General features: G+C 37.8%; 3 protein-coding genes and 2 long non-coding RNA genes across 11 annotated transcripts; 3 read left to right on the forward strand and 2 right to left on the reverse strand.

The window, feature by feature from the left end:
* Positions 1-4,502: 4,502 nt before the first annotated feature.
* On the reverse strand, positions 4,503-49,298 carry LOC102698307 (sterile alpha motif domain-containing protein 10). Of its 3 annotated transcripts, XM_015364942.2 has the most exons (6): positions 48,864-49,298; positions 29,880-30,061; positions 19,078-19,246; positions 14,300-14,440; positions 9,178-9,227; positions 4,503-6,471 (listed from the first exon to the last, which is right to left on the reverse strand). In XM_015364942.2, exons 1-6 carry the CDS (start codon positions 48,874-48,876, stop codon positions 6,226-6,228), a joined length of 801 nt encoding a protein of 266 aa, XP_015220428.1. In that variant the 5' UTR covers positions 48,877-49,298; the 3' UTR covers positions 4,503-6,225. The 3 variants fall into 3 exon arrangements, with proteins under 3 accessions (XP_015220428.1, XP_015220429.1, XP_015220431.1); XM_015364943.2 differs by lacking the exon at positions 9,178-9,227 and having other exon boundaries at positions 14,328-14,440; positions 48,864-49,295; XM_015364945.2 differs by lacking the exon at positions 9,178-9,227 and having other exon boundaries at positions 6,349-6,471; positions 48,864-49,288.
* LOC107079583 (uncharacterized) lies at positions 24,037-27,676 on the reverse strand. Its single transcript, XR_001480526.2, has 2 exons — positions 27,045-27,676; positions 24,037-24,509 (listed from the first exon to the last, which is right to left on the reverse strand). It is a non-coding gene; the product is annotated as an uncharacterized lncRNA (long non-coding RNA).
* A 9,410-nt stretch (positions 49,299-58,708) lies between the features above and the next one.
* On the forward strand, positions 58,709-82,077 carry prpf6 (PRP6 pre-mRNA processing factor 6 homolog (S. cerevisiae)). Its single transcript, XM_006639588.3, has 21 exons — positions 58,709-58,972; positions 59,481-59,646; positions 59,800-59,918; positions 60,030-60,108; positions 60,509-60,685; positions 61,319-61,474; positions 61,896-61,990; positions 62,480-62,636; positions 63,619-63,781; positions 66,991-67,109; positions 67,968-68,186; positions 70,734-70,856; positions 71,112-71,233; positions 71,843-71,981; positions 72,893-73,012; positions 74,605-74,781; positions 75,451-75,584; positions 76,066-76,157; positions 79,728-79,842; positions 80,244-80,370; positions 81,126-82,077. Exons 1-21 carry the CDS (start codon positions 58,743-58,745, stop codon positions 81,276-81,278), a joined length of 2,982 nt encoding a protein of 993 aa, XP_006639651.3. The 5' UTR covers positions 58,709-58,742; the 3' UTR covers positions 81,279-82,077.
* Positions 82,078-83,295: 1,218 nt separating this feature from the next.
* On the forward strand, positions 83,296-88,518 carry LOC138223301 (uncharacterized). Its single transcript, XR_011181724.1, has 5 exons — positions 83,296-83,842; positions 84,317-84,454; positions 84,896-84,964; positions 86,528-86,668; positions 87,140-88,518. It is a non-coding gene; the product is annotated as an uncharacterized lncRNA (long non-coding RNA).
* Positions 88,519-89,263: 745 nt separating this feature from the next.
* On the forward strand, positions 89,264-93,055 carry aar2 (AAR2 splicing factor). Of its 5 annotated transcripts, XR_001480509.1 has the most exons (5): positions 89,264-89,355; positions 89,947-90,711; positions 91,000-91,229; positions 91,751-91,974; positions 92,145-93,055. XR_001480509.1 is itself a non-coding variant. In XM_069179567.1 (4 exons), exons 2-4 carry the CDS (start codon positions 89,949-89,951, stop codon positions 91,916-91,918), a joined length of 1,161 nt encoding a protein of 386 aa, XP_069035668.1. In that variant the 5' UTR covers positions 89,264-89,355; positions 89,947-89,948; the 3' UTR covers positions 91,919-93,055. The 5 variants fall into 5 exon arrangements, 4 of the variants coding, with proteins under 4 accessions (XP_069035668.1, XP_015220217.1, XP_015220219.1 ...); XM_069179567.1 differs by having other exon boundaries at positions 91,751-93,055; XM_015364731.2 differs by having other exon boundaries at positions 89,270-89,355; positions 89,944-90,711; positions 91,751-93,055.
* The last annotated feature ends 50,097 nt before the right edge of the window (positions 93,056-143,152 follow it).

Genomic DNA, 143,152 nt, shown 5'->3' on the forward strand with positions numbered 1-143,152 from the left:
AGGGGTCTTATGCGCAAACATGAAGCGGTGAGCTCACAGTATGTTTGTGTTTCCGGCCAGTCCTCGGTGTAGAATACAGCGTGAGGACACACCTGCCCTCTGAAGACACAGGTGTGGGTGCCTGTGTTAGATCCTCAGGTGAAGTCGAGTCTTCTGCAGTCTGCAATGTAATGACCCAGACATGTTTGCTTGTCCTGCTCCATGAAGTTGCCCACCCGCCCGTCTCGGTACTGATTGTGATTAAAACAATGGGGACAATTTGTTTTCCGAGTCTGTGTGGTCGATGTTTCAATATATTTCAATATAGCGCCTTCTTTTCCTGGCTGTGACGTCACTCTGTGACGTTCAAAACAGCACATTCACGACCACCAGATCTTTCAGTTGTGATCTTTTGATCAGACTTTGCAGCCTTTATACGAATAAACAGTCTTATATTTAGGGAGGAGTTACTATGTTAGTTAATTGGGTTAGGTGTTTTCTTTTAATTTTTAACCATGTTCTCGAAAATGTATTGCTTGTGTACTCCTTTCATTGGTGAAGAGACACCGGTTTCCAAATTACCGCAGGTACAACACGATAGCTTATATTCACATTTTTAGGCATTAGTTTCAAGATCGATATAATTTAACAATAAAAAATAAAATTGAAAGCACGAGCACGATAATGTAATGATCATAGACTTTTTATTTCTATTCATTTTTGAAGTACAAAGCAGAAGGTGATTCCCCTACCTTAAATATACGATTAAAATGGTTAAAATACCATGTATTCATTACAGAAAGCAGCGGAGACAGTTAAATTGCAAATACAAAAATAATTTATTTCGAAGAGTACGGGACATTCTGAATCAATAAAGGCGTTAAAAAGATAAGCCGATGTAGTTATTTTACAAAGAAGTAAAGCACTTTAAAAATAGATTCTCACTGACACTAAACAAACCGATCCAGCAGGCGCTGCTAGCTCGAACAGCTCTCAGCCCCGTGATTGGCTAAACCCCCGAACAATCCGAGCCGCGATTGGGTGAAGAGTGAGAATCGACACTCTGATTGGGTAAAGCGCCACAGCGGAAGTTCTGTGTGTACCGTGTGTGCTGTATGAGCACGCTGGATATACAGTAACACATCCATTGGTTTCCAATTACTGATCAATCTAAGAGAGTCTCACTGAGGTCAAAACTGAAAACACAGCGCGTTCACGACTTCGATAGCATGTCATGATAGACGTGCGCGCATCACGATCACATCGCGATACCCATTGCGACTGGGGCATCACTGTCATGGCGCCACTGCCGCGACATTGAGTCCATATATAACGATATGACATGCCCACCCCCCATGTCCTGACATGGAGTCCATATATCGCGATATGCCAAAAACTGTCACGCCCATGTCGCGACATGAAGCCCGTATATCGCGATATGACATACCCCGGCAAAAATGCCCAGCCCCCATGTCGCGACATGAAGCCCGCATATCGCGATATGACAAAAATTGTCACGCTCATGTCGCGACATGAAGCCCGTATATCGCGATATGACATACCCCGGCAAAAATGCCCCGCCCCCATGTCGCGACATGAAGCCCGCATATCGCGATATGACAAAAATTGTCTCGCCCATGTCGCGACATGAAGCCCTTATATCGCGATATGACATACCCGGGCAAAAATGCCCCACCCCCATGTCGCGACATGAAGCCCGCATATCGTGATATGACATACCCTGACAGGAAATGCGGACCTCATGTCGCAATACAAAGTCCATATATCGTGACACGTCCTATCTGGGTATATCATGTCCTGATATAAGATTTTTGTTGCGACAGCAGTGCCAGGGTGGCATGGAAGCAAGTCGCCAGTCGTGATATACACTGCCGCGATATACATGCGATATTCATGGGGTCCTTATCATAACATGCTGCAGAGGTCTTGTCGCGATGGCATCCCACAGTTAAGCGTTTGGCAACGGCGTGTCACGGTAAGGAAAGAAAAGGAAAACGTGCCTTCGAAAATAAAAACCACAGATAATACAATCACGGTGATTTTACATACATTACAACCACAGGTTTATGTCATAGATGGTTAACTTGTTGGCATGCGTCATGTCTTAGTATTATTCCGTGCATGGTCTCGTGATCACCGGAAAAACAAAGCGCTATATCTCGGGAATGAAAGCAACACAAACGCTACTTTCAACGGCTCAAACCGGCACAAACGTAGCACTAACAAATGATGTGGGTTTCATCGTTTGTGCTGTCTGTAATGGGGCCAACATGACGGAGCTTTTACCCTGCCTTTAAATATTCAGCAGATTTGAGCATAACATACCAGAAGAACGTGCACGCACGTATGGGTTTCAGAGGTTGGAGTAAATGCATCGCCCCAAGGGTAATATCGAGTGAGGCGCCATGAGAATAAAAACTGCGAAGGTATTCAAATATTAAGTTCTGAAGATCATTTTTGATCTTTCATGATGCTTTTAAACTAGTATGAAACCCACGAAAATAGTACTCTGTTTTCGATGCCAAAAGAAACCTAATTTGGAAATTCGTGACTACCCACAAGACTTAACACTGAATTGTTATAATCGCGTTACAGTGCTATTATTAAACCAATTCATCGTGCCTTTAATTGCAAGAATGGTCTGCTAATAAAAGCGTCAAATGCATACTTTGGATGCATTTTAGCGCTGTTAAACGTCGTTCACTTAAAAATATTGCAGGGCATTTACAAGTGATCTAAAAAGCTATCTGTAAAATGCACACTCGCATCTATCCGTCAATATTATCTTAATGTTATTCATGCATTCCAAAACTTGTAATTTGTTTACAGGAGTAATTTTAGAACCTCTTCGTGCTTAACTACTACAGGTCGAGCATGTATCGAGCTGCTACTAGCAAACGCATGTGCACTGCCGCTACTTACAAGTCTAGAAACACTTGTATTCGGGAAGCCAGGCTGTACTCCTTATAACCCAAGATGCCTGTAGCATCTCATGTGTCTTATTTATTTCGGGACTAGTCTGGTCATCTACATGCGGCTTTTTGAAAAACGTACTGTAGATATACAGTATGCATTTGTTTTTCCGTGTTGGCTAATTAACCAAAAGCCTAACGCTAGATATCTCTAAGAGTGTCTGAAGACAACGATAACCAATTAGGCTATCACACACGTAATATTAAAAATAAAATCATTTAACGCAAACAAGGGGGAAAAATCTTAAATTACTTTGGACTGATTGAGTAGACCTAGGATCAATCAGGGTGGTCTACGCCCCTGCCACAAACCACAATATAAATATACAAAAGACTAAAGCTTATTAAATTGTTACTCTTTGAAAAGACACACATTGTACATAACACAAAAACTAGAAAAATACTTGAACAATCAACTATTGTTGTGTATATACTGTATAGTATTGATAAAAAGACATTGATAATTTTATTTCCACTTTTCCTATATGTATAATACTAAATAGAGCCACTTTTCCTATATGTATAATACTAAATCCTAATGAGGTAATTCAAAGAGTGTATTCAATCCCTGGGTAGTGACTGCTTAAGGCATTAAACTTTGCATTCATAATTAAAAGTCTGCAGGTTTGCTGTGACAGTGCAGACTTCCTGAGCATATGTTGCAGCTCAGTGGGGGAGTGCTGGAGCAGGGGATCCTGGCTAGATGCTGTCCTTAGGGTCTCTGCCACTCTCCTGGGGTCCTCACTCTCCTTGTGTGATGTCTTGTTTAGTGGGTGCAGACTGAGCACCTCATGTGGAGAATGAATATGCTGTCAGCTAGCGCATCTGACAGCATATTCATATGAACAAATGCTGTTGAAATACTCGTTTGGCTGAACTCTACAGCCTTCAGGCATTAGGAGAATTATTTCTCCTGGTACTAATACTAAAACAAAGTTATAAATCTTTGCAGAGGATCTGCTGATTTTCTAGAGCTTTGAATTATTGTTATTGCTGCTTACATATAATGTAATAAAGAACTATTCCACCTATCAGGGCCATACTGTATGTCTGGATTCATGTAGACTGTAACCTGTCACACCTGTTGAGACTGGCTGGATGAACTAACTTGACACTGATAAACAGGACTGAAAGACCGAAAGCCTCAGGAAAGCTAGGTGGTCCTTAAAATACCCTAGCTTCGCGATTGCATTTGTTAATTCTCCCTTGTGTTGTCCTCTAATGGTATACACTTGTTGGTAGTAGTGATCACATGCTGCTGGTTTGGAGAGGTAGCAGGGATTTGGATTCCAGGCAGCAGTCTTCTTTCATCAACAGAATGATAAGCCGGTTCTCTGCACCTCTCTTCACCATACTGGGTGTGGTTGATGAGTGAAAGGCCTTGCTGTATGCATGTGTTTCTGTACACAATGCAGTATTGGTTTCATAACTTAAGCATGATTTAAAAAAACGTTCCAACATTCAGTGTAGGAACACCCACCAAATCTTTTTTTTTTTAATTCAAGCAACCATGAAACAGGAAACAATGGAGAAGCTTCTACAGATTTTATTTTAAAAAAGACACATTTTTCCTCTACAGATTATATTAACTTAAGTACAGCTGGTAATTGTAATACATTTTAAGTCCCCTTTGCATAACATTTTAAAACTATGGAGCACACTGATGCAACTACAAAGAAGGTGTTTTAACAGTCTTGACCTCCAAATGAATTGTGTCTACTGAACGGTGTAGCTCACAATTCCACACAAATGTTGAGGAGTAAGAAAGCTGCTGTGAAAGTATAAAAAGAGCTAGTCAGTAGAAGAAGAAGTCAAAGGAAGTACTAAATAATTAACAATAAAGTTCTTCTCTTATACGGAATGTCTTATTTGAGAGATACTTGCTCATATTTCTGAACAGAACTCATATGAACAATGGCTGACATGTTTTTGCATGCTGTTAAAGCAAAAACGTTAGTCTGAAAAAAACCCAATGATTTTTAAAGTACTTTATGGTGAATATGCAAGTATAGGATGTAAGCCTCTATTTAGAATATGCACTGAAGCATAAACACGAGGCTTATCCTTCACAGATATGTTCCATTGTATTTTTAAGGTCTCATTAACTACTAATACCACAGAATGCATTATTGAATACATTTGAATACACTTATATTATACAAGGTCGTTTGCATCCAATGTCATATTAGAACAGGCAAATGACTCCACAGTAAACACAGAAGGTTCCACATTGCATTCTGTCTCCTGAGTGTTATCTGTCTTGTTGAAAAACTGAAATACTTTAAGGTCTACAACCGAAGACTGCAGCTGTAGTAATCTAATGGAAGACAAGTGACATATCTGATTTGTAAAGACAGCGCATTAAATGCTTTGGAGTTCAGGACGTGCTTTCACTTTGAAATTTGCTGTTCAAAACATACACACACTCATGACAATTAAGATTTCTGGAATTATACTTACTAAGACTTGTTTATTTGTCAGATACTGGAAACTGCTGTTTTGCTACAATATTTTTTTCTGGAAGCAATGCTATACCTTAGAAAGCTATTGGACATGACATTCTATTATGGTTTTTCAAGAAGAATTAATGCTTACATAGTTATTGCTTTCCCAAGCATGGCAAATGTCAGCATGCCTCTGATCTTAGAAGGACGCTGATACTTGAATTCTAGTTATTCATGTTTTTGTTAATAGATTAGATTAGAAAGGCCAGCTTTGTGGATTTATAATATCATTTTTTCTAAATAAGTTATTTAGTGATGTGATAATTTGTACAAACACATGAGTAGACTACACCTTTATCTTTAGAAGTATGAACAGGTGTTATCCTGAAAATTAAAACAACTGTCGGTGCTCTGTGTATGGCAAGCTCTGTTGTTATACATACTGTTAGCTGCTTCAAGAAGAAATGTCAATATGACAAGTTTTTAATGTCCTGAGATGAAAAACATTTATACATGGTATGGTACTGTATATGTATGGCAACCACATTCAGTATAATTAGCAGCAAAACAGCTGGTTCCTCTTAGGCTTTAGAGACACATCTATTCCAAAAGAAAGACTCGTCCCTACAGCAGATGGTAAACAAAAGCACAAATACTCTGTGCACGTTAAAGTGCATCAGGAGTGTAACATAACACGGTATGTTTCTTGTAGTCGAACGTCTGCCTTGCAGAGACGCTTGTTAGTTTCACCTAAAAAACGAGTTCAGTTGGTGTTTACTAACAATGTCAAATAAGATCACAGGCTGCATTTACTGTAGGAATCCTTTTTGTTTAAATACAAGGCCCATCCGCTGTGTGGAACATGTGTATCTTGAGCTGAGCAAATTGCTGTTTGAGATGCTTCCTCGCTGGCTGAAGCTTTCTTTCCAATTCAAAGCATGATTTTGTGTCCTCATATCTGGAGTCTGCAGTTCCTCCCAGAGGTACCAGGATCCATTGTGTTGGAGCACGCTGCCAACACGGACAGATGAATTAAGGAAGATTTCCAAAGGAAGCTGGAAAGAGAGGAGACAGGGAATAAATAATGCAGGTAAACAGAGATAGGATAAGCATCTCTTGGTATCTTATCAAGGGTTTAACCACCTTTAAATAATTGTATCTGCACAGACTAAGAAGAATTAAATGTGTTATGTGTTTATGTTTACATTATGTGTTTAGCAGTCTTTCAACACCTAGATTCTAGATTCTAAGAAGGTCACAAGAAAGCCACATGAGATCACAGTATGTTTAAATCAATTTTTACATTTCTGTTTTAACCAAAAGACATTTAACCCAAATACCTAATGAGTCTAAAGATCACTAATATTAAAGGGAAAATCCTACGATATCAAAAGCCAGCATCTTCATTAAAGTTACATTATTTCTGAAACACATACTGTAAGATAGTTGATAATATTTCTCTGAGGGAATTCTCCAACATTCCTTTGACAACTTTTGACATTTCAAGGCAGGCCCCACAATGGACAGAAACTAACTGAAAATGACACAGTTTTATTGATAATCAAATCTATAAATTAAATGTCAGTTTGGATGCTACATGTACATTACAGGGTAAGAAATAAATCCTATTTGATAAATGAAGAAAATAAATAGTTCAATTAAGTAACTGACAGAAAGACCCTTGCTATGCACCAGTCGTTAATGTTGTACAAGACAAAACAATTTAATTAAATAGTTAAATATGAAGCCATTAATATATTACTTTATCAGCCTTTATCAGCATGACTGTCCAAGTCTGGTGTCTAAACTCTTGGGAAAAAGCTGAAAAACATTGATTTCTCATCAAGGAATAATGCCGTTATAGTAAATTTATTACTGTAGTGAATATCTAAAACTTCCAAACAGATTCATCAGAAATGAAGTGCAAATTAGGTGTTGACAATTTAGAAACCACATTTGTTATTAATTATAAAGTGAAGACTCTCACACAGATGCTGCTCAATTAAAGAATGACACCTCTGAAAACCTGTTTGACACAGAGGTGTACAATTCCATAAATAAAAGTCTGGCCTTTAAAAATCAGACTGTTATTCAATAGGGAAATAAAAAGCTTTGTTTTAATTTTAAAGAAGCAACTAATTAGAAAGCCTGTCACTACTGGTAATGGCCTGGAAATGAAAGCAGAAGGAGAATTGTCCATCTCAGAGCGCACACTAACTTGTTCAATAACGTACAAGCGGGCAAAATTTAGAGGAATCCTTTAATCTAACTCTAACCCTAACCCTGATCTCTGGGATTTGGGAGGAAACAGACGTCAAGGTGAGTTTCAGTTGATTATACTGAAATATCACCTGAAATAAACCCCCATAAGTTGAGAAATGAAAAAAAAAGTATATTTTTATATTACTTATATATTTCACATGGATTATAATTAGGGTATCTCAAGATTTCAGGCACTGGCAACCACAAAAATCTACACAAATATGAAAGCTTAAACCCAACCAGAGTGAATTTCTAAATGATAAAACAACAACTGCAGGTGAAAAGGTAATAAAAAAACAGGTGGGAAAATATTTGATTGTGTAAAAATGGACAACGCACACTGTATCATCACATCTTCAGTGGTTGATAAAATATTTTCCCTACTATATGTAAAATGTTATGAGTTCTCTGGGATGAGAAGTGTGGCAGAAATAAGGACTGACCTAAAACATGTGACTAAAATCACGCCTTTATTTTAGTCTGTTCATCTCTGGGGATTTCTGTGAATACAGAAATTGGTTTGGTCCAATTGTTTATTTCTTTAGGTTTGATTACATACAGTAATGATTAGGCACTCTGGCTGTGGGCACCAATAACTGAATAAAACTGGAGATTTTAATCAGGAATCCACAAATTTTCATCTCCATATTTCTCATTACCTAAACACAACTTAAGAAAGTTTACAAATGACAGAAGGCTATTTGTAACCATTCACTTTTACTAGTGACTTAATGTTCAACAAAATCCATCAACCCCATTCTTAGGATCCCATCTGCCTGGCTAAATTCCTACAATCCTCTGCTTCAGGGATGGGGAGGCTCCAGTCCTTGACAGAAGGTATGTACAAGAACTTTTCAATTATAAGCTAAAAAGAGCACATGTTAAAAAACAGATATATGAATTATTTATTAAGTAATGACGATAACAGAGGGAATGAAAGCATGAGGATCCCACAACAATCAAGGAAAAAAGACGCTAAAAATTGTCTTCTGTTTTGTGTTATGAGTGCTCCTAAAACGATTCAGAATAATAAAATGCCAGATAAAATTAACCATGCAGTGTCACAGTATTTGTATAGAGTATTATATAGTGTATATAGTGTTTGTGGAGCCTTATGTCTGGGTTTCTCAGTCCTGGTCTTTTCACACCAGTGTCTGTTCCAGATTTTGCTGCCACCTGAGCTCTTAATTACTGTGGCTAATCACGTTATGACCAATTTCAACTCTTCCAAATGTAATTCGTGGCTGCAAACCAGATTGTACTCTACTCCAGCTCCTGGTGTCAGAGCATCTGGAATATATGTAGAGTTAACCAATTAACCAATGACAAGATGTCTGGAAAATTCAGCAGCTGAGAGAATGCAAAGTTAGGAATACTTACTAAAGATACTTTATAAAGACAATATAATTTACAGCATTTTCGCTATATGATTAAAAGGCAGCCTATCAAGAGTTGTTTTAACAGTAGCAGTTCTTTACACAAACTGCAGACAGACTGACCAGGTCTCTGTTGGTTGTCTTGGCAGCAATACAGATAAGGTGGAGATTTTCTGAAACCAAGTAACAAGAAAAAATGGTTCAAGAGAAATCATTTAGAAAACAGTCCAATTGAGAGCTCCATAACGAAGAAGAGTTGAAACAAAAAACAGACATATTAGCAAGAGAGGAATGAAGTTGAGAAGAATGGTCTGAGCTTTTCTTTCTACCCCAATGTGGTCAGGGCACGTAAGCAAAGTTCTTACTTTGTAAGTCATATATTGTAGATTTGATTTTTATTATGTAGGATTTTTTTTTTCTTCAGTATAAAATCCACTCCAGCATACAGTTTTACATAGCCATCTTCCTAATTGTTTGCATAATTGTTAATTAATTCAATTATATAATTAAGAAAGTGGTTAAACCAAATTTTTGCAATGCAAAGAATTGCTGTTATTGAGTATGTGTGTCATTTTGTAATGTTAGAACATTTAGATCCATTCAGTAAATGACAAAGAAGTATTGAAAACATCTGTGGGAACATCTCCCATTTTACCAAATGTTCAATGTTCGACATAATGTCTCAGACCTGTTATATCATACTTTATGGCAAACTAATGACAGGTTTAACAACACTGTTTCCATGACAGTGAGTTTTCCTGTGGAGTACATGGCTTACAGATATATTTTTAATGCTGCTCAGAGATCAAAGGACACTGAGGGTACATGCTACAGCTTTAATTGTGTAAAAAAGCCCTACAAGCTATTTGTTATAAAATCAGTTAGAATTAAGTGAAAGCAGTGTTCATTCTATAACAACCAGATTGATTTCCTAATTAAATTAAATTGGCAGAGTACTATATATAGACATAGAACTCAGTTTCAGCACAGGAAAGATTCATTTATACTCATTTATATTATATATGTGCTGAGCATCAAAAGAAGTGTAGAACTGTGGTTGTTTTGTGACAAAATAATGTTGTAAAAAGGAAATATACTGCAGATGAAGTAACAAAACTGATGAAGAGTAAGAACATAGGATCACATGAAAAAATTAAAGCAATATTTCATGCCAAGCTGTTTCAACTAGTCTTGGCTAAAAGGACCCATACCTCTACATCTGTGAACATCTGTGAACTAGTGTAATGTGAAGCACTGCAGCTGGAGTCACCACTGGAGTTGAGCCAAATTGAAATGAACAGAGCAGGAAACAGAGACATTCCTTCAGAAAAGAGAGCTACCAATTTCATGTCTCTAGTCTTTTTCTGGTTCAGGTAAACCCACCTTGATTTCAGCTGTTACCTCAGGAAGTGCATCATGAATACCCACATGGAAAAATGCCTTATATACTAACTTGCAATAGCCAAATCATTATTACTAATTACAAAACTAATTGCTGTGCATGAAAACAGCAGATTGGCTGGTGTAAACGAGGCATAACTAGACCGAAGTGGCACTGAACTGTTGTAACTCACTTTCCTCAAACCGAAATTAAAATATATGAAAGGCAGCATAAAGTTGTTAAATATTTCTAGTTAATGATCCCAATGTTAAAGGCAGTTGTAATTCTTTAAACTCATAATACTTAAATGAGCTCCCTTCAGTGGCACATGTTCCAGTGTGATTAGACAGGTATAAACCAGAGCAAATCATGAAGCTATATATTAGCTGAAATTTCACTGGAACTCTAAAAACCGTTCCTTGTTTTTCCATAATTAAATAATCGCCACAGAGAAGCTAATGTTTTGAGCTTCTGTAGCACAAGCACACCAGCGATAAAACTGTAGCCTGTACAAGATGCTGATTTACCGGCAGTAAGAAGATTTTTTGACTGAGGGGCTATTTTCTGTAAAACCAGACAAAACAGGACAGTTCCCCTGAGGTCACCAGATGTCTAAAATGTCCTGTGGCCATGTCCTGATAGTACAAGGGCTTATGGCAATGCAGCAAGAAAGGGTCTGGATTAAACAATCAAATCCTAGTGAACTATAATCCATTTTCCTGGAGGATTCAAGTACCATGACTGGTAATCTACACACCATGTAAACATAAAAGGTTGTTTAATATTTCACTTGTTACACTGCAACTTTAAAACTTGATTTGTTATTTCAAAGCTAACCATGACAAGAGACAAACACAGTTTAGATTCTAAGAAAGAATATTGCGCCACATTTAAGAAATGAAAGTAAAAAGAATTGTGTTGACTAATTTCAAAATGTTGAAAAAGATGAAGTTACTTAGATTAAATACATTCATAATGCATTCAGAGGAAACACCTGAATGGCCAGAGGAAGCTAAATAAATATGAATGGGAGTGCAGTATGTACCAAATGCAGATGCCTATAATATATTTGACTGCATAAGAAATGTCAAAGGGCCATAGTTATAACTGAATGGATGGAGGAGAGAACAAGCTCCTCAGACGTCCCTGTCTGCCCATTATCTTTCTTTATACAGTATTTGAATGTTAACAAAGTAGTTTTTTTGATTTTCTACAGGGAAAATGTATTGCATTTAATTTGAATAGCAATTGTGGCAGTGGAAATGTCTGCACTGTTCCCGGATAAATTGCTTTGTAGCCCAGGAGCAACTAGAGTGCCCATATACCAGAGGAGATAATGAAGGCCAGCATTGTATTTAAGGAGCAGCAATACTGTCAGCTCAAGAAATAAATTATCCAATCTTGTACGCACCACAGTGTGAACTTCTAAAAACATCCATGTTTTATATTTAAATAAAGTATATATATAAATAAAATAAATATAATCCAATATAACTATTTTAATTAAAAAAAGAGGTTCTGTACATGCTGTTTTTGACCGTGGGGCAAATTTATGAGCCTGCCTTTTCCATGTGAATAAGAGTTGGTGAGGTATATGTTTACAGGCCAGACCCATAATAAATTTCTTCTTCTAGACCTGTAAGTGTCTCCTACCTAACCACATCCTGACAGGGCTCTTTAGGTCTGTTACTCTTGAGGTATCAACCATTCCAAAGATATTTATCACACCCTCTATCCTCCAGCTTTCTCCTGCTTTTAACACTGCAGAGATAAAAGAAAAACAGTGTCTTCCAGCTTCAAAGACAGTGATGGTACACGTTTTGCTGCAACATTTCTCTTAATTGAGGCAGCAAGGAAGCCGAGCTGACAATTCCATATAATTATCTCAATGTCAGTTTATGTAAATATGTGCTAATACATCACATAAAAATCTGTATCTACTTGATTGATGTGTTTGAAGAGAGAAAAAAAATAAAAATAATTTGGTGTTTGACAAGTTTCTTCCCTGAATTGTGGAATATATTGAGGTTAATGGGGGAATTATTATCATCGTCAATAACCCAACAAAATAAATTCAGAGATTTCAGGTAAAGTAATTTCTAATTGAACTTAAATAAAATTTCTGATTTCAGTTCGGTTTCAATGGGAGGTGCTGGCCATTAGCACTACAATCTGAGGATGACTGTAAATATTTCAGTATTTACATTTACAACTGTTTTTAAAATCAAATGATTATACCACAAACCTGGTCTTGCATAGAATTAAATAAGAAAACCAAACAGCCTAAGTCTGACTGCTTCGTCTCTGTAATGAACTGAGTGCAACACTGCGAGAAATGCAAACAGACAGTTGATAGCAACTATCAGAGACATTTTAATCTGTGCCAGCGAAGGTTTAATTCTCTGAACGTCTCAGGTGTTTCACCGCTATGCAATTAGCATTTGTTACCTCAAAGTCATAGCCTGTTGAACTGTTAAATTAAATTTGCCCTGTGCTATTAATAGTATTTTCAGACCATAGCCTATATTCTCTCTGCCATCATAATGCATATACACTAATTCGACACAGACTCGACACATTCTTTCAGTATTGCTAGGTCTGACCTTGCAGCTCTCTCTGCCAAAATCCACATACTATAGCCTCAGGCAGAGCCTCTCTCAGAGCAAACCTGATCTAAAAAAGGAAGTAAAAAGCACAAAAAGCACACTGTCTTAGCTGTTGGCGTGAAACAGCAGCAGGACTTTAATGACTACAGCTCCTTTGACTTTAGATTTCTGCTTATTGAGACAGCAGCAGGGGAAAAAATGAAATTTTCATGATCACATGCTTTTTCTGCAGGAGAATCTGTGGTTTTCTAGATGAAGAATTTGAGTTGACATTTAGATCATACTGGAGTATTGGAACACCTGCTTCATATAGTTTCTCAGACATCTTCATATACTTGGACAAAGTCTAATGGCCCATATATCCTGCATATATAAACTAGCTTGACAGAGGATTGTGAAAATTTTCATAAATATGCGAATGTTTTGTTTTGTCTGGGATTAGTGAACAATCAATTCTTGTGCATTTGCAGGTGGAAAGTTGAGAAATTGTTTCACCAACTGAAGTAATGCAGATCGTCAGGAAGAGAAAGTTGTATAATTTAGCCAGGAAATGCGAATTAACATGCCTAGTCTTTTGAAAAGTGACATACTGCCTTTAATGTCCAAGTAGTGAAGATCTCAGTTTAACATCTTGTATGGTCTAGTAACATTGGTGCCAGCCTTCATGTGGTGAAATGTCCCTCATCAAAAAGGTTGTGCAAAGTTGTTAATGATGAGCTATAAATGGGAAGTAGAATAAGACTGTTGCTTTAATTTTTTATTATTTGAATTATTTTTAATGACACAGTAGTCTTAAGCGTTGAAAGTAAAAGGAACTGCTATACTTTAAATATGCATTGACTCTAAAGGAAGAAGCAAAGGTTTATTCCATGCTGAAAAGAGAAAAGAAACACCACGTTTCGGCTGTGGAACCTCCTTCTTCTTCTTCTACACCTGAAGGCTCCACAGCCAAAACGCTGTTTCTTTTCTTCTCTTCACGGCACGGAATCAACCTTTCCTCTTCCTATGCAGCCTGCGCATGCTGACGCAGCTACCTACAGTTCTTGAACTTCATTGACTAGAAAGTTCCTGTTGATGTAACACCCGACACAATAAAGCAAAATCATGAATCCAAAGACAAACTGCACCACACTGGCCGCGCGCCCCCAGTTTGTCGACCCGTCTTCCGCTGCTGCCGAAGCTGTTGGAATGGCCTCGCTAGCCCCCAGGCTGAGGGGGGAGCTGGGAGGAGGGTGGGGGTTTGGGTGTCAGCGCCTACCTCGGCTGAGCAGCTGCAGGTTCCGTACCTCCTCTCGCACCTGCAGCTGCAGCACCTGCTGCAGGACCTCCTGTCTCAGCGTCTCCTGCACGATGCCCATGCGCTCCAGCTTCTCGCTGTTCAGCCGCAGCAGAGCTCGCCCTGTTGGGGGAGGGGAAGCAGGCCAGGTGTCACGGATGTCGGAAAGGACGAGCCGTGGAATGACAGGAGAGCGAAAAGACCCTATGCGTGGCGGCGAGATGGGGGTGAGCCCGGGCTCAGCTGTTCAGGGAATGCCGTATAGAAACCAATGCCCTCAGGTAGCGGACGTGGGCGACCTGGTGCTAGGCGGGTCTCAGGACATCCGAACGGCAATGCTGAGCGAAGGCAACCCGGAAATATACAGCCCCAGAGAGAGAGAAACACTGGAAGGACAGCAGAGAACCGGAAATGAGAGACGGGACAGAGAAGGAGCGCCCTCTGGGTGCAGAGGGCGTGACACCAAGCTTGTCAGTGACATCTTCACTACCTCTTCCTACGTCCACTCTCCATGAATGTAACCACTCTTTTCATGAACCAACATCGGCCACAGGAACCAGAACTGTAACATTATATTAGGGGAGCTCTCTTACCAAACAGTTTAATTGGATAAAGACAGGACATCAACTTCATTTCACACCGATGTGCAAAATAATTGCATACAAGTGTATGTATACATGTACATTCATCAAGCATACTGTATGTCCATATATTTCATCACTTACAATGCCCATAGAATGATAGTTATATTAGAGAAATGAAGTACACAGATTTTGCCTTTGGGATAACACCACCTCTTTCATTTCAAACTTTCAAAATGCTGTTCAGTCTTGGAGAGAAATGGTGTTCAAAGGCATCTTTGCAGGCACACTGTCAGAGCTCACATACTGAAAAAGAAATCCCAGAGGCACTGTCACTTGGCAACCTCTTCTAACTCTGGTGCTTATACACTCCTTATAACCTGTACTCCTAATTCTGATAAAATAGGTGATAAGATCTGGGAGCTTGATTTAGATGTTTGTGTACATGTTATTTAGATGCATCTTTGTGTGCCAATAACTCTTCAGTGATGTGAAAAAAATGTTAGTTGTTCTGAAACATTGAACTATTCAGCAGGATACATAAAAGCAAAACCTCCCTTTGAAACCAGATTAAAGATCTAAATAAAATGCAGGGGAAAAAACCTAAGCAAAAAAGTCAATTGAAGCTCACTCTTCAAATTAGGAATCAACTGCAGTCCTTTATTTTAAACAGTTTGAGAAAGCAGAGTGTAAGTCTCAGAAATTTAGCTTTCCATTATCCTCAGAAGAAAAATCACAATTTTATCAAATGAAAAGCCTTTTTCTCCTCATTAAACTGCTCATGTAGACACGTGTCCTTCAAATACAGGGAGAAGGGAAGAATTTATCTTTGTGATGGTTTAGCACTCTGAAGTCTTCATAGTAATTACAGATATAAATCACTCCCCACTCGCGTTGCTTATAACCCCATTTTCAACTGTTTTTTTCACAAAGGCTTCCTCAGACAAGAGGCACATGGGTGAAATAAATAAGAACCAAACAATAATATTTTTTGTGACTGTAAGAGTGCACTGTATTATTATAAAGGCCATGCTAAATTACATAAAAAACATGTCAGTAAAGGTCCATAGATCAGAACTGGAGCATAGCCAGAATTTATCCTATAAAGAGAAGCTACAAGGCTTTCATTCAATTGCTATTCAATACTCCCCACACTAAAATATGAGCCTTGGTTTTCTGAATTTTAGGAAGCTTAATAATACAGTAAATATCTTACTATCCTGAAATCTATCCTGAATCTATCCTGAAATCTACGTGAAAAGCCAGCCCATCATTCATTCCAAAAGGGGAATGCTCAAAGTAAACTTGATCTTCTGGTGACATTGGAAAGGACCAGTAAGATGATGCATGATGAGACAGCTGAAAACAGAGACATAGACAGAAATCACTGTCTGACTCCCTGGGTTCTTTAAGCACATCACTTTCATACAGTAAATCAGGTATTTAAACAAACCATGTTCCCTAACAAAAAAAGTACTTCTCTAAAGCTACTGTACATGACTTACAAAAAGACTTTTGAAATGGACTGCATACATAACGTAGTGAATGAATGAGGAAGGAGAAGAGGGATGTAGCTTAAAGCACTGGGATTCACAGAGCAATCAAGTCTGACCTTCAGCTCATCTGGAGAGTGGAACAGGGATGTCACTAACCTATATTTTGACTGATGAATAAGAGAATTGGCTGTGGGGATGTTATATTTTCCCAGGTCTATTCACTCACAAAATTCAGCATTTCATTATTTTTGCCTGAAGAATGAACAATCACCCATGGATAATCTTGACAGAAGGGACATTTTTCACAAAGTTACTTTTAAAAATATACTTTGTCTACATTTGCCCTTGAACTCCATAAAGATGCAAAGAAGTGCAGTCACCATTTTCTGGTTTCCTTTTCATGGAATGGTTCTTGTCTCACCTGTGAACAGATCGAGAGCAGAGAAGTACCAGATGTCTTTCCTGCACTATGTGTGTAATCTGAACTCACATTGCTAAAAATCTGCTTAAACTGTTCTGATGCTTTTCAACTGATTTCAACCCCTTAAGAAATGAAGAAATCCAACGCTCTTATCTGTCATGATCCCCTGCCTCTCAGGCAAGTCTTGCACAATGGAAACAAGATAATACGACGGAACATACTGGAGGAAAATAAACTTCGGAAAAAGAAAATTTCATGAAAACAATGTTCTTGTATGTGTTGTTCACGTTAATAGCTTTCATATTAAAAGGAAATTATGTCATATATATACTGTAAGTGTTTTGCGGTGACCACAATGTCACTTTTTTCTGCTCTGAACAAAAGAATGATGAAAATCTGCCAAAAATATTTTTCTTGAAAACAACTTAAACCATAACCAACATGGCCCAGATGGATATATATCAGGCTCTCTGCTTGTTTTCTATCTTTCCTAGTATAACTTTTTGTTGTTTTTAACACTCTGGGAGAAAAATGCCTACAGATTCACACAGAGATCAGACCAATGGCAACTTTAATCTTTTCACAACAGAACAAAACCACACAAGGTGATATTACTTTTCATTTGTACTCCACAAGCAGTCTCTTTGCAATATGTTTTCCATTGATTGTGTTCAGAATGAACTCTGTACGCTACACAAGAACTCACTGTTCTTTTATTACACTAACTATTTAGCCTGTAGAAACACTTTGTCCTAGAATGCTGCTGTCCTTGATCCTTTGTGAACAATTAGAGAGAGGAGATGAATAGAGTTCAATTCAATTCCCTTTAGATGGGCTTAATGTGGTTCCTAATAATTGCCTGAAGATAGCATTAGCAGGCCTGTCAACAATACTATTTCGATTGCAGCTGAAATTCTTAAATTCTGAATAGAAACTCCCTAAAAAAGTCCTAGGGTAAAAAACAATGTAGACAGACATTGTCCTTATAACTGGTAAAAAGATTCATAACAAGGAGAATTTCTTTACAACCAGAGCTGAATACCAATATTTCTCATTTTTTTCAGTTTACAGTTGCATAAGTAGATGTCTATATTGGTGTATTTATTGTTTTAACAATAATATGTATAAAGTAAGTGTAAAATACTGTATATATTACTTTATAATACAAAGTCTATTAGTAAGTTGCTGCTAGCAAAGAGTAAAATCAATAATCCAGGATGGTCCATTGTAATGTTGTCTTCAAAAGTAATCTGTTCTCTTTCAGTGCATTTGAAAACTGCCACCCCCCAAAAAAATTAATAAGGGAGCAGAGTTCTGCAGAAGCACTATACGATTATATACCACAAGTTTCCCCTGGATAAAAGTCTTGTGAACACTGGAGAAGAAAGACAAAAATTGAGGCCAGGGCCAGACAATGTGTTTTCACTCACTTATGCTCCAGTGGGCACTGTGCTGTGAATCAGCACTTAGACCGCTGTCAAAATGTGCAGTAGATTTAGACCTACACTGCTCAGCCTGGCACTGGAGGAATCTGTGACAGACAAGAGGCAGCTCTGTATGTATCATCGACCAAATGAGACATTTGTCTACTTAAGTATAAAACTACAGTACGCCTGTTGAACCGATTGTTATTACTTCTCTACCACACCTAATTATTTAAGTCATATGTTCAATGGAAACTGTTACCACTGTTGCTTCTGCCTTACATTAATTTGTATACATCCAATAAATAACTCAGTTGGCAGGATCAGCAATAATATATAATCTATATTATTTCTACACAGCTCAAGAAGGCTATAACCTTCTGTAATAAGTGAAATTTTTACTCATGTGTCTATGGGTAGTATAGTACCATACTGTATATTTTCCAGTTTTGTAGCCATACCACAAAAATGTTTAGCAGTGACATCACATCAGATGTTAGTCATGGCTTTGATTTCAAGTAGGAAATTCAAACAAGCTCATTTTGTTCTTCCTCTCATCTTTTCAGTACGCGGGGGCACTGACCTATTAATTGAACTTGTCTGAGTATGCCAAGCCTCACAGAGAAGGGAACATTATGGGAACTCATTAATCATGAAATTGCGGTTTGAATTTTTCTGGCTGCATTAGCTATGAATGTAGCAAAACAATACGTTTCTAGAAATGTTATGCATAGTATCAATTTAAGATGATAAAGTAATATTTAAGTTATTTAAGGATCATTTGAACGCCCACAATAAGGCCCACTTGTAAAAAAAAAATGATGTTTGACTCCATTACCTGTAATAGCGTGATGTGAGAAGGCTTCTACGTAGGTCAAGTAGTTGTGTGGACAGTGCTTCTTCAGCCATTTGCACACATCCTGCTGTGTCCAGAGTACCACAGGTTTGGAGAGACTGGACAACGTGGGGCTGGTGTGGTACACACTGTACGCCTCCCCTGGTCTGATCTGGAAAAGGAAATAGAAATCAGAAATTGTTTTTGATTGCTGTCTTTCTGAAGTATCTTCCAGTCACAAAGTCACTAGAGCAGAAAATAAGCCCACAATGCCAAAAGGCTAAGAGTATGGCTGCTATTGAGAGTCCTAGAGAGTGATGTCACCATAACAGTTTCATCCTGCACAATGAGACATGTTACCTACTGTCAATAGTTCTAACCCCTGAATTTCCACTGTTATTTGCAGGAGCACCTCTACCTCATCATTACCACCCATCATTTACAAAGGCCAGGGCTGGGCAATTGCTCTATAGTGTAAAGAACAATTCGGAATTGACGATCCAAGAAAAAGCTGGCTGTCAAATCTGTTTTGCAAGCCAGCCTTGTCCCTAAATGAACTACCAACATCCAGTGTGATAGAAGGAAAGGGCTTCCTGTCAGCAATCACGAAATGGACCTAACGGACATGGACCCAATCGTTTCTAACAACTTCAAGTGTACACCCCTTAATGAAGGACAACCAGTCAGTAGAATGTTTGAAAAAAATACAACAACAAAAGCTTCTAATTTAAGAGCTGACTTTCAGTTCTGAGATGAAGGAGAAAAATTGCGCCAACACTCACAGGATTAATCTGGCAAACTGACAGTCTTTTCACATGCTCACTGATGCTTAGCTCAGTCACGCTGACATTGAACAATCGCAGAGGTACTGCACTCATATTGCGCACGCTGCAGGCCCAGATTTATACTGATGGTGTGTGTGGGGGCACCGACTGGATTTACTGTTAATCCTGAAAAACAGTCTAAGCTGAACCAGTGGTGCAGGGTTACAAGAAATCAGTGTGGTGAGATCACTGTCAGTCACACACAGTCTAGTCAACACTGTTTCAACATTGTCTTTTAAGGCAGTAGAGTTCCTCTTGCCTCTTCAAGCTTCAGTTCCTAACTGCTGAAGTGACTATATTGCTTGAGACTGGCAGAACACATTCTAGAAGGACATGCAAGGCCATGTATCTGTTTACAGCATCTGTATCTGTTTATCAAACAGGAGGAGATGTCCCTTATGCATGTTATTTTCTTGTCTCACTTGTTAGGGGTCTTTAAACAAGTATCACCAGTAATGGTTCCAAAGAGAGTACAGGATACAGTTTGTTTAGATTTTTAGTAGACTTTTGATAAGGTTCCCCTTAAAAGATTGATTTCTTTAAAAGCAGGTGGAAGGTTCCCTGCTGTGTTTGATCTGACAACTGGATAATGGGTAGAAAACAGTATAGATAAGGGATGAATGCTCGAATATTGGAGATGTAATTAGAAGAATACTACAGAGATCAGCATTAGGAAGCATATTTCTAATTTATATCAATTTAGATTCTGATATTGTAAGCAAAGACAGTTCAGTGATTGTAGCGAAATAGGAGGGTTATCAAACAGTTTAAAAGTTGCAAAGAAAATAAAGATGACTTAAAATTCAGAAGAAATGATATTAGGATATTATATAATGAAAAACAATATAAATCAAGTAATTCTAGGTATTAATTCTCTAGGAAGACTTTGTTGGGAATATTGTGTACACTTTAGGTCATATTAAAAAAATAAATTACAGTACTTCTCTGGATTGTGTCCAGTGAAAGTGTACAGAGATAACTTCAAGGGTATCTGATTCAAGTATTCAAGATCATCTTGTAAGGGTTTGACAAATCAACCCACCATACTTCTTCAGAATCAAATGTGAAACATTAACATGAGTGGAAAGCTAAGCTAGTGCATATACAGTGTTAAGAATTAAGAATATGTTTTTACACAAAGGGGGTGCTGCTTGTACCCTTTCACATGTTTCTCATGTTTCTTTTGCAGCACAAGACACAGTTGTCAGATTTTTCTAACAATGCTTATTCAGCAAAATTAGGTAAATGTAACACCCATGCGTGCAACACATTTCTTTTCTGCCCCTCTGCCCCAGCTGCTTCATATTCTGAGCACTCTAGTCTAAGGAGATGTGCTCCATCTTCACCCACTCGACATACAATCTATTACTGATCCACCCCTGAGACCTCCACAGACATCTGCCACTAAGCTCATAACCACTGCTCTTAAAACAGAGCAGAGGTACTGAGTTTGCTTCAAGCATTTTAATGCTTAAAGCAGGTTCTTGCAAATTCATTGACAGGGACATACCTTCAAGAAGTCAATGTAAAATTCTGTCATTTTCTGCCTCAGTACTAAATCCTATTAGCAAAAGCAATTTTTAATCTGGCAAATACTTCATTATGCTTGTCTGGTAATACACTTCCTATTCATTTTAAGCATCTATCTAAGTATGAGCAAGGGTAAGGATTCCTCCTCAGTTTTATATGAGAAAATGGGATAAGCTTTGAACCAGAATGCAAAACATCCATGCATTTTCTTGAGAACTATACTTAGCTATGTACTTGTGGTATATTTAAAGCGTCAAATCAATTACTTTTTCAATTGGACCAAACAGTCCAGGAAAATCTATCAAAAAGAATTTAGAATGTTGTGAGTCATGTTTAATTATTCAGAATTTCATACAGTGTCGTTTATAGATTTGATTTTTAAAAACAAGGTAAAACATAGGCAAACAAAGAGAAATAGAGAGAACAAACTTATCTTTAGCAACGATACAGTGGAAAATGTTACCAAAGGAAGCAAACACCAGTATGCATGGGAAATTTACAAACAGACAGCGATAAGCATTGTCAATGACAGCTCAGCACAGAATTCACTGAATCATTTAAAACTCCAACTGTTCTGGACTGCAGTGTGTGAGACCAGCTTGAAAGGTCATGTTTGGAAGGATGCATGTGTGTATTTGATTCCCTCATGGGATTTCTAGATAACTGCATCAACCTGGATTGAATATCAGTGTATTATTCCATTCTTTTCAAAAAAAAGAAAAAATGAGGATTCCGATTTTTTTTTTACAAATGGACATATGCAGTTACAACTGTTATCACCCATTATTTGAAAATAAAACCGCTCTCTAATTAAGTGTAATATGTACAGTTAAGGTGGGTAGCTGCATCAGCATGCGTAGACTGCAAAGGAACTAGTAATAGGTTTATTCCATGCTGAATAAAAAGAGAACACAACGTTTCGGCCGTGGAGCCTTCTTCAGGTGTGCAGGTCTTCTTTTTTCAGCATGGAATAAACCTATTACTTGTTCATACGTACAGTTTGTTGAGTATCATTTGATAGTTTGATAGCTTGTCAGTGATATGGGCTCACATGGGCTGATCTTAATTGTAGACTATTTGTATCATTAATAATTGTAATAAAAATGGTCAATTGTGTTATTTACATTGATTCTCAGAATAAACATAGCTTAGCAGCTTTGCTAAGCGAAGGACTTGGTATTTCAGGTATGTAAAAGCTAACATTATGAAGATTATGTTCTGACATAAAAAATTAACCGGGCTGGCAATGTCTTTATTTCTGCAACTTGGAAAAATGTAAAGATGAGAAGAATCTGTCAGGTCTCACTGATGGAGTGAATCAAACTGACACTTGGAATTTAATTAGAAACTGGGATCTGGAGAACGGAACTGTAGTTAATAGATTTGTGGAAGCTTTTACTATCAGAAGATGGGCTTGTCTGAATCTTAACAGAAATGGAACTTTTAAGCTGTAAAAGGTAGTGGTTTTTCAAACCGAGAGCCTTATCTTGAGGAGTGAAAATAACTATTGAGAAAATTTAAATAAATTTTGCCACTAAGGTGTGATATTGTGTGCAAAAACATGATGTATAGAACATAAAGAGGAATTTTAAAATGTTTATACCCTCTTTAAAAAAATAGTAAAAATTATTATTGAAAATAAAGCACACCTGTGAGAGAATACAAATTTTGTAAGCCTCTTTAAGGAGAAATCCATCAATCAGAGCTGAAAGTTTCCTCTTGTCTTTGCATGAGCTCCTGAGATCAATATGCTTCTATTTAACAATCCATCACAGTAAGCGAAACAGTCCCTTCTTGTTTGTACAGTAACTTTGCTTTTAATTTTATTTGTTTATATGAGACATGGCAATCCTATTCAATGCAGCCAAACAGCACTGTTGAAAGAAAAAAAAAACTTTTCAATATACACTGTATTACATACAAAGCTTTTTTGTTCAGAATAACCCTAGGCTGAATTGTATTAAATGGTCAACAGTAGTACATCCTAGATGAACTCCTCCTGGACAGGACCACTGACAGACCCATGTTCACCACAGAATAGTGCTACTATAAGTTGTTATTGGCTCTCAGGCTTATAAAGAGTTAATAGATAACTATTACAGATGAACAAATATTCAGTTTGGAATGTAGCTGAGACCATTCGTCCTTGTAATTAATAGCTGAAAAAACCTCATCAGCATGCTTCATTGTATGGTGTGTGCTTAATTAGAGACTTCATCTGAGCCAAGATCAGCTAAAATCATTTTAAAAGCTTACATTCAGGAACCTCTTGATCATAATTAAGATTGAGCATTTTGTTTAGTCTTGTTTATATTCCTGAAGTTTTTTGTATCTGTAAAGCCTTGAAGGACTCTGAAATAAAAAGCTCATGGGTAATACTGGCTTGTAGAAAAGACATTCATCTCTCATGCCGTATTAAGAGAGTTAAAATCTCAAGCTCTTCACACATACTTCACTGAACAGGGAGTAGAGAAATTACAAATACAGCTTCTATACCTGGTATTTCCCAGTTTTAATTCCTACTCCAACTTTTAGTTAATTTCACTAAAATACATGTTACCGTATATGTAATTACTGTATATAATATAATTACATAAGAATGCACAAATAACGGAATTATTTAAGAATTTATTAAGAAAACCCATATACACAGAACGGAATATCCATTTATACAGAAACAATATCATGGACTCTCTTTAAACAAAAACAAAATAACCTTCATTTATTATTGTTGTTGTTCTTCTATAGCTTTCCTTTCCATGGATTATTTTAATGAGTAGGGTGTTATCTTTAGATATAGTTTGAGTGTGTAGCTACTATTTGTCAGAGTGTGAGCTTCAAAGGAACAAGCACAGCTTTATTCCACACTGAAAAGTAGAAAGAAAAAAAATACAATATTTCAGCAGTGGACATTTCTTCAGGTGAGAAGAAGAATGAGGAGAGAGAGTAGGAATAGGAGCCAAAGAGATAATGAGGACATAAGAAAAATAAAAAAGAATGTGAGAACAGTTTGGTCAGTAAGAAACTGAAGAGATGGAAATCGAGGAGGAGAATTCAAGGGCAAGCGTGAAAGACTGGAATCTATGGACAAATGAAGATGGAGAAAGAAATTAGTCAATATACCGTAAGGTTGATATATATATAAGATTATTTTCAAGTTACTATACATGACCTATATACGTAGGTTTGTCATGACAAAAGCAACTGCTAAGAAATGTATACATTATCATTTTAAAAGCTAGAAAACAATTATAGAGCTTCTGTATTGTATCAATACATTATTTACTTGTCACAGATATTATGTGCAGATACTTTAATGGAGACTGAATAACACACTGTTAACAGAATTAGAATTAAGAATTATTAGAATTAGCTTGTTACACAAAGTATCCTTAAGAAAGAGCAGAGACATGACAGCTAGCTACACACATTTAAGCATTACACTCTTTTCAATGCAATAGATTTGGTTGTGACATCCTGTGAGAATTGTTGTTCCATTAACAGTGATGTACTGTGCATTATACAGTACTGTATGTGCTATATATTACAAGAGACAGAGAGAAACCCATCTAACTCACATGGAAAAGCAATGTATGGAATCTGTCTGAAACTCATATTCCTGAAGAATAACAGCTTTTATCTTGGGAATAAGACTAGAGGGAAATTAATCAATGAATCCATAAGACATCCAGGCTCTCACCCACTCGGCCTCACAGGTCATCAATCACACCTTATTGCTGCAGAAGAAACATTTCTGTAATCAAAAGATCACCTTTAAACTCAAAAGACTCTCTTGCATCCACCTGGCGATGGGGAGCCATTAATACAATTCCAGGGCTTGACTTGAGATTACGGCTACAGCAATCCTTCACAGGGGCGAGGTCAGTATTTTTCCCGACAGCATTACAATTTCATGTACGTTCAATATGGGAAAAATGTTGAGGCTGGCATGTTTAAATGAAAAGTAAGTTTATTCCACAGTTTTAAATGTAACTAAACGTGGTGTGTAGAGCACACATTTTACTGTGCACACTTTATTTCTCAAAGTAAGAAAATACAATTGAATTTGTTCCAAAATTAGGAATGCAGCAAAGGTGTATTGACTGGCAATATCATTCTTCTTCCATCATTAGCAGTCCTATGCTGACCATCAGTCCCCCAGTTGTCTGAGAGCGGTCTTTTAGTCTAGAGGGCATCATGCTATGCTTGTCAATGTTATTTAACACAGCTATTTAAACAGTCATGCTGGTAAGGTCTTAGCCTTGCTCAGTTTCTGTTTTGTTTTGCTGCTGTGGGACTCGAATGCAAAACAGAGCCACACAGTTTCCTCTAAAGGCATGCTCCCTCTAGGCTCCACAGTGAAACGACCTTGGGAGAAAGTCAATCAGGGTTTGACTTTTCAGCATCTGTACCCAGAGGAGTTGATTTGGGATAAGCTCACCTCTCACCAGTCGAGGGGCTTATTAGAATTCCACCCTGAACCCCCTGAAGATCGTGCCGTAGGTGTATATCAGTCGATTCACACTTGTTTTGGTTTTTTTTTACCCCCAATCAAATATATCCAACCAACTAGCTCCCCAGCATGCAGTAGGTAAATTCAGGCACTTTTCATGCTGGCTAACGACAAGTTTTTATTCAACTGTATCGATCTGTGATAAAGATTTTATTCCCATTCTCAAATCTTTAAGAATCAGAAACTACCGTCTCACTAAATCACCAATGGTAAAATTCATTTTCATTTTTTCTCTTTAACATATTTACTTACAACCATAACGTTAGCATTTTATTTTTAAATGACAGGACTGTAAAACACTTAACAGTTAAAATGCCTTAAAATATAATGCTGGATAACATATGCAAAACTTCAGCAGTTTTATTGGAGTTTTAACTATTGAAAGGAAACTCGCAAGAGTCTAGAAATCCTGTAAATGTGTTACCCAAACAGATTCACCAGTTGGTTAAATGAACTAATTTTGATCTCAATATGTGGTACATAGAAAGTACTGTAACCAAGTAACATTTTTATTATTACAAGCAATGCTGTGGAAAACTCAATGGGTATTAGTTAGAGCATGATTAAAATAAACTGGATGAGGTTTCATACTGTAATATCCCTTCTTGAAGAAATTGTTTTCTTCTGGAAAGGTCAGCAACCCATGGAGGTAATGAGGAAACTAACACAAATCAAAGGCTAATCTTTCTGGGCCAGTGCCTTTGCTATTCAAATCAGAGCTAGCAGTAATGAACAGTGCCTGATGAATGTAAAGCAGGTTGCTGTTTAGTTTTGTTTATAATGTTTGTTCATTTGATTTGGTAGGTTGAGGAAACCAATCATATGGGACTGTTTCACTTCTCCTATCCAGCTCAGCAAGGTCAAATACTGTATGTTTTCCTGAGACAACCCGATCAAAAAACATGTTGCAGAATTTATTTACAGATTTATTTATAACATGTATTTTATGTACCACTAAGTGATCTCTGTTCTGCTGATCAATAAAATATTAATCTAAAAATAATAAAGTATATTTACATTTATTGATAATGCCCACAGATTAAAATAAGTGGTGGTGGTTTTGGACTTACTATATTGAATAACTGAACAAAGAATTTACCAACCAGTATGAAGCCTCCTGCTCTGAAGGCTTCAGATAGTCATCACGTTTTCCACTGTTATTTAAAGGAAAACAAAATCTTTAGGCATAATATTGAAATAAAAAATGCCACTAAACAAACTTGCATATGGTGTTTATTAGAGGCATCTTTACAGCAACTCTGATCTAGTCACTTGAGTGGCACTCTCAGAGCTACATCTATTAATAACTCCTATTAATAAGGGCCTCAACACTTCCTGATGTGTCACGTCAAAACAGGCCCTGACCTTATTCTCCAGGCTCTGCCCTAACTGCCAAGCAGACACAAACACCAACAGAAAATCAAAGCCTTGGTTGCATTAATGCAGTATAATGACATTCTTTCCAGTCAAGCTCCATTTTTGAAAATCAACAAACCAGTTTATTCATCATAACTCAGGGTACAATGCCACATACACCCTACTCAAACAGCACAGGCTATTTACTGCGAGACTTTGTTAACTCCTGTGTTAAAGGGGAGTATCCTGTGTGATGCTACAAAGGACCTGTACAGTACTTGTACCATAAATCTGCTGTGTCACAGGCTGTGCTCTGAGATCAATGAGACACAGTGCTTTTCATCTGCACCTGCAGAACTAAATCAAACATCAATCTGAAGAAAACAAATAGTTTAGGACTAAAGTATATTACACGAGCATAAAGTGTGATACATGAAGCCAGCAACAAAGAAACTCACTATCATTTTCAATTGTGTTTATAGATACTGTTCATTTTTAAAAGACTTCTATTTCTGGAACCAGACGTTCACTGTTGCCGTGCATCATGCATTCAAACACGAGCCAATTTATTTAATTGCACCCCATTACATCTCTGAGTTCACAAATATTTCTTCAGTAAGCCTGACCTGGAGGTACGGCTGTACAGAACGTACAGAATACAGGCATCAGATACCTATAAAAAGCTCAACAATTTATTGCTTAGTGCTGTCCACATCCTCATTTGATGTTTCATCCTTTTGCATCAGGAATTTTTCCACATAACAGGACAATGAACACTTGTTTTACAAATTTCACATGCGTTTGCGTGAGAAATTATAAGTTAAGAAACAGTCTGTTTGTACCATTCCAAAACTGGCTCTTTGAGGTTAGTCAGGAGAACCCATTCAATCAGTTGTCTATTAGACTATGCAATAGTATTGCATTATGGGTATTGGGTCTTAACCTTCAAGCCAGGCTATGTCCTCTATGTAACCTGTTGAAGTATAATGTGCTTGACTGGCAGTAGGCTTTGAGCTGGGTGGGGGGTCTTGTCTGAGTCTGAGTGGTCTTGTGTTGCATGTTGTTTAACCAAGTTCTCCTGGTTTATTTGATTTCCTCATATCAAATTGTTAGTCGTACTGTCAATCTCTAAATTACAGCTTTTAATGAGCTACAGTTCACATTATTTCCCTGCAGGAACAGATGTACCAGAATCAATAACTTTAACGCTGAGAATTACTCTTTAGGAGCTTGGAAAAGGAGGTTATAATGTAAAAGTAAAAATAAACTGGTTTAGATGGGTTAAAATTCATAATGCAAACTATATTTAAGTATATTTAATTACTAAACATCATATTTAAAAATATAAAACGTAATTAAATCTTAATATTCATGGCTTTCAATCATGCAATTACTACGCACAACAGCAATGAAAAAAAATGTTCTAATTAAATCCACTGTATGAATGTACGTAAAAGTCAAGAATATTTTTGGCTACAAGCTTGTTTCTCATTTTCTCAGAACAAAGTACTCATTGAAAACAACTGAGTCTAAACAGGCTTCTTTTATTTTTTTTTAAATATCTTTATAAGAATCCATTTCAAGGGGAAAAACCGATACATCTGTGAGCCTGTTTAATAATTCATAACCAAAGTACAGTACACACTGATGTTGAAGGCAAAGAGATTTAAAAAAAGCTCAGAGTTGTTCATTAAATCCACCCTATGAAACACATGCCTGTTTATGTCTCTCTCACTAAGAGCATCAAACATTTCAATGCAAGTTTCAATAGATGACAGAAGTTTATTGGAATGAAGTTTAGCAACTTGCGAAGGTGAAAATTCCTTGATAAACAATAAAGGTATTCTGCAGACATGCATGTGGTATTTTTTATGGTTTATTAAATTCCATATCTGCATCATTACGGCAATATAAATTCACTTAAGTCTAAAATAATAAGCTTAAAATAATTCATTCCTCTGATTTGCCTCCCTACTATATACTGAATAACCACAATTCCCAACCAAAAAAGAGCTTCTCACTGTGAAGCACAGAGGCAGACTGCCTATTGAGTGTGCAATAAAAACTAAGTGAATAAGTCAGTATTCATATAAATATTTTACATACTGTATGTGTCCACTATGCACACACGTATATAATCATTAATAATGCATTGAATTTATATAGCACTTATATAGTCCCAAAGAATCACAAAATGCTTTACATCCACCTCATCCACAACTAAGCACATCTCCACCAGAGTAATGTGATACAAGCCCAGAGTAGAATTTAGCCAGGGAATCAGGATTAACATCTCTGCTCTTTTAAAAAGTGTCATGGGGTCCACGTACAAAGGACTTCTGCTTAATAACTCATCTATGGGATAGCACCTCCTAATGTAAAGTTCCTCTTTTCACCATACTGGGGCACTGTGATACAGTGGGAAGAGCACCACCTACTGGTCTACCAGCAGCAATCTGGTTTTCTTTGGAGGTCTCCTACCCCAGTGCTAACCAGATCCGACCTTTCTTAGCTTCTGAGAACTGACAACCTCAGGCTACAAGGTGGTGCCATTGCAGCCTGTATACGCATTACGCTCTTACCTGCAGTGCCTCTGTGCCAGGCTGCTGCAGCAGTTTCACAGTCCTCCCGCCTGCTGTCTTCAGCCCTCTGCCATCATGCCAGGTCAAGTTACCTCCTGTCTTCCTGGGCAGCTGGTAGTTGAGGTCCTCCGCTGAGACAGTGTGCTCCAAAATGTTCCGGCAAAAGCTGAAGCTGGCAGCCGCTGCAAAGAGGCGGAGAGACGGCTGTCAGCACACTGATCTCCTGCCAACAGTGGGAACTCTCCGGGAGTGAGAACAGGCCACTCTGAGGGGGGGGTTTTATTATTCCAATCAAAAAAATCCAGGTACATAAGGTCTAAGAACAAGACACAACTTAATTCCAAGATCAGCAAAATGAAAATTGCTTTTAACTGGTGAACTAAATAGATTCCATTCATTTACTCTTTAGACATTCAACCAAGCCTACAGTTCCCATATCACTGTAGAAAGAAGTGGGATATCTTTACTCAACCACTACTCTCTTCAAACTACTGGCAATCGGGCCCCAAAATAGACTTCTACCTCTCAAAATGAATAGCATGGTCAGGTACAGAACAATGTCAATATGTCCTCCTGGTTAGGTCCTCTTGCAACCAATTCTATCCCCTCCTTTAAAGGCAAAATAAGAACATGGGGAACCTTCTGCCACTCCCTAGCCAAAGCAAACCCTCTGTTGAAAACAAGTAAAACCAAAAAGTGGATCTTTCATCCATTGCCCTCATCACAACCTAAAGTGATCACGATCCTCCTAGAAGGATACAATAGGACTGGGCTATTTCAGAACCTAGTGGAAGCATTTCACATGCAGTTCTGTTTTTGATGCTTGCAGAGGCCTGACAATATCTGCTGGGTAGTTCCTAATATGTTGACCTGTATCTTTCACTGTAATTGCAGGCGCTAGTCTAATTCTGAACTGAAGTCACACTTCATGAGCTATTTTTTCTTGAATACTGTTTTTCTGAAATGAAACCATACCAAATAACCCTACAGATAGATGTGTTTAAAAATATTAGGGTGAGTTAAAAAGCACACTTCTGATAACTGAATAGGAGTTTGTAGTTTTCAGAAGGGCTCATTACATAAGCACTTCAGTTAGCATTACTAATTTGATTCCAACTACTGAAGCCATTTTCTGAGTACAAAATGTTTAATGAACAGTAAGCTAACATGGTTGCATATCAAACAGAACAGTTAAAATGGTACAACCCATAATAAGTTTTTCATTAAGCCTTATTCAAAGACTCCACAATGGATCTCAGCACTGTTTCTTTGAGGAAAACAGATTTCTAAAAAGAAAGTGCAGGATAAGGAAATGAGAAATGACCCTATTTATCTGGTACTTGTGGCCCAAGTTATTAAGAGTATCAAAATCTAATACATTGCTGTGACGCCTGGTTCTACGATTGGTTTATGGATTGTGATATGAAAGTCCTTCTAGATTCAAGAGGGTGATACAGTTCAAGGCCGAATGATGAAGAACAATATTATACTACTGAAGATACTCAAGGTATGTGTTAGCACATTTGTTATTAGCTGTCGGAAACACTGAAGTGCTCACCTCACTACTGTCCCTTTTCTGAAGTAGGGAGCAGGGGGTTAATAAACACAGATAGCTATAAAAGTACTGACAGCACAGTGAGGTTGATGGTCCATGGCTGACTGCACTGACCATCTAGAGCTGCTGGGAAGTCTCTCCTGCTTGGTAAACACAGCCTAGTGATCTGAAACCAGCCACCTTGAATTGCTACACTTTCTTCCCTGGATGTCAAAAAGCCACTACCTGTCATCTAAACCCATCATCAAAAGTGCCAAAGGACTTTGGCATGCTTTGCCATGCTTCCAAATCAAGAAAAATATTTTTGAAACTTTGGATTTGTATGGACAAGATACATCAACCAAAAGTACCAAAACGTTATGAAGGAGATTACATTATTGAATCCATTATACACTGACCAATGCTGTTCTTTACAACACGCATTTGTTGTTTTTTTCTGTATGTATGCATCGATATGCAGACGTGAGTATCAAATGCAAATGGCCTCTTCCCTCTACTTGTGCAATAAAATGGGGTTACAATAGTTTAACATTCATTAAATTTCCAAGGATTTTTGTTTTGCATTCTGCTATGTTCAACAAATGTGGATTAAAGGGTTTATTGTTGTTTTCAAAGCCCATATTTTTTGTAATTGGCCACAAGCACACATATAATAACATAACAGTTTCAAACGCTTCACTTAAGACTTAATGCTCAGATGCCTGGTCCCAAGGCAATCATAAAATTAAATTAGTTTAGCTACAATCTTTATTTAATAATATAGGATGTTAGATTAGAACAAAAAAAAATGTTTTCACAAGATCTACTGTTTCCATGCCTTCAATTCACTTATGGATTCAACGTTAATTAGGATGAACATTGAAATGGACAGGTGAGTAAACCTCATTCGCTATACTTAATCTTAATATGCAGGTTAATTAATTCTTTTATCAGAATTGTGGGTCTAATATTCATAAGCCATTTTGCAGGAATTAAATAAATTCTTATCCATTATTTACCATCTTTAATTGGGCTGTTCGTTTTAATTTTACAGCTTTAAATCCATAATGCCTATACTAAGAATAACCTGATATATCATCTTGAGGAGAACGAATTGAAATTAATGGCCGGAACAGCCATTGACATCATTGTTTATCCTCCTTTGGTGTGATCAATACACCCTATAATTCATTGGTTCTGCTGTTCTGCATATAATATCTCTCTTTTTTAAAATCAGTATTAGTGGATATATTTATGACTGGATTATTTACAGGACATGTCTGTGACCTTCACATTATGGATAATACAATACACACTGTACTTTTAATTTAGTCCTGCTTCACACATTTAAGATCTGGTCTTCTCTATGTATCACGGAGCGTTTTTTGCTCTCATTACTGAAGTATGATCACAGACCATTCATTTCAGGGGTCTTGCCAGGCTCTAGTATAAGGGAGAACTAGACTTGCACACTGGGCTGGTTGATTTGTAAGCATCCCCATGTGCAGTGGCCTAAGTATTTTCAAGGGCCATGGTAACATATTTAGCAACATTCATAAATGAAATAAAAGGTATAAATAAAATAATATGTAATCATGGGGCAATATAGAATAAACTGCAAACTATGCTTTCAAAGTTTTGAAGAGAGCTGCACACAACAGCAGCAACATGGTTGCACTGAGGTTAGGATTGTTCCCCTTGTGTTTACATGGCTCTCCTCTGGGGGCTCTGCTTTCCTCCCACAGTCCAAAAACATGTTGGTAGGTTAATCGGTTCTGGGAAAACTGGGCCGAGGTGTGATTGTGTATGGGTCTGTGTGTGTGCCCTGAGATCGACTGGCTTCCTGTCCAGGGTGTATCCTTGCTTGCTGGGATAGGCTCAGGCTCCCCCCTGGTGCCGAATGGGAAGATGTGTTTAGGAAATTAAGGGATGAGAATGTGTAATCAGTATATATTGGAAGGTTATTTTAATTAGAATCACTGAGTACATTAAGTAAACAATCTGAACAACTGCTTTAGCCTTTATTTTAGTAGGATGGCATTTCAATAAATAAAGGCAAGTTTACTGATTACTCCTAGAGCTTCTTTTTGTATAGATCAATTTCTCTTTAAAGGAGATTTTTACATGGGCATGTTATTTTCTCTAGTGAAAAGCATGAGATGACTCCACTTTGGTAGACCAATACTAGGGAAGCAGGAATTTCCACAATGGAGGACAACCCCACTAGTGAACTCTACAATGGACAAACACTACCCTAGTGGACTTTACATTGAACAAACAGCACCCTAGTGGACTCCACAGTGGAGAACTGCAACTAGACAGCTCCTATGGAAGCTCAGCAAAGACAGTGAAACAAACAGACATAGGCTTTGTAATGATTTTTCTCATAGGTTTCATGTTGAGGGAGTTGAGTCCTGGTCTATCACAAAGAACCAGAGTTCAGGGGTCAAATCAGATTCTGAATCATCCTAATGCACCCGTGACAATGAAGTTCAAGTCTGATTTTCTGAAGGGAAAAGTCATGAGGAAGAGCTTTTCATTTCTTTGACAATAAAGGAAGCTGTGAAAAAAATCCATGTTGTCATGGCTACAGCATCAGCCTAAAGATGTCTTGGCTGTGCAAATGTGAAAAGTCGTTTGGAAATAGGACAACTGAACAATATCTATGTACAGGGGAATTATGTTGACAAATAGTTGTAACAGGATACAAATTTATTCGGGCCTTAAGGATGTAATTTTTTATAGCCATCTTAATTGTTCCTAAAGCTTAATAGTATCCTTTTCTTTTTAAAAAATGTTTAAAAAACAGAATATTTTAAAGAATGAGACTTAAGAGAAGGTTTTTTTTTCCTACTACACCCCTTCTGAATGGCCTATATTTGATCACATTTTGTTTGTACAAAATAACTTCCGTTATTATTCAATTTCATAATACAAAATTTCATAAAACAAAAACCTGGAAAAAAGCTCAAACAACTCTTAAAATCCCTGAAACACCAAACAGTATTCCCTAGCTGCTGCACATCATTATGGCTGACTCTGGATTTACTATGAAGAAGATCTGAAGGCTCATTCGTAACACTCATTTGAAGCGTAAATATATTTTATCTTAAAAGAACAGTGGTAGGCTTTTAGCTACCATGGAATAAAGTACATTTAGAATCCAGAGGCTTGTCACTGTACATGGACCACTTTCCATTACAGAATGTGAGAGATTATGGGGTGAATCCTGAGGAAACAGTCCTCAAACACTTCCAGCCACCTACAACAGACTATCCCAAAAACTGCACCTCACTTAAAAACAGTGTCGTTGACTACGTGTCTGTCCTCACTCTGGCCCTGTCAACAAAAGAAGGGTCTTCTGGCTCTGTCTCCATTACCGTCCTCCAAGCTCTACATTTTTATTTCTCGACACAAACAGTCACCAGAGAGTTTATTTTAAGCTCCGGTGACTTCTGGCAGGTGTTCCGACCCTTTTGAAAGTGTCAATGTCACTACAGTGCAGGTTATTGATTTCTCCACTGTGCGCGATAAGGGGCAATGAGGAGTAAGCTCTTCCCATACTCTCAGCTGTGTCGGCACCTTTTTTATAGTCAGATCATTTTTTCAGCAAAGAGCATCATTAACAAAGGGACAGGATGAGTTCCTCGCAATCCAAAGGCAGTGGACGAAGTATCACAGGGTCCGAAGGAAAGAAATTTAGACCCGGCTTCTACCACTTCACCTCACTATTTTACAAGACTAGACAGCTGACAGATGATAAGTGCTGCATCTACAGGACTGTGAAACATAAACCACAGCTAAAATGGAAACAACAGCCAGTGGAATCTTATCACTCCCTAAATGAGACTATTGATTAAAAAAAATTTGATTAAAACATTATGGGTGTTTCTATGGTCTTGAACATGGACAACGCAAATTAGAAAAAAATCCAAATGCACCATCTAATAGCTCAGTGAATGATTGCTTTGATAAGTAAAATAGCATAAATGACCAGGGAGCTAAAGGAGATGGGTTTACTACTTAATTATCAACCATATAATTGCTCATCAATTAGCACAGTGTTGTGTCTGGATCTTAAGTTAAAGATTGATATAGAGTTCATAAAAGGTTAATTTGCTTTTTACACTTACTGCTTATTACATTTCATGATTAATGCATAACTAACCGTGCTTTTCCATGGTCCCTGCCAAGATATTCAGACTACGGTAGTAAATACTATTTAATATATACCGAGCAGTAAATACCTAACCCTTGAAATTCAGAAAGTGGAAAAAGTGTATAACGAAACTTTTAATGTATCCAGAACCGGATCACAATGCATCAAATTGTGTAATTTTTGCTATTGCAGGAGAAAAGATGTAACCAGAATGAAAGTCAATGGGAGGAAAGTGTGTCATGTGTTCATTTTTATGGCATATAAAAAATAAAATAAAAACTAAAAGGGGGAAAGTAGCCAGTTTCCATCTGTAAGAAACAGAACAACCTCATCGAAGCACTTTTCATTCCACATTCAAAATGTTTCAGTCCACAAATTTAATAGGTAAAAAGGTCAAACCTGGTAGTTATGAAAATCTAAATTTGCACAATGAGAGAATAGCATTTTGTTTGTATAACTAAACCTGCCTGAATTGAATCTCCTGCCTCTGCCTATAAAGAATAGCATGCGAAATTAGTCTTCTCAGAGAAAATGTGGCACAGAATATAGTCAAACACTGTTGCAATTTAGCAGAACAAAAGAGCTGAGATGAACAAACAAAAGCAAAATCTGGATGGCATGACACTTTCATAAAAATTGATTTGCTCTGGAATGTAATTCTAAAAAAGACATAAAACATGATAAAACCATATTACCATTAATATTAACTTAAAACAAAAGGACAAAATAGAACCACTTGAGATTCCTTGTAAAATGTTCAAATGAAAAATAAAAATGATTGGTGTCCTATAATTTGTGTCTCTTACCTAAACTAATCAGAGTTTGTATATACTGTAGCTGATTGTTTTTCCTAAATTTCATAACGTTGCAAATGCTTCTTCTTAAAGGAATGCTAAAAAGTTATTCATTTGATAATTTAACAGCATTGTAGCACTCTATACTTGGAAATTTTCAATATAATATATTACTATACTGTATGTACCTTGTTTGTGAGACACAAATGTAATTTTGTGAGAACAATGAAAGCAATAACAACTATGTATGAAATAAAATCTACTGAATGTCTTGGCTTGTTTCTTCCGTTTTTTCTGATGCAGTAAATCTTTTAAATTTAAAGTTAATATCAAGCATTGGTAAAGTGGGACCATTTTTGTTTTGTTTGGTATCGACGTTTGATCTGACTATTTTCAGAACAGAGCTCAGGCAGGCAACTCTGCCCACTGAAGTCTGGAATAAGTAGTGATCGTGCAGTAAATGACACAGCCCAATGTCAGCATGATCTATGTGGTGTATCTTGAAAGATCCTTTGTTTCAATACTAACTGTAGGGAGGAAAGCAAATGATAAAAGGTCCCTCACTTTCCAATCAATACATATTATCATTGCATGCATTTAACAGGAAAAGGGGCTGAATTCACACACAGTTCAATACTGCTGTTTGTAACTTATCAGCTTCACCTTGATAAACCCAATTCCAATATTCACAGTAGACTAGTGGCTCAGCCCTTTTGGAGGACTCGTCCTTGGTTAGTTATTCAAAAAGGGAGGTGAACATCAGGAGAGACATTTCCTGCTGTTCAATTGCTGGTATCTAAAAATGACTTCCACAGTCTGAACAATTCCTCATCCTTAACTCGAAAAAGGCTGTTATCATGTCTGGCAATCTGTCAAACACATTTCTGTCAAAAGAGAGAAACTGAGACTCAGTGCTAACCCATTTATTTTCAACTTCAAACACCTACAAAAATCCACTCTCTGTAAACAATAACTCAAAATAAAAAAACAGAGACAGTTAGAATGTGTAGTTGAACTCCTAAATATGCCATTTTATACCAGAGGCCCACAGTGTCTGGATTCTTTCATGTTTCCCTTTTAAAATGATCTGAGCAGGATTAATTTCTTTGCCTTTTTTGCAACAATAACGTGATAATGTGATAACATCTTTCTTTTTTTATCACATTTTTAATGTGCGCATTAGAAACAAGTTAGAATGTCTACAACTTTCTTCCAACACATTTAATCAGTGCATTAATAATAACCTGTTTTATTACCAAGTGTTTCTGTTTTTCTGAGATAGCTCTTTTACACAGTTTTTCCTTTATGTTTTGCTGGACTGTTCAGGATTACAATCCCTCGGCCTTGCTGTGCAGGAAGACCTGAAATTAGAATCCATGTCACTGAGGTGCACACTTCAAGAACGGATGAGTATACTCTGGGGGAGACAGCACAATGGAACAGAATCAGAGTGCCATTCAACTGACATGGACAACAGAATCATTCTGCCTCCCCTGTCACTGCTGCATATATCTCAAGGGCTTTTCACCAGTCAAGTGGAAATTTAAAAAAAAACTGATTCAAAGAAACCCAACTGTTCTATATCAGGACGCTATTGAAACATTACAGGGATTTGCTCACAAAACCAGAAATGCTTGCAAGAATGACATGCGTTTTGGGACCTGCTTTAGGTCACTTACAACGGGCCAATCCCTGGTTTTTATTATGTCGATTAAAAAAAAAAACTAATTTCATTTAGTCTCGGAATGATATTTAGTCTCCTCACACAAACTGTTAAAAGGGGAGGAAACGTGACAAATAATGGCACAGAAATAAATGTCTGTACCTTCCACCTCAGTTTGCAATAAAAATACAATCTTTCGCATATCATTGAATGGGTATATGTCATTTATGGTAAGAAACAAGTCTTCATTTCCCCCAGGAAACTATATCCAAGGCGGGACGAGAAATTGGGCAGGATTTTAACCAGTGCTGGGGCTCTGTGCTAGACTCTACATAGTGCCAAGTAATGGCCTCATTCTTTGACCTTCAATTTGTCTGCCCTGTCAGCTCTGCTAATTCCCCAGCTTCTTTTCACTTAAATCAGTTACTTCTGGACCACTTCCATTTACAGTCCTACCAGTGACTGGAGATGTGTGTATAGCATGTTTCATTAATGCAATGCGGCAGGAATCCATTTTAAAAAAACGAAGGCAAAGACAGAAAGGATATTTCTTATTTCTGGAAATGATAATGAACTTGTTCTCTGTGGAAACCTTACCTACTCTAGTTACTTGTTTAGACATTGGATGACTGCAAGGACAATGCTGTATTTATTCTTGTGTTGTGCAGATTAACAGCTAAATTAATTCGAGCTGATCTCTCAGACACTCTCCGCCTTTCATTCAAAGCACTTTCCCTTCCTGTCTCTCTCTCTTTCTTTTTCTGACTTAATTGCTATGCTAGCAGTGCTGTGTGCAATCCATTTTCACTAGGTCCGTGTTGTCTAAGAACAGAGCCAATTACCTTGAAATTTGTTGCAGGGCCTTGAGCTCCCAGGTAGCGGCCAGCCGTCAGCAATTAAAAAAGAAAATTAAAGTGCCGTTTTAACACTTCGGTAACCCTCCTGGCAACGACTGTGCCAAACAATGCACACAAGCCAACTCTTCCCTCCCCTCCTGGTGCCCTGCCATTCCTTCTACCTCACAATTTCACCTGTGGTTCCATTCACATAACAGAAGACAAGTGGCTTTTGTGAACAAAATCCTCATTCCAGCAAAGCCACCACACTCCATAAACCAGCACCTCATCTGATTAAAGTGCTTGTCCATTCAGAGCAAAATAACGCGTCTGGGCTTAATTCACAAACTCCCGGGGGAGAAGAAAGGGTCAAACCACAGCACTTTTCAATGAATGCTTGTTTCATGATAATGGTGATAAATACTTGAAAAGTTTGAGAGTTCAGAAGACCTTATTGCCTGGAAAAAAGTGGTTTAGATTGTGTTAAATGGCATGTCAAACTTTAACAGAAACAGAAAAGGTTTCTTTTTCAGCCACAGTTACAGTTATTCCCAAATTATTGATGTAAAATGATCTGTGTAAATCAACATATGATAATCATTAATTTTTAAAGATACTATTTAATGAAATTATAATGTAATTGTTATCTAAAGTGTTTCATTGCAAGGACTTTTAAAATGAATTTAAATTTAATGTAATTTGTCAAAGACAGAGTTAATCACCCCAGCATTTCTATCTAAACGAAATGAACTACATATCAGAAATCAGTTCAAGTATCCTTATGCATGATAATCTGACTTTACTCTAATTGCAGCCTCAATCCTTGAATCAATAAAATACTAAACCAGAAATAAGATACTTATACCTTTAGTGACTTACAGCAGTGAAACATATGCAGAGCAAACCAGCAGACAAAATTGTATCACATTTCAGTAGAGCATCAGTGCAGGCATACAGATTATATGACCTTTACCATCTTCAATTTACAGGTGTTTATTGATGTGATAACCCTGTTGACATCTTATTGAATACAGTTTTATTTTCCAATCAGAAGGACAGACTGTGTCATATTCCCTTAAAAAAATGCCAGATGCTCTTACTTCCTGTCCATTGCTTCCTTGACCTTAGAGTCTGCAATTTTGGATGTCGGAAGTGGCTTCTGATACTTAAAACTTTCCTTAAAATGATCTATAATAAACTTTTATGACACCGTTGTAATCTCTCCTTGCACTGAATTTTACCTTCTTTAATTCCAGTCATTTTGCTCCAGAGCTGGGTGTGCCAGAATAAATTTTTTTTTCAGCTTCCTCTCTCCAGTAACTCTGTTAACATGTCCAGTGTTAATTAAGAACCTAACCCTCTTATGATCATTGGGTGTATTTAGATTTTCATGGTGGTTGCAAAGTGGAAATGAATATGTGACAGTATTCTCTTCCATCCAGGCCATTTTCAATTTTCTCTCTCAAATCTTACCACTGAAATTCTCATTGGACAGCCACCCTATAAACGAAATAATTAACAATAATCTTTTACTGAAAGACTGGAAACAAAACTGGAAATCCTTAAAAAGAACCTGAAAAACCCTGAGAAAGGTCACAACTAAGAACCATTTGGTTAATCTCTCCCACCTAATAAGTACTTTACCTCTCTGTTTCACGAAAAATCCCAGTGAAAATATTACCAGGTTTAGAGTTATTCTTTTTCCTTCACAGGGAAAACCTGGTTAAAGTCAACATTTAAAAAAAAATTAAGCTTCTACTGGATTCTGTTAAACCGCCAGTAAGCAGAACCCTTCTCTCTGAACATTATAGTTCAAACCCATCCTCTGGCAAGGTTATAAATCCCTTTGTGTTGTAGGAAGAAGCCATCTTTCAAGTTGATATCAAAGTAAGGTCCTTGATATATCTGACATGAAGGAACCTAGCATACAGAAATGTGTAAAAGCAGGGCAGCTAACCCTCCTGGTCCTTGTCACAGCCAAATCCAACAGTGGCTGTCGGAAAACCAGGCATTGGTCTGGCTCTCCTAATCTAGTTGAGATTAACAGCAGCGCAGCCTTCTGAGACATTTCTGTGATCTGGCTATTCGCAATACATTCATCCTTAAAATGGCTGCTTTTTGTCCTCTTCTGTGCTTCACAAAATCATTGCTGGTTCACTTGGAGCATCACTTAGAATGTCCCTGATTATGATCAGTGGTGGAATACAGGGGTAATGTGTAGTTGTTGTCAGAAAGGTTAAAAGCATTATCTGAACTTTGGACTCATTTCAACATGTAGCCCTTCCAATCACACTCAGAGTACTTTCATGCCACTAGCACTGTAATTTTATATTGCTAATTATAAATGAAGAAATGAGGAGCTGGTTGCAGCAAATGTTTCTACTGAGGCATTAAACCCAAACCAGTGCACATACAGTGACTAGAAAGAGGGCACAATGTGGTAAACATACTGTATGGAGGTTAAAGTATGGGAAATAGAATAAGAGAAAGTCAGAAGGAAACAAGGCATCACAAATACAGCTGCAGGCTCACATGTTCAGCGATCCATTTCTAAGAATCTCCTAAGAGGATCAATCACACATCTGTTCATACACTGCAAGAAGAAACAAGAAATGCAAAGACTTTTGTTGTGGAATAAAAATCAGCTTCAGAAATGACTGATTATGACGCCTTACATAATTATCTTCAGTGCCTTTCCGTTTTCTCAGATTAATTAGCATTTACCTCAATAACTGTTAAACTAAATTATGTCATAATCACTCACTGAAGCAACATAATTACATTACAATGATATAAAAATGGCTTTTCATATAAAAATGGCTTTTTATGATATAAAGAAACTGTTGCAATCTGAAGATCTTCAAGGGATGAGACACATACTGTTCTATAATTATTAACTGTTTATATTGTTGTAACCAGTTGCATTAAAATATTCTTTATTGTACTTCTTATAATCAGAAATGATCCCTCTTTTTTTCTTAACTCTTCATCACTTGGTAGTTCGTTCAATCATACATGATACACAGAAAATGTTGACAAACCAAAGTATGTCAATTCACTTCAAAACACATACAGTAGTAGCATGTGTTTTGAATAGCAATTGCACTGTAACAAAATAATGTGAATTTTACTGGGGTTTGGCATATACCTCAAACACATGTTCTAATGGAAAACATTACATATTAGAGGACAGTAAATAATGCAATATGTATCTAAAATCAGGGATGACAAAAAATGAGTTGAAAATGTGCCATATTCAACCATTCCCTACAGTCAGGAGCTGTGTAACAAGAACAAAGCAACTGAAGTGTTTAGGGCAGAAGAAAAGGCTAGCCTGCTCAACCCATTTTTCATTCATGAAAACAGTATTTTCATCTTTTCTCTTTCTAAGGCCCTCTGTTCTCCCGAAATAATTAACAGTCCCTCTTTTCATGGATAACGCAGTATAAATATTCAGTTATTCACCTCTTTTTTTTTTACACACTCTCTCTAGATTTTCTCCTTAATCCAAGTTCCCTACTGTAACGTGTGAACCATCCTGGAATTATCTTACGTAAAGAAATTATACATGAAATCTTTTCTAATCTTCAATAAAGTACCTGCAGTAAATTACACTAAAATCACACGAAGAGCAGGGTAAAGATCACAGAATGAGGACAGTAGAATACATACAGAAAGCAGAAAATACCATAAATGCTGATTGTTTATCTTCTGTTGCTCAATTAAGACAAGGAATTTCTGCTGGAATTTGACAAAATACTGTGTCAAAGGCACATACCTTGTATGGATTTTTTAATATTTACTGAATGTTTCTGATTAAAGTTAATAAACTAATAAACTCAAAGCATTTCAAAGTTATTAAGTTACTATTATCAAACAAAGGCTTGAATACAATACATGTATTGTATGCCAATAAAAGGGCACAGATAAAACAACAGCATCATCCTCTATAATGCAGAATATATTTAGGCAGAAAGGAGTACAGTTCCTCTTCATTCAACAACAATTTTTGTTTCAAAACACCTGTATTTAGTAAGAGCTCCGATTGTCATCTGCTCCTGCTCATATTTTAATCTATTATATACTACAAAGTCAACACTTTGATTTTGAATCACCATATTTGAAAATATTTATAGCTGTTTTTCTTGTTTTGTCTTTTTGTCCCTCTGAGGGTCTTTGCAGGAAATCAAAAAGCACTTCAGCGTTTATTTAAGAAGGAGCTCAAGTAAGAAAATAGCAAAAGCAGCTACTTTAAACATCAGTATTTCAGAATATTCCACTCACTCACGTGCAAAGTCCTTATTACCTTCAGAGCAAAGAGGTCAAGAATAATAAGTCCAGTTTGAAAGCAACATGTAATTGCATTTGGAAATAATGTGACTTTGGTTTGAATGTGTTGAACAATGTGTTTTTAAATGCAAGGCAGCTATGATGTCCATCTGAAGTGCAGTTAGAATCAGAACACTATGGATGTATTAATATTGGAACACAAATGGAATAATGATCTATCTCAGGATCCCTGTTTAATTATAATAAAGCAGAACTACAAATTAGAGCACAAACGCTTCACTTGAAACAAATAGCTTACTACAGGTTAAAGTCTTTATGCTTAACGCTTGTTAGTTCTTTGAAAGCAGATCTGAATTTAGGCTATGCTGAATTCTGATTTGTCTATGTTTTCAATTTCATTAAGAGCTTGTCAAAATGAATGAAGATCTTCAGACTAAACCCTGTGCCCCCAGGATAAGGCACCTCTTAAAAAGAGAAAAAGAAAGGAAAAAAGGGAGAAATTAGTTTAGCCCCACTATAACTGGCTCAGTTCATCTTTCTATTTGTTTAATTAGGATGAATGCTTCACTGAGTATCAATTTTTTTCAATAAAATGAAAAGTGGTTTAGAGGGAATAGAATAAAGAACACAGCAAGCTAACACGCTTTAAATCCACTAAGTTACATCAGATCATTAATCAGAAAAAGCCCTCTAAAAAATTATGACTAATTAGCATCACTCGTTCAACATTTTTCCCTTCTTTCCTACTTGTCGCATATCTAATTGAAGAAGTGATGTTGCTCATGGCCTTGAGAGTTTCATAATGCAATGGGAAAGTAAAGAAGAGATACTCAAATCCTAAATGGGATTAGTGAAGTGGAATTAAGAGGCTGCAGCACTCAGTTGAAAATCTGGAGCTTAGGCAGCACAGTGTTTTTTCAAGTAATTATTCAAAACTCAACCATTGTGCACTGTTAATACCTTAACTAAAGAGAGACTACATTGGTTAAATCAATGATCACTCTGCTCCTTTTGGCAGCCCTTAATTCTTTAACAGAAGCTAAATGCAGTCTCTTGAGAATTAAGTTGATTTATAGTGTATTGATTTTTCCCCTCTCGTGTTTAATCAATGTATTTAAGCCACAGAGAGCAAGCGGCAAATGTTTATCAGTAGCGCACTCTGTACCACAAAGACACAAGAATTTATCTATCACACCTTTATGTAAAGAGTTTTTTGTATTAAACCGAGAAGGGAAAATATGTATTAACCTACTGCACAAACGTTTCTATGCCCAGGACTCTAAAAAGGCAACTCAGTTTATGAGAAAACCATGTAACTGCATTGCATGACATAGAGAAACCAGCTCTCAGATTGTAAGGATCATGCACTGTTCAGATAGTTCCACCAATCTATATCAGCCACTTCAAGGTGTTTAAGCTGCAGTCAGCTTTCCGTCCTTTGCAAATCTTTCCTTTTTCTGAGCATCCCCATCAAAGCATTTAAAAAATGTTCAGCTGAATAAGAAGAATGGCTAAACTGTTCCAGATGGAATTAATATCAATAATAATTTCAGACACTCCATCAAAACATCTCTTCATTTCTTCAAGGATCCACAGATGTATTAAGCAGAAGTATGTGTGACTGAAAACAGAGTTTATCTCTTGATATGTCATCACGCATGGCAGCACTATTATAGGTGCTGACAAAGATGAAGAGTGCTGTATTTTTCAAGATGTTCATAAATGGGAAAAAAGTGATGCTGTAAATCTGCGAGTGCAGGATTTTTATGAAGCTACTGGGATGGGGAATTGAGATCTAGCAGTTGGAATGGTCAAGATATGGATACTATTACTACAAGATCTGAGAGAGAGGTAGCACATGGTGTGGTCTAGTTTATTCCAACTTGATCTGCAGAACACAGAGGTGTTTTATAATACCATTACATTTCTATAAATAAAATGCATGATTAGATAATTCTGACAAGGTTGTAGGGTGTAAATGGAAACCAGGCACAACAGGACATGGATTACAGTAACATTCCTTCTAGCCGATGATAAAGGCCCCCAGACAAAAAAGGCTGGGCCTCTGTAATCTTATTCTGAAGTCGGGGCTAAAACCAAGCATTATGCATTGTTTAGTCCATAAGAGTGTTGCAGCTTTTAAATCATGAGTTCTTGTGGAAGCAAGATGGCTTAGTGTAAGGAAGCACAGCTCACAAACAAAAGAGAATGGGCCAAATGCTCAAAGATCCAACAGCAATGCCTGCAGGGAGAGGAATCCAATTTCAAAGCAAAAGACACCTTTTGGGGCTTCAACCAAATGGGACACGAAGCATCCCACTGTCAGTGAGAAAGCAAGTGCAAAGTTCTGTTTTAAAAGAAAACACTGTTCAGCCTGCAGTGTTTTGGTACTATTAAGAGTCAGGATAACACAGGATGACTGAGAAACACTGCCATTGTCCTGCAGGCTGTCCTTCAAGCACTTAACTCACACAGCATAATTAGTCTGTGGATATAATATCGCTCATTTGTAAAACTATGAACAGGAGCACGCTTCTAAAAAATGAATCATTGCTTGAGCTACTGTACCCTTTTCTGAAGGTTCTCTTTTCTGAAACTCCCTCAACATTGCACAGAAAGGAAGGTTTCTTAGTTTTATTGGGTCAACTCATTTTTATTAGAGAGACATTTCAATTTAACACCCACCAAATATGTACCATATGATTACAAATATACCACCCTTCCAGCTACTCAAAATCACAGCCATTGGGTCAGTATCTTTATGCTGTAACAAATAAGAATAGCAAAGTGTCTGAAATTCTGATATAATTATATACAAATATCACATCATTATTAATCAAGTTCCTATCACACAAATTCAAAGTGTAGTATTCAAAGGACATTATGCTTTTAGGACATATCCCATAAATAATCAATATTGTTTTCCTTGTTGAGTATGAATAATTAATGGACAGCCACTTGTTATAAAGAATTAATAACAGAGGCATGGATATTCCAAGCCTCTCTTAAAAAAGATACATACTTTTACTCTCTTTACACTCCTTGTCATTTGAATATATCAGTCTCATGAAACCCTCTACATACAGTATTGGAAACTAGACAGTACAGCAGAGTCTTTTGGAGTCTCTGACAATAGTTTTTTTTACCTACAAATGAACCTCAGTATTTTAACTGTAATACAATAGACCAAAAAAAACAATAAAATAAGGTTTGCAGGTATTTCTTACACACCAATATGAAAAATGAGCCCTAATATACTGAATGGGACTGAACTAAACCATCTATAAGCTGTGCTTATTAGATTTAGATTTTTATATAATATGTACTGTGCCTAAGAAGTGAACATTAGGTAGTGACTGGTTAATTAAAGCAGAGCATAAATACAATAATTTTTAACTGTTGCTTAATATTAAAAAATGGATTAGGGACATGGTGGGAATTAGGAAGAAGCTAAATATTGTGATCAAACCTGTGAACGCATTACTGACAGGTTGTCACCGTCACCGCAGTTGTTACTGTCCAACCAACTATATATGCGTGGATCGGCATCGCTAGAGGGTAAGACATGTCCTGGGCTGGTGTCCCCTCAAAGGTGGATGTCATGTCCTTTCTAGTCCAGTTTAACGCTACGAAAACAAGGATGAGCTCTGTCCCGACGAGCTGTTGGACGTCTCCTTTCATCGGTGTCTAAGACGTACATCCAGCCCCACTTTTTCCTCCCTTATTTAGCCAAATTCTAGTTTATTATTGAACGTATATTATAGAGAGAGAAATGTTTCCCCGTAAACTCTCTGTTCCAAGGTTAATAAAAAATACGGTAATGTTTTTATTGTACAGTATGTATGCCTTTCTGGAATTATTTACTTTCATGTCAACTGGAAGGATATTTTGTCCGACTCCACCGGGCACTCGGGAATTAGCGCAGCCTTGTGACCTTAAGCAAACTTTTCATTTTGATTAGATAACGTCCTTGCGTTAAATATTTTCCCGTTAACTGAGTCCTCGGCAACCTTCCAGTTCTTTCTACGTGTAAAGAAAAGATTGTGTGGTAACAATGTCACTTTGGTACAGGCTATTATCTGCACATCGAGAGTTAATAGAACACACATTTGCAGTTTGGCAAACCCACCGACAGCTGGGAATGTTATTTGTAATTATATGAAAATGATTACCAATTAAAAGGATAACGTTTTGGGTTTTAAATGCGTATGTGAATACAAAATAAAGAACAATTCAGATGTACAAATTTGTGTACTCATCTTTGAACTTAGTGTTTTAAAAATATTCTTCATAGAAGGTTGCAATTTTTACAGATCGGTATTGGCATCATTATCTTACTGTACAACTAAAACAATAAATAATATGAAACTACATGTGGCTGCCCAAATAAGGTCAGATTAATACCTGTGAAGAGGGTTTAACATTTGTTATAGGCCTACTATAAAAAAAACGCTTTGAATGTGAAGATATTGTACGTCTCCTTGGATAAGGGTGCCTTATAAGCAAATAATGGTTTTAAAAAGGCAGCTATTACATTTGACAAGGAATATGTTTACTAAAGAACTTCAAAGGCAGAAAAACTGAGACACTGTGATGCGTGAAACACCCACAAACAGCATATGGATATTTCATTGAAGAAACCCCGTGGGAAAGTTCGGCTTTGTTTTCGCTTTCCTTTTCAGCACCACAGTAGATCGCTACGGATTTCGCTTTGAGCCAATTTATAGCTCCCTCTCCACGTTTTTCTTGGGTTACGAAATCTGCTTGGTTGTGTTGTTTAAAAACCGCAAAGTCCCAGCAGGTTAAGTAATAGCTCGGTCAGCCGTTAAGCCAAGAAATTCTCAACAGTCAAAGACTTTACGTTATGATAAGTGAACCGCCGGTCACTGTAAATGGCCGTTTAATGTAAATATCATATTTATATATATATGCCATGTTTAAAAAGGGTATGGTTTAAAATAACCTTTATTAATCCACTCCCGTGAGATTAATGTTATGGTTGCAGGAATATTTATGTAAACTACTGGTACTAAGAGAAACATTATCTGACGTCTAATACTTGCTACAGTATGTGCTGTATACATACTGTAGTCATTTGTGTCGGAGTTAGTTGTATGCTACTATGTAGCTACTGTACCATCACGCACTTTTGTTATGAGTTTATAGAAAACTAAATCGCAGACGAACATTGCCAGTACAGTTTTTCTAAAAAGCTACGCGTGAATTTCATAACGTACCCCGCCAAAGCAGATTATAAAAGAACTTTGCGAGAACAGCCAAGTCACTGTGAACCTTCGTGGTTAATAACAGCAAATGGAGGTGAAATGCGTTATAAACGGGCACTTCAGCGTGGTTAGTACGAAAACTGACACTAGCACAATCGGATGCAAAACAAACGGTTCAACTTTTCCAGCCCAGTCTGGGGCCAGAGCGTATAGTACTAATTAGTTCTTAACACAAAACCTTTGAGAAAGAAAAATAAAATACTGAGTAAAGTTATTGAACAATACATGTAATTATACCTTAACAATTACATCAAACAAAACACCTAGCGATTATATACATACCATATCTGATAATTTAAAGCTGTGTGTGAGCTTCTTCCACGATGTCCTAACTCAAAACATTGCAAATCAGTCTGGTCCCCCCCCCTAATTTTTAAAATGAAAAATGTTTTACATCTTAAAAGCCACGGTCGAGTTTCTTACCGTCCACAGCCATTGTAGGTATCGCCCTGTCTTTGTAGCCGTGTTTGTTCAGCTATCTCCCATGCTGTAGCGGCTCCGGAGCTGAGCCGGTTATGACTAGATAAGAGCGCAGCACTCCGCTGTGACGGCTCTGACCAGGTCGGTGCTGCTCCCCGGTTCCCTATTCCCAGACTGATTGATCTCTCCTGCCTTTCCAGCTCCCCTTTCCTTTTTTTACACCCCCAGCCAGACGGAAATACATGAATGTAACTCCGCCCTAAATACCTGTCCGTCTAAACCGGTGCCCAGTGGTCATCTTGCCGGCTACCCGATTTGTAGATTTTGTTTTTTTGAGCGAAACACATCAACGCGTCAAGGAGGCATAAGCACACGGAACGCTGCTGTATCCGCAGCCAAAAGCAAGAAGGCGCTAGTCGTGCAAAGATTTAGAGTTTATCCGTGGCAAATATTCCTAGTTAGTGGAGTTCCGTTCTCTCCAATGTTTTGGATTGATAGAAAGGTCTGCATACAGTAGCGTGTGGGATGTGTCAAGACATACAAAAATATCCCATAAAATCACATTTCAGTACGCGCTATGAATTTGTACAGGCCGATCTTGAAATCAAATCTTTTTCGCAATTGTTGTTTAAACAATCTGTCACAATAAATATTTAAGTAGTTTTTTATCATCTTCTCGATGCTTTTACTATATTTTCTGGACTTCAAATTCAGAGAAAAAAACTGTGCACTGTAAGCATTTTTCAGAATTATTATAGTTTAGTCGTCCAGGACTCACATTATCTATGGACGGTTTCATGTAATAGAAAACGACATACTTTAAATTGTGAATATGTGTCCTTCTAACGTAGGTCGTTAGACTTATTTTTAACGATTTTACTACTTCTAATTTTAAGATAATCATTTTCTTGGGTCCTTCTTAGTTAATGGACTGCTAGTGTGCTTCACAATCACTAAATCCGAAATACTTTTACATGTGTTTGAATTACGTTGTTTGAAGGCCACAGATTCTGGTGTGAATTAATACATCAGAAAAAGATATATATGTGCCTTCTGCAAAACTTTGACAAATTGAATTGTTTTTAATTTTTAATTCCATCACACAATGTTCTGTTACTTGATGAATATTAAATATTGGTGAATTAAACATGAATGCTGGGAGTTTTAATTGAGCCTGGGGAACATATTGGAAAGTAAAATGTAAAATGGAGTCAGGGGAGTAAGTCACAAGCACATAAAAAGCACATTGTCTGTGATTCGCTGTCTGAAGAATTTGATTATCTACGTGCTGCTTTACAGTATGTTATCTTACAAATTAAACAAATTAGAACCTTGGTTGAATACTAATATTTCAAGGTCCAAATTGCAATTATACATGAATAAGGAATACAAATATAAATTCCACTGCATGTTGGTTGTGAGCTTATTTTTACGGAACACCATGCTTTTTCTTCTTCTGAGATAAAGGATCTTCTTTTAATCCTTCCCCTCCCCCGTACCTCCTTAAGGGGCAACCGTGTGGGACATCAAAGCAACGAGTAGGAGACAGGTTCACAACTGCAGAAATCCAGAAACACTGTGTGTCCCAGGTAGACACTGGTTTGGGAATTCATGCATACCATTGTTCATTCTCATCTCCCTGAATACTGTAAGCTCATTGCTATCCAATCAGAGCTATTTTTGGATGCTTTGGAAACCATGTGATTACAGACTATAACTGTGTTAGAGGTAACTCTCACATGTGCAAATATGAAAGAGATTTCTATGAAGGTGGGCAGATGGGGAAAGGTACTTTAAAAGAATTTAGCAACAGCTAACAGATTCTCAGCCAGCATAGCAGTGTTTTTCTTGTCTTGTTTCATTTGGTCATTAGAAAATCAATTTAGAGAAACTGATGTATATTACAAGGCAAATGCCAACAAAGAGGTAAATTCACCTTGCTTAAATTAAACACCCATAGTTGCAAAACTAATCCTTGTGCGGAAGTGTGCAGCACTAATTATGTAAATTCAACGAATATCCACATGAAACAGAGTTTTTTAAGTCCATTGATATGTGTGACCACCAGTCGCATTGGACAGATAAAAAATAAATGGTGTTTAACGGAACTTTTAACACAAGTCAAACAGATTGTTTCACCCAAGCCAGTAATTAAAATTTTACTGCATTGTGTTCCTTTATAGGCTCACAGTTCATGCCTGGGACTTGTATTTCCATGGCAACATTAAAATGCGGAAAGCACTGTATTCAACAGGACATACTAAAGCCATTGATCTTATTTTACATTTTACACATTCAGTAGAAAGCCTGATTTGGCAGTCACGTTTCCAGCCAGTTGTTTCTGAGGTTAGAATATGTCATGCTCAGCTTTCCTGATTTTCACTCCTTTGATGGAGCCAACTTCACACTCATTTCAAATACACCCTCTGTTTATCTGTCACACAGATTGCAGAGAGCCCAGCATGGTCTGTATGCTGCTTATTTGAAGGCAATGATCCAACACTGGATTAGGTGAACGCAAACCATACCCAGAGGAAGTTCCAGATCTGTTATAGCCCTTGACAATAGACCAAGAAGCACTACTGCTCGTAAAGTCTTTATTTTCTGGAGTGCTAGAGCATGCTAGAGTCATGAAAATGTATTTCAATGGCAGATCTTATCAGTGGCTGTCATCATCTAAGGAACAAGTGGCAGTATATTTCAGATATAATAATGTGCGTTAAAGGTTGGGCACCTAACAGTATTAGGTCATCATTAACAGGTTTAACAGATCTCAGCTCACCACCTAATGGAAGGGTTTCGCTGGGATCTATTTTAATTCATTATATAACTAAAGATCAGCAACGCAGAGAAACAGATTTTTTACCCATAATTCCTTCAGTAATTCAAATACATGCAGACCTTCTCTGTTCATTTAAACGAATGGAATTTCTTCTTTGCCTTTTTACCACAAGGATGTCATACCAAGACACATTTATAAAGCACATTCTTGAAACTGACAGTGTGGGAAACGAGAAACATTTTTGTGTGTGTGTGCAGTTACAGCCAAGATGATTTGGCAGACAACATTACGTCTCGTTCAAGCATTTGTTTTTGCTCTTGCCCTGGGGATATTTTCTGACACCATTCTCCACAAATCTGCTCCAGCTCCTAAGTAATTGAAGAATGCCATCTTTTCAGAATTTTGATCCAGCTCGATTGAATCCATGACTGACAGAGTCAATCTATTCAATCTACTGTACTTAACGTTATAGAGAAATTAACATATTTTTATGTTTTAAATTGACATTAAAGCAAATAATGGCATTTAGCTTGGCAGTACAATGTAGTTGTAGTGTATTGTGCCAATATCAGCTCTGTAATCAGATTTATTTTAACAGCCAGGTACGTACTAAAACAAAATTACAAAGACAATCAACTGACAGTGTCAGAAAATTAGTTTTAAAAATAAATCTGGTGAGGATTTTCTATCTCTCTAAAATGGGTCACCCATCACTGAATATTTCAGATCTTAGATTTAGGAACCATTACACATGCAGTTTTCTCAGAGGGAACGGTGAGTTAGGAGCAGATCAAAGCAGTAGGAGAATGAAAAACAAAAGAAGTGCCTCTGGCCATTCTTTCTATAAAGGCCCAGGCCTACACAGGTTTGAAGACTCAGTGTTAGATGTTAAATAATGGAGTATAAAAAAGTTACCTGCTTGTACCTCTAGAAATGTCATTAACACCCCACAAAAGCATGGCTTGCAGTAAAAATGATTTGCACAGCAAGATGAGATGTTACCTGTCAGAATGGCATCAGAATGGCCTGAAATCCAAGTGCTTTATCCAGGGACTAATGCTAAAGTTGAACAGACCTTAGTCACTTTTGAACTGTGAAACCCCAATGTAGACTCAATTAAAAAGCCATCCCTGCTCATACCATAATATAGGCAGAGAGGCCTATAATCAAGGTATTCACCTATAAAAATGTGTGCACTACAAAGCATTTTTCTTCACCAAAAAAGCTCAATGGAAATAGTATTTTCAAAACCTAGGTTGGCTGTTGATATAATGCATTTGTCTGTCTTTCTGGTATTTTAGAGCCAAAATTGCTATTTAACGTATTTTAATAAATGAGCATGCAGTTTCTCTCTCCAACATTTATTATTTCATACAACTATGCAGACTTGGTGCTTAATCATCGCTTTTCTGAAGCACCCAGTGCTGATTTGTCAGATTTCTGTTTAGGTCTAATCAGAGGTTTTTCAAAACCTAAAATAAAAATACAAATTAAATACAATATTAACCAAGTCTCTGACCAACAGACAGCTGCATCTATAGTAGGATCATTTACCCTCACAGACCAAGGTGACCTCTGAGAGCTTTTAGAATTGTGACAAATGGGAGCAGTCCATAAAGTAATCACCTTGAATCCTATTCTTCATCTTGAGAGTAATGAAAACTTTAATGATGCTGCAATATTGCTTTTGCACTGTCAAATATGTATTTTTGTCAAAAACAAAAAGATAAATGTAATGGGTTTTCTGTCAATAAACATATTGCACACTTTTTTTAATAAGCGGATAATAAATTACCCACATGGAGCTCCTGCGATATTATGATATGGCGGTTGAGGGACCGCCCTGTCAGACATTATTAACCAAGAAGAAGTGAAAGACAGCTCTTTCCTGAGAACAGCTTCATGCTTACCCTGCAGTTTTCGTTCACACGAGGCTCTGATTTGACAGGCAAAGAGCTCTTCTTGCCACATACAGCTTCCTGCCGAGACTAAATAGCTCTTGTCACTTTCCAGCTCCCATCTGGCATTACTCCGGACAATTTAGTGGGAGATGTTTTTGTTTTGCTTGGGGAGCCACAATTGGGAAATCTCCTTTCACACATTACTTGGTCTCAAAAGGCATCCATTTGGGATGGAATGATGGAAACCTATATCATTGTAGAAAGATTCATCCAGTGCTTAATTGGTGGATTGTAATCATTATATAGTAAGGATCAGTGTGATCCTCAGTATAGTCCCGTGACATGGTGAGCTGACCTCGAACCTTGATTAAGCTTTAATGTCTCTCATTTGTTTTACAACTACAGCAATTCCTAACAAATGAAATCTATATTACACAAAAAATATTATTTCTTAAAGTGCTTATTTTCCTTTTATAACAATAAATTTATATTTTTTTACATGTAATATATATATATATGCAGTTTGAGGGTGCTTTATCAAAATTTAACACATTTTAAAGATACAAAGATATTTATTTCCATCTATTTTATCCTTGTGTCAGAATAGCGGCTATATTTGTATCTTTCAGCTTGATGCAGGTATAATGCTAAATAATAAAGTGCATTCTACATGGCAGAAAAGAGCAATTAAGAACTCTACTTTCAATAGTTTTAAACTTTAAGTATACCCATACTGTAGTGTGCACTCATTCCTCTTGGTAGATCAATAAATCATAATTAAACTCCACCAAACCTTTCAGTCAGCATGAATTAAATTGAATCATTGATCATGAAGGTTCAAGTTAAATCACCTTCATTTTAACTTAACCTGCACAAACTGCAATGACATAAACATTGAAACAAACTTTAGTCTATTGAGCCCCTCTGTTATGTTACACATCTAGCATTTTTTGAAAGTGAATATTAGGATTGTTAGATTATATACTGTACTTAGTGAGATTCCCGGCCCTTGTCATATTTAACTTAACATGTTCTTTATAAAATCACTGCCCAGTGATTTTTCCTAACCAGGTAGGGTGAAAAATGCATACTCTTGGTAAAGATAAGCCTTTCAAAGTTATTTAGATCAAAGATAAGACAATGCATTTTTCCATTTCAGCATGGAATAAACCTATTACTTGTTCCATAAAGACAGATGACTTTTTTCACCTCCTTCTTTAAATGCTGTAACTAAATTAAATCAGATACAGTGAAAAGCAGTTTGTTAAAAACAGCAGTCAACCAGAACTGAATATCTTTTTATCTTGAATCCTCTGTGCTAATCTCTAGTTGTTAACAATTATTCCAGCCACTGCATTCTCTTAGGTTAGGGGCTTTATGTAATGTAATGTACTGAACCACAAAGGCTCTTTTCCAGGTGCAATACTCAGGGAAGGTTTTAGAGAAGACAAATTGCAGAAGCTAAAAATGACACTGGAACACATCAAAGAGGATTATTAGATCCTCAGGCAAGAACTTTGGTTCTTTTCTAGGGTCTGAGCCCCTGGGCCTAAAGAGATGATTAGTTTTCCATTTCTCTCCTTCCAGCTTCCCACCCCTTAGTGCTGCATTCATTTAATTTAAAGGAAGCCTTCCTGGGCTGCAGACGAGATATTTTCATAACAAGCTGCTTCAGACAGGGCAGTGCACACGAAGCAGGAGAAACTCATTTTGACATATTGCAATAACCCATTCAGGGGCTATAAAAATCATATTGTAAAACTAAGGATACAGCCAATCAAAATGCATCAACACATTTTGATGGCTTCTCTGATTCTATTATATACACACACACAACATATAGATGTAATATATATATATATTTAGAATTTTGTGGTATCTCCATCCAGAACTGAATCAATAAAGACTGCAGATGATGATATACTGTGCATTTATACTATATACAGTATAGGTTTAATAGCATACTTAGACAGAAATGGCATAGGGAATTTGTATTTTGTATTGCTTCCATTTCTTATTTGTGCTTCTGTTTACATGTATTATTAAACAGTAATTGTGAAGTAAGTTATTCTGAGGCTGCAGCAATGGTTACACTACTCGAAACATCACTGGCATCATCACTATGGTACATTTTAAAGTTACTTCAAGGTTTTCTTTTCTTGGGGATCACTGCAGTATGTCTACAGAAAGACTTTCCCTCTCCTGGACTCCGTGTCGGACTGAGATGTTACCGATGATGTGATCAATCCACAAAAATGAATGCTTAAACCCCTAAAGAAATTAATTAGATATGAGCATCTTGTTTCATAAAAGAAAATTTAAAGTGCAACACAAAAAACAGGACAACAAACTGTAAAATGTAGGCAAAAGAATCAAATGTATTATATTGACGTGTAACAGGCACCATATTTTGAAAAGGCAGTACTGTGTGAGACAAGTGAGTTTTAATATGAGCTCTGAGTATTTCATAGTCTTGATGCAAAGTAGGACAAAGCATTTTGCGATTCAAAGTCTTGTTAAGGGTGCAAAGAATAAATCTGCTTGGAGCACCATAAGAACATAGTTAGGGGTGTAATTCATCAGGACGGTAGAAATAATAAAGGGAAAGTTCCCTGGCATGGCCTATAAAGCAAGAACTATATCTTGAAGTCTATTCAACATTTAACATGAAGGCAGTGTGAAACCTAGTCAGAACTCTGGGTACTGGGTTTTGAACATACTGTAGTGCCTTTAAAAAATGCAAAGGTCAGCTGAAAACAAAGTAACTTCAGCGTGTGCATTAATCATAAATCATAAATATTAATAATAAATGTTCCAGGTACATTACCAGTCCCAGAGCAGATATTTTTAAGTATAGTATTACATACCTTTCTGGAATGAATGTACATATAAATTATGGTCAAAACCATATATTGAATCACAGTCAAGTCAGATGGCTTCAAAGAAATCTTTTTCTATTACCTGAAAATGAAACGTCAAATTAATTCAACATATCAATGTTTCTATAAAGATTTACATTTTCAGAAATTGTAATAGATGTATTATAAAAGAATAAAGCTTTACTGTATATGTCTGTCTTTATAAATACATCTGTCTTTATAGTCATTGGATTATAGCTTATAGTAAAACCAATGTAAAAAAACAATTTGCTAAGCAAAAATCTGAGTTTTAATAATAAATCTCTCCTACATGAATAAGAATTTATGTGAATGATGTTTAAAAGTAGAAAATACATGTGTTTTTCTTTACCCAGGATATATAACGAGTATAAGAACATTACAGACTATATATTATGGGGGGAAAATATTATTCCTTAAATGTATTCTTCAATGTATTCATCCTTAAACGTTAAGCTTCGGTATGAATTCAGAACACAATAATAGAAGCTCACTGAACAAAAAAAAGGTTACTGACATTTGAGTATTCCAAAGAAAATGAGACTTTCAGAAGAAGCCACCCTAGTTTGTCAGATAACGCATGCCCCTTCTTAAATGCGAGAGACGCTCATTTTCTGAAATTAGTGAAAATTCAAGAAACTAAATTGTCGAGGGATGAACGATAAGTACAATGGAATTCAATCACACGCTAATCTTGTTTCTGAAATCCACATCATTGTCTATCCTGTACACTGGATTGGTAATGGCATAGACTCACGAAATTAAATTATCTCCCCTAGAACAAAGGTTACCTGAATGTCTCCTAAAAGTCTATAAAACTGAACACCTTGTCAACTGAGCCATATTCGTTGACATTAAGATAGGCTCCTCGCAATCGTTAGAAAGTGGAGCAAGGTGTCTAGTTCCATTACAGTGCAGGGCAGCAAAACACTCAACATGTAGCAAATGGAATTACAGCGGAGATTTGGATTGGCATTCTGGTTGATGAGTTGGCCATGAACGAAGATTGCAGACTGATCTATTAAGTCCCGCAAAATACATGTCAAATAATTTAATCAAACAAGGGCCTCTTCCTCCCTTTTGTTTATAGGCTTGACAGACATGGAAATTATTTTCATTATCTCTCCGTCTCTCGTTTAAATCAGCATTCTAGTTCGTTTAAACATGCAACATTATGGCCTGCTATACGAAGGATCATTTTATATTGTTCTGCTGCCCTCTAATGTTAATACATTGTGTGTGTTTGTGTGATAAACAGCTGTATAGTATCTGTATAGCATTTATACAGTGCTTTACATATATGGGAGAACGTGCTTCATCTGACCACCTGGATGACGCGTGGTAGCCATTTTATCAGGCAGCCTCACTTCACAGGCAGGTCAGGTCTTAAGAGGTTCAACCTATTTTCGTTGCGAGTATCTCCTTTCAAAAAGATCGTTCCCCGTAAGAAACGCCAGTTTTAGCATCAAATAAAATTTCTATACATGATTGTCATAAATAAAACTCTCTTTAATAATAAGATATTAAAATCGAGTGCTAAACATCAGTTAGATCCATATCTTCAGTCTATTGTTTGTTGTAAGAATTATATAAATATCATGAATGCGATTTATATATATACCTTTTATTTTGTTAACTGAGTATTCTGTCTATAGAAGTCGTTTGGCTAAAGACACCTGACGAGTAATAGTAAAAAAAAGATCATTGTGAAAATGTAATTAACTTATAACAAATAAATAAAAGTATAAATATGTAAAGTAAGAGGGGTTTAGATGGTCAAACAAAATCCCAAATCTGTAATTAGTAACAGGTAACAGTATACAGTATTAATCTACAGAAAACCAAGCAAAATCTAAGTACAAAAAGCAGGATGAACCAAATAGTAATAATTAAACACCACACGCAACTGTTGGCATACCATTTCACTGTAAGAAATATAAAATATATTGGAAGATAAAAATAAAGTGTAATTATTGCTATTTCCATTTTAAAACCAGTTAAACTGCTGTTACTTATATTTTATATGACAAAATTGACATTGGTTCTGTTGATCTGCAGTTCTGATCTTTATATTTCACATTGCACCAAGAGTAACGTTTTTTACAACAACTGAAATCTTCAATTTGACTGTGTTTATTAATCTGTGAGATTTTACTGAGTAACATGTAGGCAAAGTTTAAACCCCCATATTTAGAAGGGGCTTAAAACGACCAGTAGGGGAGCTGTTGTGGTAAATCAGCGCAATCGCAGTTAAGGTTAGACCTTTACCCCGGAAGTTGTTTTGGTTAATGGTGGCGCAGAAATGGCTAGCGTTTCCACAACTCCGGCGTCTAGAAACGCATCAAAGATGGCTAGTTCATCAGCAGGAGCTGCTGGTAGCAGCAGTGGAAGTGGAAGTGGAGGTGGAAATGTAGCCTCCAGTCTGTCTGGGACTGGGGCAACTTCGAGCCTCACCGGGACACTTAACAAGAAGAAGAAACCCTTTCTGGGCATGCCAGCACCCCTGGGATATGTGCCTGGTCTCGGTAGAGGGTAAGATGTGATCCCCGTTCATTGCATCTTAAAAAAAAACATGCAGTTTAGTCTTTTATGTATTTTAGCATTATGGGGTTTGATAAGCTGTCTAGAAATAAGGCCACACAAGTCAAGTTGTTATAAGTTGTGGAAAAGATTTAAATCCATTTCGCTACTTGCAGTAGGCTTTTTTCAGAAAGTACTGCAATTAAAGTTTGTTCCTGAGCTAACGATAGAACCATAAACCTTTGGTTGCTTTGATGTTTTCACTGACGATATTCTAACTATAAAATACTGACGATGTTGCGACTCTAGACGTCTTTGCGACCTTGTGTTAAATGTAAGATTTCATATTATATATATTAATAGTCTATGCGGCTATATTTGTGTAGCCTAGCTTAATTAAATTGTATACATTTTGGATGTTGTGTTTTTGGAAAGGAAGACTACAAGTGTTTTGGATTACAATGGCGAAGTTATTCTCTGTGCTATGTTATCGACCGGACGGCTGTTGTGTTGTTTTCAGTGCCACTGGTTTCACCACCCGGTCTGATATCGGCCCAGCCCGGGATGCCAATGACCCAGTGGACGATCGCCATGCTCCTCCGGGGAAGAGGACCGTGGGGGATCAGATGAAGAAGAACCAGGCAGATGATGATGATGAGGATCTCAATGACACCAACTATGATGAGGTAATAAGCCTTTATGATGAGGAAATCATCAGGCACATCCAAGGCTGTAGCCATTTTTTCTAGAGGCGTCTTTAATTTGAACTGACGGTTTTATGATTTTGTACAATCGCTGTTTTTAAAGCATGTTAATCAACCTTTCTCATATCTCTGCAGTTCAATGGTTATGCTGGTAGTCTGTTCTCAAGTGGGCCCTATGAAAAGGACGATGAGGAAGCAGATGCAATTTACGCTGCTCTTGATAAGAGAATGGATGAAAGGAGGAAAGAGAGAAGGTGGGTCATCATAGATGAAAACGTCATTATTTCATAAAAAAAACAACATTGCTCCTTGTGTGATGTAGTGAATAGCTTTATCATCGCTTGTCTGATCTCTGTTTTCAACAGAGAACAGAGAGAGAAGGAGGAGATTGAGAAATACCGTATGGAGCGTCCAAAAATTCAGCAGCAGTTTTCTGATCTTAAGGTTTGTACAATGATAAGCGTTTCAGAAAATGGTTTTCATTCTCATTACACATGAAATACAATGACAACAGGTATATGTTTCTCTCTACTGTTTGTCGTGTAGTAAGTCTGTCTTTGGACCAAAGCTGGAATCTAACTGAGGCCTCCAGAAATAAATGTGCCGCAAAATTCAGCCACTTTACTTTTGTTGCAAATGTGTATTACATACATCTTTCACTAACAGGGAAGTTCCTTCAACAAGATTATTACCCTTAGGTAATTCAAAAACATCCAAAAAGCATGCAGATCATTGTCATATAAATATATGTGGTAAAAATAGATCACTTAAATGCTATAAGTAGCATGTGTTCACGAAGGCGTGCTGTAATGAGTGTAACGAGTCAAGATTTCTACATCTCCAGAGGAAGCTGGCCGAGGTCACTGAAGAAGAATGGCTGAGTATTCCAGAAGTGGGCGATGCCCGAAATAAACGCCAGAGGAATCCACGCTATGAGAAACTTACGCCTGTACCAGACAGCTTCTTTGCCAAGCACCTCCAGACGGGAGAAAACCATACGTCAGTGGACCCCAGGCAAGGGGTTAGTGTGCTTGTTTTCCTGTTTTCCAAGTTTGTCATGACTTTGTTTTGTTTGATACGCAGTTCAGTGCATCGATTCACGTTTTCAGAAATTTACATCAAGGTGCATTCTCAGAAACAAACATTATATAAATAAACTATAATACAAGCTTCCCTTTTGCCTCTTATGTAAATGGTTGCTATCTAAAGTGAATTTATTCATCAATTTACTGCTAAGTGTAATGTCAAAAATTCTTGGTAATTCCAGAAGGAATAACCAGGGTAGTTGAATGTTTTTTTTTTCGATAAGCCACCCAGCATCTGCCGTGTTTATTTAGAAGAGATGCATTGTAATTTTAAAATGCACCAGTAGATGTCAGTTTAAGAAAACACCCGACAATATATAATGATGTATAGCTTTATAGCCCACAGAAGCGTGAATGCAGAACATTTTTATTTTTCCTCTCAGTGATAGAAACCCCCATGAGATATGTTCTCACTTTAAGCTAATGTTCTCCTAGCCCTCTTTTTCAGCATCTGTTCATTATTCTTCAGCTGTAAGCCTCCAGCTGAGAGTACAAAAATAAGAGTGGAAGACAGGGTTTTTCAAGAACAGTCAGAAAACTGTTTGTTTTTATTTGGATTTTTTTGTCAGCAATTTGGAGGGCTAAATACACCTTTCTCTGGAGGGCTGAACACCCCTTATCCAGGAGCAATGACCCCTGGCCTGATGACCCCAGGAACAGGTGAACTGGACATGAGGAAGATCGGGCAGGCCAGGAACACCCTGATGGACATGAGACTTAGTCAGGTGGGAAAGTATTCCTGTTTCTTTGTTCCTGATTTCTTAGGTTTATGTCATTTCTTATGACATTTAATGACATCTCTTTGGGAAATTAGTCACACTCACTGATTCCAGTTTTTCTAATAAAGCCATGCACCTGATTGCTTTTGCATTTGGTGAATTTCATTACATATCCTTAGAAAAATGTCTGTGTGTCTGTGTTTCACATGTAGTAATTTTGTGTTACCAACCATAGCAGTGTGGAATGTAAGGACCATGCCATTGTATAGAAGGAGCTCATTTTTTCAATTTCACAGTTTTCTTAAAGTTCAATTTTGGAGCTGTAAAGAAAGAGTTCATAGCAATTCTGTGTGGGAGATGGGTGATTTTGGACAGTTGCCTTTGTGTGGTAGCCATTTCCTGAAATTTCTCTCTCCTGTGTGTGCAGGTGTCTGATTCTGTCAGTGGACAGACAGTTGTTGACCCAAAGGGCTATTTGACAGATCTGAACTCAATGATTCCAACTCACGGCGGAGATATTAAGTAAGCCAAATTAATATAATGAGTAATTAAAAGATGGTTTAAAGCATTTTTATTTATACCATTACTACACATTTGCTAACTTGCTTCAATGATAGTGTCATGCTTAAAATATTATTTTGTGTTAATGGCAAGCTTTTAAAAACTGTGATTTAGGTTTTATCAACATATTTCCAATAATTTATCTAGTTGTTCCAGATAACATAAATGTCATACTTTTTTAGGTTTATTCTTGAAGAGACAGATTTCAGATGAGTGGGGGGGGGGGTAGTATCTGGTATGAAAAACTAAAATTGCTTAACAGTTCATGCTCTTCCAGGGCTGCTAATACAATTCAATCACTTTTAAATTTGAAGGTCTGCTTGACACGCTTTAATGACGACAGTCATTTCACAGAAAGCTTGTGCAATTTCTTTTAGCCTCTTAGTAAAGTCTGGATCGGGTTCATCACTGTCATCTTAATTCCTGATGGCTGTGTGTGTTTACTGGCAGTGATATCAAGAAGGCTCGCCTACTGCTGAAATCCGTGCGGGAGACCAACCCTCATCATCCTCCTGCCTGGATTGCCTCCGCACGCCTGGAGGAGGTAACAGGCAAGTTGCAGGTGGCCAGGAACCTCATCATGAAGGGCACAGAAATGTGTCCCAAGGTAAGGGGTCCTATCGGTTTCATAGCTTGCTTTATTTTTAACTTTAAATCAGTATTCTGATTTGTTGTGCATCCATGGGAAGTTTGGAAATAGTTTTTTTTTTATTCTTGTATGGGGTCATTACACAACACATTACTTCAGGGTTCTTGTACTTTAAAGGAAATCTGCTAGCATCATGTGCAGTTGACCATACTGATAGTTTTGCAAAGAAAACCACTCCAGTGTGATAGTACAAGAACATTGTACAATGCATGAAAAATGAAAATCCATAAATAGGACCCGAATAATGCATTAATGCTGCTGTGAATTACAGTATGTAAGATTGATTCTATACTATTTCAAAAGCATTGATAATTATTACACCAGTATCAATTCATTTCTTTGTGTAATTGTATAAGAGCTTAACAGTGCTCTTTACTTAAACAGGAATTAATGCCAAGAAAGCCTTTGGGTTTTAACAGTACTTTAATTTTTTTTATAAATTTACTTTGGTTAGTGTAAGTCAATCTATTATTAAGATTAAATAAATTTCAAATAACATTTTGAAACTATCAGTTTGTATCTTTAGTCACTGCACAGTTAGCAATTACTCACTTAGTCCAGCATATCAAGAATCATGGTATGGAGTCGACTGCTTAGCTCAGTGAGGGATTTAGGTAGGTTTATTTTGTTAGATTCTGTAGTGGGACTATTATCTGGGGTCTGGTTAATTTATTATTTCAACGCAACAGTCCCTAAATGTTTCTTCTCTGTTAAAGATCCCAGGGAATCTCATCAGTGGACTCGTTTGGGTCATGCAAGCTAGATGATTTCTGGGCTAAGATTTCTGAATCTGGGAGGCAGTGGCTGGGAACTTTAAAAGTAGATTGTGTTTCAGGTAGCATAAATCATGGTCTGCATCTGCCCTAATAGGGCCAATGTATTGGTGAAAAGAAAAAAAAGAGACGGGAGGAAACACAAATGTCAAACCCCTTTATTTCAGAGCGAAGATGTCTGGCTGGAGGCAGCAAGACTACAGCCAGGAGACACCGCCAAAGCAGTGGTGGCCCAGGCAGTCCGGCATTTGCCTCAATCTGTCCGCATCTACATCCGTGCAGCTGAGCTGGAGACAGACATTCGGGCCAAGAAACGCGTCCTGCGGAAAGGTGAGAAAGCCCCACAAATTTATGCCTGATTATTCATGACAGGATTGTGTCTGTTGACTTTAATATTGAGGTCCATTGTGTTTTGGGGGCGTTCAGAGGTGCAGCAGTGTTACTTTAGAATGTGATTGTGAAATAAACCTGTCATACATCAGCAAAGGGCTTAGGGTCGGAGAAGTCACTTAGCTGTTATTATTCTCTCTCTCTCCCTCAAATAAATCTCTCCATGAAAGAATGTAGAATGTAGAATCGGGTCTTCCAGGACTCCATGATTCCGCAGTTTCAGGAATCAGAGCAGACTGCAGTCGGTCAGAGAATTACATGGCAACCACAGAAAATCACTGCCTGTGTGTTTACTGCAGATGCAGAGATAAAACAGATTTATTTTGTACCATGCAGGCGTGCCATGGCACTAGATTACCGCTTTCATAAAATGTAGAAAATTATGCAGCATTATTATTTCTATAATATCCCAGCTTCCTTCACAAAGAAAGCAGGGAAATGTAATGGGTTTATGAAATATTGTTCCGGAGCACCAATGCAAATGATCCGATGGTCTTATGAAATCAGAGGAACTGAAAGAATATGATTTGAATCTCAACAAGAAATTTGCTGTGATTGTCGCGACTGGAGGAAAAATTATAGGCACGTTTTTCTTTTCTGAAGTTTATTTTCTAAACACAGCATAAAAAAATCCATCGTTTGTCATAGACTCAAAGACAGATGTGAAGTTTTCCATATTTAGCACTGTGTACCAATAGGGCAGTATGGCCATGTGGCTGTAAGCCCTGAGCTGTCACAATGCTTGGGTCCTGGGTTCACTTCCAGACTGGTGCGTGTTCTTTGTGGTGTTTGGATCTTCTCCCTGTGACTGTGGGTTTTTTGAGAAGTGCTCCAATCTCCTCCTTCTTCCCAGAGAGATGCTGGCTAAATAAATTGTCCCTGTGTGCACGCACCCTGTATTAGAGTGCGGCCCCAACTCGGGTGTAGTCCTGTTTTGCACCCTGTACTTCCAGTAGAGGCTTTGATATGCCATGACCCTTACCATGAAGAATTGCTACTAGATCTGTATTAATAAGCTCTTAGAAATGTTTAAAACATTAAAAAGACCAAAAACTATTCTGCAGTAAGAGTATAAAGTATCAGTCTGATAATTGTGACTCTTTATTAACATTTTCAATGACTTAAGTTGTAACTATAAATAGTATTTCTCATCTCTTTTGTTGATACCCACGGCATTCCAGTGTATTGTGGGAAATGTACGAAATGGCATAAAGGCGATGAGCAGTATTCTACTGATTAAATTGTTCTTCGTGCAATTTTATTTTCTTCGATAATATTTGTTCAAAATAATTTGTAAATTCCTTATAATTAAATGAAGCAATGCGAATTAAAACTATAAATTTGTGTTATGAAAGAAAGGAAACACAACGTTTCGGCCTTGGAGCCTTCTTCAGGTGTGAGGGTCTTCCTCGCACCTGACGAAGGCTCCATGGCCGAAACGTTGCGTTTTCTTTCCTCTCTTTTCAGCATGGAATAAATCTATTACTTGTTCCTTATTTAAATCTTATGTCATTGACCTTAGTGCTTTGATGGCTTGCACCATTCTTTGTGAGTTAAATTGTGTAAAACAGGGCATCTCAAGCAGCAAACACAATTCAGTGCTTAATTACATTTTTGGCAAATATTCATGTAAAATGGAAAATATAGCCAGTACTTCAAACTTGAGGTCAAATCTGGAGAAGTTGTTTAAGATGCATTTATTAAAGTGTACTGTTTCATAAAAGACAGCTGGTAATGATCACAGTCCAGCTTCAAGAGGGTTGAGGCAGATGTGTCAAGAAAACGCTTGGTTGAGATGAAAGCAAGCTGAAACTCTAGTCTGAGGCAGGGCTTGGGTTCCCCTGCTTTCTTCATGTAGGGTTTCCTTGGCTCGGAGTATCCATTCCAAGAAGCCTGTTAGGGACATAGATTAATGTCTTGTTTCCTCTTTCTAAAAGCTTTGTTCTGATGCTCCATTAAGCAGTTTGCTTGCACCAACAGGTTTGGGGTTTTAAAATTGTGCTTTTTTCCCTTATGACCTTGTTAATTTATGCATGCATTTGTATTTATCTTTTTTAAGTCAGATAATGTGCAGAACAGGATCTTGGATTTAGTCTAGACTGAATATTGATGAACCTCACTGTATTGATGAACTTTGACTACTCAAAATTAGGAAATCATGGGCTCGTTCCAGTAACCAATCTTAATTAAAACAGTCTCAACATGTGTTTTGCTTTTGTAAGGGTTCAGCACCACCACAGATTGTTAGGGAGTTGCACACAATTTTTTAGTTACAGAAATGGTATCGCTAGGTTTGAACTAAATGTTAAAATGTTTTGTTGTGTTTAGTTACTAGTCTTGAATTATTTAACTTATGCCCTAAGTCCACATCTCATTCTGTTTTTTTTATGAGTAACATTGCCAGCATCCACTAGTGCCTGGACTTCTACAGAAGCCATGCCTTTTCCGCATTTTTTCTAAATCAAATAATATTTATTGAAACTTTATCATTAAAGAAATAATGGCACGGGCTTCCAGATGTGGTAACTATCATGAGTAGTTTTTGGGGAGAATCAGAGATAAAGGAGGATTAACCAGAAATGAGAGGAAACTGGGAATTTCATCCTTATTTTACTTGGCATCTGGCATTAAAATCAAATGTAGGTCTTGGCACCTTGTTAAGAATATAAGTATAGTTTGGAATTGGTTACAGTTAAAGTGACGCACACTTGAAAGCCTTGTCTTTCAACACTTTTCCCACACAGATAATACCATTATAGGTTAAAGATGTCTTGGTAGGCATTAAAGCACATACAGCAGCCTAATTCTTCAAAGACCTGCAGAAAGAATGTAACATTAGATATTCACATTAATCTTCATTCATGTTTAACTTTTCAATGATAGTAAGTAAAAAAAAAAAGAAGGCGGTAGGTGTAGAATGAGAGAGAAATCCCATTTGCTATTTTTTTTCCTCTTAGAATTATGATGCCACCTGATGCCAGGGCCTCTTTTGGGGTGAATAAAGTTATTAAATGTCTCTTGTCAGGTTCAAAGGAATTCAGTCTCCAAATTGTTTATCCCCCAGAAAAAGGTTGTCGAAACGTTTCTTGTATAACAGAATGGTATGGGCAATGCATTTGCTGTAAATGTTGTTTTTGTGCTCTCGGCAGCTCTGGAGAACGTGTCCAAGTCTGTGCGATTGTGGAAGGCCGCAGTGGAGCTGGAAGAGCCCGAAGATGCCAGGATCATGCTCAGCAGGGCTGTGGAGTGCTGCCCTACCAGCGTGGAGGTGCGAGAGCAGCATCAGCTCACTGAGAGCCAGACTTTCAACTGACACTTTCAAAAACCACCCACAAAAAATACACACCACAGGAGACTTGAACAGAACCCCTCCCTAAATTCCTTCACTCTGTATAGCACCCTACCTTGAAGGAGCCCCATACAGCATTGTGTCTCAATATTTGTTTCCTTTGCACCATGAATCCTAGTATTGATGAGTGCTGTGTAAGTCTTAACTGCTAAGGAGAGGAAGAACTAATGGCAGAGCGGTTCAGTCATCTTTTTAGCGTCACTTAATCTAGCACTGACTTTGGGGAAACTGGACTCCAGGTTGCTGACGCATATTTTAAAAGCACGAGGTCGTCACTGAGTGCCAAACTTCCAGTTTTCTTTTTGTGATGATCTGCTGTCATCACCCAGACTGAGGCCATTACCCTTTTTAAAAATTGAATAAAGTGTAGTCTGAAGATAAAGTTATCAACTTAGAAACTGTTGTCTGTTTTAGATAGTCATTGATAAAAATTGGAAAGTACTTAATGTCCATAAGTACAGTAATTCTGTACTTCTCTTTAGTAGTTAATAAAATAATATTGTATTCTACAGCGACAGAACAGTGCGTTATAAACTCTTACTGCTTGTTTTAAACTTATCATAAATTCTTAACAAACCATTGAAGGCTTATAACTAGTATTGTATTCCTGGATAGTGAAAAAATCCTTGAACCTTTCATTTAAGTTGTTGTTTATTAACAAAATTGCACCCGCATTTAACAATTTTTAAGAAAATGATTAATAATTTCAGAAAAGCATCTGTTCCCCGCAAGTTTAATTTGATAAAATTGTTGGTTTATCTTTCTTTTTTCCTTTAGCTTTGGTTGGCCCTTGCCAGGCTGGAGACCTATGAGAATGCCAGGCGTGTGTTGAACAAGGCTCGTGAAAATATCCCCACTGACAGACACATCTGGATCACAGCTGCCAAGCTGGAGGAAGCCAATGGCAACACACAGATGGTTGAAAAGATCATTGACAGAGCCATCACGTCCCTCAGAGCCAATGGAGTGGAGATCAACAGAGAGCAGTGGATTCAGGTGAGGATTCTCACTTCTCTTAAATACTTTGCTTCTGTTAGTGGTGTTGCTGAAAAATGAAAATCGTGAGACTTTGTTTTGATATTGTACTTCTTTTAACAACCTTTCTTATTGTAAGGGTGTCTAGGATTAATCTATTTTAGTAAAAAAATAAGTATGTAAAGAACAGTATTAATTATATATATCTTTGTACATATAAAGTTTGTTCTGTTAAGACTCCCTTCTGTAGGCTGTCTGATATAGTTTGGTATCTGCCTTTTATGTGCTATTTTCTAATTATAAACTACATCTGTGTCACTTGCTCAAAAGCCAAGGATAAACTCTTCCAACTGGAAATTCTCATTATGTAATTTCGGAGTCATTCTTCACCCTTTAGGCCTGCTTGACTACCTTTAGGCCGTATTGGGCGTCCTTCAGTATGTATATTTTAACTCGCATGACGAGAACTGGGCTAGGAGGTTTGATTGAGTTAAAGTGTTGTCTAAAGCACAACTGCTCTTTTCAGTCACAGTAGGTCTTTCAAACTCAAAAAAAGTTTTCACACTTTTCTCTCCTTCCACCAAAAAGCAGAATAGGTTTAAGAAGCAGAATTCTGTCAGAATCTGTGTTGTGTTTTACACCCAGAAAAAGAATAAGGAAATGGGAATATTTCAGCTGTATTCCGTGAGTGCATGCTTCCGTGAGAAGTGTGTGGTGTTCCACTGAACTTACTCACAGCTTGACTATTTTAATTTGTGTGTTGCACAACCCCTTCATGAGAGAAACTATTTTTCATCTTTTTGTCGTTCTATGACATTTCCCCTAAAAGAAATTCAGACATCCTAAGTAAGACTGGAACTTGGCAGTAGCACTGCACTTGGAGTTTGGATGAGGATAATAGAACAGCATGTGAGAGAGCAGAGCCAAGTTGTCGTGTAATTATATAAGTGCAACCCAGCTGGAAGAGCATCAGTTAAGGACAACTCGACCAGCATGAGGGAAAGTCACGCAGGCCAATAAAAGAAGGGATTCTGAGAAGGAATGTGGTTCTGACTTAGTTCTTCAGAGGTGTGGAATAGAAACATAAATATATATAACATATCATGTAAATGCTAACTTTGCCCAAGAACAGTGGTACAGAAATAAAAAATGAATGTTTGCTGAAGAAAGTATAGGCTGCTAGGAATTTCCAGCATTTAAAAATGCATTGTGATTTTTTTGTGATTGTGATTATCCCAATAAGCAGAGATATTTCTTGTGCAAAAACTTTGAGCATGTTGTGATGCAATTTAATTTTATATGATCAGGTCTATTATTCTAGGGTCCATTTCCCCCTTTTCTCCTCTTAACAAGTCAGGATAAAATTCTGTGGTGCACCTTGAGCATGTGGGTGTAGGGGTTTGTGTGTTCAGACGTTCCATCAGACCCTGAGTGTTTGAATTAGGAGAAAGTGACCCTTGGATCTATTGAATATATTGCTCATTACTTATAGCCAGATGCTTACTCTTATTGATAACAGACACTGGAATTGTTGATCACTGATGCCATAGCAACCATCTGTTTTTAAGATGTGTAAGAGCAATTTCCTTACCACCACATATTGAAAAAACAGTTACAGAAGCTTCGCTCAACAACTTTCCACAGTGAAATGGTTAATAACAGTACAATCCAAAGTGCTACAATCAGAGTAGATACTGAAGATTTCTCAGGTGAAGTTCTCCGTTGGCAGCCATGTTAGGTTAGCTGGAAGGATGTGTTTAAACCACTCATAAAGGTTTGGCTATAGCAAGGATGTATATAATTATTATATGGTAGTCTTCAAAATCCTTTAAAATAAAGCATGTAATGTGCTGTGGTGAGATTTTGTTTTTCACTGAACCTGAGATCTGAGTCTTCTCAGAATACTTTTTTCTCCGTGATCTTCTGCTATCGTGGACAAAAGGCCTCCCTCAGATGCTTTCCCTTCCTTCGTATTTGTTTCAGTCGATGTCTAGTCAAATAGTTCTAATGGCGTTAATGCTATTGTTGCAATGAATTCTGAATAATTGTCAAGTATTTGTGGAGTACTGCAAAATTAAAATAACCTATGCAGCCCCATAAATAATGGTTCTTGCAGTGATCTGACCTCAGATAGCTCTGTACAGTCCCGATGTCGTGAGTCTGAGTTTGAATCATGTCAGCAGCTGGCTTTAACTGGGATTTCCCAAGTGGTGGCACCAATTGGCAGAAAGTTTGAAAGGTTTGTTTTGGATTAGTTGGCCAGGGTTGCCTGAGCTATCCGTGACTCCTGCAGATTCCGGGTGCCAATTTGCAATGGTGTTAGGGATGGATGCTTTTGTCCACATTCAGCCATAAGCTCCTACAGGGAACTATTGAGCTGTAAGCATTGTGTAGAGCTTGCAGGATATCAGGTGATGAGTTCAATGGTGGATCAGAGGAGTGGGTCCGTCCCCATTCATTCTCTCTTTGCAGTACCAGAGTTGTTGCTGTGAGAAGCACTTGACATTTCCAGTTTCGCTGGGAATGAAATGCTGCATCTCAGAGTTAATGCTGTCTCTTCTTCTTCAGGATGCGGAAGAATGTGACAAGGCAGGCAGCGTGGCCACTTGTCAGGCTGTCATCAGAGCAGTCATTGGTATTGGGATTGAAGAGGAGGACTGCAAGCACACCTGGATGGAGGATGCTGAAAGTGTACTGTACTCTTTAAATACAGTGTACTTTATAAGATTTCTAACGGGGTTAAGGGCTTGTAGATTTTTAGAATGCATGTTCACAATTCTTTGTTCGCCTAATGTTGATGAAAATGGTACAAATCTGTAACTGTTTTAGCTAATGTTTCCTATTTTTGTATTTTCTAATGCTGAATTTCTGCCATAGCTTTTATTTGGCATTTCGTGGTGGCAGTTCTCAGCACTTTGTGATGTTGTGTTAATTGCCTCTCTTTAGTGCATTGCACATGGTGCCCTGGAGTGTGCAAGAGCCATATATGCACACGCCCTGCAAGTCTTCCCAAGCAAGAAGAGTGTGTGGCTCAGGGCAGCCTACTTCGAGAAAAGCCATGGAACCAGGTTTGTAGATGTCAGCTTTCATCATCCTGTTACTGACAGCACTGAACAGGGATCAATTTTCACATAAAACTATTTAAATAATAACTGTTGTGTTGTGATTAATATTGAAAAAAATCCTTCTTCAATCTTAGTTTTAGCCTTCCCATCCTACTAAGCTTTTATGACTTGCTTTCTTATTTTTATTCATGACCGTAACCTCCCATCAATCATTGTTCTTGTAGTTTGGCACCGGATCTAGTTGTCTGTTGCAATTAGAATAGCAATTTGTTGGTTATTAAGGAAATTTGATGTGCAGTTTTTGCATATATAGTGCTGGCACATCACTTAGTTACTTGTCAGCACTCTTTGTAAGCTTCATGATAACAATTTAAAGGTCTGGGTATCCTTTCTGTTGAACATTAACTATAATTATGCAGGGGGTAATTTGTTTGCCCCACTGTCATTCATTTCTAATCGTGGTTGCAACAGAGCATTGTTATTCTTACAAAATCATGACTGGAGACTGACACAGTTTCAGATCCCATGTGTGTTGCAGAGCAGAGAGCAGCTGCAGTACTGGCTTGCTAATGAAGAGGAGTAAAGGACTGTGTGGCTCTTTGTGTTTCTCAGGGAATCTCTGGAAGCTCTGTTGCAGAGGGCTGTGGCTCATTGTCCCAAGGCGGAGGTCCTTTGGTTGATGGGAGCAAAGTCAAAATGGCTCGCTGGAGACGTGCCTGCAGCTAGGAGCATTCTGGCTTTGGCTTTCCAGGTAAGTGCCTTTTCAGGCGACTTGACTGATCATGGGGGGGCCTTGTGTTCAGAGAGTCAGCTAGGTCATCGTTAGTGGTCCGGGTATGCGATGGTAATGACTGCTGTCAACCTTAGTTTGTCCATTTGCTGTGAATTGTGGACATAAGCAGCACAAAGCTATGGGCATATGCTGAAGCGTGTAACATGCGGTGTCTGGAATACTGAGACGTGGGAATTTATAACAAAGAAGTGATGCAATTGAGCCACCCACCACTCTCCCTCTAGCTTATTTATAAGCCTAGGCTGCTTATACATATAATTGTATATACCGTAAAGGATAGGTTGCCAGTACATAAAATCCAATCAAAATCTTGGCTTCTGTCAAAAATCGTCAGCATCCCTTGTGACCCTCGGATGTGATGATTCTACATCCCAGCCATAATGGTGCAAGGATGTTCACATGCTTTTTGCCATTACTACATTGTATTTTTAGGTGTGGTACATTGGTTCAGGTTGGGAATTTGTGTAATGAGAGAGAACTCACGATTTCAAAATATGGAAGTGCAGATTCACAGTGTGAAATAGTTATGTACATGGAATCAAAGGAGGATCTGTGTGGAGTTCTGCTTCATGCTTTAGGAACATTACATTCCCATGGGAAAATGTGTAGTTTTGAACCCATTTTGTTTTGTGAAGTCAGAGGTGGTTGGGTTTAAACATCCTGTAACAACAGAAAACAGGGTTTTGTGACAATAGCGGGGTTTATTTCTTCGCTGTTTTTTGTCCAAAGTACCCCAGCAGCAACTTATACAATCTTTTATGGGTGATTTTGTTTTCTTTTGTTATTATTGACCTAAAGGCTCTGAATCCACGTCATCAATAATATTCTGTGTGTTTTAAAACAGTACCGTGCTTATTTGTTTTTCCTAGGCGAATCCAAACAGTGAAGAAATCTGGTTGGCTGCCGTGAAGCTAGAGTCTGAGAACAACGAGTATGAAAGAGCGAGGAGACTGCTGGCCAAGGCTCGGAGCAGTGCCCCCACGGCGAGGGTGAGTGCCCGGGACGAAGCCCCCCACGCAGGCAGACCCCCAGCGATCTTGGAGATCGGGGGTGGTTGAAAAGTTGAAATGTTCTCAACCTTTAAGTGAGAGCCAACAAAACCTAGATAATTTCCCTGGTTCCCATGGTGATGTTTTTTTTTAACAAATTGAACTTTACTATTAATTAAAGGCTCATTGTTTTTTCACAGTGACATTGGATCACATAAAAAATGAGAGGGGAATTAATTTGTTGATGCCCAGAAGCTGTTCGGAAAGACTCTGGCCAAGTTAAAAGGCTGACATGCCTAATTAATATTTATTGAAAAATTAATATTTTTATGAAGCAGGTCTGACTTGAGCTGCATGCAGTTAAGTGCTAATATTTGTTAAAAGGGCTCTCATGTTGTCAGGGCATCACAGTTTTGCAGAGTGCTATACTTCGTTGCCCAGCTCACGCTGAAACATAAGAACTGGTTCCCTTGAAATAATTTAGGTAATTGTAAAAAAACTTTAACCTGCTCCCCAGCACCCTTTAGTCTGTAAGGTAAAACGTACTGGGAGGGTGGATTTCCCAGCTCTTCAATCTTCAGCTATTACCTGAAAAAGTGAAGATGAAATTCGTGTAAAAGTTAAACGTGAGGAACATTTTGGGGAATCACTTTTTTGACGGTTTCAAAGCAAAGTATTTAACTGGATAGTCTTAGCAAAGATTTTTTTTTGTTTCTTTTAGCCTCAGGTCTGCTCTACAGCTGTGTTTACTTAACTTAATGATGCATTTAAACTGCCTACTGTGAAAACTCCAGTCAAGGCTTGTAAGCCAGATATTGTGAAAAAGGGAAAGCTTACACAATATTGGTTTGCCTCAAAGGAGTGTCATCTTATCACTTTATAAGGGTTTGAGCTGTATCAGCTGGCCCTGATAGCTACACTGTTAGAAAAACAGGTAGGACTTGAAGGGTTTTACAATGTTTGTTGCAGTGAAAGTGCATGATATTCCTTTAATACTTCTTGCAGCTCTGGTAGAAATTGTGAATCTATCTTCTCCTTCAAGTGGTTTACAATGAGAAAAAATAAGCAGCTTGTTTGCTGTCAGAATTCCTTTATGTATCCGAGCTGGAACCATGGGTGCATTTCTGTTCCAAGCTCTGCTGTAGCACCCATGTAGAAAAATCCATTTGTGTCTCAGAATTCCACATTTATTTCTTGCTTCAGTGATGCACATTCACATTATATATACATTTAAATAGATTTTCCCAAGAGAAAATACTTGAAAATGTTGGTCAATTGGAGTTACTTTTTGTTCTACAGCGCCTTCTGGTTTTTGTTAAATTAAATTAGTCAGACAGGATTGGTCAATTTAATTACTGTTGTTTCTAGGTCTTGAACCATTGTGGAGTTTGGTTTATAAAACTTTCTAGACTGTACTTTAGATTCTGTTGTATTTTACACGCATATTACACACGTATTTTACAGTTTTGTTTTGTACATGGACCTTTAGTTTTGTCTGAACTTGAGTCGGAGTTCAGTCTTGCCATTTGCCTGCTTTTATTGCAATGTCTTTATCTCTGAAGTGTGAGAAATAAGCTTGTCTGGTGTTCCAGGTGTTCATGAAGTCGGTGAAGCTGGAATGGGTTCTGGGGAACATCTCCGCAGCACAGGAGCTGTGTGTGGAGGCCCTGAAGCACTACGAAGACTTTCCCAAGCTGTGGATGATGAAGGGGCAGATAGAAGAGCAGTCTCAGTGCATGGACAAGGCCCGGGAGGCCTATAACCAGGGGGTAAGCAGGAGGAGAAGGGTGGAAATGTGGCAAAGAGAGGACCTGCAATTATTGAACTCAGATTGGAGCTAAATACAACAATTATCTTCTTCTAATGCATAACAGCTATGAATTTGTAATTGCTTTTTTTTACAGGCTCCTAAATGGAGTGGAAAGGTCTTGTAGTGACCCCAATCCTGGCTGTAGCTAGATGGAGATAGATCGAAATCTGTAGCTAGAAATGCCGAGGCTCAGAAGAATCCTCGGAGCAGTAAAGAAAAAGCTGATGTTCCATTGAAAGTTACTTTTGTTGTTCATGTATAGAATTAAAAAATGAACAACATAAGAGTTGAGTAGCTTCAGATTTGAGAAAAGGAACTTTTACAGGAATCTTGACTTGTTTTCTGTGTAGCAGGTACAAACCATAAGTTAATATAGGCAATCTTCTTAGTTAAATCTATATAAAAGATTTGGGGGGCAATGAAATCGTGTGATATTTACCCTTTATTGGCTTAACGGGGTATTGGTTAAGGGATTTTATGTTATTAATTTATACTTGGCCTTTTCTAAACTGCTTGTGTTGTGTAAAGGGTGTATAGGATTTTTTTGCTCTACTGATAACAGTCTTTGTGAGCAACAACCAGTGAGTCAAGGGCCCAGCTGATTTTAAACCCTTGCCTTGTGTTCCAGCTGAAGAAATGCCCACATTCCATTCCCCTATGGCTGCTCCTCTCCAGACTGGAGGAGAAGGCAGGCCAGCTGACCCGAGCCAGAGCGATCCTGGAAAAATCCAGGCTGAAGAACCCTCAGAACCCAGAGCTGTGGTAGGTTTAGAGATTGGCTTGAGGACTTATCTGTAACATTACATTAGTGGTCTAGAACAGGGATTCCCGGTCCTGATTCTCATGTCCCCAGTGTGCTCTGATCTTCCTTCCATCTGGAATCAGTTACTTAAGCCCTTAATGTTACTAAACATGTGATTGATTTGACCCTTTTCACTTTTCCAGCTGCTAAAGGGTTTTGAAGGTGCTTTCGGTTATTCTTGGCTGAATATAAAATACCTTAAATAATCTTTAATAATCTTAAAGTTTTGTTCTGCCTTATTGCAACCAGCAAGTAAAATGTTTATTTTTACTACCAGCAGTGATGTGATATGGAGCGTACATATTTTGTGACAAAATCTTACCCTTAACATCGTCCATTTTTTTTAACCTTAGAGGGTTCTCTGGTTGTCTTGTGCTCTTAAAAATAATCAGCAAACAGGGGTAATTAGAAATGTCACCTAATGTAATGTGAATGTTTCAGGCTGGAGTCTGTTAGATTGGAGTACAGGGCAGGACTCAAGAACATTTCAAACACGTTGATGGCCAAGGCTCTACAGGAGTGTCCCAATTCCGGTAAGTGCCCTTAGCAGCCTCTGTCTACTCTTTACCTTCATTAGAAAGATGTCACACTCTAACTCGAGAGATATAGAAGTATTTTTTTACACCTTTCACTCACTGAGGTTTCAGGCAGATGAACTTTTGTGTCTAAACGATGTGTCCTGCTTGAAAGATAAGCAGTCGGCAGTTGACAGAAGTAGTTCATATTGAGTAGGCCAGTGTGCGCAGCAGCACGTTCAATTTAATGACTTAAATGAGGTTGTGTGAAAAAGTAATTGGTGAAGATGTTACAGTAAACTGACTCATCTCAGCAACGGGCCAGACAGAAGCAGGTCATAGAAGTAAAAGATTAGTATAGATCAAATATAGATCAGTTTATATCAGCTGGGTACCTGTAAAAGCGGAAATAGATGTATCCAAATCAGGATGGACGTACCAGTTTTATGTATGATGATAGCCAAACTTGGTTAAGGAGCGGATAACAATATTCCTATCCAAGCAGATACAGCTGATCTTTAGGAGCTGAGCATTAGAGCTTCTTGTTTCGACTTTGTCTTTCTGGCAATGTAAAGGATACTGTAGTAAAATAAAGCTACTGACTGTGATACCCAGCTGGTCCCCTTTGTTAAACTTGCTACTTTCCTACCTGTACACACAGGTTCGTTTTTCATCTGCAGTTTCCTTCTGTCTTTGCTTGACAGGCTGTAAATGGGTATTGATGCTATACAATAGATGACGTGTAAGTTGAAGCAGTGGGGCATGGAATGCTTGAAGAACTTTTTCCTGGCACAGGATGTTAGAAATTGGCTAGATTTATGACTCTTGGGGGAAATTAAAAAAACTGGGGTTAAATCCAGGTATGTTTTATTGTTGGCAAGGTCCAGCATGTTTATGAATAACCTAAACTTCAAAGTTTCACTCTTTGACTGCGAAGAATTATAAATGAACTTTTTTGTTTTTCATTTACTGTCAGATGGTGGAAAAAATCTGTCCTGCATTCGCAACAATTACACACAACCTTAATTTTCTGTATTTGTATAAGACATAGGAGGTTCTACTTTCTTCACTTCTCAAAGTCAGACATTTTGAATTCAGCTGGGAAAAGGCACTACACCAGGTTTGAGAATTCAAGAAGACAGAGCCTGTATTTCCTGACATTTTGTAGATCAGGCCAGTGGAACTCAACAGACTTAAAAGACTGAGCACTCAGTACTTGCCAGGTTTTCAGGTTCCAAAAGCTGTTCATTTTGTACGTCTTATGTGTTGTCAAACGACAATTAAGGAGTTGAACTACGCTAGGCTGTCCTGGGATCCTCCCCCAGAGGGATAAAAAAAAGGCAAAGAAAGCACCTTTGTTTTGTGTTTTTTTGTTTTTTGTTTTTCTTCCATGGATATTTAGGCTTGTAGTTATTTCTGTTTTTGAACGAGAAAAATTCTGAGTCATTTCCATCCAGTCTTAAGAGCTAAGTTAAGATCTGGACAAAAAAATCTTTCTAGTTAGCATATCTCTACCTAGTAAATGACATTTTGCTGAATTTGCGTATTTTGAATAATTAAAGTAAATAGTTCGGTAACTGTAATATATGAAGAGTAATGCAGATCTACCAAAGTTGAAATGAAATCTGAAGACAATGACCTGCTTTGACAAAGGATAGTTGGCACACGCTTCATGGACACTTTCATTTATGAGCTTAAGTAGGAGGTGTTTGTGGTTTTGCAAAAATAATTCTGAAATTAGCTCACCGTACGATTTGTTAGCTTCTGCCTTAAACTGGAAGATGGAAATGTGTATTACCAGAAACTTGCATTTGTGATTTAAGATGCCAAACATAACTAGGGTAATGTTCTGGGAAATTTTGGATTGTTGCGGTAAGACATAAAAAAAAAACCTAGAGCTGGTAAGTGGGCTGTGGATGTTGATAAAAAGCTAAGTAGGTGAAGGCTGTGTTGGATAATTTTTTTGGCGGATGTTGCCTTGGTTATTTCTGTGCCAATTACGTTATTCCTGAATGCAAAATGCTCAGGGCCTTATGAATTGTGTTTTGCTATGCCAATCAAGAATAAATGCTTTCCATTACATTCCCCATTTGGGAGATTGAATTGTTTCTTCAGAAATGCTTAATGTTCACTGTATGGACACAAGTAATGGAGAAGAAAAGGAAAAGGATACCTGTGTTGCTTAGTAATATTTTTATTTTTAGACTTTTATAGTTTCCCATAAATGATCATACCTTTTAATGAATATGAAGAAGTTGCAAAGGCATTAGTAGTTGAAATGAGGTTACAAAGGGACTAGCCTACATTTAGATTAAGAACAAGAAATAAGGGTAAGAAGAGCATATTGGATTTCAGTAAATCGCGTGTTTTCTGAAGCTCTTTGTGTTTTTCCAATCCCTGGAGCAAAGTGAAGTCTTTGCACAAGAAATGCTCATCCCTTAAACTCATTCTGTTTTTTGCCTTTTAATTTGGGCTGCACTGGGAACAGTGGTTTCTTCAGTTTTCTTACTTTTGTTTATAGATTATTCTCTGTGATGGAAACCAAGAAAAAACACTTGGATTGTCATATCATGAGCCACTCATTTTGTAATATTTGTTTTTCTCATAAATGTTGGTATAAAAAACATTGCTTGTCACCTGTTCTAAATTCAGTATCTCAGTTTTACTGCTGTAATCGAAGAAAAAACATTTCTGCAGCGCAAAAAAGAATTATATGTTGCAGTGATGCTGTGAACACACCTTACCCGAGAAAAGTGTAGTATTTTTAGCCTCGTAGTGCCCCCTAGTAGGATGTTCAATATTTACAGGTTTTAAAGATGTTGATGATGATCTTTATTAATTATAAAAATGTATTTTGAATATATGGTGTCCCCCAGATTTATTTGCTAATGAAAGAGGTACAATAAATATTGAAAGCAGAAAGGTTTAAGGATAGAATAATGTTTCTTGCTGAAAACATTTTGAAAATGTTGTATGGTATTTTTAATAGTGTTGCAAAAACCAAAGTCATATTTGTCATAATTTTAGTCTACAAAGCACAAGGGTCACAATTATTCACACCCCTGTAGTTATTATTTGTAAATACCTGTATGATGCTATGAGGTAAGGGCATTGTATAGGAGAAATTTGTGAACATTCATTCCTCCACGCAGAATGGAGTCTAAATCCTTCAGACCCTTTTGATTCTGTTTGTGAACTTCTTGAGTCTTGAGTTAGAATTATAGATGTACAAGAGAACATTTCAATTGAAATCTAATGGATTCAATATTTTAAACATAGATCTTAAGCCATTTTAAACCATTGATTTGAAGACATCTGATGTATTGGTCCAGTTTTATTAACAATGCTCTGAAGAACTCGATTTTTGTATCACTGTTGTGTGTTTAGGATGGTATGTGAAGATGTATTGGTGGATGCTGTCTATTATTGTTTTAATGTTGTATATTTGTATTCTATGTATTTCAATTATATGAGCTCCCCAAACCAAATTCAACTAGATGTGGCAATGAAGTATTGAAAAGCATGTTCTTTTACTGGGTTGTAATACTGCTTATATTACAGATTCTAAGTCTTTTTTTTTTTTTTAAGGAATACTCTGGGCAGAAGCCATTTTCCTTGAATCTAGACCTCAAAGAAAGACCAAGAGTGTGGATGCCTTGAAGAAGTGCGAACATGATCCTCACGTTCTGCTTGCAGTAGCCAAGTACGTTACAGCCTTGAGATTATTTGCAAACCTTATTTTATGTCAATTCAGGTATCTGTAAGGAATGTCGGTTTAACACGGTGGGTAGATCTGATCATTAAAATCTACAACTTCTACACCTCTCTAGTTACATAGTAGGCATAACCATGAAAGATCCGATTTGTTTGTAACAACAGGTGGAAAAAAAACTAAAGTTATTCACTGGAATAAAGAGGTCTTAATTCTAAAGCTGTTTAATGGCTGTTTTCTTTTGTGGCTGTTAAAGAATACCTAACTACATTTATGCTGTGCATATGACTTTAGCTTACCAGGCATTGATCTTGAAAGAAGAAGTACAAAAATGTAAAAAAACACAATTCCCAGGAAGCTAAAGTGCATATCTTTTTTTTTTGCTGTTGTAGGTTGTTCTGGAGTGAAAGGAAAATAACCAAGGCCCGCGAGTGGTTCCTCAGGACCGTGAAAATCGAGCCTGACCTAGGGGATGCCTGGGCTCTGTTCTATAAGTTCGAAATCCAACATGGAACAGAGGTAAGGGCTAACATGTAATCCATCTTCAAGAGGAACGTGTTTCACCCAAGCAGATAAAAACACACAGTCATCATCAAACAGCAGTATGTCTTTATATTGTGGCACACTTTAGAAATGTGACATATCCCCCCCCACCCCCGCCCCAACTATTTATTTAAAATTCAGAATTGCAAGTTGTTTTTGTTTTACCCAGCTAATTTTCATAGTGTCTCAGCTCACAATTCCAAATGCTGTGACGGCATGCAGTGGAGAGCAAGGAAGTATATATACGCTTCTGTCCTGCCTACGTTTGAGCCAGTCAGTTTTTAATAAAGGCACCAGCGAAGATTCAGCATTGACTGGGGCAGAGCCATGTTCAGTGACAGTGCTGCATGCCTGCAGGCACCCACTAGGCCACAGGGCTTGCTGAAAGCCAATGGAGCTCTGTCTTGACTAATCCCACCCCACACTCCGGTTCAGTGTGTTGTGCACCAGTGCTTGCAGAATCCCGGTCACAGTGGACTAGTGACATTACCTGGGCTCGGACCCGTGATCATAGAGCTGAACGCCCTCTCCGGCAGGCGACTTTACTAGTTGTGTCACACAGGAGGCCCCTTCCTGCATCATAATCTGATTATCCTTGTGAGTACGATATTATGAGAGGCTCCAGTAAGCCCATAGCAACTGTCAGCGTCCGTCTCCTTCTTGTGGGGTGTCTTTGGTGTTTCCCGATGAAGATCTGGAAGCACAATGTCTCGTCTCTCTGTGATCACCAGGAGCAGCAGGAGGAAGTCAAGAGGCGGTGCGAGAACGCCGAGCCGCGACACGGAGAGCTGTGGTGCGCCGAGTCCAAGCACATTCACAACTGGCAGAAGAAGATCGGGGAGATTCTGGTCCTTGTAGCTGCAAAGATCAAAAACACCTTTTAAATCGCGCGCACCGACTCTGTTTATATAGAACCGAATGCTTTCCCATAGGTGTAGCAAACGGAGCATGCCCAAACTCTGAAAATCCGTTTCCTGTCATGCAAATGTAAACTGCACACTGTGTGTTTTTTTAAAAAAACAACAAATGCATCTATAAAAAAAGTGAAAAGTTGTATTGTTTTGTCTTTTAAGGAATGATTACTATAAGTGCTGTTTCCTACTTATCACCCTTCGACCTCCCCTGGTTTTTTCTTCAGCAAAGGATTGATGTCCTATCTAGTGTCGCTGAACTGAAGCATCTTTTGGCCTGACAAAATATATTTATGTAATAATTCCTCTTTGTAAATATTGTGCGACCTTTGGGGTTTATATACAGATTTTATTTCTTTTTCTGTTTTATTTTGGATCTGGGACATAGACTACAGTTTGAAAGTGCTGGATTTATTTTAAACTGTGACTGTATCCTATGTAGTGCGACAATGCATTTACCTCGGGAAGCCTTTGAGTGATATATTTTTGGTCAACAGTGAGCTTGGCAGTAATTGTAACTGCCTCCTACTGTATGTAAAAGTGTCCTGACTTGCTTACTTTGTTGAAAAGGGAGAAAACTGAATGGTAACTGTAAATGTATGAAGCTGACCTTTACTTGTAAGTTATTTTTCCATTAATCTTTTTAATTAAAGGAAAATGGATTAATAAAACTACTATTAACAAATGTCCCTACATAATTGTGTCATAATATTTTGTCCCTACAAAATATTGTGGATACAAATTTGGAGATAAAATAAAAAATAATCTTGTTGTTTGTTTGGGTTTTAAAGTAATATTCTTTACACAATAAATAACATTATTATTATAACACCTTTCAGACTCAGCCCCTTACAAATATATTTCAAATGGAAAAAAGGGTAAATAACGCGAGCTAAAATGACCAAGCTAACATTGATATGAATGAGAACGAGTGTGAAAAGTCTGGTTTTAAAAGCAATTTTGTAAAAGGGATTTTAAATAGGGCATGGCTATGAATTCCGCAGTCTCAATACAGTATAATAAAGTTTTCTTTTACTTCACTCTTTGGGATACAAATTAAATCACTGCCAGCAGACCTATATCTATGTGTAAATTAAGAACCTGTTAGTTGATATCTGTTAAATATTAGGGGTTCCGGCAAGTAGGTAATTTATACGTTAGCAAAAGAATTGAGGCGGATGAAATAAAGCCTGAAAAAATGTATCAATCTAAATTGAAAACCGTTCCAGAGACGCAAAGCCGCAAGTAATCTTGGCAGAATAAACATGGATCACTCACTATTCCCTCGACGTTGATGCAACTGTATGATTGCTTCTCGGGGATTTCCTTTGTGTGGTTGGCTTTTATTTTTTGTGAAAAACACATACCATAGTAGAAATAAACGGCAAGGAACAGCATCTGGGCTTATTGATGAGGCATTCGACAAAGCTACAATTATATGTCCCTTGTCAAACAGAATATCATCTGTAATATCATCCTGAAATAATCTGTCTTTTCACATGCTGACACATAAGAATGAAACAAAAGACCTTGTTTTGCCGTTCGCATTTATTGTCACATTTTATAAATTGGTTACAAACCAAAGACGTTTGCAGTTTTTTAAACGGATAACTTGATTCTGCGTTCTGTGAAGCTGCTCCTTTAGGTGCAAAGCACTTGTCCCGGGAAACTCAAGTCAAACCACCAATTTTCTTTCTTGAAAAGAAAATCGCAGGAAATCCTTTCGTGCGGTGTAAATGTCTAGGAATCGTACAATTTGTATAATCTAAAAAAAAAACACGTATTGACGAATTCAATTAATGTATTTGGAGTGCGTAACATACAATACCCCCTACCTAACATTGCTATGGTAACTTGGAGATTTATGTTTTAAAGATAATGATATTTAAGAGTGCCTAATGCTGTGGGTGTAATAGGGTTAAATGTGTGAAAACGTGAACTGAACCAGCAGTTTTACCCATATCAAAAGTGTGGAAACGACCTGCGGCACACGAAAAGCGATCAGCTGGTCTCTTCTCCATTGTGTCAAATAAGGGGCAGTTTAACTAGGTATCGTTACAGCCATGGTACCTGCTATCTCGTTACTCTACAGACAAAAATTTAATGTTAACACGATTTGTTTTTCTTGTTTAACGAAACTGAAAGCATGGTGATTGATCGCGGAAGTTTTCAAGACTTGATCAGACTAGATTTACGTGAAAAGAGAAGCCCACCACCAACAGTAAATGACGGGGTACGAAATTTGAGCTTAGGGGTTGAATTCAGTTGCATGCCATGGCACAAAGTCCACTTCATTGCACGTCCGGCCAGAGACACGCCGACTTTAATTTTAAAGAATTTAAGTAAGAATAAACTCAGTGATATTTCCGAGCGTCGCCCAAAACTGCATTTCGGGGACCGTCGAGGAATAAAGGGAGTGCATGTCTGAAACGCGGTAGATGCAATCGCAGTTTGACCATGAGAAACTTCTGTTGCTGTGGTTGCCTGACAAATGGGTTTCAAAAATCTGAGGATCATCCAGTAGACAATGATAAATGGTAGGTAAGAGATCGCTTTTGACAACGCTTCTTTATCGAACTGCGCATATCTGTGTCGTGTGTGTGAGTGATTAGGGTCTAATGCGGTTTGTGACACGAACTCGGTAAACGGATATAGATAAACGGGTTTAAAGGTGTTCACATTAGTCACGGGTTTGTAATATTGCATTCTGGAACCCAGTGAATGAGTACCAGTTCAAAAGTACAGTAATTCCCACAAATGCTTTTTGAAGTACGTTTTCCCCGTTTAAGGTTTCATAGTTTGACTTGACTACTGGATAGCTCTTTGCCACTGCTTAATGAATATATATATATACTTAATATGAATATTTCCAAACACACTGTCGAAGACAGCTGTTCATTAAGCCAGACGTTCACAAGCTCGGACAAAACGCTTCTTTACGGCTGTAAGAAGTTTCAATAGTAATAAGAGAAGAGACAGTTGAGTTTGTTAATCTTATTTCTCTTTTTTAGTGTGTCTCCAGGACTCTGATTTGTATTTTAGTGGTAACGGTATTGTTTTCGGACATCTCAAACAGTAGACAGAGGTGCAACTATCAAGAGATCCTCATCGCTTACAAAGAACTAATCCTCACAGAACTCCAAAGCCTGGTATGTACTTGTTATGTATGTGTTTGTAATGAAACAGGAACTATTGCAAAATGAGGAGCTCAATAAATCAAAAAAGCTTTCGTGTAGTGTCCAACTACAAGGTTTAATGGTTAAAATAATTTTACAGAATATACTGTAGGTACACGTCATTGTGGACAGAAGTCCCTCTTCGGGTGATGATACTATTTAACTTCATCTTTATATATGTTTGAGTGTGTGTTGGATTTATACTGTATGTGGGTATGTTGTCTGTGCATTCATGATGTTATTTGCCTGACTTTTACGGGAGTTATTTTAAAATACTAAAAGGCAACAGCCTTTCTCAATGCGAAACATTGTCAGAGTCAGTGAGTTACTGCCCTCTTGTGGTTTGGGAGATCTTGTAGCGATTCAACCTAAATTAATTGCTGTTGTGGACTGATCAATATTCTTCTTTTTTAGAACCTCACAGGTCCTTATGACACATCAAGTGAAAATAAAAATTTAAGAGACCATTGCCCCTCTGGAAAGGTATGATTTAGAGTTTAGCCATTTTAGTTCCACTAATGTAACTTGTGTGTACTTTACCTGATGTGTGTATGTCCTGTACAGTATACATGTATACTGTATGTGTCTGGTATTCTGGTATAGTATGTAAAACTCCAAGGATCTTTAAATGTATATATACACTAGACAAAATCTAAATCACCTTCGTTCATGCTGAGAGCATGGATGATAGTGATTACTCGGACAAAGCTCAGTTGTATGTTTTGCCTTTCTTGCATGACTTAAAATCAAGAGTATAATTTGTGAATGGAGATTTGTAAAGATTCATAATACACTACTGCTATCAATCGTAACTCAAATTAAATTCCAAATTCTATTAGACTGACAACTGTAGGAAGTTACATGACTTACGCTAACTGTATTGTTATCTTAGAAAAACAATTAACAAATCTATTTAATTAAAATGTAAACAACAGAATCTAGACTGGTCTATTGTGTATTTGCAGTACCTAGTACTCTATTAAAGTTAATTAATGCATATCGTTATAGTTACAGTATGTAATATTCTCGTATATTTTTTAGAACAGGAGGAAAACAAAGAATACAGAAAAAAATAAATCTCAGAATTCCCAAGGGAGGCTGTATACACTATCTTAAAATACATGAGTGAACATAATTATTTCTGTAGGGCACCGGTTTCTATCCGTAGAGTATAAGAACAATAGAAGACAGTATTCTGAGCAATATAACTCAGTTTTTAATTCCTTTTCCAAGATGTCACATCCTAGTCCTGTTTTGCATGCACCATGACAAGTAGAACAATGTTCTATGAAGCCACAGTAAGCCCGTTGTTGAACAATTGTCAGGAAAAGTCAGTAAGTTTTAATTTCTAAGCATATTGTCACATAAAATGCATTGATTCTGTAACAAAAACCTTTATTCAGATCAGGAGGCAGGTCAGAAAGAAAACAGTTCAATACCATTCTCCCTTACAAGAGAGGTATTCAGCACCAAGGACAGCACACGGCAGATTTATTTTTTTCGTGTTTCAGTGCCATTGGGGTCAAGGGAATTGTGAAAGGTGTTGGTCTTATGTCAGTCAAACCACTAGGAGTTCTCAAAAAAAACTAGTCCATCAAGTTACTCATTGAGCTAAGCATGGGGATTTCTGATAGTCAGAGGAGAAATTATAAGAGAAAACGTGGAGAACAATTTCACGATTTTCAAGCAGTAAGTTGTATACTGCCACCCCATAATCAGTTTTTTCATGGCTAGGCAACAGTGCATGATGATACAGCAGAGTATAATTTGTGCTGGAACTGAGTACTTTTCATTTGAAGATTGATGATTGGGCTGTAAATCTTTTGTAAATATGATACTCTATAGGTTTAGAGAAACATGAAGTTAATTAAAAGGGAAGTTTTTTTTTCATTATGCTTTTGGACACTTACGAGGAAGCATGTCTTGGAATAGGATGCAAAGTCTGAATTATCTGCTAAATAGCCTTCTAGCTTAATATCTGAATTCAACTAATTGCTCTGCCAGTGCTTTGTTTCAAACCCTGAAATTTTATTTTGATTATTTTAGGTACACCATATCCTGCAGTCTATCTACAATATGACACAGTTTTTTAAATGTCAAGTCAAAGGTAAAGGATCAAATAACCTAGGTAACCCTGTGAAAAGAATGGAAATGGTTATTAAACAAAACTGCAATTATGCTGACCTGGTAAGTTACTGTGATATAACACTTTAGAAGAGGGCTTAAGTCCAGCAGATATTATGAGTTTATTATAATCATCAACAGACTTATAAGTTTATTTTAATCATCAACAGACTTCAGGAAAAGAATTTAAGTAACTCACTTAAGGCTTATTCTTATTGATTAAGGAATCAATTTGGAGATTTTAATCCTCATGTACAGTAGGTTCTGAAACTGCTGGTGATTTCAGAAGGAACAAAAGTCTGTGATAATGAATTTCTGCTCAGGGATGTGAAGATAGAAGTGAATCTAGGGACTGTAGTGAAAAAGAGAGAACAATATTCTCCTTTTCCCCAACATCATTGTTCGCTGTGCTTCCACAGTTTTGAATAGCGCATGTACACAACACAAATTCTCACCTGGTGATGCTTCAAAAGAAATGATTTTTTTCTCCAAGAGGTTAACAAGGAATATATGCTTTGGTATTTTGTTTTTCAGATAAGAAGATCAGAAGGTGACCCAGTATGCACAAATAGTAAAGGTTTAGGAGGGAAAAGAAGGAAAAAAAAGAAAAAGAAGATTATCGAGGCCTTAATATTGTGTTGGAAGAAGTTACAAATCATGTATTCTCCAAAACCAAAAAGAAAGACATAAACTAGGAGGAATACACACTAAAGGAAAGAACTGTTAAGGGATTTGTAAATAATCAATAAAGATTTTAGCAGTTACAGTCAAAAACTGTACAAAATATAAGCTTTTGCCACACCTAATGTGAGAGCTTTTATAAATACTTTAAGAAGAAATATTTGGAAAGACACTTACATATTCATAGAAATGTACCATACTCACATACAGTATGCTGTATAGATACTGGGACTTTGAGAGTTAGATGTATTAAATGCATCATTTTTCATTTAATCATTTAAAAATTAAAATATAAAAGACTTTTCAACTTCTGTTTTATTTTTTTGTTTAGTAGGTTGTACTATTTATTAACATGTATCCCCTTAACCTAAACCTATGCTAGTTATAAGAACAAGAATATTATTTTTTTATTTATGTTTGTAATTATATGTTTTCCAAGAGATAGATTCTTTGTTTTTAGTTGATGTTGTTCACCATCACAATATTCTAATTAATTCTGAGATGTGCCTGTCTTACAATATCAGCATGGTGTCATAAATGATGCTATAAAATAGCATATCTTGTTATTAATATGGTCTAAGAAGATCTTTTTAAGCTATAATGCATTTATTATTGTAGACATTTAAAAATGCTGTTTAATCTGTATGGCTAACGTAAAGTTATATTGTTAACATGTACTGTATTTACATACTATATTGCCTGTATAGCTGGTCCTTTGTACTGTATTTACATACTATATTGCCTGTATGTTCTATTGTGGGTATTGATTTTGTCTCCAAGATCCATCCAAAAATATATTAGCTGAAGAAAATGTTTATATGACTATAGGGTTGTTATGAGTCAAGTTAGCTGATTAACAGAATGACCTTCAAGGTGTTGACGTTCAGTTGGTATCCAAGATGGTGCCGTTCCCATGGTGACGTCACGCGTGCAGCTCTTTCTTCAGTACTTTGAGGTCAATGAAGGGAAAAGATTCGAGCTCTCCATTTGGTGCTTTTATTGAAATGCAATGCTATCATATGCTTGAGAGTTAGAAGCTTGATTTAAATGGATATTGTAAAAGATTGTATAACCTTTATAAGATAGTTTGTGACTAAGGTGCAAATAGAGTGAGGTCAATAAAAGAAAACAGAAAATGCATGTTGTTGTATATTTGGATGTTTCTGTGTTCAAAACTTCAATGATGGCCATCTTTCATCTGTTTCATGACGTGCACAAGACTGCAGTTTATAGATCGGTTTAAATAAACCATGTCTTTTCTTCCTATGAATTATTGTTATTACATTTACTGTATATGAAGTATTTTAATCCTACTTTATTTGATTAGCTTTGTGATTTTATTTCATGTCTTGTAATACACTGTGGATTTAGATTAAAAACACCTCAATTCACTGAATATTATTTCAAGGTAGTTAATATTACATGCTAAAATAAAGATTAGAACAACAATTGAATTCAGCTTGGCCCTATAGGTGTGTAGTCATTTTGAATTATAGCACAGTGGACTAAACCTAGTCCTGGTTGGCCAGTCTGAACATAGGTTTTATATGTCTAATTAGAGAGCCGGAATTTGAAGAGCAGGGAGAAGTTTGTAAATTGGTCCAATTTAACAAATAACTCCTCAAGAGCTGTGGAATGTTTTTTTTATCCCTGCATTGAGGCATCTACTATTGCCCTAAGTTCTTTTGTGTTAGTATTTTCCCCCCGAGAATAATATTACTATTATTTTAAAGACTAAAATACATATTGTTTTTATATCAGATTGTTTAAATATCGTAATTTTACTTTATTATGTTTTTTTTTTACAGATTTCTATAGGGAAGTTTTTCCAATGGTGCCATACCTGCTCCATAATGAGGCCAATACCTATTAAGGATTAATTTTCTATGGAGATTCTTAAAATGTTTATATTGTATAATCGGAACCTTTTTTCTAATTGGTTTTTGGTTCCTTAACAAAAAAGGACCGGAAGTGAGCTCTCTGGTACACAATACGTTGCTACGCGTTTACGTTCAGGAACGTGGAGTTTTGTCTGCTATGCTACAGAGCTACGCTCCGTGATCGTTCAGGTGACTTCATTATATATTGACTAAATATATATTAGGCCCTCAAAGGTAACGTTTTGCTGGCTAGAAAATTACGGTACAGTGCCAAGAAATCGTATTGTTGAAGTCGCAGTTAATTAGAAAGATTTTTTTAAAACGAAACGTTTCAACACAGTTTTTTTTTCGTAATTTTATACTTGCATCTTTGTGCTAAAGGAATTATACGACTATGGGAAAACATCTTTGTTTTTCTAAGTTGGGGTTAGTGATTGTGACTGATAGTATAGATCATTCTTAGCACTTTTTAATGTAAAATACCGGGTAAACTGATCTTGACATTTCATTCTCACGCTGTCTGGAGCCACAAGAACGACTTAATTTAAAAGTGAATTGTCGTTTTTTTTTCCATTGTAGATAAGTTGACTATTTTAGGTGCGAATTGTAGTTGCAGAAGCCTTGTCGAGTATTATGGAGGAGCCATACCTAGGTCCTTTTGTTTCAGAAATGTCACAATGTTTTGCTTTATTAAAACCTTAGCTCCTAGGTTATTTTATTTGATGTCTTGCTGTGGTCCATGTAAGTGTTTAATTGTCAGTTTTGTGCTCTTTCTAGTAGATATGGCCAGCATGGACATGGATCCTGAACTGGCCTGCAGTCTGTTTGAGGAGGGGGCCACACTGGTTTTGTTGGGGGTGCCCGAGGGGTCGGAGCTGGGGATCGATTACAAGACCTGGCAGGTGGGTCCCAGGTTCCGAGGGGTCAAGATGATCCCACCGGGCCTGCACTTCCTGCACTACAGCGCTTCCAACAAGCCGGAGCAAGGAGGGGAGACTGGGCCTCGGACTGGGGTCTTCCTCTCTCTCAAAGCCCGAGACGTCCTGCTGGCTCACTGGGACAGCCAGCAAGAGGACCTGGACTTCTCCGCCTCCCAGAACGAGGAGGAAGTGGCCCGGGTGCGGGCTGGGCTGCGCGATCTGGACCGCTTTCTGGGACCGTACCCCTACGACATGCTTCGGAAGTGGGTCTCCCTGACGGACCGCGTCACCCAGGAGGTTGCACAACGCCTGCAGCCCCTGAATGGCAAGATCTGTGCCTTCAGCGATGTGGTACCGGAACTGTCGTTGCCTCACACGGAAGATCGGGTCCAGCAGAACCTCCCACGGTACGACATCCAGTGCCAGAGCATGCAGGAGGGTTTGGACAGGCTGCCTAAGATGAAGCTGAGAGCCGGCACAGAGCTGCGCTTCTCAGAGATCCCCAAACAGACCTACCCTGAGGGGGCCACACCTGCCCAAATCACCCAGTACAGTATGGACCTCAGTTATGCCCTCAACAGCTTACTAGAACGCTACTACAAAGACGAGCCACTGCAAGTGCTGGGTGAGTTCTGGACTGAAAAAACACACTCTGACACAATTCAAAGCCTTTACAGTTCCTTGCATTGATTGATGCTATAAAATGCCAGCCTTTTTTATTTTCTGAACACATACAGTAAATCAGGAGATGACTACTAGCCTGTGTAGTTGAATGCCATTCATTTCAGTGTAATTCTAACAAACTTCAGTTTTCAGGATTCCAATAAGCTTTTGCTTTTGATGCAGTTTGTAAGTAAATGACCTTTCCTCTCCTCCTTCTCTCTTTTTTTTTTTTTTCTGTTTTGCTGTCCAGGGGAGTTGCAGTTTGCATTTGTGTGTTTCCTGATTGGGAATGTGTATGAGAGCTTTGAGCACTGGAAATGTCTTCTGAACCTGCTATGCCGCTCTGAAGAGGCTATACTCAACCACCGGAACCTGTACCTCCACCTCATCCCTGTTCTCTACCACCAGCTGGGAGAGATTCCCCCCGATTTCTTTGTAGACATCGTATCCAAAGACAACTTTCTCACTTCCACCTTGCAGGTAGGTTGTTTGGTTCTCTTCACAAAGCTGGTCTTGCTGCCTCAGTGCTGTGCAGCGTAGGAAGACTCCAAATCCAGAATATGAATAGTAAAAGAAGGGTTAAAGTCCTGCGTGATCTAGCGCTTCATTTAGGCCATAATCGGGGCTCTTATAGATTTTCATTATCTAAGCTGTTTGTCACCCCAAGTTTTACCATGGTAAGTTGTCTTCTCTTCCGAGTTTTTTTTTTCTGTTGAAAATTGAGATCGTGTTTGATCTACCAGTTTATCTGGGGACTCACAGTATCTGAGAGTTATACATAAAAGAGTAGCTAGGGAAGAGTACAGAAAGAAGCTTAGTCAGACGTTTTTCATTTAAAACAAAATCATGTTCTTCTTTTGTTTTTTGCCGTACACCAGCCAGGAGAATACGAGGGTGGTTATAACACCAGCCAGGAGAATACGAGGGTGGTAATAAACGAGAGGTGGTCATGTGGCCCATCTGCATGTTCTGCACTGATCTCTGATTTTACTCTTGCCCAGGAGTTCTTTTTGTTCACGAGTGGGCCTGGTGTGGACAGTGGTCTTCGGAAACGGGCTGAAAAGTTCAAAGTCTACCTGACCAAGAAGTTCCGGTGGGATTTTGAGATAGACCCCGAGGAATGTGCCCCTGTGGTTGTAGAGCTGCCAGAAGGAGTGGCTCCAGAATAAGGCTACCGTCTGGGACAGCCCAACAAGAGAGTCGAGCCAGGATGTTGGGCATATCGGTGAGTTATGGATTCCTGACGGCACTGGATTTTTTTTGGGATTGATCAACTGTGCTTGTAACAGAGACCTGTAGTGGAATAGAGAAGTCTGGTTTCCAAAAAGAAAAGTGTGGGCTTGTTGGGAATTTTGTAGATGTTTTTTTAATAACATTTTGCTCTGTGGCACACAGATGGACAGCACTCTGAGCAGATCTCTGAAGATAACCATCTGTATCACTTCTTGACAAGGAGACAGGTTTTTCATTTCCTGATTGGATTTTGGAAGCTGTTCGGTGCTCTGTTTTGTTTCACATATGTGACTACAAAACGTAAAGACTTCTCATGATTTTGAAGTTTCTGCAACTACTGTGGTATTTGGGGTGTGAATGAAATTAAAAATTGAATGAAAGTCTGAAGACTTAACGTTGACATGGTCTCTAGAAAATACAGATCACAGGAAGACATTAAACTCATCTTTTGATACTGGAAAATATCTCTCTTTTGTTCAATTTAATAAGTTTATTTTATTTTCTCTACTTCATGAGTGATACAATTGTAGGTAGATTTCAGATTACTGCTTATTGTAATATTTAAGTATAAAATGATGTAAACAGCCATATACCCTGAAGAAGAATAAGATTGATATGATCTAACATTTTAATCTAGTTTTTACTTTTCCAATGGTAGTCCCAACTAACAGCAAGCATTTCCAAAGCACTTAACCCCTTTTCTTACTCATATTATATTTTGCATCAGAAGGATTGTAACTGTTGTCTCAGTGATTTGTGCTCAACACAAAAAAATGATTTCTGCTTATATCTCAGAATCAAGACATGGGAATGTGGAGAAAATGTCTGCTTGAGCAAACCGTAAGTTTGCATGGAGTGCTGTTCAAGGAATAATGTCATGATACTTCTGTAGGTTTTATCTACAATACCAGCTGCCATACACCTTACAAAGCCATGCACTTGCCCAATACCTCTTACTTACGCAACTCGCACGAAATGAAAAGGAAGAAATTCTATTTTTTGCCCCCTATTGTTGCAGATTGTAAAGACATGATCAGGAATGTTCCCTTTAATAAAATATTTTATCATCTTAATGGAATTTGTGATTGGTTACTTCTGTCTCACTTATTCAAGTTTCATTTTCCTGTCTTGGTCATCAGGTTACACTTCATCATGCTTTGTAGCTTTGTTTTCCTTGCTATACTTAAGGATACAGTGTGTCTTTGACGGTAGAGCTTAATTACACTTCAAATCAATTAACTAATGTCTATTCAAGAGCTGAGGTACTGGTTGAACAATTCATTTGTGTCTGAAGTCCTTTGTAATACAATTAATGGACCTTAGATTAAGAATAACGTGATTGGAATAGAATAACTTGATTGCTTGTGTTCTTAAAATTACAGCTACAGCCCAGGGGGTTTCTCGAAAAGAGTAGGGGGGTAACCCAGGCATGCTCGCCATCTTGACCCTCCTGCATTTTTACAGCGTTTCCAGTCGGGTATTGTGAGCTATTGTCGTTTTAACATTCTCCACTAGATGGCGACCTTAACTCAGCATTGCCGTTGTTACTGAAACGTTGTTCACGACACGAGTAAACAATAAAACCAAAAAGGCTCATATGAAAACAGTGAATTGCACATTTTTTTATTAAAATGCACGTCCTACAGAAAATTAGATGTTAACTTGTTAACTAAATAAAAACCAAAAAGGTACAGTTTGGGTTTATAAGGTCATAGTTTGCAATCTGATATAACATTTTATGTACTAAGGGAATATTTGGTGTTAAAATAAGAGACACGACAATTTATTTTCTGTAGTTACTCTGTTTTTTTAGTGTTTTTGTACTTTAAGTCCTTACATTGCTTTGGAATGATTTATTGTACTTGTCAGTGTTTTATAATACTTTCTCAATGGCCTGGCCTGACATTAAGGCTTTACAATGGCACTTGAAACCAAGGTTTTCAAGTCACTTGTTGGAGAGTGAAGACGCCCTGCTGTTTTATTCTTAGAAAGTGAAAAGTCAGTTCTACTGAACTTCCCTTTTAGAAAGCTGAAATAAAACAGGGCATTTTTCTGAGGTGCAGTGGTATTCATTTTGCAGGAACAGACCTGATGCTTGTCTAGCAAGTTAACATCACAGACATTCCTCTCTGGAAAATAGATCTTGGTTTAATGACATGATTGGATAACCTAATTTCTCCAGCTGCATTCTTTCAGTCTCTTAAAAATATTTTATTTAAACTTACTGAGAAGTGAGACATGCTTACCAAAATGTGCCATAAAAAAATCATGTCTTATTTCTAAAATGAGGAAAAAATATTTATGACTGCACCCTTTTCAATTTCAAATTGCAGCTTTTACAAGACTTTTTCCTGTCTGACATTGTAATAAGTGCATGTTCTGTGGAATACCATGTTTTTTAATGTTAAAGTTGCCAGTAAGTCAGTTAATGGTAATTAGCATGCAAAGTGTGTATGAATCTTTCACTATAGATTTAATTGATTAATTGCTTGGAGTGGAGTCAGAGATCCTAATAAAGTCTGGACCCTGCAGGAGTCTTGCATTGATGCCCAGGGCTTTAACTTCCTCTCAATGGACTCTTTGGTCTTAGAATAAACACTTGGATGTCAGCTGCAAGGTTTAAGCTATTGGTGTGAAAACACAGGAAGAAAAGTGATCTGATAGAAGCACTTGTTTTGTTTTTTTGCCCATTTCCCTTTTTTTATTTCTGGTTTTAGCCTGTTTTTCTATTTTTAAAAATAAATAAAAATAAACTTCCCTCTTTTGTAAAATAAGCTACCTCTTATCTTTGTGCAACCCTTTCTTGTTTGGATGCCCACTTGTTACAGAATTTCGCTTGCTGCTATGTATCTTGTACTGGGACAGTGACAGTGTTGACCAAGCATGCTCTCCTGCAGACAGAGTCCCACAGTAAGCCTGGCACTGTTGTCTGGAGTCACCCCTTGGCCCTCACTGACAACACTGTTGAGCTGGGTACAGATCTGCTCTTCGTGGCAAGCCAAGGTACCCTGGACAATTCAGTCCCACCTTGCCCTGGTGGTACTTGCTCAGTGATGTGCCGCCGCCAGAAGAGTCCCAGTTTTGACTGGCTGGTGACATAGCCCCCATCACAAAGTGGCGATGTCTGCACTGTAGTGCTCAAGCTGTACTTGGAACAGGCCTGTTTACAAGGTGAGCCACTGAGGAGCTCAGAATGAGGTAAATAGAAATTTGTTTTGCTTTGTAGTACTGGTATAGGTTGAACAGATCTGCTATGTTTTTGGCTATTATGGAGCCAAAGTGCAACCTTCAGTTTAAGCCCTGGGTACTTTGAAAGCAGGGTACTTTATGTGCGAATAAGCTTTTGCTGCCTCCTGCTGCTTCCAATTAGTGCCATAGACGAGCAGAACGGTGACCAGGTTTGTACACGGCATGATCTGAAACTTGTACACTTGATCGGCTGAGGAGATTTGTCAGTTCTGTAAACATTTTAAAATCTCCCAGGCTTGCAAAGCACTGTCATTAAAATCCCAGCATTCATAAGACATGGGCTGAAATTGCCTTTCTAATGTGTTCAAAAAAGTGGACAAAATAAGGCCCTTGTGTGGCCTTCAAGTGCTCTGAAAGGTAATGCCATTCGAGCACATGAGGTTACGATAACTTTGGATGGAATAACAGGCTAATTACTTCCATGTTTTTTTTTTACAAAGGACAATATTGTTAAGTGAAATTTATCTGAAATAATTACAAGGAAATCAAGCTTGCACTGGTTGTTACAGATGACAGATCAGTTTGAAAAGGAACTTGAATGTTGTTACAAATTGTTTTAATTGGTTTTGCAGAATTAAAGCAATCTAAGATCCATGAAAAGGGAAAACTTTTCATATTGCAAATGCGTTGGGTAAGCAAAATGAAATCAGCAAACGTATCCTTAGACTTGTCAGGCTAAACTCTCGGCACATTGCATCTACTTGCTTTGGCAACACAGTCTGTAGAGAGTGAACTTCCAGCGCTTTCTCCCTCACTGTGTCCTTTTTGTAGTAGATCGGAGATTGTCCCATAAACATAGCCTTAAAAAAGAATTGGAAAAGATTTTAAAAGTATTGCTCCTCATGTCCACTGGAGTTGGATTTTCTAACAGCTGGATGCTGCTCAGAAATAGCAGTGGTCCTCCCACAGCAAATCCTGTCACCATTCAGTTTAGGATTGAGCACTAAATCTTTATCATTGCTTATCTTTTCTCCCTGCACTGCAGTGACTGGTTGTCCCTAATTAATGGCACTGGAACCTGCCAACACAACCACCACAAGGAAGGTCTTAATTCTCCTCTAAGCTTTAAGAGGGCTTATCTCCCTCTGCTTGGAAAACACTCCCACAAGGCATTTACTGAGAGCACAGGTTCAGCTCCATCATCCAGGCATCACTAGGTCAAGACTAGATCGTGTCACTAGCTGGCCAAGATTGGGTTTTCCCCCAACAGCAGAGCACCGATAGAATAGTACTGGGGTTAGCCAGGCAGGTTTGTCTTGGTTGTGTATCAGAGAGTGACTCCAGTGTCTTGCTGGGTTCTGCAGGCTTGCAATGGTACAGGTGAGTGATGCGTCATTCTGTCAGTCAGCTGGTCCTCCTGGCAGGTGCTGTAGAGTGTGCAGTAGACACACTCCACAAATGATGGATGTCTCTGCAGGCAAGCATCTCAGAGGATCATATCCGCATCGCTTCAAGAGCCACACATTAGCAGTTCTAAATTGAGAGGATTTATAAAAAAAAAAAGGTGATAAAAATGCAAAAATATCTTAACTGGATTTTTTGAAGGTTTAGTAAACCAGAGCTTCTCAGTATGTACCCCTGGAATTTCAAAAATATACTAATGAGGAATAGTTTTGTTTGCTTTAGGGAAATATATAAAGTATATTAAATGTCTAAGATAGCAATTGTGCCAAAGCAAACACCACCTTCCATTCTTATGACATATAAATCCTTAAAAATGAGTACAAAGCTTGTCACAGCCCATTTTTTCTTTTTGTTACTGTTAATAATTTATTTAACTGACACCTTTATTCATGGTGACTTGCATTCATAATAGTAAATGAACTGTAAAAACATGTCTCGCTCACACGCGCATTGCTAATGAATTTCAGAAATGCCTTGTTCTCAAAGCACCTAGGTTGTCACAATGTGGTTAACTAGTTATCAGCTCTCCAAAGCAGGATCTTACTGTCCTAGTATTTAAAGACTGAAAACTAGCTAGATAATTCCCCAAGGCCCTTTATACAAGAGAGCCCAGTAAGATAAGCTGCCTTTGGCTTTGGTCCTGAATGTAAAACGGCTCCTTTCAATGGTGTGTTTTTTGTTTTCCTGAATGTATTTGAGCTCCTTGATCAGAACTGATAGGCGTGTTATCGTCATTTCTAGGTTTTGTTAAATCAGATGTAATTATGAGCTACAAGGCAGTCAGCATGCCGAAGAAAATAGCTTTTCAATCTCTGCAGAAAACAGCTCTGCAGTCTGGGAAACGTGGACCATATTGGGGTGGAAAAACAGGCTGGACAGGATGAGAGAAAACGGGTGAATCTCTCTTTTTTAATTTTAACAAGAATCCATCGCAAGGCACGATGGATGAACAGCTCATTGCACTGACAAGCAATTATTTTCCATGAGTTACTTTGGCAAAACACGATGATTGTAATTGAAATGAATGACCTACCAATAATTGCAGCTGATCATATCCCAGTATCAGCTGCACTGATAAATTGTGCTGTTTTACTTCAGGTATCAGGTTTACCTTCATTGAGATGTGCTGTAAAAAGCTATCTTTATAATAAGCTCTTCTTTTCTCATTTTTTTCTTTTCCTGAAAATCTAAAATTATTAACTGGATTACCAAAAAAAAAAATAGGCTTCAGTGTGTACAATGTATTAATTTAAGTAAATGGTGGCATTTAATGAAATTAAATTAATTGTGCTGGTTAATGTAATAATGAGTCTAATAATGTGCAAAAAGACAAGACTGCACTCTTGTTAATACTGTAATGAGCCAAAATGTTATTAATATGAGATCTACTTAATTAATCTATTTGAAATGAAAATTGAGGTATTAAGCATTACTTCTAGTAGTTAGTGATGCATCTCTTTTTATAAATGGTTCACTTTGGAATCATTTACCATAGGTTCGCAGCATTGAAATAAGAACAAAGACAGAGATTCTGATGGTCATACAATAAGCGTTCAATGAATTTATAGTCTTAAATAAGATGGCAGGAGAAAAATTAAAAGCCGTGGTTTTCCAATGTCCTTTCTAGTGAATTTGATTTTTGGGGGGCTTTTTAATAAGTGCAATCTTCCTAGCTTTTAATGTTAAGTTGGATTTGTTTCGGAGGGGTCCTTAGGTTAAAAACAAAGACGATCCCGAAGTGGTGAGAATAATATCTTCTATATTGTGGGGAGTCCTGAGGCATTTTATTTTGAATCCAGAAATTATAACACCCCTCCACACTAGCTGTGAATCAATGACGAAATCCCCTGTCAATCATTTACATCACACGGTAGCATCAACTTAAGATTTATTTTCCTTTTGCCGGAGCACGCCTGACTCGTGAAAGGCCCACGGTGCGCTCGAAGAGTTTTCGCGTGTTTTTTCCCCGAGACCTTGGCGCTAGACGCCGCTGGAGCCGGAAAGCTCGGGAGCGGCGGGCGCTCTGACAGGCAGGCCAGGGCCGGCGGTGGCGCGTCCCGCGGTGGGAGCCGCTGTGTGCGCACGCCCCGCCAGCCGCAGCTGGGAGGAGAGCCTGCCTTGTTTACGGCAGGAACGAGGCCCGTGGGAGCGGGGAATTTGTCGAAGCACACGGAGCCTTGTCTTTTTCTCCCGCAGCTGCGGAGCGGTCTCGAGTTTCAGCAGGCGCTGCCCTCTGGCCCTAGCACCTCAGTCTTCTCCGCGCGGCCGCTTTCTCAGCCCCGCAGTGTCACTGACCTGTGCTCCACTAATAACATGTTCTGTCTTTCTCATGCTCCTGTTGCATCAGTGCAGGGCCCGAGAGGAAGGCTGCTAAGGTGACATTTCATGTCCTAATTTCTGTGTGAGCAGCGTTCCAAGCCTTGTGCATGCAATCAGAGCCTAAACTACATTTGAGTGGAGACCTAGGGCTGCCACATTTTAAGCCTTCAATGAATCCATCGTCTTAGACATGATAACAGGAGGTGAATAAAAAGTGGTGGTTTAATGGTGTCCCTGCTAGTGTATTCGACTTTCTGGCTTTTTAATAAGCTATTACTGTTACCCTTGATTTATTTCTGGGGAGTGCAATGAGCAGAGATCTCTTTCAGTCAGCACCAGCTTAAAGGGTTTTTTGTAATTATTCCACTGAGAGGTGATATGAACTATGGAAATGTGATAATATACAGTATGTGGAGCAGATTTGTTAGCAGAAGAAGAACTTGATTTTGTTTTGTTGAAAAAAAAACACACACTAGCAAATGTACTGCTTTGCAGTGCCATGGCAAGCCAAGAAAACAATAAAAATGTTATCAGTGTCAGACCCTCCTCCTCCCCTTGTCTTGTCCTTGGTTTTATTTTTTGCATATATTTTTAAGGGCTGTGGAGTTTTGTTTTTTAACAGCAGCAATAGATTTGAAAGCAGGGATTTGAAAGCATTGTACATGTCTTAATAGAAGCCACACTTCATTCAGTTTTTACTATACCTGGGAAGAATTCCAGTGAGATTCGAGATCTTTGAAAATGGTTTCGCTGCAGTCCCATTGCTGTATGGTTTTACACTTGGACTTGACATCATGTTTGGGTGTTTAAGGATCTCCAGAGGTCCTGAGTGCGGACCTGTCAGTGTGTGATACTGCGCAGAACTGCCTTCGTGGGGAAATTCAAGCTGTCATTTAGAAACCATTAGATTAAACAAAGGAGACCATGGAGCATTTGTGATGTCATTCTATAGAGCTCTAACCCAATGTACAGCAACATTGCAAACTATTTATAAAATGAGCAATGCCTTGTTCCATTGTTCTTAAATAGAAGGTTTAGCATTCTCTTTTCAGAAAAAGTAGCAATTAATTCAGCTCTTTAGACTTAGGTTGGAATGCTTGATAAGGATTAGCCCACAAAAGTAAAAATAAACATTTTAAAAATTGCTATTCTACATTTTATTAATCAGATTTAATTTTCTGTAGTATCTGATTTGTATTCGGCTTCTCATCTCATATCTGTGGCTGAATTGAAATTTCCAGTAATTACATAAAGTATGTGTGGTACTAATACCATATGTTTTACATATAGTTATAAAGTTATTTACCTCTGATTCCTAGAAGTTTCACATTCTGAAACTACTGCACTCCCTTCCTTTGACCATAATAAGAAACACAATCCTGTGTATTTCATGCTTTACAAAGCAACTCTTCAAAAAAAATCAGGAAACCAGATTACGAAGATTGAAAACAGGAACACAAGTCCTGTAGTTTTGTATAAATTAGCCCGTGAAAAGGGAGACTTATGAAACAGTCAAGCAGGTTTAAAAGACTCTGGCACTGGGCCTGACCTCACAAAGCAGACCTCTGGCTTCAGTTTGGAGTGAAGGTGCCAAATGAGAGAGCTGTTTACAATGGTCTGAGTCAGTGCTGGGCTGGCTGTCCTGCACGTTTTGGCCACAATGTGGCAGAGAAGAGGTGGATGGAGTTTTTTGGTTTGACAGATACCCATTTCAGATATTCTCCTCCCCAGTTCAAAACATTTATTTGAAGATACAGAATGTACAAAAGTATCCACTCTGAAGCGAGGCAGCAGAGAAGAGATGAATGTTATTTCAAGGTGCCAGGTCTGGCTGTTCAGAAGCATTTTTTCTCTTGACACTATCAGACATTATTTCAAAAGCACATTTACTCATGAGTGAAATTAATCTTTGTTTGCTACTCTCTCTATATTTTTGCTTATTCTTTTAAAGTGTCGCTTTCTGTCACTGGATTTCAATTTTTCTTTGAAACACGCTATGCGAAAGAAAAAGCAACATTGTGCAGTAATTCCCAGACCTGGATTACTGTGAGGAAACAAATGCCCTTCTCTTCCCTCTCTTCCTCCCTATCTCTTATGCTCCCTTGTACAGGTAAGACTCCATCTGCCTGCCATGTTGGCTGCTGTTTTCTTTGGCAATGCTTTGTAAACTTTGGCAGACCTTGTCGTGTGCAAAAGATCTGAGGGATGAGGAACTGGAATTTATTTCCCTTTTTCGAAAAAAAAATGCAAAAAAAAATCTTAAAGCTTTTCCCATGTGGGGTGGTGGGGGTAGGAGGGTAAGAAATGGACCTGGGTACTTTTCTACTGCCTCAGTGTTTTAGTATATCTTTATGAAATGAAATCCTTCCCTGTCACTCTCTGGGAGATCTTTGTCTCAGTACAAAGAGACACTTGTGGGGAACGGAAGAACCCAAAAAGATGTGTTGATTTAATTATTTTAGTTGAATATTACAGCATATTTACCTTTTCCTCTGTGGCTTTCCCATGATTGTGCTGTATTTTATGCTTTTCTTACCTTGGTTTACAGTGTCTTATTACACTACTATCTACCTGTGGGTAAGCTAAATTAGCATCTACTGTACATGTTTGCAGGAAGGTAATCCTTTTAATTGGTCAAAACAGTGACGCTTGTAAGAAAGGAAATGGGGGAGCAAGAAAAAACAGAAGGGGATTTGTTGTTATTTAATATTTGAATTGGAAAATGAAAGCGCAAAGATTGAAGGAAATCATTAAATTATGCAAAGCATTGTTTTCCAAAGCCTAAGAACCTGTTACCATTCTTTTGCACCTGTGCCATTAGGATTAGGTCTGCTATGATATTGCAGTAGCAGTGGCAGTCCTGCTATTTCCCTTGATATTGTTTCATCCAGTTTCATCCTTTTCCTCAGAAATGACTGAAATGCGAAATCATCCTGCAAAAACTGGCTCAAGCAGTTGGTATGGAATTTAAAGCAAGGTAATGTTAGCTCTCTTATTCCCTAGTAAACCTCTACAATCTGACTGGTGCGTCCCTTGAGTTTGAATGGGTTGTGCAGTGATTTGGAAGTTCTGTAGCAGGTGTGCGGTAAAGCCAGACGTTTCACTTTGTGAGACCACTGATTTATCACAAGCAGCTTGGGCTTAGATATTTCAATATAACAGTGTATTTTGGCACTTTTTCTAGTCCAATGACTATGCAGTTTTATGGGGCAGCTTTACTAAGAGTGTTAAGTGCAGTGGGAAGGGAAACTATTTGTCCAAGCTAATTCATTTTTGGCTCTTTAGCAGATGAATGCCCAAACTGAAATGTGTTTATATGGTAAAGTATTATATTCGATTATTACATGGATTTAGATTCAGATTTCAAAGTTTAACTGATCTAAGTGTTATTTAAATGTTGCCTTCCCCTGGCACAAATTTTTGTAACTGTTTGCTCTTTCAGTATCTTAATGGCTTCAAAGAAGGTAATTACACCACCTAGTGGCTGTGGCAAATTGTGAATGCATTGCCTATGCAGAAAGTCAAGATCACACTCCAAATGCCAGCCTGGTTATACCCAGTATCCTTCTGCAAAACAAAAAAACAGCCTGTAATTTAGCTACTTATTAGCTGAAAAATTAAGACATGAGTTAATTGTTCAAAATCTGTCCCTGAAATCTGTCATTTACTAGAAACTGGAACTTATAGAGCAGCTTCAGAATGATAAAAATGATTTTGGAGAAGACTTCAACTCTATTTACACTCACAAACTAAGAATGTTAATAAATCCCTTAAAAAAGCCCCAAATCTCAGATGAGCTGGAATTATTCTTGAGATCTGTTTTTGAATTATTTCTCCTCTGTCTGGCAAGAAGCCCAAGACAAGACACCGGATAGTGTCTCATGCCTCAGAGCACTATCACAGTCATCATTAAACACTGCAAGTTTGCTGCCGGAAGAGGGCCTGTAGGGTTTCGAGATGTGGCAGAGCCTCAGGACTTAAATATCTTAAATATTTAGATTCATTTATTTCACTGACATCTTTATCCAAGACAACCTAAACTCGAGGCAATTTGAGAACAGTAACATAAGCATAATCATAAATCATTGTGGTGAGTAATATACTTAAGAAAGGATGAAATAAGATATTCAAAAAGTAAAACATATATACGATAGAAAAGATCAAATAGATAATGTTACATGTTTTAGTGCAACAGTACAACACTCTTTATTCATAATGAATAAAGAAAAAAGTTGGAAAGCTGTGTCTTTTATAAAGTGAAAATCTAAACATATGTAAGAATAAAGTCTTTGCTTCTCATTTGGAATAAAGATTTTGGATTCATTCTAAGAAAGGCTGCTATTATTTCTGTCATTTTGTTTTTGAATCCTGATCATCCATTATTTTCTTATTTCACATTATTCAGATCTGCAATCTCCAATTGTTACATAGGAGAATAAGAATGTGTACACATGAGAGGAGGTAATTTGGTTATTTTAGTAGCTAGTTGTCCTGAGGATTTCTTACAGATGTTTAGTTAAAGAGGCCAAGGTATCAGCTCTAACCACATGGCTTGGTAGCAAAAATAGGAGAAGATGCAGGGATCTTTGAATCCTCATTTCTAGTATTTGGAAGAAAGCAACAAGGAAGGGCTTATCAAGGATTTTTGGCTCTAAAAAAAGTGAGAATCATAGTGCTTGACAAATGAGCCATGCTGTTAATTGATTGACTTGGGTTACACCCATAGCCCTTGTGCTTTATGGGTAGAATGGGTTTCTTTGTTTTTCCAGTGCACCCACGTGTAAGAACATCCATCCATTTTCTAACTGCTTCAATTTAGGGTCATAGGGGAGCCGGAGCCTGTCCTAGCATTGTCGTAAGGTTGGATACAACCTGGATTGGACACCAGTCCATCGCAAGGCTGTCACACAGACACTCACACAGTCATGCCAGGGCCACTTTTCCCAAAAGTCAATTTACCTTCCAGTATGTCTTTAGAGCAGCATCTGGCCAAAACCCATGCAAACACAATTCATCACAATTCAGTGATCCAGGACTGCCTCTCACTGACATCACTGCCCTGCGAACACAAGGCATATCCCTGAAGTGCACTCACCAACTCCACTGTAGCCAACTGGGCAAACACAGGCCAGCACAAGCCTGTCTGCTCTCAGGCAAAAGCATGCCCCCACCTGGGGAGTCCTGGCCACTGCGGGATAACTGCATAGCCAGTGAAACCACTGGTGTCTGGGACACGGTGCTCAGGACATACTCCCAGCATGCCCCTTGCTACAGGCAGACCCACTGTGAGCAAGAGAGTGAACTGGTCTCACATTGACACTGATTAGTTCCATGCCCAGCAGTGGAATGACATGGTTTAATGTCTTGTGTATACCCCATTACCACTGATGTAATGGAAGCAATTATTTTCCAAGCTGCCTGAGCTCACTCCTATTTTTCAAATATAGCACAAAATCAATGATGAGAGTTCCCTATAGAGAGTAATGCCTTTTTGGTTATGAACCAGTTTTTGCAAAATGTATTTCCATAACCTGTTCACAGAGAAGGCTCAAAATGATCTAGTGCTTTCATTTTTAAACTTTTGAATGCCAGTTAGAACAAATTTAATAAATACTATATGGCATTTCATATCTATACAAAAACTGGAAACAACTTCAAATAGATTTTTCTGATATGTCTCTTAATTGCAGTTTACATTTGCAATGACAGATAAAATTATGGGTTTTGTGCCTTTTCTTGATGTTGGATCTTTTGTAGTGTAGTGTGACAATCTGATTCCTTTTAACTACACAGTGATCTCATATGAGGACATCTTGGCAATGAAGACTGCTGGGGCCAATGCAATTTTAAGATTATTATCATTCTTTAGTTCTGTTCCAATTATATGTTTTTCCATAAACAAAAACAACACAAATTTAGAGTTCAGATGAGCTACATACTGTACAATTTCCCCATTTTGGTCTCCATGACTAAGAAATTTACCTCACAATTTTACATTGTACAGTATGTCTATATGTATACATTACTAAGTGCTCAGAAAAACCTGTTCTCATTCTTTATTTTAACAATGTAACAATGTTTGTTAATACTTTATAAACACTCCAACCTCAAGACCATAATCTAATAATAACTGCTACATTTGATTCTATAGCCCTTAGATCAGTAAAATCTGTAATTTAAAAAAACATGGGAATACCACCTGTTCTTTAAATTAATTTTAAACTATTTTTAGCCTAATTTCTGTCATTTTGTATTTTAACTAAAGTCAAAGCTTTTAATTAACAGTAAGAAATGTGGGCCATATTCTGTTTAGCAGGTCACAAATAAATCATTCAGATTTACTTCATTTTCATAGATCACCTGCTTGTGACATCATATTGTCTTAGGGATCTGTGTGCAAGTATTCAAAAACTGACAAATGCAACCAGTGTATATGTTTAGAATGGACAGTGAGACATGATCCAGAGAACACAAGTGGAAACTATGTGGATGTACGTTTAAAACTGAGAACAGCAGATACTTCTGTATACAAAGGTTTGTGGGAGTATGGAATAAACTAAACAGCTTTGTTGTTGAAGTTGATGTCTTGGCATAATAAATAAATAATCCTTATACTTATATAGTGCTTTTCTGGACAATACGCTCAAAGTGTTTTACAGGTGATGGGGACTCCTCTCCACCACCACCAGTGTGCAGCCCCATATGGGTCATGCAAAGGCAGACAAAGTGCGCCAGAACGCTCACTACACATCAGCTATCAGTGGGGAGGAGAGCACAGTGCTGAAGCCAGTTCAGAGATGGGGATAATTACGAAGTCATGACTGTTATATACCAGGGGGAAATTAGGCCAGGACACCAAGGTAACACCTCTACTCTTTTAGAGAAATACCCTGGAATTTTTAATGACCATAGATTGTCAGGACCTTGGTTTTACTTTATATCTGAAGGACACTGCATTTTTTAAAAGTATTGTGTTCCCATATACTAATGATTGATACTCTACTGGGGCAAAAGGGCCCACATGACTGCAGGGTTTGCGCCCCCTACTGGCCCCACTAACAGCTCTTCCAGCTGCACCCTTAGTTTTCCCAGGAGGTCTCTCAGCCAAGTACTGGCCAGGCTCACACCTGCTGAGCTTCAGTGTGAGTTGCAGGGTGATATAACTGCTGGCTTCTTTCAATAATGACTGAAGGATTGCTAATTACTAATTACCAAACAAGTTAGATGGGTTCCATGGCCTCCTCTTGCTTATAATTTGTCTTGTTTTCTTATTAATTAATTTGAACATTTTCAATGCTGCTCATGTTTTCCAAGGGCAGCATCTAGGTTTTGCATCATACCTTGTGCTTCAATAGAGCTTACTGGTTTCAGCCTGTGCCAGTGAGACTATTGGTGTGGATGAGTCCAGATGTTTTACTGGAAACCATCCACAGCTGTCTGTATGGCTCCAAACTAATCAGGAACAGGCCTGGGATGGCCTGGAAAAGTGGAGCCAAAAAAGAAATCACATATACATTCATTGAGTCAGAATACGATCTCATCTTACAGAATTTCCCATTTTATCTATTTTGTAAAAGTATTTTGTCTGAAGATCCTAAGTATAGATTCTTTTAAAAAGCTGCATTTTTTTACATGGCTTGCAAGGACAAGGGGGATCAATATGCAATATGCAAAATAATGAATACATTATTTAATATGAACCATATTCAATATGTTTCTTCACATTATTCTGTAAGTTTCTTCACATTTTAAAATACTGTAACATGGTATTCTGCATTTGTATTTGATTTTATTCTTTATTGATTCCACTGAGCTTTTGTTAAACGAACTTATTACATTTCACAGTTCAGTGAAGGTAGCATCAGGCAGTTTTTATCTGATGATGTTAACACAAGAGACATGGTACTGATCTCTGAGTTCACTGTTCTGTGATTGTCTGGGTTCCCTTGTGTTCTAATGTATTTGATAAATGTGTACAGCGCCTTCAAAACCGATCCCCTGCCTAATTATCCCTACCCTGAAGATTTATGTTGAAAGTTATACCTTCAGCCAGCGCTTGGACATCAGCCTGTGGCAGCTGCTGCTCAGCGCTAGTTTTGGTAATTCTGATTGACTGCAGTATGGAAAATGTGATTTAATCAGCACTTTCGGTATAAAGGTGATCCACATGTGCTTTCAAACCTCGGATTCTTAAATCTGTAACTGCTTAATGCCCCATTATACTTTCCCCAATCTTTACTGTGCTGAGGTCTCAATGACTGTACCAAAGAATACTTAAGTACTGTGCCTGTTATTCTGAATATTATAGCATTTGCTTTGAAGACCAGGCTCTAAAATGGAAAAGAAATGGATTGAAATTGCACTTAAATATGTTTACGAGGCAGTATAATTCACATGGTGAAAAGATTCTTTGCAGTAACCTTTTATATACAATAGGTTACTTGTAGCGGGTGTTGCTCTTAGTTATGGTAGGTAAGGCTGAGATATTTTGGAGACTTGTACTGTAACGCACACAGCTTAATTTTACTCAGCATGGAAACATTTGTGTGGCTGTCAGATAGAACAGAAGGAAGTGTGAACCCAGCCATGAAATGAAACAGAACAGAGACAAAGATCTGATCTAACAAAGAAAAGGCTTGTCTCGTCATGGCAATTACCTGGATTTGCCAAATATCATCCTTCAACTATATTGTAGTCTTCATTGCTTTATCTTCTCAGGATAGTGATTTCTGTCTACTCTATTTGAGGCATCCTGAAGTTAATTATTCAGTACCACTGTACCACTGTGTGAAACATATATTTTCAGCACTGTTAGGCTTTGTGTCTTGATAAAAAAAAAACTTTTAAAATCTTATTCCCTCTCCGATTATTCTAGCAAAAATCTCTTTGTTAATGTTCGAATGCATATAATGTGTGTAATGAACAGAATCTAAATTGCATAGATGATGTGCCAAACCTCCAACTGGCACCATCTCTACTTTAAGACACTGGAGATTCAGCTGCATGTCGACGGGTGAAAGGTCAGCACAGTAGCAGAGGGGGGACATGTGGATAGGTCCAGGTTCTCCCCAGCAGCGTACAATTTGTAGCTTTCAACAAGTCTTAAAAAGAGCTGGTAAGCACTTAATTGGGAGAGTATGATACAAAAATGAAACAAGTAAAAGGTTTATTCCATGCTGAAAAGAGAAGAAAGGAAGCACAATGTTTCGGCTGTGGAGAGTTCTTCGGGTGTTGATAATACAAAAATAATTGGGAACCTTTAGAAAAAAGGGCATTGATCTTTATGATAATTCTTTTTTGTTAGGATGGAGTGACAAGGGGACTCAAATGACCCTTTTCCTCCTAAATCATGCCAGTGGCTTCACTTACCATCTCATTTCCCACATGCAACTAATAGACATGTTACTCTTACTCTGTCAGTCAACCCATGGGACAGACCCTAAGGTTTGCAGATTTACTACTGCCAATCTGGAATTCACAACAGAAAAGACTGTGGACCTTTATCTACAAGGCCATCTGCTATATGGAGCTATAATGTAAATTTCAGTCACTGTTACCTAATATCTACGAGACATAATTATGACAGAGAATCTGCTTTAGCTTGATTGCAGGATCTCACAGATTTATTATACAGAATCCTTGACATCTATAAATCAGCCACAGAGATAGTGTTGGCCAATTGGTGGGTTTTCTGTTAGCCCGATAAACCCTCCTGTCAGCTGCATTTATTTTTCCATGCAATTTATTACACATAGGAGAGTAAGGTCTCAAAGCTACCGAAGAGAAAGGGAAGTTTGGTCTATTCTAATGAAGGAAATTTGGAACTGACCATGTGCCAAAATGCTTTTCCTCATAAAAGGCTGTCAGTCATGCAATGCATTAATCTTTTTGAATTGAATTTTTATTACAATTTTTACTTTTCATTTGTACTTGTCATATAACATTATATATTCAGGTACTTTAATGATAAACCACTGTAGGGAGACAGTACTAAATATGTTTATAGCTCTTGGTTTGAGAATTTGTTAAAGGCGTTTTGTAACTATCCTGCTAGTGACGTGTCTCACAGCCTTGTCTTGTTTGCCTAGTTGGGCCTGAGTGTATTTTATTTAGGGTGGGTACATTGGAGTTTGAAAGTGAGAAACTGACAACAGGGAAGAAGAGGAAGAGTCCTTTACAAGAAGAGACTTCAAAGAGATTTGTATGATCATCTTAAGGTCTTGTAAATAGATACGGGGAATCAAAAACAACTGAGAGCTTTCTAAAATTTGGGAGTGCCTAGCTTGTTTGACTCCATTTTGTTTTGATAGTGTTTACAAGCTTGCCGTTGTGGGAGACATCTGTAATATCCTGCAAATTACATAAGAGGAGTCCATTGCCTTTGCATCCTAAAAGTATAATCCCTGCTGTTGCTTTCATGAACCGGTTCAGTTTTATTAAAAGAAAACAACTCGCTGGCAGACACAAAAACCCCGTAAAGCCTGTGTTATTAATACAGCCATTCGCTTAGTGTCAAAGATCACAAACAGCTGTCTGTGTCTCTCTCATTGCCCTTTACTCAGTCAGTTCTTTTTACAGACTGTAATTGTCTCCCATGGGAACACATAGCACCTAATAACCAGAATCTAATGGTGGTTGTTTGAGAATGTGCTCTCCTGCACGGCTTCTCAGTTTTGGAGGTAACTGTCCTTTTTCAAAGATTAATGTAGAGCATACAGTACATCATGGCTTTTTTTATTTAAAATGATCCCTTAAACATGAGAGGAAAAAAGATAACTCTGGAGACACCATAAGTTTCACATCTAACTCTTGCTTAACTTGTTTACTCCATTCTTAAGAAATATACTGAAAGAACAAGATTATCTGTTGTCGTTTAAATTTGTTTTCTGTTTTTGTGTCCTGTATTTAATTGTAATTTATAATATCTGAGAGGAACAGAATAATGTGTACAATAGTGGTCTATTTATGCAATGAAATGTAATATCCCAGCCCCTAGAAAATATTTTTGCTGGTCATTCAAAGCATAGAGCAGATCATTAGGTTTTATTTTCTCACAAAGAAAAATTTCAAATAATGTGTGAAGCAAGATTATGCAACATTACTAGCCAATATGGAAAATGAATATTTTTAGTCTACATTGTCAAGCAATTAGAGTGAGCTCCTGCAATGCAACCCCCCTTTGCCTGCTGCTTTATGTTATTGGCACAGCAAGATGGAGTGATTGGAAAACAATGTAAAATATAATGAGAGAAATCCTTTTTTGTTCCATGCTTCTGTATTCCCGGTAGTGTCCATTAAGAACTCTGTGCCACTCACTGCTGGCTGTTAAATCCAGAGGAAATGGACGTTCGCTTATCCGATCCCATTTTATGGAGCCAGCAGAGCCCCAATGCCACAGGTTTGTGTTTTTCCATCCTCGACAGCTTTGTGATTAATGGAGAAACCCTTTCTGTGCTCCAGGGAGCAAGATAATTGCTTTTATTAAATCGTATACATTTTGAAAAAGAAAAACAATAAAGGATCTATTGTTCGTGTATTCAAAAGGTTATGGCAGAGGTTGTGTTATGCCTATAAATTAGACAAGCAAGGATCAGACTCTTGTCAGAATTTACAAATAGTCCACATTTATTTACAGCACCATAATGAAGTACTGTTTGCAAACTGTTCGCACTGATTACATCTCTTTTTCCTTAAAATTAACAAAGATCTGTTGTAGACTATTGCTCCTGATCATACAGCCAGTGATTTGTGTTAGTTTCTTCCACCTGGCAAATGCTACAGGTCTAACAAAGCATAAGAAAAATGTTTTCTCCTGCAAACGCTCAGGCTGTTGAAGTCTGTATGTGTGCAAACTTTTGTTTCATCTCTTTGTACAGTAGAATGTTAAAATCCTGTTTCAGATTGAAGTTTGTTGAAGATTTTCCTTATTTAATATCATACTTGAGCTTTGGTATATTATAACCCAGACTTTGGAAAACAGTAGTTTAAAATGCATAAAAGGCTGAAGTGCATTTAGAAGCACCTAAGGTGAACTTTTCTGTGTTTGAAGAGTTACAAATGGAGTATAACAGAGAGATTGGCTCTTCACTGTAGTCTCCCTCTGCTCTGCTCTGACCTCACTACCTCACTGCCCGAGCCCGCAATTTAACGCAGTGTAGAATTACACTCCTGTATATACCTACAACAGGCTGTAGGAAAATCAAGCCATTCCTTCCATTCCTCACAACAAACAAGTGGAATCAGATATGCTAGACATGAATGTGACTCCAGGTGGTTTCTGTGTAGCCTTGAAACGTGTTGTATTCCTTATCAGTATAACACTGAAAGTAGTCACAATTGACAAACATCTGGATAGGTTCACTAGGGCAAAACATTTAAAAAATGTTCTGTTCCAGAGCACAGTGTCACTCCCAATTGGATGAAAGCCTTTACACTGTAGGTACTACTAGTGTAGAACATTTTCCGTAGTGTTTTTACAGTTAATCCAGTACCTGAAGACAAAAGAGCTGGGAAAGCAGCTAAATTTCCATCAGTGAAGACAGAGAGAGAGACGAATGTTTAGCTTTCACATTTACTAATACACTCAACTCAACCCTGTGTTTGAAAGCATTGAGTTTTTAAAAACAAAATTATGTGAGATACTATTTCCTAGTTTTGAAAGTGGATTCAATTTCCACCATCTGAAATGAGAAGTTGGAAAGCTGTGAACCACTCTTGGCCTGCTGTGACTAAAAGCTATACTGTATAATCGATATGCCTTTCTTCATTCTGGTCTCGTATGTTGTATTATATATTTGTCCTTAGGGAGTCATTCTCTATTACTCTTTCTGTGCAGATTATCATTTGCCATGTTATCTAAATTCTAGCAAAAACAGTTTAGGAAAAACCCAAATGAAGAAGTGTGATGTGTGACCTACTGTATACCCATACCGCCCCATAATTCTTCAGCAATGAACAAGAAAACAGGTGCATAATCGTCTTCCCCTCTGCACTTCCTGGCAACATTTAAGAAGATTTAAGAAGTTTCCAGGATCTGTTTCTCTGGAATGGTTAATTAGCACACACAATTATAAACTCCGGAGAAAGGGTAAGGGTAAATCCCATGGAACTCATTCAGTTAGCTATGCAATGAGGGAAATAGGATTATTGGGAAAATGCACATCATTTAGAACTCTCCTTTGATGTTTGATAGGAGCAGTCCTTTGCTATATTGTTTTCCAACACCATATGTTAGAAGTCGATAATCTGGTATTATATTACTGGGACAATAGAAGGCACTTAAAGGGGAAACCTTTTTCTGTGTGAAGAGTAACTAAAGGTCTCACTTGGCCACGAAAGCAAAGCTCTTTTCCTTGTTTTGTCTGAAGTTAGGCCAAAAGCGATTCCTGGGCATGAAGCAAAGCAAACTCCCTTCATCACCCTTCTTTCCTCAATGGCTGTCTCTCCCTGTGTTTTGTCACAGTGTAGGGGAACAGGCCTTGTCCTTGTGATTACAGCCATTTTGTAATATGAAATGTATCTCAGTGTCATGCTAATGTTGTCATTTGTGCTACGTTTACATCAGGATGCTTCTATGTAATCCCTCTAAAATGGTTGTGAAAATGTAGAGTACATTCAAATGCAGTCTTTTTTAGATTTAAACTTGAATGTGACTTCATAGATTTTTCACCATTATTGATCTTTTTTCAAGAATGTTCTTTGTAGTGCGGGGCAGTAGGTTTGGAAATTTTAATCTTCTTTTTCATCCTTTTAGTTCTTACACACATGTTTTCCACTTGCAGGTTTCTGTTCTCTGTATTTTCTTCTGCCATTTCGCTCATGTCAGAATGTCTTTTTTATTGCAGCACTTTACATTTTTGCTGCATATCCCATATGGATCAGCCACATGTGCCTCAAATTAATTTGAAAAAGAAGTTGCAGGCATTATGAAAGCAGGACCGATTTTAAGAATCCTAGGATTCTAAAATGATTAAATTCCAATATATCTCTTTTAAATAGAAGAAGATCAAATTAAAGGATTACTCATTTTTTTTAGCACAGTGCTCTGAAAATCCATTAAATATGCCTTACAAAGTTATAATTAAATGATAGGAAATTAAAGCACTGTATGTTACTGTTTTCTGATTTCTTAAAAGGGTAGAAAAATGTGGATGTCTTAATCTGTGATTATTGTTGGTATTTATCTGTCTACCATGTTATATATCATTATAAATCATTATGTTATAAGTCATTATGGATCAGCCTACAGGTCCTTAAAGGCCTAGTATTATAAATGCCAGAAGTATAGAAACCATAATACAAATACTCATTCATTGTAATTTTATAAAGTTGAAAACATGCCATTTTAGATAATAAGCAACATAAGCATGCTACACTGTGTGCGGTGTCAGCCAAGATCAGTCAGAGAGAGAAGGCAAAACTGCAGACAAAAAACGAAGTGCTGCTTGGAATCTTAGAGAACAATGAAATATAATTTCCTCCTGGCGCAGATTTAGGAGAACATGGCACTTCTCTTCAAACATCATGAAAAACGCGGTAAACTCTGATTTCGTGTTCATTTTGAAAACCATCACGTGTAACCCTGTGTGTAATCTTGCAAATCATTGTATCATCATAATAATTTTATAGCACTTTTCTGGACACATCAAGGGTAATGGGGATCCCCTCCACCACCAATGTGCAGCATCCAGCTGGATGATGCAACGTCAGCCATAGTGCGCCAGAATGCTCACCACACATCAGCTATCAGTGGGGAGGAGAGCAGAGTAATGAAGCCAATTCATAAATGGGGATTATTAGGAGGCCATGATTGGCCAGGTCTGTCTCTATACTGGGGCATTAGGACCCACCTAGACCACAGGCTGAGCACCCCCTGCTGGCCCCACTAACACCTCTTCCAGCAGAAGCCTTAGTTTTTCCCAGGAGGTCTCCCATCCAGGTACTGACCAGGCTCACACCTGCTTAGCTTCAGTGGGCTGCCAGTTGTGAGTTGCAGGGTGATATGGCTGCTGGCTATATCAGAAGTCTGCTATTGACTGGGCATGGGATTTGATGAAACGCCCCAATAAGCTTGTGTTGACTCATCTTATGAAAGTGTCCCAGTAAGTGTTTCAGGCCTATCTCCTAAAGTTCCTTGGGCAGGAAGGAGCTGCTATCCCATAATCTAGGGATACCAACCTTGTCTGCAGTATGGTAAAGCTTATTGCTGCCTTCCGAAAACAAGCATCACATAGCATCAAACTTCCTATTAGTTTGCCAGTACAAAATGTTATGCCTCATCAAATGTTTCAGGCAGTTAATTAAAGTCAAAATGTCTTACTCCAGGACTGCCTGCTTTTAGGGAACGCCCTCCTTGGTTTATGCCTATGTTCAGGCACGGAGGGGTCGGTTTTAAAGAGTATGGCTATTGGTTGCATGACGGACACCTTTTGTGCATCCTTGATAAACGTCTTAATGACATCTTAACCCAAGTGTTTCATTCAGGCAGCATGTGTCACCTTGGCATGGAAGGCACACACACTCTCCAAACAGGACAAACCTTTCCAAGCTCTAATGAATGTTGTTGTTTTAGCCACTGTCATTAACGTTTTGATGACTAAGGAAAAATTATTGCCATTACACTAATTGAATGCATTTATGAAGTCCATCTGTGCACTTTTATGAACAATGGCTTGTGGAAAAAGATGCAAGGAATGAATTGGCCAATTTCAGGTGCTGCCAGACAACCAGCAGTATGTTACACGAAACACCACCTTGAATGAACAAAGTTCTTTGTAGTTGTGTGGCCTAATGGTGTCATGCTTGGTATCTGATTTGCTGCCTCGAAGATGAAAATCTTCTTCTGATGGCATCATTACAGCAAAAGAACCAACGCCTTTGCTGTTTAGCATTTCAGTTAGGGAAGTACTGATTATTACATGGTAATAGTCCCAGGGCCCTGCTGTTGTATAACTATTACTGTGACCTGGGAAATACTATGGCACATGGAAATATAAGTATCCAAGCTGTTACCAATTTATTCTAGAAACAATCAAAGTAATTACCTTTTGCAATGCACAGACCTAGAAGCAAAAATGTGCTAAAATAGGAATGAAAGTTTGTACAAAAGAGAAACAACTTACTTTCTGGGTGCTGCCAACTCAACGGATAACTGGATTTTTATTTAGCTTGACACCACTGTGCTTCCATCCAAGAAAAAATTACCTGAAATGAGCCCCTGAGCTGTATGTGTAATTGAAACTAATGTATTCCCAGTCAGCTCTCTTAGTGGCATGAACACGTTCTTTAATAAAATGAGGCCTAGACCTTGAAGCAGAAGGGAAACCTGTTGCTCTCCTTTCGGGTAACTTTGTTACAGTTATAGTTTGAGGAATGGTTCTTTGTATAGAATCCTACCATCGGGGAGATAACATGGACAAGATGTGCGGTCCGTTCTGGGCAGCATTCGTTTAGCTTTTGTACATTATTAACAATCACGGAAGGACATGCTTATTCTTCTGATTCAGAACTGTAAATAGTCCAGATATTTGCAAATAAGTGCACATATTTTGTGGCATACATAATACATTTACAGTAGCATTCATTCTATTAAGCAGCCTAAAGATCCATCTGCACTTAAGCTGAGATAGATGAATTCCTGATTATATAAATATAAAGAATACATTTTGGAAAAACTGAAAATAAGTTAAGTCTGGCTTCACTATTTTGAAATAAACATCCATGGAGTAAGTTCGAAATTCTCTATATTTTGAAGTGCTTTGGTTATGACTCCAGAATCTCTGTAGAGCTTTGAAAAGGTTTATCAGAATAGTGTGAACTCGCTAGGCTGATTTTCCCAGGTTTTTAAATCCACTAATGTTCAAACTAAGAGTAGGTTTCTTTATAATGTTTTGACAACGTGTCAGTGTTTGTCAAGGAGCAGAAGAACATCCTTGCTATTGAGATTTCAATTACAAATATTTTTGTGTTCATCCGAGACTGCTTTGGTATGCTAATGGCCCAGCAATGCACAGAGGAAGTGCTGTTTCAGCATATTAACTCAAGGTGGTTAGAAACATCCTTTAATCAACTCAGTCACATGTTCAGGTCAAGGTATCACCTTGGCGCTGTTCCATAGCATCGCTCTACAGAGCTGCCCATTGGAGTGTGCAGGCAATGCAAATCACAAACTTGGCAGTACAGGAGCCTGCAGAAGTCTGTAGCATAAATCAGAATTTGTGCCAAATAACACTGTTAAACCTCACTATAAAGACTATGGCAAAACCCAGTTTTCCAGTTTTGAGCATTGTTTGTAGATTACATGGCTGGAGAAAAGCTTTACAAAACATTGGCTTGTGCTTTTCCCTTGCTGGGGATAATAGAGTATGCTAGCTTGGGACTGCCTGTCAGGTAATTCCACAGTGAAGCACTAATGAGCTTGGCTGTGGTAGTATCTGGGTTGGGAGATGCTGACAGCGGTAAGTGTTTGGATAAGTGATGGTCCGGTGGGTGCTTTTCCAGGGTTTATTTCGTGTGGGTGGGATAAGTGAATAATCGGAAAAACATTAACCCAGACAAGGGTCAGCTAGGGTGGAAGCAATCAAGAAATGGACCATGGGCCAAGACAGTGAAAATGAATATCATTAATATCATTGCAAGAATGTAAGAACACTTACATATGAAAGGGGCCATTTCGCCCTTCTGGCCCATTTGAAAGTTAGTAGCTAATTGATCCGAGGATCTCATCCAGACATTTTATGGAGCAAACCAGGGTATCAGGTTCAATAACATTTCTTGGTAGCTTGTTTCATACACCCTTAACTGTCTTGGTTAAGAAATGCCTTCTGTTGCCAGTTTTAACTGCCGATCAACATAGTTTCCACTTGTGTTCTCTGGTTGGTGTTTCACTGTTCATTCTGAAGACATCCACTGGTTTAACTTTGTCAAGGCATTTGAGGCGAACATGTTATGAAGTCCAAAAGATCACTTGAATTTCTGTTGATGTCAAGTCCTTAAGCACCAAGTTTGGGCTGTAGTTTATTGAATCTGCATTATCTTGTGCAAATCCTTATGCAAACCCAGTTGAGGTGATTTTGCTTAAACAACAAAAGCAGTTTCTGATGGTTTGTGATATTTTTGGAATGTAGGTACTCTTAGGTTCCCGTTTCTTGTTGAGTTATGGTACTACAGTGATACAGGTACTTGAACTTGAAAATCTAAAAAGTATCACGGTTTGTTGGTTAATACATGTCCAACTGTTAATAAACTTGTTACTCCTTATCTAACAAAAAGGCATGGTTGTTCTTTTGTAGATAGAAGACAGTTAAAAAGAAGCCTAATTTATTTGAATGTTCATCTTTGCTGAAAGCATTTGACATTATGAAAAGTGCTCTTGTTCCCCTGTGTGAGGTAGGTGGTGCTAAGAACACAGGAGGCACTGCTGTGGAATTTCGCACAGTTTTGCTTTTCAAACCTGCTTTGCTTTTCCTAGGTTTGTCTCTATGGGTAATGGAAGGCACCAGATCAATGAGATCAGAGACTGGCCTTCAGTTTACTCTTGTATCTTTGTGCCGATACAGTGTCACTCTATAGCTTGATCTAACATTTTGAACATCGCTCTTTCCTGAATCACCGAATCAGGGATGAGAAAGCTCTTCAAAATATGATTGTGGGCAGCTGTTAAAAAGATTGCATACTGTATTGTAGCAGAGCCTAGAGAAACATTTGGCAAAGTTCAGTATAACATTCTAAACTAAATTAAAATTAATTGGCAGACCGCTAATTTTGGAACATTTCCAAAGCACAGTATGTGTTGTATTTCTGCTGTTTAACAGAAACCTTTGGTTGGTCTATCTTGTCTTTGGTATTTCTTGAACCCCTTTAACAAATGAGTTAATGTCTGATAATTATACAAGTGTATTGCAGTAAAAACATATTGGTGAATACTTGTGAAATCTCAGTAAAGCAATGGTATAGCATGGAGAGATGAGGGAAATCACTGAAAGGTAAAAGTAACACATAGCACCAGACTTGGAAAACAGCCAAACCTCTGTGCAAAAAAAGTATTGGTTAATTATAATGTCTATTTTCTTTTTGGTATGGCCCTGTAAATACAATAGTTACTGCTGCTCAGTTAATGGGATAATCTGAACATGTCCTCTTAGAGAAGTCATTTCTTGAAGAGTGTGGTACGCAAGCCATTACTGTCACTTCATCCCCTAAACACTTTCTTCCTTTGCCTTCTCCCCTCCTGCCTTTCCTCGCTTCTCTCTTGCCTCTTTTCCCTCAGACCCTGTCCCCCACTCTCCCCCCTCTTCCCTCTCCCCTCTCTCCCTGGGCTCCCAGAGGAGAATGGGCCGGACCCCCTTCGCTCCCAGTGTTTGCACAGCTGGACCTCTCTCACCGCGGGGCAGGGATGTTTAGGGGATCAGGGCAGAACAATAAACGGAGCGTGCGGAGGAGGATAACGAAGTTAAGATTCTTTGTCTGCTCCGGAAATGACACCAAGTGTGGATGACAGACAGCAAAACGCAGTATAATTAACACAGTAACTTTGCGGCTTGAAACACATGTAATTTTCCCTCATTTCACTTTCTCACTCACTGGCTTTCAAACAGACACTAGTTTTCACTATTTCCAAACCCATGTAGCATCCCAGGCTGGCATACCATCCAGGATGAATCCTGTCTTGCACCCGTTGCTTGATGGGATAGGCTCCCATGCATCCCTGAATTGGATAAAGGATCTCACCTTCATCCACACAGCATGACGTAAGGGAAGGGGCACTTATTTTCAGTTAAAACTGGATTACAAGTGGTCTGAATCTTTTACTCTTAGTTTTTTAGGTATTTTTTCATCAGGAAATATTAATTTACAAGATTGCATTTCATAAAGCAACTAGGCTTAGTACAAAACCAGGAAAAAAACAGAAATGATATTTTCTGATGAACGTACTGTACAAGAGTTGCAGACGTAGTCAGGTGTAATGCAGCCCAACTGCTAGTAGATTAATAGTGCTGCTATTTTTGCTTCAGCAAAAACAGAAGCATAAATAGTTCTCTTCAACAGCTTTTCCAGGACTGTAACTCACAGTCCTTTGCAATAGTGGATCATTGTTCAAACACATTGGGCTCAGATATGTGCACATTAAGAGACTGTTGTTATTTTAGAAAGCTTCTGTAATTAGTTGTGAATTGAAGGCTTGTGACATGACACTGTTTGGTAGTGTCATCGCTGAGGGTATTTCTGGTCACCATTATGTACAGGCATGACGTTTGTCCAATCATCTGACTTCAATTTCTCTCTATTCATGAATTGTTTCTCCAAAGTGTTAAAGAATTGTTGAGACATGTTATCTGTCAGCAGCTTGTGTTTGTGTGTCTAGTTGAACTGCCTTTAAGAATGATTGTTACAGTTTGCTCATTAAATAAACTATAGGCTGCTGATCATAACTCATCATCCTATAGAGCAGAAATATTTCCTTTTTTGTCTGCTAACTATATGCACCACACATGGATGGCTGCAATGCACAACTTCGAATCATGCATGTCTTTTAAGATAAAGATTTACTGTGCATATGTGTACTAAAAGGCATTCATTATAATAGACATCGGTCCCGCAGTACTTTCAATAATTCGTTTCTCCTGACAAGCTTCTGGAGGCTGAAGCATACAATTTAAATGCCACTTATATCACTCTCCCCAAAAAAAAATCACACTGACATCTGCCTTCTACTCAAAACAGACCTGGGATCTCTAAGCAAAATAATTAAAACTTTAAGAACAATACCAGATTGGAGATACTTTTTTTCTTCCCTGGTGGACAGAGACTTTCAGAATTCAAAATAAGCTTGTACATTTGTTCAAGTAATATACCACTTTTACAACAATTTGACATGTTTCTGTATCTTTCAGTAAACACCAAACCCAACAGAACCCTTTTTTATTTTGAATGTGCTAGACTAAAGATATGTGGTGAAACTCCACAGGAGGAGGGCAGTCGCTAAATCACCAGTCAACAGAAGGGTCAATTGTCATGGTCCTGATAGGATTCTGTGTTTTCAACACTAGTTGTTGGGGTCAGGAGGTCAATTCCATTTGTAAGCGAATTCCAAGTGTCTTGGACATCTGCACGTGCCACGTGGGGGGGTTACCGGCAGAGGACAGAAAGAAAGAAGGTGTTAAGGTGTAGGCAAAAAGGTGCACAGTTATTCAGAAAGAAAGAGGGAAAATATTCAGACTTGCCAGGAAGGAAAGGGAAATAATATACACATGGAGAGGTATCTTCCCATGCTTCACCTGCCCCCCACCTGGGTTTCTCTGAGAAGGACACCATTCGGCTGAGCTTAAATCACAGGACTGTCGGAGTTTTTTTTTCCTTTCTCTTTCTACAGCGCATATTGTTTTAATTCTGCCAAACTGGAACGTTTTTAAATAAGGAAATATTTGAGCACCTGCTTTCAAGCAGCAACGTTGCTTTTTTGTGAGGAAAAGAACCCAAAACATTTGTTAACTTTTATAAACACAATAACAAAAATAACAAAAATTCAGTCCAAGGAAAAACATAGTCAACCATAATCCAAAGGATAAACATTACCATATTCCAAAATTTGATCTATCACCTCAATTTACAGAATAGAATTTTGATATCTGACAGCACTAAGTGATAACAAAAAGACAGTAGGCTGTGTTAAAAAGGAATATATATTTCTGTGTGCTTCTTCACACTTCTTTATACAAAGGGTCATGGCTGGCCATGCTACCCAGACCATATTATTGAAGCAGGTTCCCTAAAGGTTCTTTAGGAAACCATTGGATGATCAAAACCATAGTCTTCGTACAATGAAAATACATAAAAGTAAGCAAAACAGACCTTGCATTTGTTATTTTTAATTTTTTATAGGTAACCACTGGGGAAAGTTATAGTATACTTATGTGTACTCAGTGTTGTGTGACAGTCAGTTAAAGGTATATTTGTTTCTTTGCAATTCTCTGGATGATGAACTTGTGGATTAGAGACAGAGAATTAGCCCACATACCCTTTTGTGCAAAGTTGATTATGTCAAGTGATCCATGTTGATTTACAATCTGGGTTTCCAGAGGTGAAATGGTTTTAAGGCAAGATAATCAAATTTCTGTCAGCAGGTACCCATGGGAATTTTTTCAGCCTATGCTAAACGCTGTCTAATTACTGTGTCCAATTTGTACTGATGCTAATACTGTACGTGACCTTTCGGCTCTGTGCCATCTCCTAGTAAGACACTGAGAGCTCCCAGTAGTAGGGGGAAGACAGCCACAGAGAAAGTGAACCAGCTGGATATACAGTATGTATGTAGAGTGGAGCAAACAGGTAATGGAATCCTGAAATGAATAAGAGCAGAGTGTAAGGACATACTGTAAGAAGCAACAAAGAAGAAAAAGCGAGCAAAAAAACAGATCACAGAAGGAGGATTGAAGGTGAAGGCAAGTTTTAGAGATGTTATGTTTGTTTATCTAAATTGCAACTAATTAAAGATCTGCCTGAGGTGTGCTGGCTGTAGTCTTCTAGCTCCCTGCCACCTGCTGAAATCACATGTTTCCACCAAATGTCTACCAGAGGTTATGTCTGTTTAAGAAAGGTCTTTGACTCCAGGTCATGGTTGACCGAAAAACAGCTTCTCTAACTCGGGTTAGAAGGACCATGTGCAAAAGCCAAGGTGACAAAGTCTGGGTCAAGGTAGGAGGAAAGGAGTGCTGAGTAAGAAAAAGACTCATCGAAGGCTTTTTATATCTGGTAATATAGCTACCAAGAAAAGAGTGCCGAAATCCGGATAATAGTGTGCTCTAGCTCTGGATGAATCCATTGCTCCATTCCCACTACCATGAAAACAAGCCTACAGAAAAGAGTGAAAGATAGCAATCATACTTAATATTACAGATTGTTTCAAAGATAGAAATGCAAGGACACTAAGTTAATTTTTTGCCTGTAATGGTTAATTCAACTGTTCAGTTAGGTATGACTTTCACATACCTTAGTGCACAACAGGTACTGTACAGTATCCACACAACTAATAATTTAATGCACACATACCAATGTTAGGTGGTCAACTGATTGTTTAACTAAAGAAAAATCTAGATTTGTGCGAAATTATGTTTGGTACTTACTCATCTTTCCAAAGAAGTTTTATTTTAGGTTTGTGTTGATTGTGAAGGTCCTATGCATGACACTTCATGGAAAGAAAATATCAATATTCATATTATGATAGTACACACAGGTACTGTGTGTAAATCAGGTTTACACACAGTGTATACTATTATGATAGTACACACAGGTACTGTGTGTAAATCAAGTTTTTGATTTACACGGCGCATCTGTTCCTGAAAGTTGCCAAGGAACTCAAAAATTTGTAAATGAAAAAACGATTTCCAGTGGAATGCATGTTAATGGGTGTGTAGGGGGTTAGATTCTTGTTCTGGGTTCACTCACTGCCAGAAGGGTGAACTCCCAAATAAAAACAATTGCACATTTATTTATGTAAAATGTTTATACAGTTCATATGGGGAAAACTGTTATTAGTGGTGGCCTGTGAAAGGTGTGGAAAATGTGTGAGTTATGTAGCCATAGACACATCTGAACTAAACAGGTATTGGTGTTCTTTAACCTTCAGTGAGACTTTTAAAAGCCATTTATTTTAAAGTCTCACACATAACATTACAAAATATTTTTCCATTATTTTCTTTTTAGCTGAATATTACTGGTATTTTTACTTATTGAATATTGAAAGTTTTTATAGTAATTTATGTAATTAAAAAAACAATGTTTTACTTGATCATAAATTGTACTGAAGTTCTAATTTCATACAACATAAATGTAAGAAAGACTTAAACAGTAAGGACATTCTCCAGATTGATTTATCAAGTTTGAGATGATAGGCGATGACAAAGGAACATTGGAAGACAAAAACTGTTCAGCTGCCTATTAGCCAAGTAATTCTATTCATAAATGTGTGCAACTGGATACAGGCAGCATATATTGATTGTCTCAAACACTCACTCAAGTCGTCTGTTGCCGGTGGCATCAAAGAGCATTACAGTGAGAACTAATTCAACCTAAATTAAGAAGTGGTGTATTTTCTTGAGATGCCAAAACAGGCAAATTATGAGTGCAGAACTACATGTTTATTGGATATTGCAATTCTTGTGTGTTTTGACTTAATATCAACTGGAATGAATTAGGTTTGGATTATACTAGAGGCTGTAGACCAAGGTCATCAGCATCTAGGGATCTCTGCTGTTCTGTTTGTCTTGTATTTGCCTATGGGCTGCTGAGCAGGAGGTTAGGGGTTACAAATAGTTCCTCACATAACAAAACATTATGAATGTTGCCAGGAAATGCCCTGGGGCTGATATATAAAGAAACTAACAGTTAATTTTTTATTATAGTACACTTCAGAATTATCTTCACACTAGCATTACTCAAATGAAGTGGTAACAGCAGTGAGGTATTCACAGAACATGTGCACCTCCAGCTCAGTAAAAAGTAGGCAATTTTTTATTTATAAAAGGGGCTTTGTTTTCTAACACCCTCAAAGGGTATTTTGTTAGGAAAATCTGCCAGTGACAAGCTGAAATGTCATAACTGCACTATAATTTAGTTTTCATTATCTTGAAGTTAATGTACAAGTGCTTTACACAGCAGTAGTTAACTGAGACCTGAGACTGTGAGAGCTAGAGAACTTTTGTGTTTTATTGAATCAAAGCAGACTTAATTAATGTATTTGTGTTGACGGTGGTATTGCAGTCACAATGCATAAGCAGCATTGTGTTTTGGTATCAATGTCTTTGCTTGAGTTTGCTAGATGGTTTGATTGATGACTACCACTGCATGCATGCAAGTTTCATTCAGCAGGAACTAATGCTGTATTTGTCTATTGCATACTGTACCTCCCATTGTACCTTGTAAATCTCAGGAGGACTTGTTGTGACTGATTTGGATGAATAAAACCCTTCACAGCCAGATGTGACCCCAAACATATGTTGCTCGCCTGATGAAGATAAATTTAAAATTTCAACAAAACTGGACTTGAAGACAACTACATGGAAATCAGATTTTGCTTTAAAAACTCTTTATTTTATTACACCACATTCTGAGTTACTCATCTAGTGCATACTCAGTGATGTGCTGCTAGCCAAATATCAGTCAGAAATCAGCTTAAACACCAGGAACAAATTAATTTGTGTTTTGAAAGGATAACCCTTTCAGTTTGTTGTTGCTGAGTATCAGAACAACTTTTTCATTAATTTCAAGGTCCATTTGCGGTTTATTTGAAGTGAAGTAGGACATGGTGTTTGTCAATGTGTGTGTTCAAGCCTGCCTTTTTTATGATGTATTGGTGTGCATAGTTGCTGGAAGATAAGACAATATAGTAGTTATGGACACTAAAAACATTTCTCACATGAAATATTAAACAAATCAATGCAAGCAGTGATTCATCCAGGTCCAGCTCTTCATTGAAAAATTCAGAATGTTTTCTGCAGTGTCTTGTGCAGCATAAAACACCCCAGTCTTCTGGACACCCGCCTTATCATCCAAATAATGCAAAAAACATCCATTTGTGCCCGAAGAAAAAAACAAAATGACACATTACAAAAACACATGAGACTAAAATGGCTATGTAATTTCAGGTGCTGCCTCATAAAATGATTACAACACAGCTATCTCCATATGGGAAAGAAGTAAGATTTCAGTTTTGTAAAACTTGCACTGCTGTGTTGTTCATCGCTTGTGGAATCTACAGAGAGAAACTTTCAGTACTTGGAAGCTTGTAGTCACATGCTCATGGGCTTCTGGCATAGAGAGCTATTACCCACAGTGGGGAGTCACTCATGTCCGATAAGGCCAAGTGTGTGAGTGGATAATAGCCTGCCGACATCCTCACATAGCCTAGTCGTAGCCAAAGGCTAGGGCTGTCAGGCCTTGTTAGCGCTGGCTGTGGCTCAATGACCTCCTCTCACACCCCTGTCCCCCCACATCAGACTCTTTACCCGTCACCCCGGCTTCAGACCCAAGTCAGGCCTCACCTTCTGAACCAGCCCAGGGTTCCCTGCTGTCCTCAAGGCTGTCCTGCAGCACATAGTCCCAGCTTGGCCTAACAGGGTCTGACAGCCAACTCATCAACTTAGGCAACCTGAACCAGCTCTTCTGTCTGTCCGTCTGCAAAATAGAATCCCTGCAAACTAAGCTAATTAGACATTCTTCTTTATGCCTTAGTCGCCCCAAATGATTTGGCTTTAAAAATGCTATCCTCTTCCAGTAATGTGGAGAAACATACTTTGTTGTGTTAGTCCTTCAAGATATTGAAATTCAGGATTTTGAGTAGGTTGTCTGAGGTATCCCATGTTGTTGAGGGTGTTGTTAATTGAGTGTAGCATGTGCGTACTGAGGAGAAGTTTAGTTTTTGTCGGGTGAAACCCTTACATGATCATTAGGTCTCCTCACAACCTGTGAGAAGGAGGCTGGCAAGCACACAGCCATGCGAAAATATCAGCCAGTTTGGTCTGTCACGTGCACATTACTGTATGCATGGTGGGAGGATGGAATGCTTGAATTACTTTCAGGTTTATTCAAAAGTGTGAGCCTTTGCTGCACCTTACCGAGCTTTAAAAGCCCCTGCTCCTTTGCTTCAGGAGGCTTGATTCAATTGACAGATTTGCACAGAACTGAATGAATGCCTTCCAGCTGTTATTCTCTGGAGGCCAATTGACTCCAGATGTTTCTGGCTCGTGCCACAGAACCGCAGATGACCTGTGTCTCACCGTGGGACAGTACAGCTTGAGGTTTGCAAGACCTGTGTCAGGAGTGACAATTGTAGTAATACGGAACAGCACCATGCGGCTTTCATTTAAACAGTTTTTTTTGGTAAGCTGGCTCACAGGAGACTAACTACAGTAAGGAGGATTCCAGGAAGGACTTAGGCTCTCTACATGAAAGCATATCCATTGCATTGTAAATACATTGTAGGAAAACAATATTTGCTACACAGGCCTACAGACATAATCTCTTACCATGAACATGTAATTCTACTGTTGTAGTCTTATTAGTATAAGCACCTTTAATATGTCATATACCTGTAATGCATGAAATCATTCATGATGTATTGCTAATATCCAGATAGGAACAATACATTTAGAATGTCCTGCAACGTTAATCTCCCAGGTTTAATCTTAGGACCATTGCAATGAACATCTGCAGTGACAGGTAGATATTACCTCTATACAACGTATGCAAATTCCTGCTGCCCCAGTCAGCACACAATGTAAAACACAGTGGTCTTACCCCAAATGTTAGCTATTATGCAATTATTCCAAAACTGCTATAAAACCTACTCCATGCTCCAGCAGTATGACACATCAGTGTTCCCTGTGCTCTTTAATATCTCTTACATTAAATAATTCATAACATGTGCTCTGTATTGCATCAATGAGCCAACCTCATTAAATGTTGAAGGTTCAGCTATTAAAACACCGGGAAAATTCAAGGCGTTGGAAATATGTGTAAGGAGAGATAAGAGGGAAAGTTACGAGTGTGTTCGTGTTTTTGTTCAATGATTGTATTTGGAATTCTTATTGGATATTTATGAGAGAGCCCTATGATATTCATAGGTTTATACAGTATGGGCAATAAAAATATACATTAAATACTTATTTTTTAAAACAGTACTTAATACATTTTAACTTCCTTATTAAGATTCATGTCAAGCAATGTCACTTTCAATAAGATATCTGACGGTGCTATTTTGTCATGGTGCAGTAAACAGAAATTCAAGTACACCGAGTTTTACAGAATTCAGATGTTGCCAAAAAAGAAAGGGAACATTAAGTTTTATATTTTAAACTCATCCAAAGTTTTGTAGAGGGCTGTTTACGCATTTCGGCAGCAAGCCTAAAAATAATGTTCAATGTCGCTGGCTGTTTATTGTTTCAAAGGCTGACATCTTCTGTGCTAGTCTAAAAAATTCCTGTAAAGAAAAACTCCTGGGTGCATTAAAAACAATGGTCTGGGGACGCAGAAAGATGGAAAAAGCCGTGAAAACTGTTTTCGCTAACATTACTACAGCCCATGAATATTTATTTTTTTTCTTTTTTCAATACTTATGACTTTAACCAGATGCTGCCTGTGGAAATGTGAAAGTAAAAAGAAAAATGATTGCTCTCAACTGTTTTCATATCAGGAAAAACCTGAGCAGGAACCTTGTTAGAGGAGTAGGCTTTAGGATTATCACAAGGTATGCTTCTCCTTTTTCTGCTGGAAAGAATCTCTTAAAAGTAACAGAAGAAATGCTAGCAATACCTTTAGTATTTTGAACAATCTGTCTTTATCCTAAAAAACACCAAACAGGCATCAAATACCAGCTCTGATCTTTGTATGTATAGTATGTAAGGAACAGTGTTTTAAACAGAGTTAAATATGCCTCACATATTAACTGCTTATACATCTATGAGTGCTATCATGCCTAAAATGCCCTTCCATGTAACTGTTGAGCTGGTTTATATTTTCCCTAACCTTTTAAAATGTATGTTTTTTTTAGTAACTTTTTTCCACAAAATCCATTGTTTATTTGAGGCTTAACTACTTGCATAACTCCTGGGTGACACTGTCAAGAAATTATGCTGTATATAGTTTGATGCTGCTACTGTACTGTTGAATTTTGTTTTAGATTCAGAATTATGCGCATTTATAAACCTGGCTGAAGATAGAAAAGACACAGAGTCTTGGCATCATTTTTATGAAAATATACAACTACAGAATGCTTGGCCATCTCTATCTCCCTGGTCAAAAATCTCATGTTTTTCCAAGCGAAACCGGGAAAGATCAGGAAGCAGGCAGTCCAAAATATATTCTGCAAGAAAAAGAAATTGAAGGAAAGTTAAAGCTGTGTGTGAGCTCAAGCTGGTACAGAATCACATGGTGCTCTATGCAGGGGCTCCTTCTTCAAAGAGCTCTTTGTTTTCTCCGCAGTTCTGGAGTTCAGCTAATCAAATGGATTATGAGCTGCTTTGAAAGTCCACTGATCTGAAATGGCGATCCACAAGCCACAAAAACAAACACTCTCCATCTTTGGTATTTTGTTTTCGCAGAGAGGGATTTAGAGATTGAGAGAGGTGTCGGCTTATCACTGCTTTAGACCGAAGCACTGTTGGCTGTACTAGGGAGTAGACACATGCACTCATAGCAACGTGGTAGAATACCTTTCATTCCTATGCCTCACACCTTTCTTGATACCATCCTGGTTGAAGGTTTTAGTCTACAGTGTTAAGACACAATTTGCACTGTCTGACAAATTGTCAACCTCAGACACCATCTTCAGGGATTCAGCAAATCTCAAATCAAATGGTAGAAAAAGCTGGACCGCACAGTGGATGTAGCGCTTTCAAAGTACAGTCTGAGCAAAGCATTCATGATGGTTCTTGCAATATCATGGTGCAAGAGATCAGTTCGTTGCACCATTTTCCATTGGATCTGGCATCTAGAAGCTTATGTATTGTACAAAACTGGAGCACCAGTGGAGAAATGATGCAGTTCAATACATGAAGCTTGCACTTCATTTGCCTATGATGTTCATTTCCTTTTTTTTCTGTATTAGTGTTGTTTGGGTGACCAACCATGTATTTTGAAAGCATCCAGAGTTCTTGAAACTTTCAAATTATGGGTGCCTGTTGCTCTCTTTTCTCAAGGAATGAAGGCAATACATATTTATAACACTAAAATGGTTTTCCTTTAATTGCTTCTCAGACTCGCAGAAACCAACCAGAGAGCTTTAGAATGTAGCTTTCCTTTATCTTCAGAGCTTAGGAGGTTCATCAGAATACACTTTGAGGATCTGAGATTCAGACCATAGCTTTCCCTTTATGTTAGTGAATGATGCAGAAAAATTGCTGTAGAATGTACAGAATAAAAGAGGATTAGAGTCTGGTACTCAAGGGGTTAAGCCCTGATATCTTTATATTACTCTTCCTTTTGAATTCCTGGTGGAGGTGTGATAAAAGATGCCTGAACAGACACTAAAGGTAAATCTGCTTTTTGGAGCAGGGGGCTGGCTTAATCTCTTAAACCTGTCCCAAGGCTCTGTTGCGCTATTCCGGCCTCACTAGGAAACAGCTTAAAAATGGTCTTACTTTCTCTCAGCTACAGTGCCCTCCTTTCAGAACAGTGATCATTCTGATGTTTTCAATTTAGTAGACCCCTAACTTAATTTTAAAACTTGGCATATGAGAGTAAAAGAAAAAGATGGATTCTGTACAGGACTTTTTTCATAAGCACCATAATGCAAAACTATTTTAAAATCGGTTTCTAACCATGTTAATTTACTAAAACCCAGAGTTGAATATGCTAGGGATATATCATGGTTTGTATTTTAGTGTGTTCTGATTTCATAACCATGGGGATCTGGCATCCTAAAGAAGCAATCCTATGGTTATTACTAAAATACACAGCACAAAGCTACACTTTAAAACATTTTTTTAGAAACCAGATATAACTGTGGCTTTACTTAATGTGTAATATGTTTACACTGTGTTCTGTTTTTATAAGCATAGTGTGCATTATCTGCTATGCTAAAACTGTGATAATACGTTGGAATGCAGTATGGTTATAACATGCTAAGTGGTTGCACCATAGTGTGAAAGGTGTGCTGCCAGTTTTGCTTTCCAACTGATTTCCAGAAATGTGCCTTCTTTCTAGTAGGTTTCTCCCAGCCATCCTCTGTGTATGGCCCAGTCTCCTCTTAGGGTGAAGGCTGGGTAGCAACTGTGTTAATTTCACCCTATCTGCTTTGTAGTGGTGCTGCTGGTGTGTATTGGCAGCCCGGGTGAGAGCTGTACTTCAAGGGTGGATGAAATAGATCTCTTCCACAAGGGAAAGGACTTTTGGATGAATGATGCTATCTGTATGCTCAAGGAAACAATATTATTTAATATTAATAAAAACATATTATTAATATTATTAATAAAAATAATATTATTTTATTTCTCCAAATTAAATGTTTTTTTTTTTCAATTTTGATTGGGTATGAAATTAAAAGAAAGTCTTGCACTCAAAATGTAATAATACCTAGATAAAGTAAGACTGAAGGATTGTCTTCCAAAAGACAGATTTTTGCAAGTCTTTAGGACTATGTTCCAGTGCTAGTCTGGAAAACTGCACCTTTTTCTTTTACAGTGCAGCACGAGGAGAATGACTGGCAGAGATCACCATCTCTCTGTTTGTTGTTTGAATACCAGGGAGAAGTTTCTAAGAATCTCCTGTCCCAATCGCAGCAGAAGTCTGCCTCTCCATAACCCACACATGCAGGATTGTGTCTGTATGGGGTCACTTTCTAAATGTCTACTTAATGTATTGGCCAGTTTATTTTCTCTAAAGGGGCTGATCTCAAACCTGGCAGATGGTATAATACAATCTGCTGTATTAGATACTGTATACTTTATGTATACTGTATGTCTCAGTGCTGTACACTGAATATAAAGAGGGAAGTAATTTAAATGTTAAGAATCTTATAGAAAAGGGTCTCTTGTTTCGGATGTCAGCATCTATTGATGGAAATTGATGGAAAAAAAATCCCAGTTTTTATGCATTGTAAGCTTTTCAAATACACGAGAAAGTCTAGTAAACTCTGATCTTGTCACAAAGATATGCACTGTTGAAAGCAGATAAGGAGAGATACATCCTCTTATGAGGATGAAGGTCTATAAACAGCAGTAGCCCTGCTGTTAGGATTATATTTAAGAGTTAACCAGTGGAAAAGTTTGTCTGGATTGGAAATACAAGCTTGGAAGTGGCTTGTCCAATATTTCCACCCATTATCAAGAGGACTAGGCCTCCCACTGGCCTCCAGGTCAAAGGCCATATTGCCTGTCATGATGCTGTCTTGCACTAACATACTGCCTGCTGTTGGTAACACAGCTCCTCCTTGCAGGTCTCTGGGGAAACACTGAAACGGTCAGTCAGAGTTTCCATGTAGGAAATTTCCCTTCAAGACAAATGTACTGGGAACCTTTCTTTGGCATGGCAAGTGAAAGATTGTGTTTTCTTCTGCTGGGATATTAGGGGAAAAAATACTAATCTGTAATAAAAACGTGGCAAAGGTTAATATCAGTATCTTTCAGATCTTTCCCAAGAGGAAACCTCAAGATGTAATTTTATTTTTATTATTTATTTCTCTGATGACTTTATGTAAGGTGACTAATCTTGTCAAAATGCCACTATATTGTTATAAAAAAGGATAGTCTAACAGTTACACACTTTGCTTTTTTAATAACCAGCTTAATGCAACAATTATTTCTATGTTTTGAAACAATGTAAACAATAGATTTTCAATAATGTAAAATTATAGTGGTTTTGGCATTCCCTAAAAGGGAGGAACACAGTTTGTGATTTAAGTGAATTTCTATGAATGACTGAGCAGTGAGACAAGGCTAAGACTACCTCAGCCACAGGAGAATAAAATTAATAAAATTAATTTGATGTATTAAATAAATTAATTAAATTAAATTGAAACCTGACAGGCTCTTGGAACTAGTGGGGCTCACAAAATGGCGCTAACTTCAATTTAATGACACTTCTGATGGTTTATTCCTTTAGGCATACCTGTATTTGAAATGACCATAATCCATTTAACAGGGAAAAATCTATAAAAGCATTGATTATAAGAAGATATCTTGATGGTTAAACCCTTCATTTGCAGTTTTATTTTCTGTCTTCATCAATGATGGGAAAAATGACATTTGGAAATCTATATTACTTGATTTCTCACGAATATGAGGTAGCCCATGATTTTTGTGTTTTACAGTTTTTTAAATATCAAGTCAGTCAAGCCAAATGTTTTTAATAAGGAATGTTTTCAGATGATGTAACTTAATAAAACCGTCATATTTTCATTTTATATGTGTATGTTTCTCTTGGTTTAAGATATCTTGAAAAAATTAAATTAGGTTTAAGAGGATGAATATTCAGTGTTCTGTTTAAAGAATCATTTGAATCAAAGTATATTCTTCAAAGTCCAGAGTTTTCGGTGTTGTCAATACACTGCCCACTAGTGACTGTGTAAGCAGGGTGTGTGAGCTGAGAAGGCACAAATAAACTGAGGACTTAGAAAGATCTTTAAATAATTCCTGGTGTAAAGGTCAGTATAGGACATCCCTTCTAGGAAAAATATTCATAATAAAGATAGTGACCCTACACAGATGCATTATAATAATAATAATTATTGCTTACACTTATATAGCGCCTTTCTGGACACTCCACTCAATGCGCTTTACAGGTAATGGGGACTCCCCTCCACCACCACCAGTGTGCAGCCCCACCTGGATGATGTGACAGCAGCCATAGTGCGCCAGAACACTCACCACACATCAGCTATCAGTGGGGAGGAGAGCAGAGTAATGTAGCCAAATCATAGAGGGGTATTATTAGGAGGCCATTATTGGTAAGGGGCAGGACGCCGGGGTTACACCCCCACTCTTTTCGAGAATTTTTAATGACCGCAGAGATTCATGACCGAGGGACGGCGCCTGTTTAAAGTATAGTATCCCCGTCACTATACTGGGGCATTAGGACCCACATGAGCCACAGAGTGAGCGCCCCCTGCTGGCCCCACTAATACCTCTTCCAGCAGCAACCTTAGTTTTTTCCAGGAGGTCTCCCATCCAGGTACTGACCAGGCTCACACCTGCTTAGCTTCAGTGGGCTGCCAGTTGTGAGTCGCAGGGTGATATGGCTGCTGGCTGAGGTGGCTGGCTGGCTAAATTAAGATACAGTTTAGAGCTTAGAGTTTCCCACATATTAAACTGAGTCTGCCATGACTGATTTTATTTCTTAATCTGATAAGTGCAGATATTCACTCCAGTCTTACCCTCTCCTTCTCATGTCTTTATTCCTTGCATGTTATTTTGAATCTCTGCCCTAAAATAATGAGTTACAATCTAATTTTCATGGACTCTCAATTTTATTGGTCGGTTTAAGAAAGAAATTGTGCTTTATATACTGTAAATAAATCAAGTCATGTTTTAAGCCATCGCCAAAGGAGGTTTACTCATAGGGGACTTGGCAGGTGTGGCAGGGGTATTCAAAAGCAAGCAATCAATATTGGTATCAATATTCTAAGGCCTAGGGAAACATATTTAAAGGAAACATATTTAATATTATATAAACTAAGAACATAAAAACACATGCACGCATTCATTCCCATGCAAAGTTATAGGTTTGTATTATAAGTATTATATTAGTAGACTTGAAGAGATTCTGTTGCTTAAATTGTAGAAAACAGATTGGATATTGCATACAGATTTTGCCTACGCATATTGCATACAGTACACATTCTCCATTTCAGTCTCTTTTAAAGCATATTTAACTAAAGATGCAAAGTTTTCTCCAAGCATTTTCATCTACTATGAAAATACCAATACCAAATACAACAAGACGTTTTGACTTTTGATTTATTATTTTAACCATATTGTATGTTAGTAGAAAGGTCCTGTTTCAACACCATGACCATGGTCATGCCAGTAACCATGACTGCCTGTTCTTGATGTGCCACCCTCTTTCTCTTTCATGCTCTTTCACTTGCTCTTTTTTGCTTAAAAAAGGTCTCTGACACACAATATCTCCAAACCTTGAACTGCATGTTATGGGTGAATGAGCACTGCTCCACATTCGTCTCAAGCAATGAAAATGTCAGGAATAAAGATGCAGAGAATATTCCTCAGTGGGAAAGGCATGAAATTTAATGCCATTCCTACCCCCGCCTCCACCACCACTACCTTTTTACACAGACCTACCTTTGTTGTGCTGCTTGTTATGATGTATTGTAGTAGAAGGAGGAGAGTGAATGCTTACAAGTTCTGTAGATTGCAATGCGACAGCACGGAAGTATTAGAAAAGAACTGCTTCATCAAAAAAAAAACAAAAGGAGAAAATGGAGAAGGTTAGACTTTCACAAGTCACCTGGGGGCAGTCTGAGGCAATGAGATTCGAAAAATGTTAGTTTTAATACCAGCAAAGGGAGGCAGTACAAAAAACTCCATTCCTTCATTGCTCTTCAAATACAGGGTAAAGCTTTAGATTTAGAAAAAGGACCTTAGTACAAAAGGGATACATTTCAATGCTAAACAGATTGTTTTAGTTAAAATATCATAAAATAGAGTACAATAATGCTTAATTTCAATGTTATTACTACTGTATGTAACTTTTCAAGTTCAGGTTAGTCTCACAGTTATGGATATGGTTATCCATAGGTGTTAGTGAACACTGGTTTAGAGTGAACACTCCTGACTGTGCATCAATTAATTATTTATTAAAAATTCTATAGAATATGAATTGATAGTAAGATGGTCATTAACAGAATATCTTTTAAACTGTTATTTATACATCTAAATGCATCAATCAAAAGCATTGCAGAATATAGTCCACATTTCACAGGTCAGCTCTTACTTTGTACTCTTAATATTATTCAATGTTCTTTTGATTTAAAATGCTCTGAAAATCTTCTTTGTCTTGTGTATAAATTAATGCTTGTGAAAGCATGTGTTTTGAAATGTAGTGGTAGACGTCCAACACTTTTGAAATAATTCTCAAAGAGTTTCTTACTTTTCTGTTTTTTTTACATGGCAATCAAGGAGTATTACAGATTTAACTAGCCCAGTCTTTAGATTTCATCTTTCATGCTTGATTTAAAATCAAAGTACACCATTAATGTGACAACATGCATTTCCTTCAATGTTTTGTGTATTAGGCTTTTTAATAACATTATTTGGAAGTTTGAGAAAATGACTTTTCTGCCCTGCAGTCTAAAATTAAATGCTTTCGTGGCATTATGCACATAGTTTGAATGGACAATATCCTTCATGTACTGTTTGCAGCTTCCTGGCACTGTTTCTAATGAGCTGTCTCACTTTTTTTGAAGGAAAAGAGATGAGGGTCCTCTAATCTGGAAAATGTGTCTCATTCCAGATGTGATTAATGACAAACGCAGAGTTATTTTCAAATCAGGAGGAAATATTGGCGTCTTTTTGCTCCTATATATTCCACGGAGTACAGGTGATGGCATACACTTCTTTTTTGACAAAGACATCCTTTGGCCACTACTATAATTGATTTGTTTCTAATAAACAATGTTTTTGTAATGCCAACATTTCTTTAAAAACATTACATATACACGGGAATTGGGATTTAATATTTCTATACAACGTTTTTTCTTGCTGCCCTAAAAACATTGTAGCATTGCACACCTCCCAGCCTCCCGGAGGTTGTCTCCTAACCTCTACCCTTTCCTCCCTACCAGGCTCACTCTTTCCTCTTTCTCTCTCCGGAAAAACAGAGGTTAAGCCTCTGTTCTTCCTCTGTCCTCCTGTGGATGCTATACAGCTCTCTCTGCCAGGCCTCCCTCCAATAAGTCACGTGTTGGACATATCTGAGGGGTTTGTCTTGTGCTTCCACCTGGACGCTGTCTCCTGGGAAAGGTGTTTTACCAATTCTCAATCACCATAAGTCACTCCTAGATGTGGCGTGAGTGTCATTCTCATATGTATCGCATTTGTTTAATGACTAATCCATCTTGTTTTGCTTGGAGGAGTTGGTCTTTTAGGGGCTGTTGTTCAGTAAATCAAACCGGGCCTTCAATATTTTCACACGACATCTTCCACTGAAAACAAGAATTAGGGAGTCCAGTGAGCATGAGAATCCTAGTGCCCTGGTAGAGCTGCCTCTCTGAATGCCAGTGGACTGACACAAAGTCCTGACGTCCACAGCTGTCTTTTTAAACGTGCCAGCTGTAAGGACCACCCAGCTTTAGTGCTCTCTCTGGACCCACTATGATAGCATCTTTTAACTTTCTTAAGGATTGTTTTCCCCTTTAACAATCGCGTAATGTGAAATACTGTTATTAAACTGGCATAAGCTTTTGTGTGTCGAACTTTGTCAGGTTATGGACAGATGCTGAAATGCCTGGGCACTTTGTGAAGTACTCCGTTACTGTAGGCAGGAGTCAAAAGCGAATGTTATCTAATCTAACTTGGCTTCTACTAGGGCACTTCTCGAAATGCTCGCTCAAGTGTATGCCAAAAGAAAGATACTAACCATCTGAACTCTGAAGTACGACTGACCATATGTCGACATTTGGAGAACTTAGACACAGCTGTACTTGCCAGGTGAATTCCTTCTCCTTCTTCCCTGCTGTTGCGTTTAGGATGTCGACATCTTCATTAACAATGGGAAGAAAAATGTATCAAGGATGCTAAGGCAATGCAAGTCCTCAGTACTGTTAATTATATCTCACTACCTTAGTGTGAGCAAAAAATATTTTTTCTTTTTCAGGAGCAGTGTAGTGCAGTGTCTGATTCTTCAGCGCCTGCCTGGTTGGCTGTGGGCATTTCACAAACTGCACTTCAGGCAGAAAGTGAAGAGATTTTCATTTCAGTAATAACTGTCCTGTCTTAAGTAGTCTCGCAGTTTGCAAAAAGTACCCAGGTATTTCAGAAAGTGTGCAACTTTGTCATTCCCTTACAACAGATGATTAGCGATCATTTAATCAAAATAGGAAATTTTGTGAAAAAAGAATTACAATTATAGGTTCAGAAGATTAAATAAAAATGAATGTATTCATTTAAAATACTGAATTTTAAATGAATCAACTACCCCCCTGGCACCACAATGCATACAATTTATGTTACTAGCATCCACTTTAAACTGATGGCAAAGATCTGAGTAATTTTTTTATTAATCGATCCTTTCAGTAAAGGAAGAACAGTGTGTTGCTGAGTGCCTACTAAGTAAAGGTACTAGAAATGCCTTCAAGGTTAAAGTTTCTTGTTTATGTTGGAGGAAGAAGTGATAACATGATGGATGTAAAGCTTTGTATGGGATTTTGGATTTTCCTATGCGTTAGTTTTTCAAGTATTATTTCATAGTGCATTGCTGAGGGAGTATAGTCTTTTTAACTTCCTCTTTAGCATGACTCTACTGCATGTGATTATTTTTCTATTAATATCATATTTTAGAGGATTACTTGAAAGACCCCTGGTGTCCTAATATGAAAATGGATCAGAAACTAAAACAGATCTTGCTGATAAAAAGGAAAATTAATCACAAAAGAAAAACCAAAAGCATCTGATTGTAAGCCAAACATCTGATGTTAACACAGCTTTGACTTTTTTTACTCCCAATTTTTTTCCATCTTTGAACATTTTTGTTCAAGTCACCAGCACTTGATCTAACTAGATATCACCCCATCTGCCATTGCCTGAACTCAACTGTAAGGCCTATAACAGTCACACCGCTCCACCAGTCCTCCCTTCCTTGCCCAAATTAGTCTTGGAGCAGTAAGAACTGAGACATACCATTGCTTCCATCCTGAGAACAGAACAAACATCCAGAGAGGGCCTAATTGAGGAGGCAAATACACTCTCTTTTAGGGCTAATTGAGGAGAGGAATAGATGGTCTTTGTAGAGACCACTTCAAAGGGTTAACATTTTGGGTCTGAATGTAGACCCCCAGCACCAATGGTAAACATTTTGAGAATGGCAGGGCAACTGCAAACAAAAGCAGACCTCTATTTGCTCTCCCCTTTAATGAGCTCTCTCCTTCACCATAGCAGATGATAGTCTAGCGCTTTTTCTCAGATGACGTTCAGATAGACCACCACCCCTAAACATAGAGCATCTGAACACAGTGACAAAGCCCACATCAGTGGAAGCACTATTAGGAATATAATCCCCCCCCCCCCCCCCCCCCAAGCTGAAATATGCTCCGTAAGTGCATCTGTATAGCACAAAAGACTCGTTCTTAATTCATCTGCAGTTAACCTGGTGCTTTCTGCTAGGTCTGGGGATTCTAAAAATAGAAACAAGAGGGATACCCAAAATGAAAGAGAAATTTTTCACCCCTACCCTCCCTCCCAGGTGTACTTTAAAATCAGTACCCCTAAACAACAGGTCCATTCTGACAGTGCTCATTGTCAGTTTACACGTAGTTCGGATTTTAATGTTTTCTACTTAATAGCAGTTTGCATAACATAATAGATGTTTTGTGTTTGAATTCCCTCAGTCAGAAAAGACTGTTACCTCTGGACTTTAATGATCATTTATGTTTTTTTTTTTAGCTTTTTTGGGTTAATAAAAGATAAAGACCAACACAACAATGCTTGTTGCTTGTTCCTTCTGAATGTCCCTGTTGTAAAGTTTCCCTCTGAATGCTACCATCCAGACACTCCTACCCTTCTCCTATGCTTCTGCTTTAGCCATTGTCCCAAACTGCTCCCATTGGACTGAATAACTGGCATCTGGCTCCATTTGTACAATGGAATCTGTGACTCTTCTGCCACTTGTTCTATAATTATGTGATGGGCACTACAAGCCATTTCAAGTTTTCCACGTGATGTTTATAAGTATGCATAGTCCATGCAAATCCCTTATGAGGATTAGAACTCTGGGCTCTTATTACTGTAGATTTACAGCACTTAAAGTTGGCTTTGCCTTTCCTTTAGATTATGTGAGATATAGGTTGCTAGAGAGATTCTACTAACTTTGGCCTCAACTCAAGCATTTCCCTTTTGTGATATGTCAGGAGATGACTTGCTGAGGGCCTTTATTTGGATGAAATGTTAAATTGTGACTTAGTCTACACAAGGTATAGAACAGACCCAAGTTGTGTTTGAAAGTATCCTGGCTAAATTCCAGATTAGATTACAATGCAACTGGGCTAAATTCTTCCTGTATGCAAGAATTTAAATCAAAGTCTATGGTCCTCCTATATTTAGTGAACTCTGTGCGGTATAGTCAGTATGCTTTCTTGGATAGTAGCTAGATTCTTGATATACAGTAATGGCATGTAATACTTAAACTTCCGAAAAGGGAAATCACACTTCTCTGTAGATATATATATATATGTTTATGAGAATATATTGCTCTGTGATAATCAGTGCATTGTTTTTTCTATTCACTTAGCAGTAGAAATTGGACACGATTTATCTTTCTTAATGAGCTTAAATAGTTTTAATATGACTTATTACCTCATGTCACCAGAAAGGAGTGTTTTGGGTTATATTCTGCCTTTGAGTCTCTGTTATTTGACCTTAAATGCTAGTTATCAAAACAAGCTGAGCAGGGATTAGAAAGCACGGAGAAGTACTGATACTCTTTATATTCAGATATTTGGCTGCTGTTTCCTTCAGGCTCTCCTCCAGCAAACAGATGCAGCAACACTGTGCTCTACAGCACCGCCAAACACCCCACATGACTGCAGCTCATTTTGTGATATTTTTGTTTTGATACTATTTCATTAGTTACGAGAATTATGGATTTTCTGGCTGTGTTAGAAACTGAAAGTGTGTAATTTAAAGAACCAAATTGATGGTGCTACTGTCACAACACGTCTCTGTAACATGATAATGAACATTTTTGCCTGCAAACTGAGTAAATGTCCACAACCTTCTGGGAAATAATGGAATCCATTCACCTGTTTTTGCTAGTCTGCATGTCTAGTGATATTGAAGAGGTAGTGAGAAACTGGGTTCCTTTATTAGAGTTTTCACATTTAGTCCTGGATCTTGTCTCTAAATTCCAAAATAAAATCAAGAAAAGAAGAGAAATTAACTTTCCAGTTCTCTAGAATCGTTTGTCTAAATGAGCTGGAGATTCTCTAGAACCTTTTTCTTACCATATATAGATAATGCATCATTGTCCTGTGTGGATAATTCCCCTTTTCATGAGAGCATATTAAGCCATATTCATTTTAAGACTATATCAAATCTTAATTGTTTTCTTTCGCACTCTTAGAAAGAAGAGATTCACCAGAGGATAAGACATAATGTTTAATAAATGAATGGGTATACCATACTGTTTTTACACTATCAAACAAATCGTGCACAACCAATATAGTGCAAGATATTTACTTATAAACTAGGTTTACAAAATGGTGTACTTCAATATCCAAGTTATGCTTCTAAGAGACATTGCAAAGTTCCAACCCAATTAAATCCCAAAATAGCAATACGAGGAAATGGATGAAAAACACCTGTTGAGAATGTGAACTTGCACATAAAAAATCACACTTCAGTTTAGATGTTTTTGTGTTTGTATTTTCCATAGAGACATGTTTTTGTTTTGTTCAAATGAAAAATCTTGTTGCATAACTACTGTAGATGCTGAGTAACAAGCTGTGTTTTTGAGTCAGGGCTATTGCTGTATGTAGGGAATCTCTAGCTCTTCTGTAAAACTGCATGTAAAGTTCATCTTTACACAATTCTGGGACTCCATCCAGATATTGTATACTGGCTACCAAATATTCCTGTAAGACCTGACTTCAGAGGAGAAATTTAAAAAAAAAGATTAGTCAAAATGTTCACAGTTTCTTTTTGTGGGTGAAGATGGGGGTTTTTAAACATCTGTTATTAATCCCACATCTGATGGGAATGCACAGTGCCAGCTCGTGCATCATTTTGTTTTCTCTATGTGTGGGAAATTTCACAGGTGCAAAACAGAATATGCTCCGAAAGGAAAAGAAAAACACTTTCATTATGCAATTCTGCTTTCCAGCTGCTGCAAAACGAACCTTGAAACCAAACTTGGCCTAAGCCAGATACTCAGGAACTTTTAGGAAGCAGAATGCTAGATAAAACACAACTGAGTTTTTCTGAAACATGAAAAATGGACTGATCCTTAAATGATACAAATATATTAATAATATACTTGAAAAATATTTTTTATAGTACAGTTCACCTGTAAAAAATGATTTGCTATTCTGTTCAAGTGATTTTCTACTCTTGCTCAAACAACTTTAGGAATTACATCATAGTGGTGGGAAAAATAATGAGAGGATCTTGGGCAGTGCAGATGACTTTGCAAAATTCAGATGAAATTTAATCTTTAAATTGTATTGTTTCATCAAGGCTTCAGCTCATGCTGTTTTAATTTAATTAATTTAAACTTGGAGCACCTGTCTGAAGAAGGCTTTGCCTGTGTGGAGCTCTACTAATGTTCACATGAGTTTTTTATGAGGTGCTCCGGTTTCCTCCCAGTTTCCAAAGACATACAAATTAGGTTTGGTTGGCTAGTCTAAATACCAGAGTTCAAGGGGAATTAAAACTTTTTTCACCCTCCTTTCATCTGTGAAACCTACTGATCTTCAGTCTGATGAGAGTTTCTTTAAACATCTCTTTGGAATCTCAGGCCAGAAAATGTCTCTCTCTTGATTTGAAATGCTTCAAAGGAAAACACTATTTGCAGCAGCATTTGGTTCAATCACGCTTTTAATATGAAATATAATTTCTACCCCCTTTATTATGGGACACACTCAATTATCCTTAGATGTTTGTTTAACTGCTCTGTAGTGTATACTGTAACTTTTCCATGGAGATAAAATCACACTGACTGCTGTCTAATACCCCAATCATTAAGATTTGTCACAGCTTGGGGAATATTTTTTCCACAGAAGTTCACATAAGGCAGGCAGTTAAATATTTCCCACAATATGGAACCTAATCAGATCGAGCAGAACAACCATGACCAATGAAAACTATAATACACAAGATGCTATCATGAATTTTCAACTTTGCAATCATCTTTTTGTGTTTCACATGGTTTAAAGGGCTTCTGCAGTTTAACTTTCAAAGCTGATCTTAAGTACCGTATAGCAAAATGCAAATGTTAGTCAGATGAAACAGCAAGTCATGTGGTTGTGTTGGGTACCGTAAATCTTGAAATTGTAACATTTCTGACATTCTTCTGGTACTTTCTAAAGACATGCCTGTCTACTTTTAAAATGTAAGATTGTCATTAGAATTTCTGTGCCTTGTTTTATGTTGATTTTGCTACTGTAGACTGTAGCAACTACAGCCTTGTATTTATGTGGAACTTGTTCCAATTTTTTTATTACAGTTGCCACCTGTCCAGGCTTTTCTGGGATTGTTCTCCTTCTGAGGCAGCTGTTCTGGAAAATCAGTAATACTTCCCAGAGCATTAAATATACTGTTTTAGTCTGATATCCCTGATACTGAATTTAGCATCCTTTAGTAACATGATGTCAATGAAAGTGGTTTCTCCTTTTCCTGAATTGTGGGTTCCTCTGTTTCAGATGAGGACTTGTGCACACACACCTTTCTTACCATACAAAGGGGGTTCATGTGCTTCGACTGTGGATGGTTGCAATATTCAATTCTGCCAACGGTATCCCAGTCAACAGGTGCATTACTTTTAGCAAGGATCAAATTTAAGTAGTGTAGAAGAGAATTCTAAGGATTGTTAAATTAGGATGTGTACAAAAATGGTGAAGTACTGTAGGTAAAGAAAAATATTGATCTTGCTCTGTAATAACAGGAAAAAGAAATTAATATCACATACTGTAGCATTAAAATAATTCAAATTCAATTCAGTACAATGGTGGCAGCTGGAAACAACAGGCAGCACATCTGCTTAAATGTAGGATATACTGTAACTACATATGAGTACGTATAAACAGTTTTTCACTGGGGTCATAGCAAGCTTGTTTATTCTGTAACAGTTTTGGTTTCCTGTTTTTTTTGTGTGAAACAGAGTTGGCAACCCTATCATTTTATGTGATGTTATTGCACTAACGGCTTGCCTTAGAGTTTCCATCACATGTTGTCTTGTATTTTGCGGTCAACTGATTGCCAGTTTTCCTTGTTTGAAAGTGTCATAACAACAGCCCTAGGAATGATAAGAAGAAGGAATATTTGAGAGGATGGCATTTGTGTTCCAGTGTGGGTGAGCCGTGTGGGGGGTTGCTGTTGAGTAGCTGGCACTACAGGTCTCTGTGCTCCCACATGCCTTCATCTGCATTTCAATCCCATGTGCCTTTCGCTCCCACCCCATTATATAGGTCAAAGCTCTTTTGTGTCCTTTGTTGGGGTCATATATCTTTTGTTTCGCTTCAGCAAACTTCCAGTCTCCATGCATTCATTATAGATCTTTTCACTGCCCTTTCAGATTGCCAGTGTGCCCTGATTCTCCCCACTCCCTTTCAGAGTGGATAAGCACTCTGACCCTTTCAGGTGTGGTACAACATTTTCCCTTGTCCTAGATAAGGAGCAATTAAAGGGTGACTCCTGGCAGCGTACTGTAACTAGCTGTCCAGTGAACTCACTCCCCTGAGAGTACCATTTTAAGGATCGAGCTTGCCACCTTACTGAAGGGATTATATTTTTAATTGTTTGTGCTTCTTCCAAAAAACAAAGTAT

This window comes from Lepisosteus oculatus, chromosome 16 (assembly GCF_040954835.1).
Source record: "Lepisosteus oculatus isolate fLepOcu1 chromosome 16, fLepOcu1.hap2, whole genome shotgun sequence".
Taxonomy (NCBI): Eukaryota; Metazoa; Chordata; class Actinopteri; order Semionotiformes; family Lepisosteidae; genus Lepisosteus; species Lepisosteus oculatus.

What these genes read in the sequence shown, in the direction of transcription:
- LOC102698307 (XM_015364942.2), bottom strand. An exon ending in CTGGCACAGAGGCACTGCAG is followed by an intron (nt 19,247 to 29,879) that starts GTAAGAGCGTAA and finishes TTCCTTTTCCAG; the next exon opens with ATCAGACCAGGGGAGGCGTA. An exon ending in CTCACATCACGCTATTACAG is followed by an intron (nt 14,441 to 19,077) that starts GTAATGGAGTCA and finishes CTCCCCCAACAG; the next exon opens with GGCGAGCTCTGCTGCGGCTG.
- prpf6 (XM_006639588.3), top strand. Translation starts at nt 58,743, where the DNA reads ATGGCTAGCGTTTCCACAACTCCGGCGTCTAGAAACGCATCAAAGATG. An exon ending in GAAAGGAGGAAAGAGAGAAG is followed by an intron (nt 59,919 to 60,029) that starts GTGGGTCATCAT and finishes TGTTTTCAACAG; the next exon opens with AGAACAGAGAGAGAAGGAGG. An exon ending in GAGAAAAGCCATGGAACCAG is followed by an intron (nt 71,234 to 71,842) that starts GTTTGTAGATGT and finishes TGTGTTTCTCAG; the next exon opens with GGAATCTCTGGAAGCTCTGT.
- aar2 (XM_069179567.1), top strand. Translation starts at nt 89,949, where the DNA reads ATGGCCAGCATGGACATGGATCCTGAACTGGCCTGCAGTCTGTTTGAG. An exon ending in CGAGCCACTGCAAGTGCTGG is followed by an intron (nt 90,712 to 90,999) that starts GTGAGTTCTGGA and finishes TTTGCTGTCCAG; the next exon opens with GGGAGTTGCAGTTTGCATTT. An exon ending in TTCTCACTTCCACCTTGCAG is followed by an intron (nt 91,230 to 91,750) that starts GTAGGTTGTTTG and finishes ACTCTTGCCCAG; the next exon opens with GAGTTCTTTTTGTTCACGAG.